The sequence below is a fragment of the Ruditapes philippinarum genome, unplaced genomic scaffold, assembly GCF_026571515.1.
Source record: "Ruditapes philippinarum isolate M1 unplaced genomic scaffold, ASM2657151v2 ctg2131_1_1_1_1, whole genome shotgun sequence".
In the NCBI taxonomy this organism is placed as follows: domain Eukaryota; kingdom Metazoa; phylum Mollusca; class Bivalvia; order Venerida; family Veneridae; genus Ruditapes; species Ruditapes philippinarum.
The window spans coordinates 47639-169897 of NW_026864907.1; the positions used below are offsets into that span (position 1 = coordinate 47639).

The following is a 122259-nucleotide window of genomic DNA, read 5'->3' on the forward strand; positions in this document are numbered from 1 at the left end:
TCGAATGTTTCACTACCGGGGTCAATTAGGAATCACAACTTTTCGGTCTTTCCGTCAGTCTTCGGATAAGGCTATTATATATAGATAATAGATGAGGATGTTCCGATTGGTCAATATTAGCTTCTTAGGGAGTGTACTTGATTAGTATGATTACGGAATGTGTTTACATTCATTTGTAGATACCTTTAAGCAAGGGAACGGTAATAAGGATCGACAGATAATAAGATTACATTACATTAATGAAGCTAATCTATAATATCTGATTATGTCTTCATTAAAACAACTACAGGTAGGTCGCCTATGTAAGAATGACTTAATTAGATCATATGCTTATCTTCAAATATTGAGGCACGTGTATATAACAAATAACATGACAGAAGATAACGAAATAAATTGTACACTAGTTCGAAAAATTATCCATTTATAATTTCAACTGAACTTAGATAATTAGAAAATGCGAATATGCAATCATTGCTTTTTGTTAACACTAGAGTGTATCAGATAAAAAGAAGGAAAACAGCTTCTTTTTTGTAACTTGTACACGTTCAAGACCAAATAAGAAATAATATAAAAGTAAGTTTATACTAGTTGATAGGTTCATATATGTTACTTTTTCCTTTGTTATAATAAATCAAATTAAATTCAAAATATCTCTTTTTATATCAGTTCACAAGGAGTGACAACATGATACAGGTACACAGATAGATCATAGGTTAGCAAGGATCAGATTTTGATGGAGAAAGAGAATCCTTTTATAGAAAAAAGATACAATGTACATTGGTTTAATGTTAATTCGTTTGTATACAAATACAGGCTACATTTCATTTCCGGCAAAGTGTGAGAAAATATATTTTTAAAAAATCAACATATTTGAGTAGAAAATAATGAAAAAAAATATATTCCTTGCAAAATGTTTCTTAAAGAAAATTTTTATCGAGTTTTACATGTTTTAATATGATGACATTTATATGATGAATTACGAATATTTTGTTCTAGAACATTTTATGATTAACATCCATATATGTTCGTTAAGGTGGCAGCCTAGCAGCCTGAAGTTGGCAGCCTATCAGCCTGGCAGCCAGAAGTTGGCAGCCTAGCAGCCTAGCAGCCTGGCAGCCTAAAGAAAACTAAGAATAGTACAAACATGAAAACCGTCGGAAATACATTAGTAGCACTTCTTTAGATAATTCCACGCCTTTTTCAATATCGTGATCTTTATTTTTTAAGATGTTGAACTGTATCGTAACTGTATCTGACGCTTCGAAATTTGTGAAGATAGCAGCCTAGCAGGATAGTAAAAACATGAAAACCGTCGTAAATGAATCGGTAGCAAATACTTATACCATTCCACGTCTTATTTCTGTATCGCGTACTTTATTTTTTTAAAATAATTTACTATTTTTTATTTTGACGCTTCGAAATTTGATAAGTTAGCAGCCTAGCAGCCTAGCAGCCTAAATAAAACTACGGATAATACAAACATGAAAACCGTTGGAAATAAGTCGGTAGCACATACTTAATCTATTCCACTTCTTTTTTCAGTATAGCAAACTTAATTTTTTTAAATATTGAACTTTGCTTTTTTTTGTCGAAATTTGAGCAGCCTAACAGCCTGGCAGCCTAAATAAAACTAAGAATAGTACAAACATGAAAACCGTCGGAAATACATTAGTAGCACTTCTTTAGATCATTCCACGCCTTTTTTCAATATCGTGATCTTCTTTTTTTAAGATGTTGAACTTTATCGTAACATAGTTTTTTCATTCTGACGCTTCGAAATTTGAAGTTAGCAGCCTAGCAGCCTAGCAGCCTGGCAGCCTAGCAGCCTGGTAGCCTAGCAGCCTAAATAAAACTAAGAATAGTACAAACATGAAAACCGTCGGACATACATTAGTAGCACTTCTTTAGATCATTCCACGCCTTTTTCAATATCGTAATCTTTATTTTTTAAGATGTTGAACTTTATCGTAACATAGTTTTTTCATTCTGACGCTTCGAAATTTGTGAAGTTAGCAGCCTAGCAGGTTAACAAAAACATGAAAACCGTCGGAAATGAATCGGTAGCAAATACTTAGACCATTCCACGTCTTATTTCTGTATCGCGTACTTTATTTTTTTTTTTTTAAATAATTTACTATTTTTTATTTTGACACTTCGAAATTTGTGAAGTTAGCAGCCTGGCAGCCTAGTCAGAGTACAGGAATTAAATATTCATATATGGAGCAATCACCTTTTAAACATCTTTAATAGATCCATGAAAACAACATGTATTTAATACATTTTTTTTGTTGTTTTTTTTTTTGTTGTTGTTTTTTTTTCTTTCACTTTTTTTACTGAAAACACGAGAGTAGTTTGCGTAACGCACTTACGTGAGTAACATTTATCGAGGAAAATGAAAATTATATACATATATAATAATTTATGATGTGAAATTATCAGCATAACAATTACAGAGGCATGCAACACCGCCCCACTATTTTGATGTGTCGTACGGGTATTGTTCTTAAGTTCAGATAATCTTTATGTTCATTTTTGTGTTTGTTTAAACATATGCATTGTATATCTCTTTACATTTCAACACATTTTTATCTTAACAGATCTTAAATAAATATGCTTTGAACATCGTCAACTTCATTATAAACATATCCGTACAAAATAGCATATCATAAATAACTCAGATGACGTCACTTATTGTCCATAGACAGCGACATTAGTAGCCGAGAAAATGTTCCAAGACTTAGACTACTTCCTACGTTATTCGAAATCATGTTAAATCTCGCAAATTACAAAGCATCAGACTGAAAAAAAAGTTCAATATTTAAAAGAATGAAGATCGCGATACTGAAATAAAACGTGAAATGGTCTCAGTATGTTCTACCGATTCATTTCCGACGTTTTTCATGTTTGTATTATCCTTAGTTTCCTTTAGGCTGTTAGGCTGCTAGGCTGCTAGGCTACCAGGCTGATAGGCTGCCAGGCTGCTAGGCTGCCAGGCTGCCAGGCTGCTAGGCTGTTAGGCTGATAGCTTCACAAATTTCGAAGAGTAAAAAAAAAGAAAAAAAAGCAAAGTTCAATATTTAAAAGAATTAAGTTCGCGATACTGAAAAAAGACGTGGAATAGTCTAAGTATGTGCTACCGACACATTTCCGTCGGTTTTCATGTTTGTATTATCCTTAGTTTTCTTTAGGCTGTAAGGCTGCCAGGCTGCTAGGCTGCTAAGCTGCCAGGCAGCTAGGCTGCTAACTTCAAATTTCGAAGCGTCAGAATAAGAAAAATATGTTACGATACAGTTCAACATCTTAAAAAATAAAGATCACGATATTGAAAAAGGCATGGAATGATCTAAAGAAGTGCTACTAATGTATTTCCGACAGTTTTCATGTTTGTACTATTCTTAGTTTTATTTAGGCTGCCAGGCTGCTAGGCTGCTAGGCTGCTCAAATTTCGAAGAGTAAATAAAAAAAAGCAAAGTTCAATATTTTAAATAATTAAGTTCGCGATACTGAAAAAAGTCGTGGAATAGTCTAAGTATGTGCTACCGACTCATTTCCGTCAGTTTTCATGTTTGTAGTATCCTTAGTTTTCTTTAGGCTGTTAGGAGCCAGGCTGCTAGGCTGCTAGGCTGCTAACTTCACAAATTTCGAAGCGTCAGAATGAAAAAAATATGTTACGATAAAGTTCAACATCTTAAAAAATAAAGATGACGATATTGGAAAAGGCGTGGAATGATCTAAAGAAGTGCTACTAATGTATTTCCGACGGTTTTCATGTTTGTACTATTCTTAGTTTTCTTTAGGCTGATAGGCTGCCAGGCTGATAGGCTGCCAGGCTGCTAGGCTGCCAACTTCAGGCTGCCAGGCTGCTAGGCTGCCAACTTCAGGCTGCTAGGCTGCTAGGCTGCCAACCTCACGAACATCATCCATATATATTTTTTCATTGTTTGTTATCACACATGATACATAACACTATCAACATGAACATTTGTGTTAATGCATACTTTACATCATAGACCATCATACACTTTAAATGTCCTTTTGTTTGCAATTAAAATATAAAAAAAAAAAACATTGCTATAAGTAAAGTATGCAACGACGCTGCATTAAAGATACATAATAATAGTCGCCTTTTAAGCGCTTTGCGTTCTTTTGAAAAATATAACTAGTGTCCATCTACTTGACCCTCATCGCTGTGGGTTAGAATCCGGCCAGGGACTTAAGATTATTTCATTTTAGGAAGATATGTAGCTAGCCTACTGAACGTCGATGGCTCTCAGCCCCAGAGGTCTTCCTCTACGAGTAAAGCTGAAACATCGCTACATTACCTTATTATGTTGGTTGTACGTTTGAATGTTTATAAACTAATAACCATTTTGCATGTGATAATAAGAAATATCAATTTTTTTTAGGAAAACTAAAATTCTTATTTGTTCTTATTTGTATAAACAACTAATTAGGAAGATATAAAGTTCAAATTATGTTTTCTATCTTATATTTAGTCTTTTGAAGCTCGCGCTAACTAAGAATTTTTAAATTCCTAATACTATTTTTATTTCTCCTAATAAGCCTTTAAAAGTTTAAATTAAAACTTACAAAGTTTATTTAATTATGAGTAAACATTCCTTTTTAGTTGTAACAAATAGAAATAAGTTTTATTTGATCCCGCCCACATTTCAGCACAAAAAACCTAAACCATTCAGCAGGTGCGCGATGCTGTAGTATCCTACCATTGGGTATAAAAGAGTCAAATTTAACGAGAAAGTTGACACAATTTCTGAATCTGAAATGGTTTGAATAATCAAACATTTTATATACCCATAATAATATCACATTGTGAAAGTTATTTCCAGTCATTGATTTGTGTTTGCGTTTCTTAGATCTGTGACATCCATTTGAACCTATGGCTAGGATAACTGGTCATATATTTATTAAAATGAGACGGTATTTCATTTTCGTTTCACCTAATGAGCCGATTCAAATATGATACCGTTCTGAATTTAATTACACATTAGATATTGGATATCATTAGAGCTTGACCATTAGCTTGTATAGCGGATTGATTTGCGGGCTTCAGTTATTTGATATCAATTTATTCTTAGATATCTAACTTCTCAAATCCAAATATGTCTGATAAATCATTTCAAAATAGGCACAGAGTTCTGGTCAAAGAGATTAATGATAAGATCTTGCGGTAAATCTCAGTTATTTGATTTAGCAGATAATAAATACAATACATTTCCTTTAAAGTTTTATTAGAAGTTAGATGATTGTTGGACTACTTTCTTTCTAGCCTTTGCCCTTGTTATATATTTACCTTGTCAATAAGTATATCAACATTCTGTCATTTAAGATTTAAAAAAATCATTTTTAAAATGTCGGATAAAACATAAGCTGTGTGTATTGATTCTCTTGTACCAATCAGACTCCTATCTAAAGGCACAGAGAGCGTTTAAACAATACCTTACCCTATAGGTTAGTTTGCAAATATTCATCCATGTCGAATAACTCGCGATCGTTTAAAAGACGGGTCCTTCACGATAAAATCTTTCTTTTTTTATTTTGCAGTTCTGGTATTCTGTTGCTCCAACTAAAAGGACAAATACGAGTATGTATTAACCAACGCTACACATTAACGTTGCTTCATTTACAAAATAATTTAACAGGGAGTTAACTATTGGAGCTCCGAGTATTTCTACACGTACTGATCGCCTTGCATTACGAGCTTGCATGGTCGAAACATACCCGCTACCACGTGATTTTGGCCAGGTACACAATACAAAACTACCAATATGTTAAGCTGATTTTTTTTGTTAGCAACACATGTTTTAATCATCTAGTGTCATGACTAGTATGACACTATTTTTCAGATTCGTTTGATTCACTGTATGTGGGACAAAATCACCGACTATCTGTTTTCTTATGATTGCGATTTCAAAACATTCAATTGTCATTACAATCATGTTGGAAATTGACATTGCTTTAAATGAATTTTTGTTGAATCTATAGCACTTTCTTCTATTGACGTGTGAGATCGCAAGATCATGTTTATTGTGTTAAGTTAATAATTTATCTTACACATGAATACCAATAATGATTCCAAGACTGATGGCAAATGGCTTCATTGCTAATCGTTTATTTACATTGAAGCCTATGGCAAACGGCTTCATTGCTAATCGTTTATTTACATTGAAGCCTATGGCAAATGGCTTCATTGCTAATCGTTTATTTACATTGAAGCCTATGGCAAATGACTTCATTGCTAATCGTTTATTTACATTGAAGCCTATGGCAAATGGCTTCATTGCTTATTGGTTATTTACAACGAAACCTGTCGCTAAAGATTGACATCGCCTATGAATGACAGCGGAACTAAATATTGACAGCATTTCATTGGTTTATGTAAACTACAACGCCTCTTGATAAAAAAGAAGTCATAGGAAAAACTTGCCACAGGCTAACTTAAACTCATAAGAGGCAAATCTTGCATTGTCATGAGATAGAATTTTGGATCGTTTGAATATATACATTACAAACTTTCAATTAACAGTAGGGGAATCTTTGTCTTACAGTAAATTTTTAAAGTTTCAAGAAGCGTCCGACTAGAATTTGCTGTTTTAATATGTTATAAACGTTTATTGTAGTCGCCGCTGGACAACTAGCCGACCAGAAAACTGTAAGTAATTTTATTTTCATTTTGTCCAGTGCAACTGATAAAGAAATTTCTTAATTCCAGGAGAAACGACGTGTGTTTTGATGTGCAAAATGTTTAGCTTGCCATAACAACGGGAAAAGCTGTTTGAGCCTCTGAGACTTACAATATACGTCTAGGATACTTATTGTTAATACATTGCTTATAAAATTTAAACATCGTTAAATCTGAAAAAAATGATAATTTAAATATTTATATATAAGCATATAATAATAATAATACAAGTACACAACTGATATTAACAATCACACGTATGCAAAAACGTCATAAAATACATGCTGTGAATACATAAAGTAATGATCTTAATATAAATTATAAAGTAACTGATATCATACCATTTGAGCCGCGTCATGACAAAACCAACGTAATGCGTTTGCGACCAGCATAGATCCAGACCAGCCTGCGCATCCGTGCAGTCTGATCAGGATCCATGCTGTTCGCTATCAGTTTCTCTATTTGTTATAGGGTTTTAAGCGAACAGCATGGATCCTGGTCAGACTGCGCGGATGCGCAGGCTGGTCTGGATTCATGCTGGTCGCACGTCCATTATGTTGGTTTTTGTCATGACGCGGCTCATTTAGATACTATACGTTATATGTTACAATATGTTGATGGTGAATAATTTTATATTCAATGTCCTTCATCAAATTGTATTGTATTGAGATGTTGTTGTTATATTTTGTGTCAGGTCAGGTGCTCATTAGCCTAAACCAGACTGTTGTTGTTCATTTGTGGATTTTGAAATAAGGAATCATCTTCTTTTTTTCTTCTGTTACTTCATCTGCTTCTTCTCCTTCGTCTTCTTCTCCTTCTCCTTCTTCTTTTTTCTTCTTCTTTTTCCTCCTTCTTCAATAGTTAATAACTGTCAAAGGCATTAAGACAAACCAATACGAGCATGTCAACCCTCTCTTTATATAATTAAGGCTCATGTAATAAGTATATTTTAACATTCCATATGGCAATGAATTCATCGAGCCGGTCCTGTGTCGTAACAGTTCCCCCGAATACAACTGCGCAGATTTAAACTTACATTCGTCAAGGTATCTTCTCAAGGTATGAAATGTCAACTGTGGAGTTCCATTGCAACCATTTTACTCGTGCATGAACGAGGGGGCCACGCGATGCCACGCATCCTCAAAATTCTGATAATGCGAACACTTTATCAACCGGTATTTTGAACAAAAACGGGTCATGTTAAACAAATCGAATAGAATTGAATTTAATTTCCTTTGTAAAGAAAATATCCTTACTTCTAGGTTTAATAAACCAAATGTTTTGACACAATTTTTCCCTTTTTCGTAAGAATTTCGCTTGAATGCGATTTTGATTCTGGATACTGCGGCGTCGAAATGTTACAGATGTTGTCAAATTAAGAAATTGGCGACAAAACAGGAAGTTTTAAACGACTGGAATACAGTTTGTTGTAGAATCTATTTCAGAAAAATAATTTCATTATTTGTTCATTTTTCCTTTGCACGAAAAATGCCTTAAAACGCACTATTTACAGAAAATAGACATTTTGATACTGCGTAAACTCTTTAAAAATCTTGATACTGCGTACACTTTCTGCGAATCAGTCTATTTTGTTTAAACATATTCTATTTTAATACATGTTTACAAACATATTATACAAATAATGAGTATATATCATAATGGAAATGGGTTGGGCAACAAGTTCTTACAACATTAGATTAAGCACTTCCCAGTATTAAGCCCTTCCCAGTATTAAGCCCTTCCTAGTATTAAGCCATTCCCAGAATTAATCAGTCTGTGAGTCATGACTGAATAAATCTGGTAGCATGAATGACTACAAATAAAAAAACTATTGTTGCGGAAATAGTTTTTTTTTTAAATGAAAAAAAGAGAAAAGATATTAAAAATCAAAAATTAATATTTTTCATAAAATTTGTGTTCAATTTATGTCATCAGGTGGCATTTATTATCACAAACAATGTTAATGAAGCGCCAGTCTTCTGAATGCAAGTGTGCATGAATGTTACAGTGGAAAATCATTCTTACACTAGAAATAAAGAAAGAGAAAGAAAGAAATTAAGGTATATCATTCAGCTTTAAAAGTGTCCTGTACAGACACAAATTAATGAAGGTAATCATAATTTTATATGGTTTAAGCAAATAAATTTAAAAACAAAACACATAACATCATAAAAACTCGTCATGAAAAATAAGTGAAAAAACATATTTAAACAAAACAAGCACTTCAAAACATGTAAAAAGTAATATCTTTAATAATTTTGAAACTGTAAACAAAGCACCTACGCGGGATCTATCTTACAACACATAGGGCACTAAATAGTTACAAATCAGTTTTTTACCCTTTTGCAGTGTAGCGGTCAGTAAATTCCATTATAGAAAATCATATCTTACGGAGTACATCCCACGGAACTTACCAAAATCTACCATAGATTAATATAGTGTGTGCATTGACCATTCAATCAGTATGCACTTGAAATGGTAATTAAATCAAACGATATATTTTTCATGTGTTGTTTTACAGTTTCGGCATAACTTAAAGTCTTTTTTTATTATTTTTTTTACACCAAATTCAGTTTAAACAAAATGGCCATATTTGCGGGTTGGTCTCAAATGCAAGGTGATCTCAAAAGTATATATAACATTATTGAAGCATATATAGTCCCTGACCTAAGTATGTTTTGGTCAATTAGAACATGTTCAAACAATGTGTATGATAACCTTCAAGCACTACTATAATCAAAGGGCTGCAAACACTGTGGTATTTTCTGATCTTTGCAATCTAAATAGAACTGTATATCTGTATGTACGAGTATTTTCCTGTTTAAGTTTATTTCTATATACTATAATTCATCTTGTAAGGGCACCGAGATGCAGCGACTGCGTTTAGATGTTTTACTATAACAGTTTGAGTTTAATACATACGGAATTTTGCATGACTAGAGTTGCTTAAAAAAAGCAATATATGTTCATTTTTATGACAGCCACACTTTATCTTTGCATATCGTGGCTACTTCCTTAAAAAAGACACAAAAAGAAATAGTTGCCTCGACTGGGATTTGAACCCCAAATCTCTTACATCCTAAATGAGCGCGTGGCCCCTGCACTACGGGGAAATTATACGAAGAAATCCTGAATAAAATTTAATAATTCTGAATTTAGAATTTCCATTTAGGGTTTGCAATCCTTTTTAATTTCGAGGTATTTTGTTAACGATAAGCCTGTTGTTTATCATTGATGTAAATAATTTAGAGAAAATCTCGCCAAAACAGTCCGACATGTATACATTCCACTACTCGACAGTCAGATTTATTTGTGTAATTATCGGTTATCGACATCGCTAAACATAGCATTCTCATTGATTAAAATCATATTCATCCGCGTAATTTGTGACTGTGTATTTATTGAAAATTCTATAAGCCAACGCTACTTTTAAACTTTGAATGCGTTGTAACTTGTTGGATACTTGTAATAAGATAAAAATATTTCTTTCATTTACATCGCTAGTTTTAAGCTGTTTTGAAAACTACTTGCTGTTAGGTTTGGCGGGATAAACTGTGTCAGAGATTGAATGTCAGCATTGTATTTCCTGATCTGCGATCAGAAAATACAAAAGTCGAAAATGATATTTTAATCGGATAATTAATTTATAATTCTGGGGAATGAACTTCTCATTTCATAATGCATGATGAACATAATGTCATTTAATTTCCATCGGAAAACGCGAGCAGAAAACAACATTCTAACACTATCGGAGATTTGCTGTAGACATGTATAAACAATGAAGGCCGAACGAGTGATGTTACTTCACATTTTCAATCGGAACGTCCTCGGCTATTATTCATAATAACCTCGGTGATATTACTGGTTGAAAGTAGTTTCAGATGTAAACAGAAACAGCGAGTGTCGTCTCCGATATATATATACTAATACTGTTACACGAAGGATGGAGTTCTTATGATAACTTGTCAGGAATTCTTGTGATATCTGTCACGGGTTTCGTCAGGAAAATTTTGTTAATACTACAAAACCACTCGTCAAATATGGTTATTTTCATCTTTAAAAAGTGAGTTTTAGGTGCTAAATTAAACTTAAATGATTGAGCTTGCCTTACATCTTGCAATACGTGTCAAAAACTAATTTATAAGCAATTTTTCACTGCCTCTCCCTTAAAGTCTGGTAGTTTTGAGTAAAATTTCCATCTTTATTTGCCTCGCACGTATTGACCTGTTTTCTGGTCTCCATCCTTGCCATACATAATTTCCTAATTGTAATGCAAAACTGCAAACATAAAGCCTCGGCCAACAAATTTATTCCCGATTTTTCAAATGTCAGAGTTCTTGTGATAACTCTGAAGATTTCCTATAGTTCTTGTGCTGCCAGTGTGTTTCTTGTGCTTATCATAGTACGTTTTAGCGTTATTCTTTATTCAAAAAGGTTGTTAATCATTATGAAATGCAATATGTTTATCTTTTAAACAGAAATGTGGATATATATTAATGGTTGTGAGTTTATTCTAGTTCAAGAAATATAATTTCTTTGTTATTTTTATTTTTTTTAGTTTTATATTACATGTATTTCTTCTTTTTTGTTGGTTCGTCAGTGTAAGCATTTTGATCCCATTATAAACTATAGAGTGCTTCGAAGAAAGTGTACTCAGTATCAAAAACACATAACTGTGTACGCACTATCTTGATTTGTTTTGTAATAAATAGAGTGTTTTAAGACATTTTCGGTACAAAGGAAACAGAACATAGTTTGGAAATATATTTTTTGAAATAGATTAAACTAACTTCCAGTCGTCTGAAACTTTCAATTAAATCGACAATTTCCCGATTGCTGTAACATTTCAACGCCGGGAGTACGCAAATCCAGAACTGAAATCGCATTCAACGCAAAATACTAATGAGAAAGGAAAGAGTTATATTAATGCATTTGGTATATTAAGACTAGAAGTAAGGGCATCTTCTTTGCAAAAAGTAAAATTGAGTCTCATCTGATTGTTTTACATGACTCGTTTTTGTTCAAAATACCGGTAGGTATTAGAATTTTGAGAATGCGCGCATCGTATGACCGCCCTTGATGACACTTCGCGTCATCTTGTTATAATTTGTTAATAGCTGAAGCTGAAGACATTTACTGTCAGAGGAGGTAGTCCTGTAAACATCTTTAGAGCTTTGACTCCGTCCAATTTCAAATGTGTTTAAACAAAATATGAAATATACTTGGCTGTTGTATGTGTAAAATTAAGTACATGTAATCATTTATTTCAGGTGAAAATATGACACAGGTATATGAAATACTGTTCATGCTACTTCTATGTATGTTAGGGATCGATTGTGAAAGTGATCTAAACCGAACTAAGATTGTTGAGAAGGCTCGATTGTTGTGTGACAGACAAGACATCTGCAGCACGAGCAACTCCCACATTTTAAAGATTGAGGATGTCAGTAATTGCTGCTATCGTACGTATTGCTGCAATAAGTTATAAATGAATGAGAAAACCTGTAATGTGATTAAACACTACTTAATTACTTTTTTTGGTATTATTGCTGATTTTTAACAATATTTAGACCCCAGAACTCCCCCACCCCCTACGGCCGATACACATAATAGGCTTTTCCTGGACGATTAGTCGATCTTTACATTTTTTTAATTCAGTGACCGATTTAATTTCACGCATGGTTTCTACATTTTTACATCAGCGATGTAAAAATATTTCTTTATTAATATGATATAGGCCACCAGCCCATACATCAAAATAAACACAAATTATATTACATAAATAACACACAATCATGAACACGGTGGAAATCTACAGTGATAAAAATATAAACATATAATTATATAAAAAAAAGTATGCAAGTTGTTTTATAGAAACAACATGATAAACAGTGACTATCTGATTTGCCTGTTCCCGTAGAAAAAAAAAAACAAAAAAGAAAAAAAAAACAAGAAACAATGGGAACTAGGTTACATTATTTTAGATATGCCCTTAAATAAGGGAGGTGTGCCTTCAGTTATTAAATTCAGATAATCTAAAATGTGTTGCTTTAATTAACTGACACATTCAATTCATCGGGATATCTTAACTCTGCGATAATGATGGCATAATAAATAAATTTAGCTAAACATTTTATTGTCTATTATTTTCTGGATGACATTTGGTCAAAGTTGGATAATTATGATATATTTCGTTGATATAATTTCCTCTTAGATGACTATTAGTTGTACCAACTAAAATAACAAAATAAAATGCATTTTCAATCTGGTCTTCACAAAGGAAACAAAATCTTTGATTCCAATCAATACCTATGCGTCTCACTTTTTCAATTATTAATGGGTTTCATAACCGAAGACTTACTAAAGTATTTCTAATGTTCTTAATCTCAACAATATGAAGATAATTTTTTATACTCAATCACTAATGTATAAGTAATATACGAAGTAAATTTGAATATGAATGACATTCAGCAGACCAATTTTGCAGATACTGATTATTTAAGCCTTAAATCTAGCTGTTGTAAAAAAAATTTGATATCTGAGACATGCTGATGTTCCCATATATAACCAAAATCAGTTCTGTATAAAAAACAACTTAACATCAGAAGCCCATTGGACTCAATGACCGAGATCAGTGCTTCGGCCTAGGATCGAACCAAATAGCTCTGGATTTGCTTAGCGGGTGTAAATTCAAGCAGTTCACCACTCACTTGTATACTATTTAAGTTGATAAATAAGCACATTAATTATATTTCGCCTTACGCGTCTCATAAATGAGCTTGATTGTCAACTGTCCTTATTTTGAATAATAAAGATCACCCATTATTTAAAAAGTGGTCTATTGTGCACATTATAAACATGTTGTTTACAGAATGCTCGTGTGAACCAAGTTGTAAAGGCCACGGAAACTGTTGTTTCCCAGAGCAAGATTATCCTATAGGGAACGACGATGATGAAGATAACATAGGAACAAGTGATTTACAAAATGAAACTTCACTGGTATATGAATGTTTATATCCTTCATCGCCTCAACCTATAGATACCAAAGGTAGATCTCAAAGTCAATCGTTTTTGATGGTGTCCGAAATAGTACACGCTGGCCAGCCATCAATTAATCAGACATGTGGACATCTCGAGGCTGCACCATGGGGGAGTTTTCTACCGGTATCATCGAAAAAGACTGGACTCATTTACAAGAACAAATATTGCGCTAAGGAACACAATGTAAAAGAAGATGATATTGTTGAATGGGAAGGAAATTACATTTGTAGTATTCCTCGAGGAATTGTATTTGATTTGAGTGAGGCAAAACTAGACAAGTGTCCGAAACAGTTTTCTCCCTCAAAGAGCGTTACTTTAAAGGCATCAAGTTTATGTTTTAATAGTTTAATTGACACATGTTCGAAAGAAGATTTTGCTGTTCCAAAACATCTTAACATGACCCGTTCTGAAATTGCCGACGCATGCACCAGTGGTTTTGTATCTCCATATAGAATAAACGGTATGTTTGCAAATATATTTTGTCACATCTGTAATGGATATCGCCCAGCAAGTCCTGTTACATGTTATAACCTTTTTGCGGATGATCATCGCTCTACAGGGTCGATATCAGGACTGCTTGATTATCACAGTTTTCGAAGCTTTTCTCGTAACAAAAATGTTAGAAGAGATCCACCCAAGGCATGCATAGGCCGGGCAATATCTTCAGAAACGGTATGTAAAGGGTATAGTATGTACTTTCATTTAAAATGAATTAGTTCTATCCTGCAGTGTAAAGCAATAGCTTAATGTCTGATAAAATGTTCTCTTCCCGCTTTTTTTACAATATTGTCCTCCCTTGATAAAATATGAAAACATCAAATTAAAAAGCTGATTTTGGTGAATTGTCAAAAGTCTTTTATACAGCCATATGGAAGAAAATTATTTTAAAGTAAGAATGTATGAATAATTATTTCTTACATGGTATTTTCTTTTCCAAATAAAGTCGTTGACAAAATTAGGCTTTAAAATTCAGTTACAAAAGTTTGAGTAAATAATAAAGGATTAGTTTTATGCATACAATGAATGAATTATTTTGTGCATAATCTTATGGACATGTGGTTAATTCGAGGGATGATCCAGAATCACATTAACCGGAATTTGTTTATAATAAACTAACCCCGAAATTATTTACGGTTTGCGATTTTCCCAGCCAATCCAGGGGTACAAACAAACTTTTACAGTTACAGCTTCGAAATTAAGTCTAACAGATTGATTAATATATGCGACCGATAGTGGACCGTGAAGCTAAAACGGTAAGAGTTAGATTGTACCATGGGATTAGCATGGAAATACCCACATTTGCCGAGTTCCAGATAACATATATTCTGATAAATTTCAAGCTGTCATCATTAGATTCATATCTGCGTAACATTTGATGTTTCATCAATTGAATTGTAAAATAAGACTGATTTGATTACATCCAATGCCGTTTCAGACCGGCTTTACTAACCATGGAAGCGTTCAAAAATATAGACGCTTAATAAGACTAATCTTAAAGGTAATTTATGTTGTAGTTGGGAAAGTGAATTGCGCATGTGGTGCTATTAAAATACGAATGTGCTGTCATGCGCAGGCTTGCCCAAATTCTAACTAGATTTTCTTTTTACAAACATCCATTGATAAATAAGATGTGTTTTAAATATTTATTTTATTTACCCAAAATTTGTTCTTATAATGATTGAAACTTAGAAATCCAAGTCCATGGATTCATTTGCTTCCTAATCTATGAATAATAAGCTTCGGTAAACAAAATCACCACAGACGACGATGTGACAACGTTCAGACTGTGCCGTATACGTATTGCTTCCGGTATGTTAACTTAGATATGCATCTGATGACCATAATGTGTTTAATTTAATTTACTATAATTTTTGTTTCCTTTGTAAAGAGGATATATTACGCATCAATATTATGTGAGTTAAATGAACGTTTGATAAATATTATTGAATATATGGCTTATTTCAGGGTGTTTCTGGATCATCCCTTGTATTATCCGTAATATTTTAAGCAGGGCGCATCTTTTAAAGCATACTTTTTATTTCAGGCTAATGCCAGTTGTAAAACCATTCTTTGCCCGTTCGGACAAGTACGTAACAGTGAGGGCAAGTGTATCTATAGTACTCTTGAATGGTATGATATCGTTTTCCATATATGTTTGCAACTAACAAGTTCTATACCTTTTAATGTTCGCCACTATTTCCCTTCAGGTTCTTTTGATATTTCAAACGTTGAGTCTCCGTTACTAAAGATTTTTAAGATCGAAAGTATAAACTACAAAAAAATAAATCCATTCACTGAAACCGATGAACTTGTGATTCGTATTACCAAACCTACCCTCACTACAAAAACTAAATTGTTCATGGACACTGTCAAGAAATATATAAACCAAAATTGGCTTCTAAAATCAAACAATGCAACGATTTCGTTGCAATCAAAATTATGGAGGGAAATAGTTTGGAACAAAGAATCATTCACAAGTAAAAACACAAGCTATCAATTAATCTACAGAAAGAACAATGCCCCTGCCTCTGTTAGGCCTGTAGTTATGACAAAGTTGTACTTTTGCGAACATATTCAGTTAGATAGCAGTGAATTTGATATATCTGGGAAAACCGTTTTTATCAAAAGTTCAAATTGCACCTTATACAATAACGAGTATAGTTATGATAAATCAGAACAAAACGGGGTTTGTCGTGTTTGTCTTAGCAGCTCCGGCTACAAAGCTATTCGGAAGAATAGTTCTCTTAGAAACTCTCCATCATTAGAGGTATTTTCCTCTGTTTTTTGCGTTCTTGTCATCATTTTGATTAAAGCCCATGACTCTTGGCTTTAAACTTAATATTATCGAACATTTCAAGTGTCGATCTTTGTATCATTTTCTCTTGATTATAGGGAAATCCTCCAGATCTCCTGACAAAACTTTACTTCTGTGAGAAAACTCAATTCAAACGCAATGAATTTGATATATTTTACGCCAGGATAACTATTTGTACAAAATTTTAAATAGTTTCTGGCATTATAACGAATATAGTCATGATAATCAGAAATAAATTGCTTTTGCCGAGTTTGTTTTGGCAGTTCCGGCTGCAATAAAATAAAAACAATCGATCAGTTAGAAAAAGTCTCTATCATAGGAAGTATTACATGCATTATGGTCATCATTTTGATGAAAGATGGTGATTATTGGCTTTGATGATCCCGAATATTTCCAATCTCTCTTCTTGTTTCGTATGGTCATGGTTAGGGAAGCTCATCTGTTTGACATTGTCCCAGATCTGTAACTATTTTGTGTCTGTAAAATGCATCTTACCTTATCATGAACCTTTATAGTATTTTCAATTGATATTCTTTCTTTTCTTTTAGATAGTTTTCATTGTTTTGTATAGATCTATGTTAAATGTGTTTGTAACATTTTATTACACAGGAATAGCATTTTGAATAAGGTCACGGCTTTGTAATGAACATACCAAGTTTGATGATTAAATCATTTGATTACTGAAAAGGCATAATGCCATACCCAAATTTCGTAGAATATATTTGATTTAGTCTGAAATATATCAGATTTTGATAGGAAAAAAAATAAGATTTAAACCGGAACATAGTCGTGTGGGTTCAAACCTCGTCAGGGGCAAGTAAGTCTTTCCTTGAGCAAGAAAATTTTATACAAATTGCTCAAAATTTGTTGATTCCTACACAATCGAACTCTAATGAAATATGCATAAACGCTGCTACCCCAAGCTTACCACAATTCAGTGTTTCATGTTATAAGTTTGGTTTGATGTATTTATTTGTAGTATTAAAGATTTTCTAGTCGTTGTTATTGTCCCAATGTAGTTTTACATTTAATCTTTACAATCTTTTGTAAAATGGGATACCTTATCTGAAACATATTATTGCTAATTTGATGAAAATCGGTAACTGTTAAAAGACATTATATTGGTAGAGAATTTATTTACAATTAAGTCTGTATTCAAAAAATTGGAGAGCTATTACATTTGGTGACAATCAAAGGAAACAATATATCATCAATAATTATCGTTCTTAATTGATATTGACGAGAACAATATAGTTAATTATTACAAATCAAATATTCTTTAGTACTAAGTATACACGTGTGCTTTCGGTAGCAATAGTTTTAGCAGTATTGTCGATGTATTGTCATATTTATCGTTGTTTGTTAAAGTTCTGTATTGTTCTAGAATTTGTGAACAATGAATGCACAGATATCTCTAAGCATTTCAACGTAAATCATTGTGAAAGACAGACATGATAAGATTTTTACATATATATGAAACTAGATGATGGCTCAACCTACGACAACAATAACTTTCTCGCTCTGTTCACCTTCGTACAGTACATAATGTTGGATACTTTCAAACTTTTAATTCATCGATGAATCATTTAAAATGTGACGTTTAGGCGCGGAACTTTAAATACTCTTTATTTGGCCAGATGAGATACCAATTTGGACGTGTTGTCACTGTGAATATTTAACTTGTATTGAGTGGTTAAAGTATTGTACTGTTATTGTATATAACATCTTGTTCAATAAAAATGTTGTTAGAACAAGTGTTTGTTATTGTTTAAAGTTAAAGACTGTGGCGTTATGTTAGACAATTAATCTTAAGAGTCTTATAATGTTTTCAAGTGTTTCTTTACGGTAAAATAAGCATATACTTTTCTGCTTTTTTCCCCAGTTTAACGAAATAAACGATATGCGAAGAGAATTTGCTATTTGCTATGGTCGTAGGCTATTTTCATCTTTTCATCCAGATACTTTCAAGATCCTGGTTTTATATCATAAATATGATGCTCAAGTTAGTTAAGATTGATCAATTTTGTAAGTTCCAAAAAGCATTATTTATTAAGATATTACCGAATTTAACATTTCATGTAAATAAAGGGAGGCAATAAAAGATTTATATGCTATAAAGTCAAATTTTTCAATAAGAAATAAATGCATATATTTAATGATTACATATAATATGTACAAATATTTGCAGTACATATTTCACATATTCTTGTTTGAAAATTGTTTTATATGCAAATCATATACATACATATAATTAAGTGTGGTATACAACCTCAATTACAACATATCGGATCTTTAACAAAATAAAGAAATGGGAAAAGAATTTTGAAATTTAAAGAAAAATCTGAAAAAAATATCAGTTTCCATTTTAAAATGAGTAAAATGTTATAAATGAAGTACTAAATTTACTCCCTGGAGTTTGTAAAAATAATATTACGTAATATCGGATGAGAATATCCTAGATTTATTACATAAAACGAATCTAATTATGTTAAGATAAAAAGAACTGTTGTTATGGACATTTTTATTAATTCCGTTAAAAAGAAGACACCAAGTATAACTTACATATTCCTACGTTTCGTAGTTTATAATTCACCGATTTGATTACTTAGTTGAACAAAATTTAATATTGAGTATAATGAAACCAAATGATGCTTAATAAAAGATATTTTGGGTTATCAATATTATTGTAATGAAATGTTTTCACAAAACAAAAGGGATACCAGTACCTTTGAACCTTTGGTTTAAAACCTAATACATGCATTATTTGAACATACTGAAAACATTAAGTCAAATGTATACTTGAGTACTAAATTCCTTTACAGTTTCATCTTATTTTGTTCGTTCGACAAAATATATTGTTCTGCCTTTTCTGAGGCTATTTTTGGCGTGTTGTAGAAGACTTTGATATTCGGAGATTATTACATTTTGGCTTGGCTTATAAGGAAACGTAACCTTTTAACGATTTAAATCAATGCTTAATAGAAAAATATGGAAAAGGGGTGATTCCTCGGAAGCAATTGAATCACAATATTATAACTGGCTGGATTAAAAATGTTCATGGTAGATCATGTTAAAAAGCAAAAGCTACAACTGGCTCAAGCTGAAATCAACCTTCAACGCAAACATGTTGGAATCTATAATTCCAAAGGGCCAGAAATATATAACAATGAAATTCGAGGCAAAGTTTTACAGCTGCCACACAACAACTTGATACCTGATGTACATAATGAAGTATGACAATCTGGTAGAGGGGATGACCCCTCGGACGAAATAAAACAACACTATTAAATGATATTTAAAGAAGATTTCCTTACTATATAAACTTTTATTTATCAAACATTGTGTATGATTTTCAGTCGCATTGACACTTTTAAGGTCATATTGCGACTTTCCAGCTTACTGGTGGAGGGAAACGCCAGATGATCTTGGTGTATAGCTTCATACTCGAGCGTGTACATGAGTAGAACCACAAACCTTCCGTTAGCGAGCCGGATAGCATACTCACATGGCAGTTATTCCAAGAAATTTTTATACCGCATATTCTGTGAACTTGTGTTAGCTGATTGGAAAATTTTTTACGGTGTGTCAACGAAATGATTTTTAAACCTGTACGATAAGTAATTATGAGTGAATTTCCAGCAAATTAAACAATACAAATTAAATTTAAAAAAGCAGCCATGTATATATTTGATAAAACATCACGATTGTCCAATACAATTTGAAGCTGTCAATATACACTTTTAAGGATGTATTGATATTTGTATTTATATCATTAATTTCATTGAGATTGTTAAATATACAGTAAAACCATTTATTGTAACGACCGCACTGATCTTAATTGCCGTTGATTTTATGAGTAGGTATATATCAGTTATATATATCGTCACTGTTGAAATAAGGTTAATAAAAATACTCCTCTTTGTTCTTCATAGTGATTTTGTCATACTTGCAGGTTGGACATTTGAATCTCGACAGAAACTTTGGGTTCTTTTATGTGATGTGGGGAAACTATTCATTCACCACATGCGATAGAAAGTGTCAAGGCAACTAACTTCATTATATATTTTGGTCTTGCAGTTTGCCTAAATAATCCAATTCCACACTATGCATTCAATACAATGACAAGTACATGAATATATCTATAATATAAAAATTAGTTATTATCATTATTTTTTTGTTAATTACACATTATCAAACGTGTAAATAAAGATGTAGGTGCATCATTAACATAATTATCTTCTGTATGCAGAACAGTCTAACTCATTAGCTTTTCTAAAGGAAACCACACCTATTATCAAGGACCCTCCAATGTGGCACTAACTCAGTCATATTCTTCATAAGAGAAGAATTCCATATTACACGTTCAGAAAAAGACACGCACAAGGCAACAACACAAACAGAAATATATAGTATGATCTTGTATAACACGAATCTTACATTACCGCCATGTTACGAGGAGTTTCCCTTCAAAATAATAATTTCTGAACAGTATTGGATTAGATATACATCAAAACTGTTAAAAATAAAGAATTGACTGCTTGGTTTTTAGACCGACGGCAAAATATTTCTCTACATATTTATAAAATGCAGCTTTAAACACTCTTCTTCCCTGAAATGAATACGCTAGAGGTAAGATATTTGGCATTAAACATTGTGCAGTTTACTTCTTCCGACTTACTCAAATTATAGCTCAGAGATCAAAATAATTTCTGCCCCGGGGTCATAGATTTTCATTTTGTACTAAGTCTTATAGTAAATCTTATAGGAAATTTATCCTCTAGAGCTTCAAAGGCTAGAGCCTGGAACATTGTGGACTTCTTCAAAGTTTGTAAAATATGGCCCTAGGGTCAAAATAAACCCCGCTCTTGGGTCATGAGTATGTTTTTTAACATAAATATATAAACTTTATATACAAAAAATACAAAATAAAATATGTTTGTCTGAAACGGAGAATGCTAGAGCTCAGATACTTCTCCGGTGGACCTTTATCAGGTTTGTCTAAATTAAAGCCTTGGAGTCAAAAATGGCCATGCCCCAGTGGACACAGTGACCTACCTTCTCCTTTTACGTACAGCTATGAAACTGGACCAAGCGCGCACTTTTAGGTGTAGCATCAGATTACCTGAACATTGACCTTCTTCCTATGAAATAAGGACGATGTATATAGTAAAAAATGAAAAATATATTTTGCATGAAGTATGGTTTAGTGACTAATATCGTTCAGATTCTTGTAATAAACGCCAGCTTTAACTGCTTTTACACAAATAATGTTCAGTATGTCCTAAGGTTTGCGCAATGGGGCCAATGGGACTAACTTACTGAATTTAAAGGCTGCAATGGTATGGTTGATAGATTCACAAACAAAATCGTCTTTTGCGGTTTCACTTTGCCATTTTCCATGGCACGTAAATTACATTTCGGGTATACCATTATTAGCGGCAGCAGAAAATCAAATTTTATATTTAAATCTTTCACTCCAGGCTTCAAAAACTAAGAATTACCTCTTACTTAATCCCTTAATGAGTCATGTGTCTGTTCAAGTACCTCAGAAAACATTTCCTTTATGCTACTAGATAAGACCTATTTTGTTCAAAAGTGAAGTAACAACGTGGCCCTGATGTGAAAATGTACATTTATCAATTTAAACGCATGTATCGGAAGTCAGTACCAAAGAGCTTACACACTGAAAAATTCGCACCCAAAATACCGGAGCTAAACGATATAACAAAATGGGTACTATGTTATCAAGGCAAATACATGTTCGTGTAATTTGCTTTGCTTAAACGTCGAAAAAACATTTTTTGACATTTTCTCTATGTTCAACACAGCAATTAACATCTTTCTAAGTGGCAAATTTTGTGTTTCGATTTCCTGAGAGGTAAATGAACGTCAAACATTGAAAAGTAACGCAGTCAAATCATATGCTTAATGCTAAAATCTAGTCAAATTCATTCGATATTCTGAGCGAAGCGTTGCGATTTATAAATATTGTCATGCCGGTCGAGTTACTCGTGCACTTCGTTCTATGAGCTACAGATTCATATTCGAAATGGCCAGGATGATTCAAGATAAAATGGTAAGGTGGTTAGTACGGCACAAGCTGGACACTCTTTGCGACAAGGTTGTAACCAACTTTATTAGTTGGCATGGCCGAGTGGCTACCGCGTCGGACTAGTAGTTTCAGCCGCATGGGTTCAATACCATTCAGGGGAAAGCTATTGTTTCCTTGAACAAGAAATTTTATACCCTTTGCTCAGTACTGGTTGGTTCAAGCGACAGATTCAAGAGTTTATCTGTAAGCTGCTATCTTTCTATTTTAACCGACTATAATAAATTAAGCATAAATGTAGACTTGGATAAAAACTACGAATATGTTAATAATGAATATTGTGAATTAACTGGAACAAGTTTCTGCAAAAAACGTTGCAGAGAGGCCGAATTATTTACAAGGATGAGCTTCTCTTCGAAGTTGATACATTTCGCTGAAGATTAATTGTTTAAAGTTTTTACTGGCATTTCTATGCAGTTCGAAATATCAGCGATGATTTTTAAACCAAAGTAAAGTGTATTATAGTTTCGCACATATGGGCTTACAGGGGCGTGTTATTTTCTTTAGCCAAAGTACACGAACGACCAAGCTGATGCTCCAATTGAATAACATCCGAGATCTCGTCCATGACCTTCAAAAATCCCGTTCTCAGCCCGATATAACTGTTCTCAGTAGTTATCAGTTCCTTGCAAAAGTTAAGGCAACTGGTACTGGTTAACTGCTCGAAAGCCTGCACAGGAACAATGGAGCCGAACTGTACTCTGGTTATTTCAATGTGGCTGACTACCGTGGTCCAGAGTAAAAACTACCACTACAACCACCGATAGATCATGTTTTGGATGAAAATGTTGCGGAAGTCAGAGACAGCATGTCTAACAAGCTCGAACATTCAAACATCCAGGAGTAGAATTGAATAACTTAACTGGCCATTCAACGTTTCGTATCGATGGCCTTTACTTTTGGTAAACGATGACATTACGCGACATTGAAGTTTTGATATATTTTGGATTTGGGGGTTAGCGTCTTTACATGCTCATAAATGTTGTTATTTTTTTAATCTATTTCTAAATTTCTAAAAGTTATTTATGACAACGAAAACTGAAATCAATATCTACAACTGAAAAATATCATTATCAATGTATGAACTCAGTACCAGTCTTTAGGCTTTTGCAGGATTAACACAGCAAATTGCAATATGTTTTGCTACATGTCATTTCTGATTAGAGTATGTAGTCTAAAAAGAGTAATTTTTTGTTTTCTTTCCAAAACTTGCCCTTAAAGAAAAAAAAAACTTTATAAATGCTTTCTTCAGGGAGAGTTTAATACAATGAGTGTTGTTATTGCATCACAGTTAATAATATAGCAGGTCAGTTATAGTCCGTTTCAGGAAAAAAACTTCGCAAAATAGTCGACGGAGTTTATAACGTAAATTTCATTTATAGAATGTTCACAGATATAGCAAGTAATTGTTGTTAATTACGCAAGAAGCTTATTCTTTTTACCGATTGATGCACTAAATAAGTAGCGCATGCATAGTCTAACTTATTGTACTGCGAGTCAAGTTATTGTGATGTTTTTCTCATGGGCAATACTGAGTATCTCCTACATTCTGACGCAGCAGAATTTAACTGAGCGCGTCAAAATATTTTGACAAGAACAGGATGGTAGAGTAAGGCAAGTATTTTTGCTGGCTTTATGTGTTGACCACATACATTAAAGTAGTAGACAAGAAATGAAATATTATTTCTATATTCATGGCTGAAGGGCGATTCCAAGCATTTTTGGAAATGATAGTACTTGTAATAGTATTCATTTGCTAAGTGTTCATTAACAATGCCAAGTCTTCTGTAGTTAAGACATAAACTAAAGATAAGCATTTTTGGAAATGATAGTACTTGTAATAGTATTCATTTGCTAAGTGTTCATTAACAATGCCATGTCTTCTTTAGTTAAGACATAAGCTATTAAGGAAAACATGATATTAATAAGGTAATATTACGGTATTCGTTTAATTGATCATTCATTATAACATGTGAAATGTATTTCACAGTCCGACCTTTTTACACTGTATGTTTAACCTTAACTTATTGGTACTGAATTTCATTTTCTAAACAAAAAAAATTGATTGCTAAGGTCACGTTCATTATGTCTAAATGATGGCAACATTTATCAATGATCGCAAAATATCTTGTGACAGGGTTCTTTCAACCAGACAATGTAAGATTTACAGTCTTGTTTAGAATTATTTATTGTAAAAGGAAATATGTTTATATGCCTGAAATTCTACTGACAAATGAACAAAATGATTGTACACAAATTGTTTGGAAACGTTCAGGAACTCTCCTGCTGAAGAATAAAAATATCTGTAATAAAACACCATAAAGGTTGGCATTTTAAAGTTCATAATTTCAGTTATTAACTTTGGATTCATAATATGAAAGCAAAGGTCGACAAGGACGAGCGGTATTCAATAAACCCATGCCCGAGCAAAACGAAAAAAAACCTAAGAACCACAGGCAAGGTGCCCAGTAGGGCAGCAATCAAAATTAGAAAAAATGCTAAAATACTTGATGTTAGTTTATATTTGATAAAGTAAACATTTATGACTGATTTTGTTAATCATAAGATACAACACAGAGGCGTGATTTATCACAAATAATCCAATTATTCTAAGGAAAAAAGTATATTTTCACGAACATTTAATTACTACATGTGCGAAACTTTAGCCTATAAAAAAACATGCTTGAATTTTGAGGCATATGAGTAAAACTTTCTTCATTAAGTTACTTGACCATCCTTTCTGTCAACCCTTTGATTTTGTTATAGATAATGAATCTAATTTTTGCCAAATTATAGATTCTGTTTGTGAATCAATATACAAATGGCTATACTAACGAAACACTAATACAATAATATTTCGAGGTTTGGCCATATTTCAATCAGTATCCTATTTTGTCAAATGAGAATGCCTTAATTTGAAGAAGGCTGTCAGTCTAGTCATCACAAATGTCTTCGATGGCGGTTATTCAACCATTCATTTAAAAGTTGCTTAGAAACATTACCCATGCCTGCATATAAGAAAAAAATATAACGTCTTTAACAAGTTTCAGTCGCCGTTGTAACTGTTTAAGACCTTTGTGTTCTTATTAGCGTCTGATTGATACATAATGCATACTATCTTTATCAATTACAGTCATTTTATATTTTCTTCGGCAACTTCCGTAGTGTTTTCCGATTTTCCCTTTACATGGTTATTGTGGTGTTTTTGTATCGTATAAACTACAACGCACACTGTAGAAGAAAACACATTACAAATTTAATACACTTTTATTTCGTCTTTCATTATTAAAAGTAATATAAGTGCGTTTACAAATATTTTGCACATTTATCGTTTCATCTAAATCAACTAAAGACTGAATAATTTGATATTGTTAAGTTTTTGAGTTTGCTTGTGCAAACACTATCACTGCTCGTATGTCCATAAAGTTCATCTATTATCTCCAATTCTTCTTGTTCAGCCAATAAATCAACACAGACTTCATTATAATACGCTACGTCTTTTTGATCTCCTCTCTCGGCCTCAATTGCGAATGGTCTAGCTTTATACTTTTTAATTTTATGTACCATATGAAGGTGGTCATGCAAATATCCTCTTCTAATAGACTTGGCCTTACATTTATTCATTACACATTTATTATGTTAAAGTTGACATTGTTTCCAAGCTTTGAGCCTTTAAAGATTTTGATTGTACTTATAACATTCATCACAATTGGTTACGTTGAATTATGCCCATCTTTATATGTCAACAAAAACATATGAAATTATTGATTTTAAACCACGCATCAAAGTGTTAAACGCATGAAAATTTCTTGAGTGGTTTATCACTTTACTTTGGTATAAAAAATAAGCGGTAAAATGTACACGAAGAAATGATGACTTTTAAATACTAAACTATGCTCCGTTAAAAGACTGCATAGAAAATATTCATTAGGAAATAAAACTGTATTTTTCTCCGGCTAACATTATTGTGCAACTTAAAGATCCTGTATGTTGTAATTGGGGTTGTATACAACACTTAAGTGAAATTATATATGTATGTATATAATTATGCTTATAAAACAATTTTCAAACATTGAAGAATATGTAAAATATGTACTGCAAATAGTTGTACATATTACATATAATCATTAAAATATATGCATTCATTTCTTATTGAAAAAATGTGACTTAGGCTTTTTTACCTCCCTTTATTTACATAAAATTTTTAATTCGGTAATATATTTATAAATAATTCCTTTTGGAACTTACAAAATTGATAAATCTTAATTTGAGCATCATATTTATGATATAAAACCATAAAAAATGTGTTACATAATCTTTAACGTTTGTACAGGAAATACCGTAAGTAGCTTTTAATGAAATTGTTCGCAACTATGAACGGGACATAACCCTGAAACTATAAGAGATATAAACATGAATATATCTCAAAAGGTAGATGTGCAGTGCAAATGAAACATAACTCTACGTTGCCTAATTTTGAAGTTAATGTCCTTTGTTCATTTTTACACTTTAAACATTGTCCAGGACATAGCTCTTAAAGTATAATAGATCTCATTGTGTTTGAGTGCAGTGCAAAGAACACTTACTCTGTCTTGCCTAATTTTGAAATTATTGCACTGTGTCCAAAACTTTTTCGGGGAGCATCACCCGGTTGACCTGGCGCTTGTTTAATCTTGAATATTATATTTGTTACAGTTTATATTTGTCATATAAACTGGGGGTGTATTTAAACAACTCTTATCTGTTGTTCAATATTCCGTGAGATATTAATGCTTAAACAGTACATAATTCCTGTTCATTGAAACAAATGACAGAAGGCAAGCATAATGATCAACAAATTGTCATAACTAAATACCTCCTGTTTACATATCACGTTAATGGAAAGCATAGAATATATATAATGCTATGACAATTTGTTGATTCATGTTTGTCTTTTATATCAGTTTATTGCAACATGAAGCACAATTATAGAAGAAAATAATGACAATCGCATATAATCTTAACTTTAGCAACTTTGATTTCCTCAATGGGACTTGTATTTCAATGCTGCCCACAAATCATCAAAATGTATCACTTGTTGTATTGAAACGTGGAATTCTTAAGTGAATTAAAAATTGGAGTATTTGATGATATATAATTTGATATCACATCAATTAACAGTGATGTAATGGCGAAATATACATGAGATAAAAGAAAGAAAAAAAAACTTATTACAAATCCGATGTTTTTAATACATGACCAATTCAATCGTTTTAAAACATCAATCTTTCAAACAGTACAATGTAAATGCCATTACTCGAATGTTCCAGAGACGGTGGGAACTGGTCCAAAACCTGTCAGATCTTTTTTTGCGATATTTTGCTTTTATTAAATGTAATTTAATCGCATTGAAAAATGTGAGAGAAAAAACATGCAAGTTGGTTTAAACATATTTATTTAAGCTTGAAAAAAGCTATTGCAACTTATATTAATCACTTTCGAGTCCGCTTCCTAGAACCAACCAGTAGTGGTGTCATATTATTATAAAGAAACATGGTCGTGATCCAAGTAGGTCTCGAGCCCATGATCCCTGAGTTGAGAGGCAGGCACCTTGACCACCAGACCTCAACTCCCCTTATATCACATTACAAACTCAAACAAAAAGTCTTCTTAAACAAACTATATTTTGGATTTTGTAAATATATATTTAGCGTTTAAAGAAAAGACATCAAGTTATGCTGTTAATGTTGACCTCTGTCAGTTATTAAAAAAAATGTAAAGAACGGTTCGTAAAATGATGAAAAATAATGATTTACTAGAATATATATCATATATATAAAGATAAATGTGACAATATTATTGATGTATGTTGGGTAAAAAATGATTCTATAGTTGATCATATGAATTATTTAAATATTTTGATATATTGTAATATAGGATACGAGACTAGCTTATCCAAATACGTATGTTGGCGCTGCCATAATTGGAAACCTCCTGTTGTTGTATTGTTTTAGGCTTAATTTACGACTATATTTGATTTATCATTGGATACAATACTAAGGTGTGATTTATTCATCGCAAATAAATCATGTTAATTATGCTTAGAAAAAACAATTTATTGTGAAGAAATTTTATTTTGAATAGTGATACAGGATAAACTTTATGGATAAACTCTGAATAAACTTTTGAACTGTCAGGCATACCCATTATATTTAATGTATAACCAAAATTAACCAATTTGTTCGGCCTAACATAATATTTTGTAGACAATGTAACTAATTAATTGCCAAATAAAAATTGTTCGTGACTTTAAAATGAAACACAATCTTCATCGGACGAAATGTTCACACCAGAAACATTGACCTTTTGTTCCATAAATCATTTCTATCGGTGGACGCTAAGGGTCAATATAATACATTCTAACTTAAGGTATATTACAGATTTTTCCTTTATTTTGTTCGACATTAAAGACTCTCGTGCCACTTATAATTCTTATAATTCTAATTTTATAGCATTGAAGTAAATTATAGTATTAACATTATTTTGTTCCATATCTTTAAAGGCAAGGTATCTAATTAATGTAGTTCTTGATGCACTACTTCTAAAACAATAAATTTTGTCTGTACATAATCAAATAGCATTACACAAAATAAACGAAACATTATATCACGGCTGAAGAAAGATTTTAGTATTTTAACAAATGTACATGCCACGGGTTGTTTGGATTTATGATATGTCACATCAATCATTGTTTAAAGATGATATCAAAGTATTGTTTATAGAGATTCTCGGCGTACTTTAAGTTATTACTCTTATTAAGCCAAGTCGTATACATTAATTTAAAAGTAAGAGAATCATAATAATATAAGTTTGTAAGTCAAAAGTCTTGACATAAGTCAAAAGTTTTTACTTCAGAAATAAGATAAATAATGAACTATGATGTTAATTGATATGCCACTGCTTGCTTTCTCGAATTCGGATAATTTCGTAATATTTGGTGATGGAAATAAGTAACGTTTATCTTCTAACATAAAATCTTCAAAATATGTAGAATGTGCTTAGAAATCTTATTCCAAATACGATTATGTTGATATGGAAATAATAATACTCATCATGCATTTTAATTTCCAACTTGCAAAATCACTCTGACGATTCGGGTAGCACGCACTCGATTTTTTCATTTAGGGAGATCATTTCTTTGTTAGTATTCGTAGAATGTTTTGTAAGTTTTTACTTTGAACTGTTCTTATTGTCGAAATCATTTGTGAAGAATTGCTATGTTCTTAAAAAACATGATCTAATCCCTTTGTCATTCTTAAATGTTTCGGCAGAACAACAGTTCGTTTATCTAATCATGCATTATTGCTGTAAATTGTATTCAGTCTGCTTTCAGATTCGACCAGTGTAGACCAACGATCAGTCGGCACGTCTATGACACCATATTTTGGTTTACACTGACACTAACTAGTCAGAAAGAATAATGGGTTGGTTTATGTTCATTTAAAATAATTAAGAAAGTTAAGGGTTAAACAAAAATATCTGGTAACTACATCTTTATCAGGGCATGTGGAGCAATGGTCAATATCTTCATAACTAACCGTACTATGTAACACTTTAGCATTTCAAGGTAAGCGTATAAAAAAGAAAAACTCTTATCTGAAGCCATCGTATTTTGAAGCCATCGTATTTGTTTCACATTTGCATAATAATCATGATCATTATTAAACGCCATTAAAATCAATACGGTATTGAATTGTAGTCAGGTAAACTACAAGACTAGTGTTAAATTTCTTAACCGAAATTTTATATCGAATAGCAAAATAATATTAGAGCAGCACGCTTGTTTCAATTAACAGGAATTAATACATTTAAAAGTTAGTTTATAATTCATTGTAATAAAAAATATGTAGAAGGACGTATTGGAAATAAGTTGTATATTTATAATGTACACTTAATATGTCACCTCAATTAAAAAGTTATTATCATTATCATCATCATTATTATCATTATTGTCATTAGTATTATTATTAAAATGCATTGCGTATGTTGTATTCCGATCTATATATATTAAAACAGTATATATGATGATGTACTGTGTACAACTCTTTGTTCTTTTTTGTACAAACAGTCTATGAATTATTCAATAACTACCGACGTCATATAATTAATCATTCTAGATTCATATTAATCCCAAAGCTAATAGTTTTGGTAACCATAGTTTTTCTTTCAACAATACTGTATGACTTAGATAATCGCATTAGGACATACGTATATTTAATGAAACAGTGACTATTAGCTCATTAAAATATCCTAAGTACAAGCTTATTTACGTAATATGTCTATAATAATGTCCATCCTTTATCTTACTATTGAACAAAAAAACAATGTTGAATCATGTGAAACCAATAAGACACATGTAACCATTATAACGGCACTGAAACAATGGTTTAGATTTTAAAGACGCTAATGTAATATACCTGGATAAACTTTCTCTTCTTATCTGTGCCTTATTATGAACAAGGATATACCATTTTCCGATTGCGATTGATTCTTGAAAGTAATGGTTTCATATGGTAAGATATTACAATTATTTGAATTTATTTATTATTCATACTTATTTATTTTATTAATCCTCATTTAAATAATGTATTTGCCAGTTATTTTATCAATTCATGGCCGTTTCATTCATTTTATGATATTTTATGATTATTATCAAGAATCGTTAAACAAATGACAGGAAACGCGTTCATGAAGGATTTTTTTGACAAATTTCATCGTTTAGTATGATCCAGTTCAAATTGAAGAAGGTAACTAAATCCCAGAACAAAAACATAAAAAAATATACTTTTTAGATAAAAGATAAAAATAGATAACCACAATTATAACAAGAGGTATCTTTTCAATAAAAGATACTCGGCTAAAGTAACTGGTTAAATTGCATGTTTTTTCTAAGTTTTCCGTACATTTTCTATAAAGCTTACATACAATGACTGAATAATGTTTTGTAGTTAAGGAAAAAAAAAAATAAAAAAAAAACATTTCGTATACAAAGGTAACACAATGATAAGTAGATTGATGTCTCATCATTCAGTCAATTTCTTTTTACAGTATTATTTAAGGTGTTATATCACTTGTTTTTTACAATACGGAACTCAATTCCTTACGGCAGCATCAAGGTAGGCGACAGTCGATTATATTTATAAATGCAAAACTATATGTCAATTATAGTTGTATCATAGTTTTGGGACATTTCTGTTGAAAATGTGTCATAGTTAAATCGTATACATATACATGCAGTGCGTTAACCGGCGTGCAGGTATTAGTTACCCGCACTTCGGAGCATGCCCATTGTTTGACTCATTTCTACTGGGGTTTACTGCAGAGAAAGGGATAGCGATAGAAATATCATATTCAGATGCTCGTTCATTGGTTCCTTTTTTCTGAGGTTTCATATTGCGATAACAGTAAACGTGTTTTTATGTTTGACTATGATATAAAAGAGAAAGAACAGCAAAACACTCGGCAATTTGATTAATACTCGGGGGTACGCCCTTCGTACAAATCAGATAGCCATGTCTTTCGATGCTCTTTCTATTATACATTATATAAATTAGTATTAAATACACTCAGTATGCTCTTGTGAAAAATAAAATAATCATTTGAAAATGTAATAAGATCTAAACACGATGTAAAATGTTCCATTTACATTCTATTTAAATGACCATTCAGATTCTCAGATTTCAGTTTGTAATTTAAAATTGACCAATGAAATTTTTCTTATATTCAGTTCTTCCTTGTAAATAGACGGCGGTTAGCCGGATAAAAATGCCAGAAACACCAATACTTTAAAACACGCATTCTCGACAGTGGTGTAAATAGTGTTCGTCATAGAGTCATATTCTTACATTGTAAATAATATTACAAATAAATTAAACCAAAAGTTGACATATACTTTTAAGAATAAACACGATGCATACAAATAATAACTATTATTATTGGTTCCACATAGCATTGCAAAATAGAGTGGGACCTATGTGGCTGAGTGGTTAAGGTCGCCGACTCAAATTGTTTGCCACTCACGGCTGTGGGTTCGAATCCCGTCAAGAATTGTACATAATTTCCTGTGGTGAAGCTGTCAAGACATATTACGGAACGTCGGTAGTTCTACCAAAGTGCGTGCTTGCTCGTGCCTGAAATTATGCACAAAGGGACAACAAAGGTTTCCTACACCAGTTATTTGCAAAGTCCATCGCATTACCTATACATTGTCCATATGACCTCAATCCAACAAAACACACAGATTAACAAACAGTTGATTCTACCATATGCCCTTTCGATGAAGTTTGTTTAAGAAAACGCATACGAAAATCCATAGATTTATCTTTTCAGATAATAAAGATGTAAGTAGCGGAACATACACCAACCTGTTTTTAACAGTTTGAAGAATAAACAGTCATTCAATTATTACAAAAATGTTTATAACAAATATACGTTTTATAACAAAGTTATGATTTCCAAATTTGTTAGTGTCGAATGTATCAATAACAACTGTTTTATGGGAGATTATTTCACGGATCTTAGACGTACGTTATTTCAAAACAGCAAAAAAAAACTGATGCAGGCTTCAATTTCACCATATATAGAAGAGGAAGTTTATATCAGTATACAAGATTAGAACAATACCATAAAACCGTCATATGCAAGCAACTCTGTGAAGAGGAAAAATAATAGAGAAAAAAAGGAAACCCTTAAAACGAGTAAAACGACCAAATTGAAAATTATGCAGGCTCGGTTTGGTTAAGCCTGTTCATGGTAATGAAAAATGAAAGTTACTGTCCACGCCCCCTAGCACCGGTTTAATATGATTTTAAGCCACGCCAATCTAAAGCGAAAATGGTTTCAAATGGAACAACATTTCCAAACGCTACTAGTGTGTCTTCAAATGATATCCCAAGCACTGTTTCACTCATTTCTGATGGTTGCAGATATTTTCTAATATGTTTTCTAATTTTTGTGTTCCTTTTAGGGGCCATAGGTAACACATTTGTTATATTTATTCAATCTAAAACTAAAAGGAAAACATCAACGGACTGGTTTGTGCTATTTTTATCTGTATTAGACGTTATGTCTGTAACAGTGAATGTACCGATCTATACTATCATCATCTCACAATGGTGGCCGACTATTGGGTCCATTTTTGGATGCAGATTACATCATTTTTTCATTAATATGACGGGGTTAGCGTCGGTCTTTATCATTACACTAATAGCAGTCGACAGATTTTACAAGGCGACGAAAATACGTCAAGTGTTTACACCAAAAAGAGCGTGTTGTAGTGGTATAATTGTGTGTATAGTTACCATGGTAACAGGTGCCTTCATGGCAACTGCTGCAGGGACAAATAATGCAGCGGAGTGTGTCTTTCGCCAATCTCACGAAAGGATGCGAACAATATCATATTCAAGTGCTGTTGCCATTTCTCTATTGTGCATAGCAGTCATATTTTATTCATATGTCCGTATCTTCAGGTCAATTAAGGCAAGCATTAGGCCACATCCTCTTGCTCATTTCACAGGCAGTGAACTACAAAATTATGCCATACTGTCAAATATTTCTGGACGTAAACAACGAATGATGAAAACAACAAAATCAATGCTTCTGGTCACATTATATTTCATGGTATCTCAATCCATTTCAATGATAGCATCGGTTATCAAAGCAACAGTGCAGACTGAATCCAATATATACCTTCTTAATGGTGTGTATCTGTGCACTAAAATGTATCTGACCAACAATTTTGCCAACCCATTTATCTATATTTGGCTCAATAAAGAGTTTAGACAAAATGTATTAAAGATTTTGAAATGTAATGGAACACGACGTTAAACAGACTCAACTGAGCTATTTTGACATGACAGGAATGAACTTTTTTGTGTACTAGTTGATGTAGGTTTTGACCAATAAAATGTGTGCAAACTTTCATATCATTTTCTCACACGTTTGTCTAGCATAATAATTTATTTTTATTGTGCAAAATGACCCAAAAATGAGGAACGCTTTTCGCTCAAATTAAGCTATAAAGACACAGAGTAAACTTTATTCAGTTTCAGTCGGAGTATATTTCTGTTTTATTAATCAATATTTATTTTCGTTATCATTTACACATATATTGTACACAATCCAAATAGAGAAAACACAAGGAAACAACACATATCAAATACATGTATTTGTGTTGATACAGAATAAACATAATTTATTATGAAGCTTGGAAGCTTATACTAAGCCTAAATTTAGGCCTATAATACCGTGCTGTACTAACGGTTAGACAAAAACTGAAAAATAAACTCTTAAAAGCAAAATAATGATTCAATTTGGCAGACTTGAACTTTAGGAAGAAGAAAACGGCAACAAAAGTAAGAAGAATACTTTATTAGTTAATATATGTTGCTGCAAATTTACCAGTTTAATTTAGAAGAAGTTTGTTTTTTATTAAGTACAAAATGATTTTAGGAGAGGGAAGAAGTTACAGATACGGGGGCCTAATTCTGGGAAGAAGCGATTGTAGGTTTCGAATTGTGACCTCTTTATGGTAATTTACATAGGTTGTAAGTGCCATTGATAATGTGTAAATTTTATTCTTTCGGTAACTTTACAATATTGAACTGTTAAATACATTTTTAAAATTTCATGAAAATTAGCATGAATCTGGAGGCATGCTGCTTTAAATCTCTTTCTAAGTGTTCTATATTCCTGCAAAGTGCCTCCTCACTCGCCCAAAAGCCTTAGAACAGGTCTTCACACTTGCCATCGTCTTATGCTTGACAAACCTATTTACAAGTTATTCATTACATGAATATCGTTACATTATAAAATATTGGATTGAGATTTTACGAATATATAGAAATAAGTGGGCAAGTTTCAACAATTGATACAAGAATAGAAATATATCATTTTGATATTCTAATAAAATATTACTTGAAAATAAAAATTTGATAAAGTTCCATGTGGTATTGCATGAACATTTTGATGATGCATAACATTATTTTGTTCTACAACAGTTTATTTTTTGCTGTTTAAGTAAATGTAATATCGGAAGAAAACCGTGTGTTTTCATTGAATTGATTATATAATAGAAAATTAAATATTCAAATTGGAATACAGTAATATTTTACTATTGTTGTTGCTCAAATAGCGAGTAAGTTTCTTTTGTCTGTCTGCTTGTTTTTTGTTGTTGTTTTTTATTCGTTGAAGTCTGGTTGTAATTTTAGAATTACACCCAGTGTTTGATACATTTATTTGTAAAACAATATGTTTTTTTCTTGTCTTTTTTAACAGTTATTTTAAACATGTTTCAACATTTTTGATGTCTTGAATAATCTATAAGTAAGATATGTACTATTTAGATTAATATGTCACTTGTATGCATTGCACTGTCTTGAGATATATGTGTAAACAGTTTGAAAAAGAAACACATCAGATTTGTCAGAACATGCGAGTTGATGCCTATAAATATTTTAAAGATATACTATGCTCATCCTCGATTAAAATATTTTAATCATAAACATTAATTTTATTTTATGTAAGAAATTATTACTGACCATGACTAATTTGAATAAAAGAATAGATAAAATATGTATGGGATGCTGTGTTCCATATAAGAGGTCAACTAAAGTTGGTCTATTCTTGATACTTTATTTTCATATTTTGACAGGCTTCAGTGTGTAAAATTTTATGTAATTCCTTCCGTATATGTCCAAGGTGAATAATAGAATGAATAAATAATGTATTGGAAGCTGCGTTACATATGGTACCTACCTACCTATCCTCTTCATGCCAAGTGGCACATAAGGCTGAAACCAGTTTCTCCATTTTGGTCTGTCCTTTGCAACCTTCTCTAATTCTTCCCAGGTTTTTCCCATCTTTTTAATTTCCGTGTCTATGTTTCTTCTCCAATGTTTCCTATCTGGGTCTTCCCTATTTCTTTCTTTCCCTTCTGCTGGGGTCCCTTAAGGGCTATCTTTGTGATGGAGTTATGCTCCTTCCTTATTACGTGGCCTAGCCATTGAATTGTTTTTGCTTGATGGTGGCGATTATAAATTTTTGGGCCTTCTTTCAAAAGAGATCACTGTTAGATATTCTCCTTGGCCAGTATATTTAACAAATTTTCTTTAGGCCAAGTGGAGTGAAACCCTTTCAATCTCTGACTGTCTTTCTGTGTAAGCCTCCAACATTCTGAGCCATATAACAGAATGACAAGATGTTGCTTTGGTACAGTCGTACTTTGGTTCTTTTTTCTGATGGTGTGGATTTTTATTTTTTTAGTTTTATAGAAGGCCCGTTTAGTTTTTTTTAGCCCCCGTTTTAAAATGTCCCCTTTTTTTACCCTTTGTTCCCTTTCTTAAAAATGTGAAAAGGGATGTAAAGGGCATTTTTCTTCCCTTCCTAAAACTCTTTCCCCAAATTTTATTAAAGGGTGACCGGGTGAAGTTGATTTTTGGTTTTCTTTTTTTTTTAAAGTTTAATTTGATCCCGTTTGATTTATGTTTAAAAGGGCATTTTTTTCTTTTTGGGAAGGGGTTTGATGTTGGGGGGCAGAAGAGTTTTTCAAACTGGAAAAACAAAAAACTTTAGCATTGATGTTAGTGCCCTCTTATTCCCCCTTTCGTTTATTCCTGTTGTTTTTCTCATGAACCCAGTTCTATTGCAACTAGGAAAAGATCGGTGACATGATGCATCCTTGGCGTAACTTCCACTTGAAATGTTAAACCAGTTTGATATATTGTTGTTATGTATTTACACTGCATGAGAAGTTGTTGTAAAAAACATTTTATTATGTGGACAAGTTTTTCTGGACATCCATAGGCTGCAAGTTATCTTCCATAGGCTTCACGATGGATGCTATCAAGGCCTTCTCAAAATCAATGTAATTTATATGCACTTTACTGTTCCACTCAATGCATTGCTCCATAATGTTTCTAAGGGTGAAAATGTGATCGATGCAACTCACTCCAGGTCCTGAAGCCTGCCCTGCTCTTTTTCTGATGTTTTCGTCCTATTGAACTACCTGAGTCTCATACATAAATCTTTACAGAAGATTTTACTTGGCACAGATAACAAGGTTATGCCCTTTGTTGCAATTTGTCTTATCTACTTTCTTTGGAAGCTTTATTACCAATCAGGCCTTTGCAGCCCAATTTGGGTAGCATTTTCAATTCCTAAAAATTTTTGTTGAAAAGCTCTTCAAAGTTTTTCCAGCTAAAAACTTAGGGTCCTGATTTTAAATTCTGAGTAATGTTGTCAAATCCCAGGTGATTGATTGTTTTTTTAAGCATTTTTTTTAATGGCTTTTTATTATTTCGTCCGTTCAATTTTTGGAGGAGGATCTATATCTATAATCCGATAAGTTCACCAAAATGTTCATTAAATTTCTGGGTTAGTGTTTCTGGAACCCTGGTCTGTTAAGAACTTTCTTTAAAGTGTTTTCCTGCCCATCTTTTCAAGTTGTTTTTCCCTTCTAAAAGCTATTTGTTCATTTTTATTCTTTTACAGTGGAGGTGGTCACCCTATTAAACTTTCCTGCTATTATTATGATATTCGGAAAAAATTTTCCCCCTGTTGTCCTTTTCTTGCTGCCTTTCTGTCATTTGCCTTTTTTGAAATATTTCCTAAATTTTTTTCTTTTTTAATTTTTTTTTCTTTGCTCTAGAGTAATCAAATTTTTTAATGATTTCCCGTTTCAGGGTTTCAATTTTTTCTTTCTGCCTTTAAATTTTTCTTTTTAAAAAAGTCCAAATATAAGTTGGGATCCAAATTTTTTGTTCCCGATCCCCGTTTTCCCTCCAAATATATTTTTTACTGGTTTTTTTTGATGTATCTCAAAATGTTTCCAATGACTTTTTTCCCCATCCTTTTATATTGAAATTTTGGAATCTTTTTTTCTCAAATGTGATAGGAAAAAATTTTTTTGGAAAAGGGGGTCCCTTTTTTTCTTTGTATAAAATATCTTATTTGTTTTTTTAAATCCCTTTTTTTTTCCCAAAATGGATTTTACTTTTTGCAAAAGTAAAAAATGATTTTTATGATAACATCTGCCCTTCTCGAACAACCACAATTTTCCTAGTGAAGTCTAATTTCGTTAATAATGAAATGTGATCTATTTGATTACTGTTCTGCCATTTGGGAATATCCATGTTTCTTTTTGGTGTATTCTCTTATTGTTGAAAAAAGTTGTTCCGAATGACAAGTTTGTTTAATTCCATTTATCTGCTAGTCCTTTCTCCATTTTCATTGATGGTAACACATCCATAATTTTCATAGATTTTTCCTCTTCCTCACTTTGAGAAAAATTTGGGCAAATCTCAATAATCAAAAGTATGTCATGTACTGGACCTTTTGCAATGGCTGTTTGGAGCTGTTGATAGAAATTATCTTTTGAATCTTCCTCTGCGTCGTTTGCTAGGAGCATAACAGACAATGATGGATGTTTTTACATGTCTGCCATTAAATCTTGCTGTTATTAGTCTTTCATTTATTGGTAGCCATTCAATAAGACTTTTCTTTGCATAGGGTGTCATGATGATTGCTACAACTTCTCTATGGTTGTTATCTTCTCTTCCTGAATATACTATAGTGTTTTGGGAATTGGTTGTTATCATCCCATTTCCAGTCCATCTACTCTCACTTACGCCTAGTATTTGGATGTTGTATTTATGCATTTCTCTCTCTATCTGCGCAGTTTTACCTGCTTCGTACATTGTACGCACATTCCATGCCCCAATGTAACAAGATTGCTTTGGACTTAATAATGATGGCCTAGTCGTGCTTTGAGCAGTCATTTGTCCAATTCTATTTGGGGGACCATCATCACTATCCTGATAGTGGGTTTGTGTATGGTTTTCAGTTTCCGTACCTAAAGTTGTTTTTACAGGGTGGAGCAGTTAACACCACGCCTAACCTCCACACTGTTGGGCCGGGTTTTCTTTCAGGGTTGTCCTTCCCTTAGATGGCTGTAGTTCCCACTACGATGAGGTCCATCTCCCCAGATTTTCTGTTTGGATTATCTTCCATAGCCTTTGACTTTCCCAAGTCACCCACAAGGCAGTGGGCTATTTGACCCATAGTTGGGGTAAGGATGATGAGTGCTAGGGCATATCCACACGCCGGTGGGCCTACACACTGCATCTCTGGGGCCCTTTCTGCTCCGAGATCTCCTTCAATTTAGCCTGAGACACTAGGCCTCAGTTACCGTGCATTTCCACTAGGAGGCATTGAAGGAGTCTTGGTAGTGTAGAGGCTATGTACTGGCAGGAAAAGATTTACGCACTCGACTCTCCCTTTCACCTACAAGTAGGTTAGCCAGCGACAACAAAGATCTAGAGACGTTAGATCCATGCCGTACTAGACGCATATCACTACCCTGTGGTGTTACCACCACCAATGCACGTTACATATGGTAGGTCAAGTAAATTGTTTTCTTTAAAAAAAATGTTACATCTCATATTCATAGTATAACAACCTATAGTGTGTAGAACATAACTTCTTTGTGTAAAGTCAAAACTTGTTAATGTTATATTTACAAAAAGACTGTGTAGCAATTATCAATATTTTCTTATATTGAATTTCAGCATAATATGTCTTTGACAAATGCGTTATACTGATTTGTTATTGTGCAAATAAAGCTAACAAAATCTTTAATAGTCTTTGACTGTGTATTGTGTAATTCAAAAAAAAACAATAGCCTTACATTGTTGTTTGATGAAAGAGGTATTTAGTTAGCATTGCAAAGCTCTACAGTCAATCTTATTTTCAACGCATATTATAAATAAACTGTGAACAAACACTTTTATTGCAATAACTTTCAGTCAGCATCATTTGTTTTCAACGCAAATTATCAAGCTCAAGTTATGAACAAACATTTTTATTTCAAAGCACTAAGTCAGTATTATTTTCAAAGCAAAGCATTAAGTTAAAGTTATGAACAAACATTTTTATTTCAATGCACTAAGTCAGTATTATTTTCAAAGCAAACCATTAAGTTCAGGTTATGAACAAACATTTTATTTCAAAGCACTAAGTCAGTTTTATTTTCAAAGCAAAGCATTAAGTTCAGGTTATGAACAAAAACTTTTATTGCAAAGCTCTTTAGTAAGTATTATTTTCAAAACAAATTATGAAGTTCAAGTTATGAACAAAGACTTTAATTGCAAAACAACTTCAGTCAGAATTATTTTCAAAGCAAATTAATAAGTTCAAATGATAAGCAGATATTTTTTATTTAAATGTAGAATCTTACCTTCTAATTCAAATAACTAAAATATTTATTCATTAAAAAGACATTTATTGTACAAGTGTGTTTACAGAAGAATAACATATTTGTTAGAAAGGTGTGTAAACAACAAAATGAAATAATACGAACAGTAAACAGCGTATATGTTCTATAAACAGCCTATTAATACCGAGTTCCTGAAATAAAATAAAATACATGAAGACATTACGGCAGTCGTTATTTTAGTAGAAAACTTTCATATGTTGCAAACTGAATACTGTTTAAACGGTGCTGGGTTCTTAAGGGATATTGACTTTCCATTATGTGTCCTCAACAGGCTCAATTAAACCGAGGATACAATTTCATTTCTTGTAACTTTTCATAGTTCTTGAGGTGGCTCTCCTTCTTGACATTATGGTATCTGGTATTCATCATTTTAGGACAAACAAAACAAGTATAAATGCTACAAATCAAATATAAAAACCTTAAATTGGCAATCCTAAGACAGATTATGTTGCAAAGTTCTTTTCGGAAGCCTAATGGTAAATGCATTCATTGATCAACTTGTGAAGGAAATCCGTCGGTAAATATCATCTAAGCCATGTGTTCACAAAGAAAAGATCAGGATCAAGATCCTTTGGTCATAGTTTGTTTTGTTTTGTAAACTTACATTGATCATATTATGTTACATTATTTAGCTAAGAACCAGATGAATTTTGTGATAAAGTTAAAGAATTACAATATAGATTTCATGTTGCAAAAATAACTGGATCAAAATAAGGATCGATTAAAAACAAAATTTGAATACTTTTTTTTTATAAATCCGTATATTTTGTAATGTAATTGCGGACGTTTACTAAAATTTTAAGTCATTATACCATTTTAAAAAGAAACAAATATAAAAAAGATTAACTTGGCCAGGCGACGGTCACAGAACATAGCCCCAACAGAACCGCCACTTTGGCAGGGCATATAAAAAGCACCCGACCAAAAAAAAAAAAAGAAAGAAAGTGAAGAAAGGAAAAGAAAAAAAAGCTATGAGGGCAAAAGTGCAGGATAAATGAGTGGAGAAACACGCCAATAACTGTAACAATACAATAACAGAAATAATAAAAAGGTCTAAAGGGGCTTAAACGGGACAGTGGTTGGGTGTAGGGAAAAGAAGGTTAAGGAAAAAAATTGGAAATGAGTGGAATGAAATTTAAGGCCTTATCCATATGACAATTATAAGCACATCACAAAAGAGACAAAACATGTTACAATACCCACTGTATTCTGTTCTTATTTAAGTTGATAGTTGATATTAAATCTATGAAAATCACCAAAAAAAGAGATATTTTAAAATATATATTTTGATACTGACATTTGTCACGATTCTTTTATCTTCGTGAACGGGGATCAATGTACTTAATTCCGAATCCGTATGGCAACCTAGACAATCTTGTTAAAAATATATATATGAAGACGATTGCCTACCACAACTTACACAACTGACCAGTTATGAACGGAAAATCAGGCCAGTACAATAAAAGGTATATACTTGAGAAACACAAGTTAAAAATTCCTGACGCTAGTTTTATGAAATTCTGAACCAAGAAACAAATTTACAAAAGAAAGCAAATCTGCATTAGCTACATTCGTATTAAACCGCATACGACGGCGTCATAAGTCGATCAATTTAAAGTTAGGTTTTTGGCTTTGTCACACTGCACTTTAAGTTCAAAACCTGCCGTCAAGAACCTTGGATTGTAACGAAAAGAAGCTTAGTAACAATCATACGCAGCTTTGGTGGTTCCAATCTGGTGCCCGCTCTGACAAGAAGATGCAGCGAGGGGCACCTTTAAACTTGGTAGTTAAACTATTTTAATTAGCATAATATAATCAATATAAGTTTCATAAACAAATCACGATCCTGATATATTTTTGTACACACAGGTCTTGAATGATTTTCAACGACGGATTTCCTTTACACATGGACCATTACAGTGTTGGTGCGACTTAAAAACCCAATTATTTAATCAAACAAATAGATAAGACTTACGTTTACATGGTGCTAAATGACAATCAAACATTTGTATCGAGCTACCAGGACAGTCTTCTTCATGGCCTGTGTTACATCTTCTTATTCCAGGACGTGTGCCACTTCCGCACGTGACTGAACATGCACCATAAAACCAACTTGACCACGTCGGCGACACTTACCAATATAGAGAAATATTCATTATATATCCTTTAGGAACGAGTATCTTTTTGACTATGGAATTAAATTTTCATAGTTGTTTCTTATACAATGTGTTCATCTCCAGACTTAAAAAGGGTCAAACCCCTGTATGGCACTTTGTCCTTAATAACAACCAAATCCGTTGAATCATACAAATTACTTGATTGAGAAGTCTTTCTAGTATAATGTATGTCAAAGCATTGTACAAAAAATAAGCATTGTCAAATAAAAGTTCATCGTTTTGAAAATTAAAAGACATTTTATATAATATGGTCATTAATTTAAAGAATAATATTATAAAATTTACAATCTAAGAATTCAAGTTTAATGAAAACATGTGTATGCTCATTGTCATTGAATCAATTTCGACAAAGCTATAATAGCTATTCAACTTTAGTATTAACTAACTGATTAATACCAGATTCGAGTTGACGCTTTATGTTACGTAACATTAGAGTGGCACAGCTTTGCCACATTAATATATTTTACACAAATATAACTTTCTTACGTTCACAGTTATCTCCGAAGTATTGTCCCGGACACTCACAGCGGAAGTACGGGCCTGAGCTTATTGGAATACATCTTCCACCATTCTGACATGGTTTTGTGTCACATATAGGTACTGAAATAGCTTTGCTTGTTAAAAATTATGTTCAGTGTTCATGAAAAAGAATAATCAAATATTAATATTTTCAATAAAAGTTAAATATTTATAAAGTCGATAAACTTTAAAGTTTAGTATAGTCAATAAATGTTAAGGTTTAATATAGTCAGTAGGCCTAATTATTAAATATTAATATTGTCAATAGAAGTTAAAAATTAATAAAGTCAATAAATGTTAAAGTTTAATATAGTCAATTCATGTTAAAGTTTATATAGTCAATAAATGTTAAAGTTTAACATAGTCTGTAGGCCTTAACATTAAATATTAATATTGTCAATAGGAGTTACATATTAATAAAGTCAATTAACGTTAAATATTGATATAGTCAACGGTAATTAAACATGCATGTATTTCTTAAAGTAGAGCATGGTAGCAAAGAGAATATATATGTTCAATAGAAGTCTAAACCATTTGCAAGCGGTTTATAGACACATATCTGAAAGTAGAACATGACAGCAAAGACAATATATCAACAATTGAAATCTAGACCATTAGCAAGCGGTAGATAAACATATTTCTTAAAAGAAAAACATAGCAGCAAAGACAATGTACATGTATTGGCTATTGGGGTCTAGACAATTTGCAAGCGGCCGATAAAAATATAGCTTAAACAAAACAAATAATGTCAGCAAAGACAATATATTGACTATTGAAGTTTAGACAATTTGACAAGTATGCTCGTCAAGTTCGGTTGCCCGCCCTTTGAGAAAGGGAATACGAGTTATATAGAAATTCTTGTAGGCTTAATCAAAGAACATGATAAAAATAACACAGACGTTTGTGAGTAACAGTTTAAATATGATCGCAAGAAAAATACTGTTACCAGAGGCGTTAGTCGTGTTACAGTATTTTTACGAGGGATGCTATTTGTGTTGTTACTCACAACCTATGTGTTATTTATTTTATTACACCCGTAAAAAAATTATTAGGAGACTGTTTCTATAGGTTTTTATTTTTCCGATTTTATTTTACGGTGAATTTTTCAATCACATGTTACACTTGAATGAACAGTATGAAAACACTCATTGGCCTATGGGAAATTAAATTACAAAATAGCGAGGGGTACTAATATATTAAGTTATTTGTTTGTTTGTTTTTGGTTTTACGTCATATCGACAAAGTATAGGTCATATCGCGACGTTCCAGCTTCACTGGTGGAGGAAGACCTCAGGTGCCCTTCCGTGCATTATTTCAGGCACGAACGGGCACCTGAGTAGAACCACCGACGTTCTGTAAGCTAGCTGGATAGCTTCCTTACATGAAAGAATCCAAAGTCCCTATAGGGGTTCGAACCCACAGCGGTGAGGGGCAAGTGGTTTGAAGTCAGCGACCTTAACCACTCGGCCACGGACGCCCCACAATATAATTATATTAAGTTATAACTGATACATAATGTATATAAAATGATGAAAATATCATTACATTCACAATGGCGTCCTAAAAAACCACCAGAGCAGTTACAATGATAGAATGGAAACATTTCCTGGTGAATACATGTTCCGTGTGCCCCACATTGCTTCACATGACATGCATCTATAAACACATTACAACCAAAATTAAAACATCATTAACTAACTATATACATGTAGTTTCAATCAAGTGATCAATCAAACGTGAATTGTGAAATGCTTTAACAAATGTGTAAAGGAATAAAAGTGTAAAGAATGGAATGTGCTTTACAAACGTGTAAAATACTGCAAAATGCTTATACAAACATGTGGCAATTAATTCTTAAACAGACGTGGAAAGAGTGGAACAATGTTCACAAAAAGGTGGAACAAGATCATCACAAAGGCGGGGCAATATAAGCCTGAATGTAAATTTGTTTTAGTAACCAAAATTGGTATTTCAATTAGGGAAGAGACCGAATCAAGAAACTAGAAAAATTATTTTAATCTTAATTATTTTTATGATACTATGTGACATTTAGGTAGAGGCATTTTTATCAAGGTGCATTTTCATAGATGCAAATGCAGAGCAAATGACTCCCGCGGCTGGGCCAAATCTGACTTGATGGTCATTATCAATAACACTTTGAAGAAATCTATAAATGTATTCTACATTTCAAATATCTAAGCTCTAAATTTTAGTTTCACAAATACGACTTCAACTGTTTTTCTATACAGAACTATATTATTTTTTTTTAAAATGCCACAAAACAACAATGCTACACCAAAGTTATATGTAAGGCCACGTGTTAACATGGAAAAACTAGATTTTGGGTAATTCCAAGATTCGTCATCATTTTTTATTAACTTAATGACCCCGCGGCAGGCCAATATTATACCCAGTGGCATTATTAATAGCAATTATTTAGTGGTCAACAAAATGATATCACATGCAACATATCTAAGTTCTTGGCATCGTAGTTTCTCACAATATATCTCAGATGTGTTTTTTCTATATAAGTGTATGTAAATCAAATGACACCTGGGGTTGGGTCAATATTAAACGAAGGGGCATGATTCATGTCTGCTTTGTTAAGGTCAATAAGGCACTGCTAAATATCTAAACTTTAAACCTAGTAGTTTCACAAAATGAAACTCAAATGTAGGTTCCTATATAAGTCTACATGAATCCAGTTATCCCCGGGGTGGGACAAACTCTGATCTGAGAAAGCCCAAATCAGAATTCTGCACATATTCTCATTATAAGTAGTTTTTTCTGCAAAAGTTTTTTTTTCTACGGGTTCAAAAGATAAAAAGCCGACTTGGAATTTTGAAATTCATACATTTCAAAATGATTTAGCACGACCTTAAAATTGACCTGAGGAATGTCAAAGCTATGGTTTGCACATTTGCTCATTATGGTTAACATTTCTGCCAAGAAGTTGTAATTTCTTTCCATCGGTTCAAAAGATACAGACCAGATACGAAACTGCTTACAGACGGTCGGACAGACGACCAAGTGTATAACAATATACGCCAATTCTGATTTTTGTCGGGCGTATACAAATGGAAACACGGTGATACAAATGTATAAAGAAAAGAAAAATTCTTAACAAACATGTGAAGATTTGAGGTTTGAAGATGCTCAAAAAACGTGTAAAGAATGGCCAGATGCTTAAATCAACCCATAACAAGAAGTAAAAGGTACTTTGAAATGCATTGTAAACATTCCAACAAACTTTACAAAGAATACAATCAACAATTAAACATGAAATGTCACTGTAATAAAATGAATTAGAAACATTAATTGAATATGATTTAAATAATATTTGTATCATGGCGGAATTATAAGTTTATTATGCAAGCAGATACATACCTAGTTCACAGTTGTCTCCTGTCCAACCTAATTTACAATTGCACGTGTAATTTCCAGGTGAGTTGACACAAGAGCCTCCATTCTGACATAATCCGTCATTGGAGCACTCGTCAATGTCTTAAAATAAATGAGCTGCGTCATGACAAAACCAACATAGTGGGTTTGCTACCAGCATGGATTACACAGGGAGTACAAATCAAACGAAGGTCATAAAATACGACTTAAAAAAAGGAAAGAAAAATGCAGGTTTGATTTGAATAAGCCATTTCCTAACTTTTATTTAAATATACTGCATAAAGAATGCCAGGAACATTTATTATACTGCAAACTTCCTTTGACAGAAAAATTGAGCTTCTTCATGAATTGACAGCAGCCGTGTATACACAATTATATAAACGTCACGATTATCCAATAAAAAGCCACGTTACAAACGCGCATGCCAGTAAAAGGCATGTATTCCTTCAAAATTCAATGTAATATATATGTTACCTATGTCGCAGTGCAGACCCATCCATCCACTAAAACACTTGCAGTGATAAGCGCCCATCGTATTGTTACAAGTACCTTTGTTAGAACAAGGATTTGACAGGCATTCGTTTACATCTGAATAAAAAAACAAAAAGCCAACTAAACATGGTCTTTGAAAACAATCTCATAAAAATGTGATTTAGTGATCTATGACGTAAATACGCGCGTAAGAGCAGTGTCTTTCAATGACGTTAAGTCATGCGCAGGGCGTAATAGTAATCATATCACTGTGTTGGTCTAGCTTAACCCTTCACTCCATATAGACGTGTTTTGACGGCTTTTCCACCCCCACTTTTTTGAGGCCTCAAACAGTGAAAAATTACCTTATTTAGGCCCGAAAAAACACTGTTTTTTATTAAGGAAATGTTGCTAAGATAGTGATCATTTTTTCGGCACCGCCCCTATCAAAAAGGTACATCAGGGGGTTGCCAGAAAGGGGATGTGCCAAGAACATTTTGGACTTGAAAGAGGCTTAAAATGACCCCAGGTCGATCATAAGGTTATGTGTAACCAACGCTGAAAAGCCATTGACTCTATCTCAATCCATTGAGAAGTTGCCGCACTTGGAAATCAAATTTGATTGAAAAAATCAAAGCGAAAAGAGTGATTTTTGGGCAATTTTAAGATGTTCCTTCGTTGCCATGGTAACAGGAAATTTACGATTGAGCATGTCGTTACAAAGGCAACAGTCTAGTCAACATGTGTGCCAAGTTTGATTAGTATTGAAGCATTTTTCATAGTTTCATAGCAGTTTGAACTTGTAACAGTAGGCTTTTCAATAAAACGGCCATTTTCTTAACAATATGCTCACGAGGGAAAGGGTTAAGCAACAGTTTAAAATCAACAGAATATATTTAAGATAATGTTAATTTTTTTACAAAAAAAATAACTTTGTTAAATGTGTGAACGAAAATGACAACATTGTGTTTATAAATAAAAATAAAGTTTTGCATATTTCTTTTGGATGTTTTTTTACCGAATTCACAATTATTCCCAGTCCATCCTACTTTACAGTTGCACGTGTAATTGCCCGGTGTATTGACACACGTGGCGCCATTTTGACACAAACTACCATTTGTACACTCATTGATGTCTGAAATTAAACAATAGCAGGGAAGTAACGAATGGTTCCAGAAAAAAAATATCCCAAAAAATCGCTAATTATTTTATGTTGAGAAGATAATTGCATAATCTTGGTTAGACCGAAATACCGTATTCGTTCTGTGTATTCATACTATTGAGTTCGAGGTCCTTTCCGAAGACTTACGGAAATGACCGAAAAGTTGCGATTGTATATTTGGAGTAAATAATTATTGAAACATTATCTAATAGGCATGCATTAGTATCAAGGTTAAACAAATAATAATCATATGAACCGCGCTGCGTTTGCAACCAGCATAAATCCAGACCAGCCTGCGCATCCTCGCAGTCTGATAAGGATTCATAATGTTCGCTTACAAACCCTATTACAAGTAGAACATCATGGATCCTGATATCAGTCTGCGCGTATGCTGGATCCATGCGGATAGCAAAAGCACCATGTTAGTTTTGATTTTGTCATGGCGCGGTTCATATAGCAATGCATAGGAACTTTAAAAATCAAGACTTTAAAAATGCTCAAAAAATATAATGCATTATACATAGTTTCGGGATATTATTTCTAAATCAATAAATTATACCTAATTATAACTTGACGTTGATGAGTTTTCATATTAAAAATACAAGCTTTTATCATTTAATCAAATGACGTTTGTGCTGATAGGGTGTGCTATTGAATTCAGTCAGACATTGATTTTCTTCTTAACGAAAAGGTGGTTAGTGTCATTTGACCCCTGTTGCATTGTCTGAAATAAGACTTGCTTTATAATGGTAAGCCAGGCCTCGAAGTTATAAAGAAATATTTGAGTTATGTCTCGAATCTCAGGATTTTCATCGGTCAAAATATATTCTGTGTTGATTTCCGACCAATCAAATACCTGAGATCTGAGATTGTGCTCATTAGATAAATTTATAACCTCAGATCGAGATGTTTAATGCAACAGTAATATATCAGGCCCAAACGTGTAAGACTTATGAAAAACTATTCCTATGTCAATAAAGGAGCTTGAAATATGTAAAAGTATGAAACGTTACCAGTGGAGCAAAGTTTTCCGGTCCATCCGATAGCGCAGTCACATGTGAAGCCACCAGGGGTGTTTATACAAGCTGCTCCGTTTTGACAAAGCTTAGCAGATGGAAGGGTTTTACACTCATCAATGTCTTCAAATAAACAACAATAACAATAAACAATAACAATAAATAACAACAATTAATAACAACAATAACAAAAATAAACAAAATGAAATAAAAAAAAAACAGAAATAGACAACAACAATAACAAGAATGAACAACAATAAGTAACAACATTAAAAAGAATAAGCAACAATAAATAACGACAATTACAAGAATAAACAACAATATATAACATAAATAACAATACAAAACAACAATGAATACTTCATTAAACAAATTGTCAATATTAAAAGCTAAGATTGGAAATGACACTGTTTAGAATGTAACAGACTTTCCCTTTATTGTAGTAGTATTGGTTAATAATATATGGCGGCTGATAAACGCCATGTCGTATTTTCGCTTCTTCGCCTCAAAATGCGAAAATGAGAAAACACGAAGGAGCGACAAAGTTGGACTTCGTCGTTTCTGCGTGTTTTCGCTTTATCGCATTTCGAGACAACAAAGCGAAAATACGACAGAAGGAGGGCGAAAATACGGCACATACATTCTGTCGTATATTCGCATTCCATCTGTCGTATTTTCGCTTATTCGCGTTCAAAATACAAAAATGCGAAAACACAAAGAGACGACATAGTATCACTTTGTCGTCTCTTCGCATTTTCGCCTTTTCGCATAGTTACATTTTCGCATTGTTACATTTTTGGTTTTTCGCATTGTTACATTTTCGCATTGTTGCATTTTCGCTTTTTCGCATTGTTACATTTTCGCTTTTTCGCATTGTTACATTTTCGCATTGTTGCATTTTCGCTTTTTCGCATTGTTACATTTTTGCATTGTTATATTTTTGCATTTTCGCGTTCCGGTTGTGCATGCGCATGGAGACATCAATTCATTATTTAATAGTCCTATATAAGATATGTTGCATTCACGTATATGTATAATTTAAAAGTATCACCCCTCTCCTTACACATGTAAAATAATTAAATAATATAATGGTAAGGCTTTCAAATTGTTTTGAATCAATTAATGCAACATTTATTATAATAAATACAGTAATTTGTTCCTACCATCTTTAGATTATCAGTTTATTTTGCCGACGGGTGTGACATGAGATTTACGATAAAGGCACTGCCCGCACACATCCTCAGCTCTTTAAAACAAAGATCTCTAGAGGGTCATTCTGTCTTCCCCATATTGCACGAATATCAATAAAAGGAGAACAATAAAAATTCATAGAAAAATTCAATAAACCCTAAAATTTTATTTAGATTTATATTTTTAATTTTTTTTTGTGCTTTTTTAATTTTACGGAACCTTTTAAAGCAAAAGGAAAAATTAAAAATGGGAAAAAATCCATTTTTTGCTTTTTCGTTTTATTTTAATTTAAATTCCCTTTTTTATTGCAACCGGAAAGAAAAAAATTGAATAAAATTTGGGAACCCAAAGGAAAAAGGGGGGAAAAAAATGCGAAAAAGTAACCCAAAAAAATTTTGAAGAAAATAAATAAAAATTAAATAAAAGAAAAAAAGCGAAAATGTAAAAAATGCGAAAAAGCGAAAATACACAAATTTTAAAATGCGGGAATTATACGAAAAAATTTTATGTTCGAAATTTTTGCCCTCCCTTTTGTGTTTTTTTTGTTTTTAAACCCTTTGAAAAAGCGGAAAAAATGAAAATTTTTTGTCTCTTTGGTTTTTTTCGCTTTTTTTGCATTTTCGAGGCAACAAAGCGAAAATACGACACGGCGTTAATCAGCCACCATAATATAAAAGCTGATTTAAGCTAAACTTTGAAAATAATTCAATTTCATTCATGTACAGATGTTAAGATATATCTGCTGATGGCAGTCAAATTGCAATGTGCTCTCTTTCCAAATAAAATAAATCCATACAAATATTAAAACTAAAAAAAAAGAAAAAAAAGAGGTTTTGTATATGTAATTGGCTGATAATGAGTATTTCGTGATATGTTTTATCAACGGGACATCACTAAAATATACAGGCCATAATATGCATCACTTTTTAGATAGGTTAACTCAGACTTTCTTAATGCCACAGTGTCTATGTTTTAAAAAAGCAATCACCCTTTAAGAAATACCACCTTTTTTCCTAGGGAACTCCATTTTTTCAAAAATCATACGTAGATTTACATATAGGCAAACACACATAAAATACAATAAATATGGATAACAAGAAATGCAATCTTAATCCAAATTTTAAAGTCCCTTTTATATCTCTTTCATGATAAGAATGTAACTTTTTGCAAATTGAATAAAAGCAATTGCCAAAACCAGTATTTAATTATAAAAGTAAATAACAAATGCATCTACCTGTTTCACAGTTTCTTCCGGTCCAACCTTCCGGACATACGCAGTTGTATCCTCCGGGAATATTGGTGCACGTGCCTTTATTCTTACATGGATTGTTTAGACATTCATTTACATCTAAAGTATGATTACAAAATATTTAGCTTTGATTGTTTTGTTTGTTTGTTTCATTTTACGCCTTTTCACAACAATATTTCAGTCATATAGGCGGTTAGTTTCCTAACCATCGTTCCTGGAGAGTAACACCAGAACTAGACTACCTTCCTCAGTGCTAAACTACCAAAGCATATCCCGGGGATTGAACCCACGCCAAAGAGGTAACTTGATTAGAAGTCATCGACTCTAACCCCTAGACCACGGAGGCGGTAAATTTTTTAGCAATATTCATGTAAAACACACCAGAGTAATTCCTGCTTACATGCAGATGATGTTTAGCACTTGATAAACTTTTATACATCTACACATGAAATATCTAGTTATTTGTATATGATTAACTATAGGGGCGTCCATGGCAGAATATTTAAATTCATCGACTCCAAATCCCTCACCGCTGTAGGTTCGAATCTCGTCAGGGACTTTAGACTTTTGACCATTTTTGTAAAACCTCTCCAGGTAAATAACGTAACATCCTTGGTTCTATTCAGGTACCTCTTCGTATATGAAATACGAATGAATGGTTGGGCATCTGAGGTCTTCCAACACGAAACTGGAACGTCGTCATATGACTTCATACAGCATTGGTTGAATAAAATCCAAGCTGTTGCTCAATGAACAAGATTTTTTACACTCATTGCTTAGTACTAGTGTGTTCCAGGATCGGACATTATGGTGTTTCAATAAGTTAACAGTTCCAACATAATGAAACTAAAATCAATTCATCTAATCAAAAGGTTTGATAAAGCCTACCTCTGAAACATATTGGACCTGTCCATTCGTCAGTACAAGTGCAATAGAATCCGCCGTCGAAGTTTGTACACGTACCGTTATTAAAGCATGGTGATTGCATACACTCGTCGACGTCTGTAGTGTAAGCAAACTGACATCATTATTTGTGTGCTGTTTATTCCTTATGAATGTATATTTGTAATATCTTATGTTTTATAAATAAAGTAATATTGTTGTTGTTATTGTTTTGTGTTTTTATTTTGTTTTTGATTGTTGTTTTTTGTTGTTTTTTAATAACATGACATGTATCAGGCGTTTTGAAAAAAAAGTTGAATTTACTATGTGTATCACGATACTTTGTTTTCTCGTTACTAACGTGTTTGAACTTAAAAAAAACATTTTATCTTGTTCATAGATTAAAAGAGAAAAGAAAATCAGTGACGAAAAGCTGTGCTAAATCATATTGCTAATGGTCTAAAGAAATGACCTTTATCAATTCCAGGAAAATAATAAATGTATAAATAAATAGGTAATCGATTACTCAATCAATCAATCAATCATCAATAAATCAATCAATTCATAAACTGATAGGGAGACCTGCGCTGCTTTAATAATTATCTTATCAAGCAAGATATAGTTGTAAAACATGTATGCCCCTCCCCCCTTGACATCATGCCAGATGTTGTATGCAAAGATGTTTACAGACCGTGGAAAAGTGACCTTGACCTTTGAGTCATCTGACCAAAATTCCAAGACCAATGCAACTGTGAATTTGAGAGCAAAGGACACATTGTCAAGTTATTAGTTAAAAAACCGTTTTGACAGTCAAGATCAGTGTGACCTTAACTTTTGACCCTGAGGCCAGTGAAGTTTTAGGGCCAAATGACCATGGGTCGTCGCGTTATTGGTGGGAAACTATTTTGACATTCAAGATTAATGTGATCTTGACCTATGACCCATAACCCTTAACTCAATCGGGGTCATCTATTGACAAAGACCAATGTACCTGTGAGAGTTGAAGACCAGGGGCCAATCGGTTGTCAAGTTAGTGATCGGACAAGTTTAAGTTTCCTAGGTCCAGGCATTCTAAAGTTATTGATCGGAAACTGTTTGTTTTACGGACCGACCGACGGATCGACATGTGCAAGGCAATTTACTCTTTCTTCTTCCAATGATGCAGGATTATCATAATATATGTATAATATATAATAATAATTGCAATCATTGTATTAGATGAAACGGCATCATTCGATTCATTCTACGGAAGTCCAAGTACCTGTAAAATAGTGACCATTTTATCCCAGTGCTTATTTCAAATCCAACGAGGGTCAGCAATAGCATTGTAACTAAAGAGTCTTTTTATCAAATCATGGGCCATAGACTGAAGACCTATCATGCCTATCGGAGTCACAACCATATGGCCTCATTTGTCCCACCGTGCTGGTTAGTTCCAAAAAGATGTTTTCGAAAGCGGTTTAAATAAAATTTACATTAAAAAATGATCACTTAAAACCCGGAAAAGGGGTATCCCTTCCAAAGCAGCAAAAACAACGAAATTACTCATAACTTAGTCATAGTAATACCTGTGTCACATTTCGCTCCTGTCCATGACGGTATGCACTTACAGTTAAAACCATTTACTGTGTTCTTGCATGTACCATGATTTAAACAAGGATTCGGCAAGCACGCATCAACAGCTGAAAGAAAAGACACAAAGAGCCGCTGTAATGGAAAACACTTCTACTTATTTTTAGAAAAGGTAAAATGTGTGTTGTTATTACGCTGTATTATTATACCTCACGTAAACCTTTCACAATATACAATATTATTTGTAGCAATGTAGTCATGTAACGACACATGACGTTATTTCGACCCATCATTCCGGAAATGAATATCACAGAACAATTGTTGTTTTTTTTTGTTGTTGTTGTTTTTTGTTTTGTTTTTTTTTTGTTTTTTTTTTTTGTTTTTTTTTGTTTTTTTGTTGGTTTCATTTATATATTCCCCAGGGGCGAGTAATCTTTATATACTTAAGAAAACGTAATGTTCTAGTTCTCTCCCCTGATAGAACTGTATTGCATAGCGGTGAAAAATAACAATAAAATGTTGGTTTAGTAAAAAAAAAACAAAAAAAAACAAAAAAACATGTCTCTCAGGGTAATAGTGCAAATTAGCAACCTTTGAACTGAGCAAACTTCAGTTCTTGGGTTGCTGATACATGTATTCATTTTTAGTTCATTGCCCTGAAAGACAAGTGTTATTTTTGTAATAATGAATTTAGAGCATGTTTAGTGCTTATCACCGAGACGAGTGCAGCACTGAATGTTAAATAATTTGACATAATGGAAATGTACACAAATGTAACCAATTATTACATTTTACTTTAACAGCACGCTAAAACAAAAATCTAAAAATAAAACCTTCAGAAAATAAAAAATGTCGGTTCTACATGGGCCTTCAACATTTAATACATGTATAAAATTGATGATGTAAAAATAGCTCGATTTACCTGCACATCCATTCGGTCTGACAAAACGGAGCTAATTTTTGCATTTTGACATTGAAACCCCCTTAACTTTTGGATGGACTGTTCCAAATTTAAAACTTGGCAAATTCATTATAAATTAGGTCAAGATACCTGTATCACAGTGTCTTCCTGTCCATCCTGACTGACATGCGCAGTTATAACTTCCGTCCATATTTATACAATTACCATTATTCTTGCACGGATTGTTTAAACACTCATCTACATCTAAATCAAATATAGAATTAGTAGATTTAGAAATATTTAGATATTACGTCGGTACAAGGAATTTAATAAATCTTCGGTCAAATATTTCTTATTTGTGAATTACGATTGTTATTGCAAAACAATTAAGACAATTCTAATGTTTCTGGACAGTAAATATGTTCAGGATACTGTTAACTCATTACTTTTCTCGTGGAACTAATTGTCGTGTTTTTCGTGGAAAGGTCACTCCAACGAAATTTCATTTCGTCTGCTTACTTTGCATCACATTATTTACATTATACCTTCTGAATTTCTGAGAGCGAAATGAACCCATACCTACACGTCTATGTGTTTTATGCAAATTGAATCATACAAAAGTACACTGACCAATGAAGACAGAACCCAGGAAAGGGTTTATAACCTCGCGGTCAGATTGAAAGCAGAGCAAATATATCAGACAACGTCAGCCGGTGTATGGTTACCTGCAATCTGACTAAAGTTAAGATCTACTTATTTCTTTTATTTAGATCTGAGGACGACCATATATGTTTCGCATTCTTAATAATTAGGATTTCCCGAGAAAGCTATTTTTAGTCGTGCAATTCACCTAGTATTTACATAGACATTATCAAAACAAAATATTAAAAAAATGTCCGTGGAAGTTAACAAATTGTTGATTTATTTGAAAAAAAAAATGTTTAAAGTAATATCTAACAAATTAACTTGAAAAAAATAGAGATGATTTTTTAATGCGCAGGATTAATTTTCCAGTTTACTTGTCGGCTATACGGACAACGCTATGTTGGTTCAAGAAATCGTGAAAATCACCTACTCAGTATTGGTTTTCCCAGGGTTAAAATTAGAAACCACATCGCTTTCAAAATTATGAAATTAAGCTCGTCGACGATTGGCTGTGTATTACGGTCAGATCTAACAGCGGAGCGTTATTTAGAGGCGATTGTAATCAGATTAGGGTTACCTGTATCACAGTCTTGTTGTCCGGTCCACCCTGCTTGACATGCACAGGTATATCCTCCGTCCTTATTTGAACATGTGCCATTATTCTTACATGGATTGTGCAAACATTCGTCCACATCTGTATCATATCGAGTCACATAAATAGAGAATCTATTCGATTCATAGTTTATAAGTGTAATATATTTAAACTATTATGAGGTAAAGAAAATACCATGCTAATGTCTGGCATGACAGTATATATCTGGCAAGGCTGAGAAAAAAGCAAGGCGAAACTACACCCGTGCTCTTCCTCCCCCAGTTAAGATGAATGGAACCTTGTGATATGATCTTTAAAGTGTTGGTGGGTAGAACTTAACCCTACCCTGTAGGGTGGGACTTAACCCACCCCTGGTGGGTGGGACGTAACCCAACAACTGCCATCTCCCCCATTGTTACCCTCTCCCACCCTCCAAAATACTAATACCAATAAAAGAACCACTACGATCAGTAGAAAAACAGCAACTTCTGTAGCAGTACGTTTACACCATCAATTATAAACAGAATTATTGCAAGCAACACAAACAGACCCCCCCCCCCACAAAGAGAGAAACAACAACAATCAATAGAAACAGCAGCGAATTATGTAGCAGTACATTCACACCATCAAATATAAATGAAATTAATGCAAGCAAGCCAAACGAATCATAAAATTGTTGGTACACCCCTACTAAACAGTCTTTATTAAAACACGTGCCATAATTCCTACACGGATGGCTTAAACATTCATTTACATCTGAATAAAATATTAAAAATTTCAGTCAAACATACTGCATTCAAGTGGTATCCTTGCTAAAATCCAAGCGGTATTTGTAATTCGGTAATGAATGCTTTTTGATTAATAATTGCTTTTTTTCCATTTGGCAATACCAAATGACTGCTTTCTCTATTTCGCAAATCAAAAATTCGGTAACGCATAATTTTGGATTAGTGATCGATTTTTCTATTTGGCAATTTCAAAATTCGCTAACGGATGCTCTTTGATTAATGATTGCTTTTTTCAAAATTCGGTAACGGATGCTCTTTGATTAATGATTGTTTTTTTTCTATTTGTCAATACCAAAATTCGGTTATGGGTGCCCTTTGATTAATGATTGTTTTTTTTTCTATTTTGCAATACCAAAATTCGGTATTAACGGGTGCTCTTTTATAAATGATTGTTTTTTTTCTATTTTACAATACCGCAGATGAGCAAATAGCACATCGCTTAAAAGCCGTAACAATGTTTTTTAAATTATATACTGAGATTTATTTATGCCAGATTTCAAAGAGAAAATGAATAGAGTTATATCTTCTAAGTTATGGCGCTTTATTTTGTCATGCATGCCCTTATTTATGTTTTAATATAAATTCCTATCTTTAAAACAAATTGTCACTGTCAAATCTTCCATGCATGTGGAATACAGATATCAGGAAATATTTGTACAAAACAGTATTATAACAAATCTCACCCAAACCTCAAACATAATAGAAAAATATTGAACAGATGATTTTTCGGAAGAATGTATTATAGTACTAATTATTATGCTATGTGTAAGCTATGGAAAATACTGGTGTTCAAAAAGCTTATCAATATATTTGGACATACCTTTATCGCAGTCTTTTCCAGACCACCCCAAATGACACATGCAGTGGTATCCACCATCTGTGTTAGAACACGTACCAACGTTTTTACACGGGTTATGTATGCATTCGTTTATATCTAAAGAATATATAATAAAGTTTCAAACCTATATTGTTCAACAACCTAAGAACTAAGAATTCATATTAATTCGCAGACGGAAATTGCAAAAATCGTTTATTTTGTTTTCTTTGGTTTAACGTCGACCAAACGCAATTTAGGTCATATGGCGCCGAAACAGGAAAGATGATTTTGACTAACCTCGGGTGTTTCAAACTTAAAGAAACACCAGGGGTTAAATCCATCTCACCTGCAGGAGCTAAGATATACACAGACTCCATTAATTCGAACACATGTGGTCTCGTCTTACGATCAAGCACAGACAAACGGTGGTTGTCATTCTGATGCTTCAATCCTTTAAGGTAATCTGTTCGCAACAACGGGGGGTGGGGGAAATAATCGCGTATTTTCGTACTTACAATGTAATAATAATATAAAACGACATTAATGAAAATCATTAAATTATCCAACAGTACTCGAAGTTTAAGTCAAAAGCAAATTACTGAAAGGGGGTAGTGACAAGAGGTGTGGGAACATTTCCCTAATCCAATGGCTTTGGATATGCTATTTTTAATTACGCTAAAGTTTTGAATCACAATTCAATGTTTCTGACTTAAAAATATACGAATATGATATAAGAGTAAATGACTGTATCATAGTACCTATATCACAGTGTTTTCCGGACCACCCTGCTTGACACCTGCAGGTGTATCCTCCATTCATGTTAAAACACGAGCCATTGTTCTTACACGGGTCATGTAAACATTCGTTTACGTCTGAATAATATAATAATATAATAAAGTTGTACAAAGATGTACTTCAGGTAGTCCATGAGGAAAATTGATCTTGATTTAACCATATTGTCAAAAGTTCACCTTTTATTTATGTAACCGTACAAACTTTGAAGTTTGTACTATTACATAAATATTGGTACTTACTTTGAAAATCGACTTAAAATGAAATCTGAGTTGCTTTAACTCATTTTGAAGCAAAAGAGGAAAAAAATTATCAAACATAAATATACATTTTTGATATTTAAGAAAAGAAATAAAAATTGGTCAGCACAATACATAAGTGCATATGCAATTACTCTTATCATCATTTAAATTGGTAAAATATTACACACAGAGCACAAATAATAATAAAAGAAAAACTGCAATCCATTGGGCAACAGCAACTTCTGTAGCACTACCTTTACATCATCAAATGCAAACATAATTAATGCAAGCAGCACCATCAGACCCCCCCCCCCCCCGAAAAAATAAAAAAAGCACGACCCCTCCCCAGACAAGTTCTGTGGCCAATCAAATAAAAATGAAATTAATGCAGGCAAGCCCAATGATTGATAACATGGTAGATACACCTCTACTACGTGGCTCTTTCATATTTTGGTGATCATGTTAAATGAGAGCCCTAGGCAATGCCGTTGTACAGCCATCTACAAAAACACAACTGAATCAGGTAAACACAGTTTCTAAAAATATCGGTTTTTAAATAATATGTTTGTTTTGTCAAAAATCGAATAATGCTATACCCGTTTCACAGTTTCTTCCGGTCCACCCTACTTTACATGTGCAGTTATATCCTCCGTCTTTATTAAAACACGTGCCATTATTTCTACACGGATGGCTTAAACATTCATCTACATCTGAATATGACATTTAAATTTTAGTCAAACATACTGCATTCAAGCGGTATCCTAGCTAAAAACCTAAGCGTTATAGGTAAATCGATAACGGATGCTCTTTAATTAACGATTGCTTTTTCTATTTGGCAATACTTAAAGTAGGTAACGGTACTCTTTGATTAATGACCGCTTTTTTTCTATTCGGCAATACCAAAATTCGGTTAGAGATACTCTCTGACTAATAATTGCTTCTTCTGTTTGGCAATACCAAAATTTGGTAACATATGTTCTTTGATTAATGATCACATTTTTTCTATTTGGCAATACAAAAATCCGGTAACGAATGCTCTTTGACTAATGATTGCATTTTCTTTTTAGCAATTTTTAAAGGCGGTAACGGGTGTTCTTTGATTATTGATCGCTTTTCTTTTTGGCAATATCCGGTAACATATTCTCTTTGATAAATGACTGCTTTTTCTTTTTTGCAATACTTAAAGTCGGTAACAGGTGCTCTTTAATTACTGGTATCCTTTTTTATTTGTCAAAGACACAATTCCGTAACGGATGCTCTTTTATTAATCATTGTTTTTTATTTTTGGCAATACTTTAAGTTTGTATCGTGTGCTCTTTGATTAATGATTTCTTTTTCCTATTTTGCAATACCAAAATTTGTTCACGGATGCACTTTAATTAATAATTGCTTTTTCTATTTGACAATACATAAATTTGGTAACGGATTTTTTTATTAATTATTGCTTTTTTCTATTTGGCAATACCAAAATTCGGTTACATGTACACTTTGATTAATGATTTCTTTCTCTACTTTCTCTATTCGGCAATACCAAATTTCGATAACGGATGCTCTTTGATTAATGATTGCTATTTTCTTTTTGGCAATACCAAAATTCGGTCATGGGTGCTCTTTTAATAATGGTTGCCTTTTTCTAGTTGGCAATACCAAAAGAGAGAAATAGTACACTCAAAGACACTTGGGGTTTGGAGCTCAAAACGCCTTTAAAATCCAAATAAAATGCATATTTGTCAATCCCAGCACATTTACTGATCATATATATCAAAAAATCTTAATATAAGCCGTTTTGAAAAAAATTCATATTTCAACATCTATAATAATACACAAGATAAAAATGTTTGCCGGAAAAAATCCGCACCCTACCGTCATAATCACCATGTATTTTATTCCATTTCCAATATGTTCACATAATCCTTTGGTCCATCGACACAGAAGATATAATTCTTCACGATGATGGTCAATTTTTAACTTCAACGGTAATATAAACAACGCAACAGCCGAAATAAACATCAATATTATCGCCGTTTTCCTTCAATGACATTATCTTTCGATAAATTCAAACGTGCCAGTCGGCTATGTCTGAAGCCATCCGATTTTGGTGGCCAGCTTTGCCATGTGCAAAATGCGCAGCGCGTTTAAGTGTGGAACCACATAATCGGATGCTTCGGTCATAGCCGACTGGCACGTTTGAATGACCGAAGCCATCCGATTATGTGGTTCCCACACTTAAACGCGCTGCGCATTTTGCACATTTTTATATATATATATGATCAGTACATGTGCTGGGATTGACAAATATGCATTTTATTTGGATTTAAAAGGCGTTTTGAGCTCCAAACCCCAAGTGTCTGTGAGTACACTTACCTGAAGGCTGTGACAATGTTTATATTATATACTGAGATTTATGTATGCCAGATTTTAAAGAGAAAATGAAGAGTTTCATTTTCTGAGTTATGGTGCATTATTTTGTCACGCATGCCCCTTTATTTATGTTAAAATATAATTTTTACCTTTAAACATATAGTCCCTGTCCCATTTTTAATATATGTGTAAAACAGATATTACGAAGTATTGTACAAAACAATATCATATCAAAATCTCACCCAAGCCTCTAACATAATAGAAAAAGATTGATGATTTTTTTGAAGAATATATTAGAGTACTAATCATTATGCCATTTAAAGCTAATAGCAAAATACTGGTGTTCTATGAGCTTATTTAAATATCTGGACATACCTTTATCGCAGTTTGTTCCAGTCCATCCTGACTGACATGCGCAGTGATATCCCCCGTCTGTGTTAGAACATGTGCCGAGGTTCTTACACGGGTTATGTATACATTCGTTGATATCTAAAGAATAAATAATAAAGCTGCAATTCAACAACATGGGAACTTGGAATTGATATTAATTTGGAGACGAAAATCGCAAAAGCTCGTTTATTTTTAATCTTTTTTGGTTTTACGGCAACAAACGCAATTTAGTTCATATTTGATGATTTTGGCTAACCTCGGGTGTTACAAACTTAAAGAAACACCAGGGTTTAAACCACCTCACTTGCTGAAATTAAGAGATGCATAGACTCAAGTTGTTAGAAAACATTTAAAGAAAAGCCTAAAAGGCAACAAGGGGACAAGCGGAGGGGGGGGGGGTACTCGCATATTACTTGTATGTAATAATAATAATAATAAAAAACTGGCATTGATGAAAATAATTTAAATTCTCAAACAGAAGCTGGAGCATTAGGTAAAGCAAAAGACCGATAAGGCATATTGATTTGGAGTGTGTTAACACGTGCTCTAACCAATGGCTTTGATCCCCTTTTATGAAATTGAAAAGGCTTTTTTTTTAATTGCGCTAAGGTTTGAATCAATATTCAATGTGTCTGTCCTAATAATATAAAAACAGAATGACAGAGTAAATGACTGCATCATAATACCTATATCACAGTGTTTTCTGGACCACCCTGCATGGCACCGGCAGGTGTATCCTCCATTCATGTTAAAACACGTGCCATTATTCTTGCACGGATTATGCAAACATTCGTTAATATCTGAATAATAAAATACAGTTGTGCAAAGACGTAGTACAGGAAGCCCATGCAGAAAATTGATCTTAATTTAACTGATGATAGCAGCTCTACTTTTTTCTATGTAGAAATGCAAAACTTACACTGAAAGTCAACTTTAAAAATGAAACTTCACTTACTTAAATTCATTATAAAGCAAAATGGGACAAGTTTATCAAACAAAAAAATGACATTAATACTCAAGAACTAACTGCAGTATAAATTGGTCAACGCCATTCGTAAGCGGATATGCAATTACTTCTTAACATTATGGAGAATGTCATACTTTAATGCCTTAGTAATGAATTCATATGATATTTAAATGCCCATTATGCCACAGAAATGCTATAATCTTATTTCTTAAAAACTTATTTGCCATATAAATAAATTATGTTTTTGTTTCTTTTATGACTATAATTAATAAGTGATTTGTATGGAAGTCAAAATACTACTTTGTTTACTATTTTGCTACCTTTATGATACATAACTGCACGTTCAGCGTTACTTAACATCAAACGTGCTCTGATTCCGTTATTTAAACATTATTAATCACATATTTTATATTTCGTAAGAATTAACAAATATGGATTCTGTGCCTAGTTTCTAACAGCCTTCATCACAATGTCTTGATGGACTTAAAGATGAATGTTGCTATGGCAAAAGATGTTTTATACCTGTATCACAATTTTTGCCGCCCCATCCTGCTAGGCAGATGCAGTTATAGCCATCGTACATGTTAATACATGTGCCACTATTCATGCACGGATTGTTTAAACATTCATCTACATCTTGAATTAACAGAAAAATGAAATTGTAGACACGCATTCTGAATAAGTATTCAGGGTCAAGATTTATCTAAATTTGTAAAAGACAGGCTTCGGCCAAAGATCATATATTTGTTATTTGATAAAACCAACTGGTGTTAATTGATAAAATATATGAAAATTGATGTTTCATATTTATTGACATGTATATTGAAAGTAGTTTATTGCTATTTAGAAAAATGATGACACGTTTAAAATATGATTATAAACTCATAGTGTCGCTCGATTTTTACAATTAAGAAATTTAGGAAATTTTGGTACATTTTTTTTGTGTCTGTACCTACCACATTTAATGTTGATGATTATACATATAATCATTAATCAATAACAAAATGATACTAGAACGTAAGCCGTGGCAATAAAAGAAAATAACAGATTTGTTCATGGTATGGCAGAAAGTGCCTACAACACCGACGTTATTTTGTACATTTTTTCAGCATTTTATTTAGATATACTCGAAATATTGTGGCGTATTTATTACGCTCTAAATGTCCTGAAGATCTCTATCATGAAAATTTAGACATTAATTCATTGATATTACTTCATAATATCCTTTCAGTCATTCCATATACTTGTCTTATGTCCGGAGTACTGAACATAAGTTTAAACACACGTCGTACGTCGTTACGTTAAATAGACATAACATTTTGCTTATCGTCATTATAAACAAGAAACTTCCAGGGCCCACGATAATGTTATAAAAAACGTTTGGCCCAACCATTTTTGTATATTGTGTAATTTTGTTGATGTAAATGATTTGATGCAATAAAATATTATCAGTTCCGATTTCAAAATGTGTATTAATATTTATTTACAAAGATCCCAAATATATACATTTAAGAAGTATTCAGGGTCAAAATTTATCTAGATTTGTTATGGACAAATTTCGACCAAAGGTCACAGAAAAACCAACTGACAAAGACAAAGTGAAATTGATAATCAATCTGAAAATGCAATCTCGTGGTCAATTCCTACGATTCAAAACTCCAAACCGTTGTTAAAAATCCGGCGGATTGAATACTTTCTTAATTGAATACATGTAAGTAATAGAAAGAGCATCGAAAGAAGAGGCTAACTGATTTGTACGAGGGGGCGTAGCCTTCGAGTATTAATCAGATTGCCGAGTGTTTTGATGCTCTTTCTCTGTTGTATCATTGTCAAGCATAAAAACACGTTCCCTGTTGTCACAATATGAAACCCCGGAGAAAAGTAACCAATGAACGAGCATCTTAATATGACATTTCTGTCGCTTTCCCCTGTCGCTTTCCCTTTCTCTGCTGTCACAATAAGTAAACCCCAGCAAAATTGAGCCACTCAATGGGCTGCTCTTGAGTGCGGGTAACTTATACCTGCACTCCAGTTAACGCACTGTATATGTATACGATTTAACTCTGACACATTTTCAACAGAAAGGTCCTCAAACTATGATACAAGAAAAAGAAAGAGCAACGAAACACGATGCTACCTGGTTTGTACGAGGGGGCATAGCCCACGAGTATTAATCATATTGCAGAGTGTTTTGATGTTCTTTCTCTTTCGTATCATTGTCAAGCATAAAAACACATTCCCTGTTGTCATAATATAAAACCCCAGAAAAAAGTAACCAATGAGCAATAAGTAAACCCTAGCAAACAATGAGCCAATCATTGGGCATGCTCTGGAGTGCGGGTAACTAATACGCACTGTGCATGTATAATTATGTATGTATACGATTTAACTCTTGACACATTTTCAACAGAAAGGTCTCCTGACCATGATAAAAACTTATTAAATGATTAAAGGGAAGACCCGTTACTAATGTTGAGAGAACTTGTGGGTCAGTATGTCATTGTATTGTAACTGTCTTTACATGTATGTATATGTTTCCTTTTTTGGCAATAAAATATATTTAAATCAAATGAGGATAAATACCTGTATCACAAACTTGCCCGGTATATCCTGTTGGGCATGCGCAGTTATATCCACCAGGAATGTTTGATCATGTGCCTTTATTTTTACAAGGGTTGTTTAAACATTCGTCTATTTCTATTTAAAATTAAATATACATCTTTACTTACATGTTTTTCTTCATTCCTCAGCGTATTTTGACATTTTCAATTTCAATAATGATTTTAAAGCAAACATACCAATGTCACAATTTTTCCCGGTCCACTCCACTGGGCATGCGCAATCATAATCTCCAATCAAGTTAGAACACCTGCCATTATTCTTACAAGGATTGTTTAAACATTCGTCTACATCTGAATAAAATTAAGCCGCGCCATGACAAAACCAACACAGTGGGTTTGCGACCAGCATGGATCCAGACCAGCCTGCGCATCCGCACAGTCTGATCAGGATCCATGCTGTTCGCTTACAAACAATATTAACAGTAAAGAAACTGATAGCGAACAGCATGGATCCTGATCAGACTGCGCGGATGCGCAGGCTGGTCTGGATCCATGCTGGTCGCAAACCCATTATGTTGGTTTTTTCGTGACACGGCTCAAATGATAAATTAAATAGAGTATACTGGAAGAGTGTAGTAGGTTCGATACACAAATTTATTGAACGAGTTGATTAAAATTATGATATGCGAGCGTCTGGTTTAATAAATTTAGAAATGAACCTATACGAATAAAATGGTCTCTTATAACATACCTAAAAAGAACTATTTTTCAGTTAAAACAATCTCTTTTTTTTTCATTGACACGGCTTTACTGTTAGCTAACATTTAGCGCGCTTTCACACTGTGACTGTATAGCGGTTGGGACGACACTTCAAAATATATACAAAAAGTGCTATATCATTTTTACGGAGAAGCAAAATGTGCACTGGTACTGATAAACAAAAAAAATGTAAATGCATCTTTAAACTAAATTTAGTATATTTTTTGTCAAAAAATCTTGCTACAAATCAATATATATCTAACCAAATCAATTCTCATTTCAAAAAGTGTATCAATATTTCACATATCTTTTTATATACATTTAAATGTTTGCAAATTAAGGAAATTGATATTCAATCAATATGGAACCTAAATGAGCCGCGTCACGACAAAACCAACATAATGGGTTTGCGACCAGCATGGATCCAGACCAGCCTGCGCATCCGCGCAGTCTGATCAGGATCCATGCTGTTCGCTTACAAACCCTATAACAAGTATATAGAAACTTATAGCGAACAGCACGGATCCTGATCAGACTGCGCGGATGCGCAGGCTGGTCTGGATCCATGCTGGTCGCAAACGCACTATGTTGGTTTTGTCATGACACGGCTCATATTCAATCAATATGGGACCTAAATCATTTATTTTTATATTATGCGAGTGTTTTTAAATACTATATCATATGCAAGTGGTTTTTGAATTAAAATTAAACAATATTGTTAAATTCATCTTCAAACCTTTAATGCAGATAGGTCCTGTCCATGTGTCAGTGCATGTGCAATGAAATGCCCCAACAGTATTTGTACATGTAGCATTATTCAAGCAAGGCGACATAGAACACTCATCTATATCTGAAATGTAACATTGTGTACCGTAATATAATGTCTTTTTGAATGTCTTTTTGTTCTGCTAGAAAATATGTAATTAAAACTTGTATTTTGGATATAAGGGATTAAATTCTGCAAATGTTTTATTTAAAATGAACACATGTATGTTATTATTTATAAAGATTTTTGATAGGTTATATGACCGAACAAAAACGGTCCCGAGCCGACAGGCGATGGTTATATTGTAAAACAAGAGCCGGTTGAACCGGGTTGATGCTTTTCGAAAAGGATTTGGACACAGAAAAGTAAACCTTTTGTAGTTTCAGAGTTACGTCCCGAAACAAAGTTCAAAGTGCAACAATTCCAAACTTAGGCAAGACAGAGTTACTGTTTTTGCACTGCCCATCTACCCAATAAGATCTATCTACCTACAAAGTTTCTTTGTTCATATCTCTTTAAGAGTCAGAGTTATGTCCCGGACAATGTTCAATGAACAATGGGCAATAACTCCAAAATTAGGCAAGGCAGAGTTATGGTTCTTGTGCACAGCACATTAACCCAATGAGATCTTTTTACCTACAAAGTTTCATATTGATATCTATCATAGTTTTAGAGTTATGTCCTGGACAGAGTTCAGAGTGTTAAAATAAACAAAGGGCAATAACTCCAACATTACCCAATGCAGAGTTGCGGTTCTTTTGCACTATATATATATCTACCTACAAAGATTCATGTTGATAATTCTTATACTGTCAGAGCTATGTCCCGGACAATGTTTCAAGATGTTAAAATGAACAAAAGGCAATAACTCCAAAATTAGGCAAGGCAGAGTAATGGTCCTTTTGCACTGCACCTGTACATTATGAGATCTATCTGCCTACAAAGATAAGTCTAATGACTTAATACACATCTACACCGATGAGGAGAAATTGTTTCGAAATTTACATTTCAATTTAGTTTTTGATTTATTATTATAATAGTAGATATGATATTTATTGAGCGTCAGCATGCAGTGAGTCTCCATAAGATAAGAATTTTTTCACTTGTATGTCAAAATCTTTGATGGCTATTTCTATATTTACCTATTTCACAATTTATTCCAGTCCATCCAGGTCTACATTTGCAATCATAACCACCCGCTCTGTCCATACAAGTGCCTTGATTTAAGCACGGGCTCGACAAACAGCCACCTCCCATTGAAAGTGAAATTAAATTATTCAAACAACATAAATGTCTGCACTTTCTAAAGAATGAAACATTTATTATTTTGTTATGAATAATGGGACTCTAAAACTTTTTTCAAGCAAAAGAGTTATTGAACTTCAAAACATGTTGCTCGGGAAATATGAAAATAACGTGTTTTCTATTTCAACTTCTGTACTTTTGTATATGTAAAATACATTTTTTTCAAATTGTGTTACTTTTATACATATTGCTATTGCATATTAGTACCTCTCACTTTTTTCGTAATGTTAATTTCCTATAGGCCTCTGGGAGTAAATCTTACTGTTAATGCAAGTGTACCACGTGATTAAGAATTTTGTGCTGTTACATAGGTAACAGTATTTTTAACAGTATAAAATCTGGTCACGTGGTCTACTTTCTAAATAAAATAAAATAAAATGGCCGCCATTTTCTCTCGATTCATTCTTATTTTCGATGATAGGGCCTAGGGCATCACCAAAGTAACTATGACTCTATTAAAATTTAGTTCTTTGCACACTAGAGTTCTTTTCGCGTATAAAATATCTTCTTCTTGAATAGTCAAAAAGTAAACATCCGTTTTCAACGGAAGTTATTGTAATGTGAATAATTTTGTGTACAGACGATTAAAGCATACAACAAAGTATTATTTAACAATTTTAATCAGTGAAACGTTACAGATAGAGTTGGTGGACAGACATCTGTATGATATCATCGTTAATTTGTAAATGCACTTTGTCAAAAACCATGCGAAGAATATTCTGGATACAGAAGGATCATAACCTTATAAATGTGTTAGTGTTTTGTTTTCTAAATAAAACGCAGCTTATTGTATGTTTATGACTGGTGGATATCATCACTTGCTTTAAAAATAAAAGAAAAACAGCTTCTCAAGTACAGTAGGCTTATAGCTTGCAAGGTAAGGACAGTTAAGTTATTGCTTCTCTTGGATTATTTTTGTTACAGTTAGAGTTAGTTAACAAATTCAGATCATCAAAGTATTTGTTCGGGGTAATAAAATAAATAACACATGGTTTGTGAGTACGCCTTGGGTAACAGTATTTTCCTCGGGATGATATTTTTACTGTTACCCATAAAAAAACATGTGTTTTATATACTGTTAAATAATGAAACGTTCAGTTTTTTTAAGTTGTTTTTGTTTGTTTGAGTTTTATTGTTGTTGTCGTTTTTTTTTGTTGTTGTTGTCTTTTTTTTGCAAAATAGATTTTTTTGTCAAGTACCTGTATCACAGTTCTTTCCTGTCCATCCGGTTGGACATGCGCACTTATATCCTCCATTCAAATTTGTACAAGTGCCACCATTCTTACACGGATTGTGTAAACATTCATTCACATCTGAATGAAAAAATGTAGCTGCATTGCAAGAGGTTATGACGCAAGGACAAGACTTAAGTTACATTTCGGTCAATGTTCAAGTATTCACTATTTATCAATAGTTGATTGCATTTAATTGCCAATCATAAAACAAGTAAATGTTTTACATGATCAACATGACCCTGAATTAATGCGTAAATGCAAAACTTTTCAAGTGTATTACTTAAATACACCATTGCATCGGTTACGTATCAAAGAAAAATATTCTAAACATATGGTTTATCACTTACATTATATTAATTCGTAAACAAAGTTGTTTAATACTGATTAAACCTATTCTTTTGTTATTCTTTTTTTGCCCTACGCAGAATGTTCATGCGCGAAATACTACTTCCGTTTCTATGAAAATATCGTATGTCAAAAAAGAAAAATCTAAATCTGAAAAAGCATTTGGAGAAAAAACAAATGGGTTAAATAACCTTTTTTTTTTTCATTATTTTTAAATTTTTCTCACCTAATTGCGCGGGGGGCAAAAAAAATAGGCCTGTCCAACAAATGGTTAAATTGGTAACGTGCTAATAAAATCCTCCAGCAGTATTTGTACATGCAGCATTATTAAAACAAGGTGTCATCAAGCACTCATCTATGTCTGTAATGTAACATGATATAGCATTCAAGAATTTTCGCTTTGTAATAAGAATTTATTTTAGTTCGATTGTGTTTGAAGCTATAAGTTTATTAAAACACTCTCGAATCTGTAAGGAGCCAATCACTTCTAAACAATGTGTGTATTTTTTTTTCGCTGACGAAAAAAACAACAGTTTGCCCCTGATTGGGTTTTAACCCTTCTTTAGATTTCTTGTCTATGTCATTAACAATTCAGGAAGACTACCACTTAAAACCGCTATCAACCATTCTGTTTTATTAAGACCATTTCATTATTTTGAATGGGGATATAGTGTAAAACCATCTCATTTAGTGAAAGGATATTATTTACAATAAGTGAAACCCGGTGTTTTACTTTTCGTGAAAAAAAAACTCACTTGCTAACCAAAAGTATACATTTAGGTAGAAGATATAAGGTACTGAAGATCATATAGTTTACCTTCTAAATGTTATAAGTTGTGATGGTAAATTTTAACAGCAAAATGTCTTAAAAGGGCATTTAACACATGAGAGTTATCGTCATTCAATAGAGAGAGGGGGAAAACTGTAATATCCTAGGCCAACTCGTATTTAATATCAAACTTGAATGATGAAATGAAAAATGATCATTACTTAACACAGCTCAGCGTCATATTCAGGAAGTTGTCAAGAAAATGGTGTTTTCTAATAAATGAGTTTTTAAAAAGGTCTTGTTTATCATAGTGTCACCCCAACTCCTACCACTATGCCAGGCGCCAGGCGGATAGAAATCGGTAACCATTCATTTTAACTACCTCGCAGACTCACGAAGCGGCCATTTCGGAACGAGTCCAAAGAGAAACATTCATCATCCAATAAACGCTCCCCGTAGGGCTCGACCTCCCAATCCGAAGGCGGACGCCTTAACCACTAGACCAACGACACCAGTTGCTATATTTGTATTTTCATTCCATAAAAGACACTTACCTGTGTCACATTTCGCACCAGTCCATCCTGGCGAACATTTACAGCTGAAACCATCCGTGGTAGCCGTACATACGCCATTATTCATACAAGGGTTTGACTGACATTCGTCATATCCTGTACAATTATATAAAAATACATTTTCTTGCATGTACTTAGTAATAATAACAAACACACAAAAAAATACGTATTTTTTTATGATAATAATCTTTTTCCCATTATGATTGTTACAAGTTTACTTATAACGTTGCTGTTATTTATATAGTACAAATAAATGCACATATAAAATTGAGTGAAATGTATCAAACTAATAAAAAGCCCGGACTTAGTTACTTTTTCTTAGCGTAATCAGTAGCAATGAATCTTTTGTTTTATTTTATTTGGAATGCATATTGCATGTATCTTAGCTAGATTACGACATTACGAGAGTATTGATATCTCATCAGATGCTATGTGAGCCGCGTCACGACAAAACCAACATAGTGCGTTTGCGACCAGCATGGATCCAGACCAGCCTTCGCATCCGCGCAGTCTGATCAGGATCCTTGCTGTTCGCTTACAAACCCTATAACAAGTAGAGAAACTGATAGCGAACAACGTGGATCCTGATCAGACTGCGCGGATGCGCAGGCTGGTCTGGATCCATGCTGGTCGCAAACGCACAGAGTTGGTTTTGTCGTGACGCGGCTCATATATGTATTCAAAATATTAACACCTTACAACATAATGACCAAATGACCAGCGTTTGTACCATTTATCCTAATTGGAAATTATTTTATCAATTCAGCCTCTTTTTATTTCCAGAGTCGAAAAGAAAATCTATATCCAATGCATATCAGACTCCAAATTGCCTCGTGCACGGCTGCAAAACCTATGTTAGACTTGGCTAGCGATTCGTCCAATATAATTGACAGCAGTGTGCTCGTCCAATAAAATTCAGTATTGAACTAAACAACGTATAATTATCTTATATCATTGCTCTGTTTTTATGTTTGTTTTTCATTTATTTAGGAAACAAATTGGCATTACAAACTCTCAAACACAGCTGTCGTTCGGAAACGCACGTTGACATGCTTTACAACGAATGACGAATGGTAAAGGAATCAAATACCATCTTGTGAAACGCCATTACAAATTAATGTCATATCGGACTGTCTTTACTACCACCTTACTTGCAGCAACATCACTAAAAGCAACTGTAACTATGATATTATTCGTAGGAGCAACAGCAGTATTTGTGTCAATTTCTAAATTAATCTAGCAGCTGGTTTCGCTCTTTCACGTTTGGAATGTAAAATATCTTGTATGAGGTTATACATTTTATGATATTTCATTCACTACAAGAATTTAACATCAAATAGAACAAAAGTAATATAATTGCAAACTCGTCTTGAAATAGAAATGTAATTTTGTTTATTATCAGCATAAAGACGTTCATTTATTTCACTTACTTGTTGTACAGAATTTGCCTGTCCAACCACTTGCACAATTGCACTGAAAATCACCGGGTAAATTTATACATGTGGCACTATTTCTGCATAAAAATCCTTTTGAGTTAAATGTTGCACATTCATCTAAATCTGTGAAATAAAAAAACATGGCAAAGTCATTCATACAATTCGTTGTTACCAGCTTTTAAAAAGGGTATAGAAAAATTAAAGCATAAAGGCACAGCCATGCAAACTAACGTCACAATGAATCATTCTTTTTCGTTTTCGACACACCGTTTAAATATCCCCGCTTCGTAACTTTTCATAGCACGAATTTCTGTAACAATTGGGACATGTTAGAACTATTACTTAATCAACCTTGAAGGCTTGTTTTCTTCTTTTTGTCTGTTTTCTTTTTTACCACGTTTATACGTTCATATGGAATATAATATGTAGAGTTTCTATAAAGTTTTTCAGTTACATTCACGGTATTGTAATAACGTAACAAAATATCAATACTTTGATCACCTATTTCACAGTTAGTGCCTGTCCATCCTACAGGACACATGCAATTGTATGATCCGTTTGTATTGATACACGTCCCATTATGCAAACAGGGGCCATATGAACAATCGTCGACAACTAAAACGGAAGTAAACCAAAGTTAACCGAAAAAGAGCGCATCGGCCAAATCAGATTTTATCTAATTATTGATATCATAATAGTGAACACATGATAAAGTGAGACACTATTGACAACCAGAACAAATATGTATAAGCCCTATGACGTCATTAAAACCAGTCAGGCAGGAACAAATATTTACTCGTTTGTGGCAATACTAATTAAATCAGTTGTACTCCAACATGTATATCGGGTTGTCGATTGGAACCGTACACAGAGGTTTTTCTAAGTGCACGTGGCAAATGCACTTCAACAAATACTCCAATATTTAAAATATGAATGATAAATCGAAAAGTGAAATATTATTTAATAAAATAAACTCCTTACCTTCAGTGCAAAGAGCGCCGTGCCAACCTTGTTTACACTGACATGAAAAGTGACCTTTGGTATTGATACAAGTTGCGCCATTACGACATAAGTTATATAACTGACATTCATCTTCATCTGCATAACATGATGCACATTTTTTAAACAGTACTTCTAATAGACTTACGAAAAATATACTAGTTCCTTCTTTATTGGTCATATTATCAGTTAACTCTTAATTTGAACTGAGTGAGTTTCTAATTTCATCTTCACGAACTCCTAAAGAATTCGTGAAGTTATAATAGTGAATTCATAAAGTTGAGTTGATTGCTCGACTTTGTGAGGTTGAAGTAATGAATTATTGATCATGAAATCGTTTCGAAATCGCAGACTCATGCAGTTGAAATGTCATAAATACTCGATATTAAGCAACAAGCCCATAAATGTGTGATATATTTTATGAAAACTGACATTCTTAATCAATCATTTAACTAAGCATAAGGTATTAATATCATATCATTATTTTAATCATGACTTTTTTGTATTTATTCGCCAATATATTTCTTTTCAATCATTTATTCTGCTACAAGAGAATTTCTAGGACAAAACATTACCTTCGTCGCAAAGAACACCGTTCCAACCATTTGTACATTTGCATTGAAAGTGACCGTTAGTACTTATACAGGTTGCTCCATTACGACAGGGATTTGACTTTTCGCACTGGACAGCTTCTGTGTGTGTGTGTGTGTGTGATAAGATAAATGGAATTTTGCTAAACAACGATTTCCCAATATACTATACTAAACTACGACACTACAACACGTTTTTTTTTTGGTTATTATAAATATATCAATAAAACACTGTTTTGTTGATTTTCGTAATGTAGTACTGTTTCTCGTAACAAAACAATGTCTTTTGAAAACATATGTACATTTTGCCTTTAAAGATGAGCCAGCAAAGATTATAAAAACATGAGAATGTAACTTCTTGTCAGTAACCAACTAGCAAAGATTTCGCAATAAAAATTTCCAATTCCCACCCCGCACTCACCTGTGATATTACAATTTTTGCCGGTAAATCCAGGCTGACAGTTACAGCTGTAGAAGTCACCATGATTTGTATTGAGACAATATCCTCCATTCTCACACGGGTTGATAAGATTGCATCTTTTTAATTCTGTAACATAGATTCTTTACTGATTAACAGAAAAGTTAATATCACAAATCGTATTTATTGCACAAAACTATTTGTTGTTGTTGTTATCGAAAAATACTTTAAAATGATCATAAACATACATTCAATGTATTTTTCTTTCTAGGAAGAGAAAAAAACATATATCTTATTTGATAATTTTTCAATAATTAAAATAATAATAATATTGATGATGACGATAATGATGATGATGATAGTGGTGAATATGATGATGATGATGATGATAATGATGATGACGATGATGATGATGATTATGATGATGAGACGAAAATAATAATGTAATTAAAGGGACACCACTGATGTCCACTGAGGTGTAAAAATAACTCCACAAAGCAATTAGACTATTTGTTAATATGATTGTTATTATAATTACCTGAACAATCGATGGAACTCCAAACTGTCTGATACTCGATTGAGTCTGTGTTTAGATAGAAAATAAGTTACACGTGTATTACAATGCTTTAGATAATTGTTAAGCTTGAAATACTAGCCCAATTATTTAAAATGAAAGCATTAATGGGTCCACCAAGATGTTCTGTAATTCTGTGAATATGAGTCAATTTCGCATTATTCCATGTAAAGCAGCATGCTTCCAGATTCATGCTAATTTTCATGAAAATTATAAACATGTATTTAAAAGTAAAATACTGTGAAGTGAACAAAGAAAGTAATTTATACATTGCAAACGGCACTTACATTCCACGTTAATTACCAAAAAAGAGGCCAAGATATACATAAATACCTCTTACTGCGTTAGTAACGCAGTAGAATTAAATTGATTGATACTGCAAAATCATTCATTATTCGCACATAACACGTAAATAATTAATTTAATATTAAATCTTTTTACTTTTTCAAGATCTTAATACATTTTTATAAAGACTAAATTTCTTGAAATATTTCGGCTCATCTGGAGGCGTGCAGCTTTAACGGATACAATTATTAAATAAAACTTAATTTAATTTAAATATTGATGAAGTAAAATGCGTATTTTCATTTTCCGTATTATCAGTGTAGAAATGTGTTGTTTTACTGTAGTGAAACATATTTTCCGTATTTACACAGATATCTTGCCGGACTTTCAACCAATAGAAAACAATTAAATAAAGGTGTTCGGTGCGTGGCCATGACTTACACTGTAGCCCCGTTCCCCCTCTACAACCAAAAACCCTTAAACATCATCCAAACATCGTAAGTATTGACAAAAATCAATCATATGAAAAAAACACAACATTATGATATCTTAAAGAACATAAATATAAACAGAGTCATTCCGTAATACATATATGTAATATCAATATACATGTATGTTATTGTACAAATAATTAAGATGTACCGATGTGTGTAAAGGATTCCATGTGACATTCGTTGAAACATTTACAAAGCGAAACCTCCGTCTGTACACCTAGAATGTTTTTATTAGAAACCGTCACAATGAACCTTTTGTCTTTGTCTGAAAAATAGAATTGCATACGAGTATATCAGTTTGGTTTGATTGGTTCCACTGCGCACCAACACAATACAGGTTATATGTCACTGGAGCAGAAAAGATGATCTTGGCTAACCTCGGGTGCTACAAACTTGAAAATTTGACCTAAGGATATTAAAAAAAATAAAAAGGGGCATAACTTCATTAGAATGAATTTCAGAATTATCTGCCCTTCTGCAATGTTGTAATATTTTGATAGTAAACATAGAATTCAAGTTTGCGGTGAATAACTTGGATGATTTCTGAGAAAATGGATCTAAACGTACAGAAAGGTTAACAAGGGCTGAAAAGGGGCATAAATCTGCATAAAATGAATTTAGGATTATCTGCCCTGATAAATGGCGTCATTTTAGTGCATACACATGCATACCAAGCTTGAAATCTAAAGCTTTTATAGCTTCTAAGAAAATGGACCATAGCGAAAAAATGAACCAAAGCCGATGACAACAAGAAGGTCATGACAATCGTTTCATTTTTTTCTCCGAAAAATGCAGCGAAAAACACACAACATTGACTGTAAATGCATTTAATGAATGTAGAATAATATGAATTTGCAACATGTTCATTCTTTTCTTATGTTTCATTCCACTACTTTAAGATTAATATTCAATGTAATTGACCTATGAAATCGATATACATAGTATATTTTATAAGTTTAAAAGTTACTTTATAAATTGGTATTGTTTTAATTTCGATTTTTGAAAGTAACGCTTGGAATGTTTAACATTAATTTTGATACACTAGAAAACTATAGGTTATTGACCTTTATATACATATTTAACATTCTGATCTGCGGTCGGAGGAACCCTGCCTTGCAAGAAGGCTATCAGTTGGTAACCGTATCTATATGTTCCTTTATAATACTACACGTTTGTAACGTCGCTTTTCGTTGGATAATCAATTAATATTAGTTATAAAGATTTTTGAGAGGTTATATGGCCCTATATTAACGGTAGTTAAGAAATATAATACCCAAACATCATTACCCAAACTGCTAAGCGAGGGTAACATTGCAAATAACCGTTTATATACAATCATATAACTTGTCGGGAATATTTATAACAAATTTATAATACAGCGAAACTTCTCTACTATTAAGAAAAAAGTGAGATTTCTTCAATAAGTGACAGCAACCGTGTATATAAAACTATATAACGTCACGATTATCCAATGAAAAGTGACTTTACAAACGTGCAGTATTATTAAGATCAAGTTATGACCGTATATAAATTAAGGGTTGTTTGCAATATTACCGTTTATATAGCGTCATATTACCTGTCAATTTTTTTATAACTAATAATTTACACAGCTGCTGACAATTCATGAAGAAATCACACTATTCTTTCCAGCGGATCGGCTTATATATATACAAACAACCGTTTATATATAGGACCATATAACCTGTCAAAAATATTTATAACTTATAATATATACGCATGCACGCACACGCATGTGCAATGCTGTTTGAAATGTACAATACACTCATTATAAAAAACACTGAAAACGCACCTACCTGAAATGTTTTCCGCAAGGGCAAAGCTGCAGCACAGCAACAGCACTAACGCCAACTGGTACATACTACAGTGAATATGGTGTCACCACGTGGTACGGGAATCAGATCCTATGGCCAGTTGTGTCTGAAGAAAAGTTCTTGACAATTCATACTTTAAATTATTCCCAACGTAAGTGGTAATATACATTTGAATGAATTACAAGTATTAAGTTTTTAGTATCATATCGAATTATTTTTCCTAAGAACCTAAGAAATAAATTTAATCGCTTTGCCATTTTAATAAAATGTTTATAAAAACATGTTGCTATATCATGTTTATGTTTCTATGGTTCTTTTCAAAAGTAAACATGGTGAATAGGTTGACTTTGAATCACTAGCTAGTCCGCCGCTAATTTGAGTTCAAATACCACCATGGGTTTTGATTTCGTTTGTTTGTTTGATTGATTGGGGTTTATGTCACACCGACAGGTCATATGGCGACGTTCCAGCTTTACTGGTTGAGGAAGACCTCGAACTTTTACAGGCATGAACGGACACCTAAGCAGAACCACCGACCTTCTGTAAGATATATGGATAGCTTCCTCACATGAAAGAAAATCCAAAATACTTGCGGGATTCGAACCCACAGCGGCGAGAAGCAAGTGGTTTGTAGCCAATGACCATGGAATGTTGATGATACTACATGTACAAAGAGCAAATTTAAACTATTTAATGGAGAGCCATCTGGTGTCTTCCTTCACAGGTTAACCAGCAGGAAGGTCTTGAATGATTTTGTCACGTTTCCGGTGTAAAATCTATTCTATTTCGGTAGGGAAAAAAATCTACTCGGAGTAAATAATAATTAAATTTCATACTTACAAAAGAGACTATAACAGTTCCTAATTTAATAAAAATGCCTGCAGGTTATTCATTTTGTTTTACAACTTCTTCATAAGATAAGATAATCACGATTTGCCTTTTCTTTAAATTATGCCAAGCTTATCATCAGATATGATAAAGGAGTTCATTAAGTGCTTCACAACTTAGATAGGTCCGCTTGTACTTACAGCATAATATACGGCTAATGTACCTTTTTGTGCATTACCACCTGTTAAAAAAAACAAACAAAACAAAAGAACAAGTGCACAGGATTTCAGAAGGCTTCTGAAGATGGTAATACACGGAAAACAGTGCTTTTATGTGACATTTTTTTCATTTTCTGCTATAAAAATGACTATAATAATGGTGAACGATCAATAACTGAAAATGAAAATGTTAAATGATACAATATATACTGTGCTCCTCTTAGGTCTTTGAAGTAAAAAAGAAAACAATACATAAAATTTATGGTATAAAAATTGTCATTAGCTGTCACATATAGGTATTTTCTGCAGCAGTCCTACGCATAAACCCAAGATTTCCAGTTTTCCCCCAAAATTTGCTATCTCTGGCCAGTGATGAGCATTTAATTATAATTACATGGCTTGTCACGGTATCACTGATAGTAGTACCTTTGAATGTTTTATGATGCTATCATGTTTCAAGAATGTATAGTTGGAGGATATAGAGAACAATTTTAGCATTATAATGGAAAGCTAAGATTTTTTCATTTAGCTGAGATACTACATGATGTATTTTTATAAAAACAATAAGAGATTTGCATACATTTTAAAAAAAAGTTTTTTTTAATTACTAAAACCATTGCAATGAAAGTACTTATTTACATTACTTATTAGCAGAAGACCTAATGTGCCATTTAATGTTGACCTTATAAATAGTTTTATCATGGATATGTTCATCCTTGTTGTAAAATATTTCAACCACAAATTATCTAAATCTATGAAATATTGACGTGATTATTGTTAAATTAAATAAAAAGAATTAATTAAAACCATGGGATGTTGGGATGCTGAATACCCTTATTACAGGTCAAGTAAAGTTGATATTTTCTTTAAAAAAATGGTTGTTAATGACATCATATAGTCATATTGTGACCACTTATAGTGTGTATAATTTAAAACATAATGTAACTACTTTTTTGAAGTCAAAACATATTTATTTTATATTTACAAAGTGACTGTTTAGCAATTATCAATATTTTCTAAAATAAACTTGAAAGGTTATCTCAAAATATCCTTGTCATACCTTTATATTTAAATTAAAAAATCCATTCAGCTACTACTTTAACTAACTACTACAACAAAACAAGTATTTATTATTAATGGAAATGTACAGTCTGATAATTGTTTACTTATTATTAAGTGGTTATTTGCAGAAGATTGCATTGGCAATTTTCATGAATAATGATCATTTAAATGTTTTCTTTTAAGTGTAACACATTAACTTATAAATACAGGAAGAAAGCATTCCAGTGTCACTTTTTTCTCACAGAAGTATTTCTTAATACTAAAACTGGTATTTGTTCTGTAAGAACTGTGGATGGATACCGCAACATGGATAAAAATTTAATGTACAAAATCATGTATTCCATGATAAATAAAAATAATTCCAAAACTGAATTTAATAGTTCCTTAGCACTATCATGTTGTTTCTATTTCCTGTCAACTGGTAACTGTTTTCTTGTTGCAGTTTTTCTGAAATAAAAAAGGCTTTAATAGACAATTTGCAAAACATAACATATGTATTAAAATTATACACACTTGTTGAAAATAATGGGTTTAAGTTGGGGTTTACACCTCACTTAACACTGTGAAGGTATTATAGTGACTTTCCAGCTTTTCTGGTAAAGGAACACCTCTTGTGGGATAACTTGAATTATTTCAGATACAAAAAGGCACGTGCATTTAAGGAATTAATGGTGTTACAAAAAGCTAGCCTCAGAAAGCCTTCCTACGCCATTGTGTATTAATAACTATGTTTAAATGCTTAATAAAATGGAACAAAGTAGTGCAAATAATAGCATATGATTAGGAAAGATTGTATAGATTTATAATGTAGAATTTTTCAATAAACTAAATAATCTTACTTTTGGTGTTACGTAAGCATTTGGTTTAAATTTTTTTCTCCTTGCTCCTTTTTTGTTGGCTCGTGTCATCCTGTTTTCTCTTTTTTGAGTGCATTGACATTTTATGAGAATTTCTGCTTTGATCTATAACAATGGCTTCCTGAACATCTTTCATATACGAGTCAGCACCGAAATCATACTCTATAGTTCCATCTATCAATTTTTTCATTACAACCCTTTTCTAGAAATTTTGGCAAAAAAGTGCCTCATCATGGCCGGCTGTATGGTAGTAATCTACCAAACACTGGACATTTTTACCCAGATTTTCAATAGCAGAGTCTGGAGGCATCAAATTATGTGGGTTTCTGTATTCATTAATAGTTTTTGCCTTTGGTGGTAAGATAGAAAGCTGTCTGATCTCTTCATATGTGAATTGTTTAAGATCGACAGATTTCGGCGCATAAATTGTTTTCACAAGTTCTTTGAACAAATTGACATCAAACGTTATTTTCAATAATTTTGTGTGACAATGAATTTCCATTTTAAAAAGTCCTGACGTAAACAAATCTTCCATCTAAGTTTGCAGCATTTTCTTGTGTGAAATTCCGTGGAACTTTGGCAAAAAATCATTGCCTCCAAGACTCAATGCTAGAGATACTTTTTGTCCAATATGATGATCTTTCCAATACTCCTCCAGATAAGACACAATTGCAGTGATGTTGTATGTGGTCATAGACCATTCCTGGCTTTTGTTTAAAACAACATTAAGCATTATTTTTGAATTTGTACTGGTTATGAGGAGATCTTGGCCAATGCTGTAGCAATTGCAATTCATATGAAGTGGGACTGCATCAATATCACCTGGAAGAAACAAAACTAACAGCAGAATCTGTGTCAGAAAGCAAAGATTCATAAGCGCGCAAACAGCCAGTCTATTTGTGCAAAGTTCTGCTTCTCCTTTGATCTGCTTAATGTTATTTAAGACACTAAGTTTTGGACGTTCATTTGATGAAAACTCAGCTCTGATTGGGTTTGTGAACATTCCCTTTGGGTGAAAACATTTTGTTTCATCGCAGTCACATGAAACCATATGCAGCTCACTGTCTACATCAAGGACTGCATTTTCAACATATTTAAGGTCATGCTTGCCAGTGGTAGATTGTGTTTTGAATTTTACACCTGCAAACTCAATAGTTGCTACGATAGCTGTCTGCGATATTTTTTCGGGAAGAGACTTCTTTGACAAATAGATGAGACCACTTTCCTCTAAGTACTTTTCACAGTTTAATTTTGTGGCCTTTTTGTCTGTGTTGCAACCTTTCAACCAAACAAATCCATTTAGCTGCTTGTTCTAACACCAACTTGACTTCAGTACCTTCGGTTTAGAGACAGTCGGGTTTGACAATGGCTTTGACAAGCATTCATTTCTGAAACTCAAAACAGTCCATTTTTTTAAATTCCTTCTTAATAAGTTTAACTCTAGTTTCTTCTTTCTTTCTTTCACGTATGGTTTTGGTTCGACTGTAATGTTTTATATAAAGTACGTTTTGATTTTGTGACCCCTCGTGAGCTTTTTTAACTTTTTGCAAAAGTTCCTTTGGTCCTTCAACCTGGCATATAGTCGGGTTCATCTAATTTTCGAACATCCAAAAAGGTTTGAGATCCGCAATGTATTTCTTAATAAGGTACTTTCCAACATTATCGGTATTCATGTCAAAGTATCGCATTTTGACAGAGTAGGCCTTTTTGGAATCATATACATTGTTAGAATATTTTTGTCTTCTTGTCATAGAAAGTCCATTCTGTCTAAGAACAAGATGTATTACCTTACAAAATATATTTAGCATCTGGTGCTGGAAAACCCTGTGACTCCAAGTAGCTTAGATGGAGTTTTTTCTTTAACTGGAACAGATTTATTGCCCACTGCAGCTATATGTGCTTTCATTTAGGTAATCTAGAAAGGACATTCGTGGTATGACTTTGATGCCATTGTCGATCCAGATCTAAATGCTTTCATAGCATCCTTGTTGATCAATTTCCCGTTGTGTGTCAAGAGCCAAAGTTGATATCACTTCCTTGAATTGGATTGCTTAAAACAATGCATGTTTCATGTTCTTATAATATTGGACCACATTTGCAATACTCATTTGAAGCAACTTTGTTGTAAAGGCTGCATAAGATGAAAGCCCCATTCATAAAAGAAAATGGTAATCTGGACCTGACAGATGCAAAAGTAGCGGCTATAGGCCTAATTTTTTCTCCAAGTCGTTGCCAAAGCTATGTTACTTACTTCCATCGCAAATGTATCAAGAGGTCGTAATGCAGTGAAAATGTACCATTTCGTTGCCTTCCTTCTTCAAGGAAACTTTTTGAAACCTATCAATCACCGTCAGGATGTTCAGAGGTCAGTACCTTGCGTTCCATTTCTGCCTGTTTGTTTGCGTCGAAACGTTTGTTATGTATCTGATGTAAAATGACATATGTAAAGCCACAGAAAGCCTTTTCGAATATATCTTGTTGCCATCTCAATATGTTCTGCTGAAATAAGTTTCCGCCACTTCTTGAAATTTCCTCATCCCTCATATATTTCAATATGTGTAATATGCCAGCATCCTTGTATGCAACTGCAAAGAAGTAGTTATCTTTGATTTTCGCAAATGCAAATGATGGAAACTCTGGAAGCAAGGTCTCATACTTCTTTGAACTTTTCTCTCAGTTTGAACAAATTTGAAGCTATCTTTATGATCAGGTGCAAACAGGATTTTATGGCTAATTGGTGTGTATACTGTCAGTCTTAACTAGAACATTCATCCAATATTTCCTTAAAGCTTTTTGATGTCATCATCTCTTCCAATTTGCTGGTGGTGGGGTGCTTGTGAGAAAAGATGGAGGGACTTGTACTGTACAAATCCAAGCTGAAGTAATGTTCTGTCCAAAAATTGGATATCCCTCATTGTTCCAAGTCATTACAAAGACGTCTCATCTGAACCGTTTACGGTTGATTATCTTCTTGAATCACTTAACACTTGTAGGATGAAAAGAATCTTCAAGCGTCTCATTGTCTACAGGTGTATTTTCAACACCTATACTCTCCATATCTATATCTGGAATTGCGAATCAGAGCAATCAACCTCTTGAATGTCTGCTGTTGAAGTTGATTGCCATTTCATTTACATTTTCAACTGTAGGAATCTCTTCCTCAATCTAGTGAAATAAAAAAAAAAAAAAAATAGATGATTGAGTTTTTTTTGATAAAAGAATAAGGTATAATTAATAGTATTGTAGTCATGATTTAATTTTCTCTCAAGTAAAAGACACAAACAAAAAAGACAGTTATATGTTAAAAGTACATACCTCACATTCCTCCAAATGTAATGAAGCCAATGACATATCGAGAGCACTTGACTTCCTCATATGCTAGCTTGTTTTGTGTTATAATGTCAACGGCACTAACGAACCTCGTCTGCTTCAATGTGTTTGTGTTTGAAATCTTCAATGGTACTAATTACCTCGTTTCTCATTCTCGTGTTTTGTAATATTTTCTGTAAAAAAATGAAATGCCATCTTTATATTTTTTCTGAAAGTCGAATCTGAATAACTGTTTTCTGTAGTGACAATTGTAAATGTCTTAAAATTAAGGCAAAACGTTTTTCAAAAACATTTCAGAATGCAATTTGTCTTACATTAAAAATGTACGTTAAATATACACCACAAATCGTCTTACCTGAAAATATTTGTCTCCATAAGACTCTGAATCCAAAGCTGAAAAGCTTTTGGCAATTTATCAAGCAACAAATTCTGTTTGATCTGAGAGTGTGAGCAACAATGAGTCAAACCTCATCTCTTTTTGAAATTATGCATCTTTCTTACATTCGCAAAGGTCATCGATTTGGTCACATTCATTGATATGCCAGCTGTCTACCTTCAGATGAATCTCTTGGAATACCTTTTTATAGTTATTGGTAGGGTACACAACTGCATTGATCTAGATTTCTCCAGGATCCGGGTCTGCTCGTTTCTTTAATCTAACTAGATTGTCCATCATTAATATTAGAACACAATCGCGTAAACTAATTACAATCCATCTTTTCACCAACTGCAGGACAAGTAGGTCATGGGGTATTTTCTTAAATATGTATTATAGTATGTTTTCTCACTGTGGGTCAGTTCTTTCACTTTATCCTCAGCTGTTCTAATACCAAACGTTATTCCGCTTGATTTGATGTCAGATTGAATACAGCAGATATAGAATTGATAATTCAAAAAATAAGTTCCTGTGTGTTCATATCCTGTATGATCCCAAAGTAACATCTGTTAAGAGAATTCAATAGTGTTGTCATACTGGCAATATAATTCTTTTAAATTTCTTAGCCAAGAATGATTGCTTGTCATCAGTACGCCTCATTGAACTCCTGTTTATATAACCTTCAAAGAGAAGTTGAATCACAAGAGGTGTTTCAATGTACCCTCTTGAATAACATTCAAATGAGTTAATTGATAAATGGTTTCATAAACTTATCTAAGCAACATATATCACAGTTTCCTAACCCATCTTTCAAAAATAGACATCCACCCTTCCGATATTCTTCCATACGTTGCAACACTTGATCCTGTAACTTTCCAGTTAAAAAGTCGTCCCGGATTCCAAACCTGGCTGAGCCCAATTTCAAAATTATTATTACTGATTTAGTGAACCACAGCGAAAAAAAAAAAGAAATTTCGCAAAAAACGTCTTTGTGTCGTTTTCTAGAAAATGTGAAATGGATTGCTGGTTATGTCAGAAAAACTGTCTGCACAGTCATCTGGACAGCTCTATGTAAGCATGGATACCGGGACCAGTGCTACGACGATTGTGTACAGTCTACACACACAATGGTTGTTATAAGCGATGAATACTGGTAAAGACTCAGTGATGTCAAGTTCAAGCATTAATGGACTATGCCTGAACTTACCTAAACATATACTCTTTGGTTAGTTTCGGCAATTTCTTTTACGCTTAAGTCTATTTAAAATTTCTCTTTGTGGAATTTTGAATCATAAGATCTGAAAATATCGGTTGGGTTTTTTTCAAATTTTTCTAAAAAAAGAGATTTCCTTGACAGAAGACTGTCATAAGTTTCTGATGCTAAGTCAATGGAATGTGATCTCTGAAAGTGATGTTCAAAAAAAACAAATGTCGTTGCCATTCAGTGGAAGTAAAACTCATCTTTATAATGTGTATTGAGTGTTTTCTAGACTACTCTCGTCGATTTAAAACTTTATCTGTAAATTCCTTACCCAAGTGTAACTCTCCTTAGATACTTTCTGATATATATTTAAGACCGTATTTACATTTGTTTGCATGCCCAGTGTCACATGATGTTATACAAAGCTTGTATTTCGTTTGTAATTTGCCTACACACTTCAAATTGATTTGAATGTGCCAAAACTGAAAGTGTAGTATATTATTAACCCGGAAGGCTGGTTGACAATTTATTGTTGCACTGCATGGTCCTTTCCTTTAAGCCAAGAGAAAAACATTGCTAAATTTCTTATTTGTGATTCACTTTGACTGACGGTTTGTTTTCAAAAATGTTGCAAAATCCGAAAAAAAATATACGTAGTTGATTCAATTATTCATGCTTGTTAATAGTCAAGTCCTTCAATCTACTGATTTTGAAGGCCATCTTGAAATCTAAAGTTAACAAATAAAATGTTGACAATATATTAATGCATTGTTGATGACTAGTTTATTAAATCATGAACATTTGTACTATTAACGGTTTTAAGAATTTTCTTCAACAATAAAAACATTTCTGCATATCGTATTGAATACTTTTATTAAAAAAATATATAATTTTTATACAAATTTCCTTCACATAAGAAGTAACTACTCTGGGTTAAGCTTTTATATTTTTTTAAAACTATAAATTTAAGATAAAACAAATTTAAGATAAAACATTTTTTTTGTGCAAATGTCTGAAAAGGGACATAAGAATGCTATCATAATAATATATTTTTTCTTTCAAAACTAATTTTTTTCATGAAATGATTTACTTACGCTTTAAGAGAATGAAACTTTTATGCTGTTTCCTATTCTTTTGTGAGTTAGGTAAACACAACAACTAAATTGAAAATCAGTCCATTCTGAAACGGCAATTAAACAAAATTGTTTACTGTCAAAACTGTTAATTTACACTAGCGCAGCTTTAACAAAATATACTCTAATTTTCTATGTTAGCATAAAACATTATAATTGACTTCTACCAGAGATAGTTATAATCCAGTGTTTAATTTGTATCTATGCCAAGTTATTTCAATCACTTTTTTTGTTCCCTTACTTGAATAATGTGAAACAATCTCTTTACAAATTAAATTATTTAAAAACAATTAATACGTAAGTAAATTACAATTTCTATTATTACAAGCATTAAAGACTCAACAATATGGAAATAAACAAAGTTGCCTTTCATTCTTAGACTAGATTTTAAGTCAAAATCAAAGAAATTTAAGAATACAGTATACTACATTACATTTTATTATTAAAAAATAGTTCAGTATTTAAAAAAAAGCCTCAATATGTCATGCTACCGAGGCAAAACCAAGACGCATGAAGTTTAAACCTTTATTCCGTAAATCGTTGAATATGGTAAAAAGCTGAAATGATACAAAATAACGCTGTATAACTAACAAATCATCTGGGAAAAATACATGTTAACCAGCAAACTCCGGAGGAGTGTTTGACTACCTCGTAATTCAACAATCGGGTCTTAAACATGAACAATATACAGACTTTTATGTAAAATTGATTAAGTACAATGTTGAAAGACACATGTTGGTAAAAAGTTTTGACTAGTAATAGAGAAATTCTCCTTACAAAACATTAAAGTAAATATCTTGTGAATAATTCTTAATAAAACCACACTAAAAAACACCATAACTATGTTTTGGTACGAAAATGCATGGAACGAAAAATTATGGGTACGAAACATAACGCGAAAACATATTACATTATCTCACCTACATTAATTACATTTTAAATTAACTAATTTCCGATTTAAATCAATTCCAAAATTTGTAAAGAAAGAAAATAAAGTAAAAACCTACACAATGTGGGGCTATGAGGACTAGAATATTGATTTTGTATAAAATGTACTCGTTGGAAACAACGGGAAACTAGCGTGGTTGCAAATATACGAAAAGTACCCGAAAATACCGAAAAGAACAAAATTCAACAAAAATCACTGGAACACCTGTTCCAGTACACTCTCCGTTTAGTATGAATTACCAAACTTCTATGCTCTTCTTAACATTTAAATTTTGAAACAATACAATTTTGATAAATGAATAACATTGTTAAAACTTAAACAGACTCAAAAATTAAAAACAAAAGTATTTACCAATTTCAAAATATCACCAAAGAAAACAAATTGAAAAATGGATTACGATTTAACAAGTGTAACTTATCATACTTATCATTGTACATGAATAAATCATAAGCATAGTGTTCTTGTATTTCTAAGGATATTAGTTTATCCTCCATTACAATTAAATCAGTTATCAATAGCACAATTTGCTTATCACACCGAAAGTACTGTTATTAACGTTGTTCAACATTGTTCAATCAAGAAAAGAACCAATTCCGTGATAGGACGCACTAGCTGTTTCTGGTTCCAAGGCCTTCGTTAATTGTTATTTCCACTGTACGGTTTTTTCCCCATCTACGTACTAGCAAAAACCTCTGGCTGAAACCACCAAATTTTGGCCCAAAATTTGAGTTCCGATGGAGTTCGATGTCCTTTCAACAAAGAACTCAAAATTTCACCTTCTTTTGATGGATTGTTCTCATTGTAACCATTTTTTTGTAAATTTTGAATGTTTGGGAAGATATCCATTTTTCCAAATTGCTGTCTCCAAAAGGGTTTTGGGTTTAAGAACTGCAGCAATACTTCCACTGTGCCTTTATAATAATTGTCTTTCAAAGAATAAGATGAGTTCACCTTCCAAGGTTCAAGCTTTCTGAGTATAGAGCAATCTGCAAGGAGTCATACTTCTGGGTCTTCAGGGCTCTCAATGGAAATGGGAGCATATAGGTCGCGAGTTTTGATTGCATTCTCACTCATACATAAAGGTACAGAGAATTTCGTGAGGAGTTTTTGAGAATGAGTCCTTTAATAACATTAGCATCAAGTATCCTTCTGGTAAGACGCAATGAGCTCCGTTCCCAATACGCCTCTCATGTGTAGGTCCAATTTTAATAGCCCCTTTTTCGTTTTGCCTTTTTCTTGCCAAATTTCCTTCCTTTTAAAAAAGTTCGCAAAAGCAAAAAAACCCGTTTTCCCCAACGGCGCCCCAAAAAAGAAAAAAATCCACCAACCAACTCCCTGTTAAAACGGGAAAAAACCCCCCTTTTTTTGGAGGCCCCCTTTCCCCCCTTCCCCTTGCTTTGGGCCTTTTTTAAATCTGACTTTACGCTGGGGTGGGGGCTTCCCCCGAAAGTTTGCGACTTTATCACGCATAAATTGAAGGTTTCTGTTGATTTGAGGGTTTTGCCCCCAACTCCCCCAAAAACCCTTTTGTCCCGAAGAGAAATTTTTCTGTCATAAGTCTCCCTTTGGTGATGAATTTTTTCAATGTTTAATGTCAAATTTAAGCATGTGGCAAAATTGTGATTTTTTGGGTTTTATTAATAATGGGCTGCTTCACATTATTAGGCAGAGGGCCTTTTCCCCTAATATTTTTCCCCCAAAAATCTTAAAACAATGATTGCAACAAATTTTTCTCATTTTTAAACAATACGGGGCTGCTTTTTGGAATACTTTTTCCCTTTCAGAAAGTAACCTACCTTTTTTGCAAAAAAGTTTTGTTGAAACAGCTTAAAAAGTTTTAAACGTTTCTTTTTCTGTGTCAGTTCAATGCCCGGCTTATTTTTCTTAGACTTCTTAAAAGAGGAAAAACGTTTCTTTAAGAGCAAAAAGGCTCTTATGAGTGAACCCATTTTGAAATTTTTTCAAATTTTTCATTTTAATGTTTCTTTATCGAAAGGGTTTTAAAGGGTTTTGACAATTTCCGAATTTTCACGGTCTTCATCAGGTTTTGATGAGTTTAAAAAATTCGGGATGGTTGATTTGAATTAACAACATCTTCTTGGAGACTGCTTTCGTCTAAACTCGTTTGAATTTCTGTTTTCTCATGAATTCCTTTATTGCGATCTATGACAGGTCCTTTGATCCAAACGCTATCTAGTGACACAGATGAACATCTTGTTGCAGATTTGCAGGATTTTTATTTGTTGAAACATATCTCCATTGTTCAGTTCTTGTAACATTGAGTATTCTTTCAACACGATTACTGACATATGTGTAGAATCGACGAGTCTTATTGTATATGTACCCTAAAACCACTTTGCTATCTGTATAAAAGATCATTCCACACAGCGGAATATCTAACTGTACTGATACAATCTCTGCTATTTCTGTAGAATGAACTGCGGCACACAATTCGAGTCTGGAATACTGTGTCCTTTCATTGGTGCTAATTTAGCTTTGCCAAAAAGAAAGCCAGAGAATGTACACAACCTTTAGAAATCGGTCAAGTTGAGGTACGATACAGAAGCTATTGCCTTTTTCTGAAGCATCAGAGTAGATTGAGACAGAGACACCGGTAGCGAGACTGTATGAAAATTGAGTGGAACATGCGTGGAATACTTATAGTCTGCAATTTTTTCAACAGATTCCCTCCATTCCTGCCATTTAGTCACATGGTCTGTAGACAATGGAACATCCCAATCAAGACCGGACGAAATAGCTTCACGAAGAAGAATTTTCCCTGTAATGGTTATTGGAGCAATAAACCCGAGCAGATCATATATACTGTTTATCATGGAGAGAACACCCTTCTTGTAACAGGCTTTTCACCTAACTGAACACTGAACACGAAGTGGTCTTTCTTAAGATCCCAAACCAACCGAGACTGCGTTGTGTTGGTAGAACATCCGTCCCAAAATCTAATGATTTCAATTCGCCTGCTAAGTCTTCAGGAGGAAAAGCGCCCAAAACCTGTAAGTCGTTCGAAGCAACCTTGTGTAATCTTATATTTCCTCCTTTCTTCAAGGCAGTTTTGTGTTTCTTCAACAGTTCTATAGCTTCGCGAGATGTTGGTCTTGATGTTAAACGCATCGTCAACATAGAAATTCTCTTTGCACAAATTGTTTCACATCTTCATCTGCAGTTTTGGACTGCCTTCCTTAAGCCATATGTTGCAACTGCAGGAGAGGCACTATTGCCAAAAACGTGTACACACATTCTGTATTCAGTGAGGTCTTTATCTGGGTTATTTTCACTATACCAGAAGAATCTCAGAAAATCTCGATGCTTTGTAGAAACCCTGAATCTATAAAACATTTGTTCCACATCAGCAGAGATGGCCACTTCATCTTTACGGAATCTAAGCAGGACGCCGAGTAGACTGTTAGTCATGTCTGGACCAGACATTAAGACACTATTTAAAGAAAATCCATGAAATGTCGCAGAAGAGTCGAATACTCCCCGTAACTGCTCAGGCTTTTTCGGGTGATACACTCCGAAGAGGGGTAAATACCAGCACTCACTACCTCTTTCTAAAGGTAATGCACTTTCACATGCTTCATTGTTGATTATCTTACTCATGAAATTAACAAAATGTTCTCTCTTGACTGGGTTTCTTTTGAGATTGGCATCTAGGATTTGAGCCCGCCGCAAAACCTGATGTTTATTGTTAGGCAACTTTGATCTATTTGACTTAAAAGGTAAAGGTGCAGTCCAAAAACCGTCTTGATCTACTTTCATTTCTTCATCCATGAGTCGAAGAAATTGCTTATCTTCAATCGAAAGGCCAAGTTGATTGTCCTTGTTCGTTCGTACAAAAAGTTGATCTTCGCCACCACAGTAATCATGATTCAATGACTTGGAACTTTCTTTCAAACTCAGTGTGTAAGGACAAGGTTCCATATATGTAGACTGTCCAGTGGATAGTACATGAGTCTTTTTTACGGAAACTGTATCTGGTAAGTGTAAACGTCCTGAACAAACTTCTCCTATAATAACCCATCCAAGTGGCAATCTTTGAGCAAATGGGGTGCCTTTCTGACCGGTTATTTGTTCAAGCACATGATGTACCTCTGGAAGATCCCTTCCTATCAACAACTGAATGTTCACATTTTCTATTTTAGGTATTTCTTTTACAATACATTTAAGATGATCATAGGCTTCAGCTACTTCTCGTGTAGGTATCTCTGAACGTTCATTTGGAATATCGTCGCATTCTGTGACTATAGGTAATTGTACAAGCATAGAACCATCCACTGCCCTTACACACAGATTATTTGTCCTACGGCCATACCTAGTTACACGGCCAGAGCATGATGACAATGTATATGGAGTTGCTTCAGTATGTACATTTAATTTGTCGAACAGTTCCATGGTTCCCAATGTTCCATTACTCTGATCATCGATGATAGCATACACCCGTACAGCGTTTTCTAAATGACCCTGCGGATATACATCTACTAGCACAGTTTTACTGCAAGATCTGCCTACGAATTTGTCTCCACACAGAGAGGTACACTTAGAGTTCAAACCTTGCATTCCCTTGGACTCCCCGCCGTCGTCTGTCTCTGGTCTTTCTATATGCATCGAAGACGCATGACCTTTGCCGCATTTTACGCACCTCACTTCTGTTTTGCAGTCTCTTGCAACATGTCTTACTGAATCTAAGCACCTGTAACAAATTCTTTTTTCTTTCAGAAAATTTCTTTTCTCCATTAGTGACATTTTATTGAATGCTTTGCATATGTTTAGGGAATGGTTTGCTTTGTGTATAGGGCACCTTTGATCACTAGTATTATCAGATTGTTTTTGCTCTATTTCATGTTTCTTTACAAACATCTTGTGTTCTTTCACTTTCATTGATTCAAAGTCATACCTAAAAGCTGGATCGTTTTTGGTGCTACTGATTTCTTTGATGAAGTTTATGAAGAATTCAAATGGTGGATATATGACATTGTAATCACGTTTATACCTGGAAGCACTGTATGTCCATTTTTCTTGGATACCAAGTGGTAGTTTCCTAACAATTCTATTTACACCTGAAGACGAATCAAAGTAGGCCAGTAAAGAAGAGTATGTTGGGTTACTTTTCAAATATTCAATTTCACAAAGAATGTCTATAAGGTCGTACAGTTTTGACATGTCTTTATAGTCAATTCTTGGGAATTCTTCTAACCTTCTGTCATGTGGTCGATATTCGTGTTTTTGAATATCGTTTTTATGTATCATTTTGTCCTTGTATTTGTATATATATCTCTTGTATTTGTATGTTTCTTTACAGTCCGATATACAATCCATTATCCCATATCATTCCTATATCATTCCATTTCATCATCTCTTAATAACAACTAATTTCTCATATTTCATTTGACATAATTTGCATGCCGGGCCTCAGTTTTTACAAACTTCCCGGAAAATCCACCCCCCACACTGGCCACCAATGTCGTATGGTCCTTTTCAAATGTATGAATGGTCGTTTATGCCTGTAAGGACATAAAACATACGCCTTGATAAATAAATAAACAAGATAAACAATTTCTGGCGCAAACCAAGAGAAATATTTATACCAAAGTGCATTAATACAGATCCGAAATACATAAACGATCAATGGAAATATGCATGATAATGAAACATAATGAATAACAACAATTACCTGTAAGGACATAAAACATACGCCTTGATAATAAATAAACAAGATAAACAATTTCTGGCGCAAACCAAGAGAAATATTTATACCAAAGTGCGCATGCGTGAGGTGGATTTTCCGGGAAGTTTGTAAAAACTGAGGCCCGGCATGCAAATTATGTCAAATGAAATATGAGAAATTAGTTGTTATAATGAGATGATGAAATGGAATGATATAGGAATGATATGGGATAATGGATTGTATATCGGACTGTAAAGAAACATACAAATACAAGAGATATATATACAAATACAAGGACAAAATGATACATAAAAACGATATTCAAAAACACGAATATCGACCACATGACACTTCTTTTCAGAGTTGCTTCGACAAGTTCTGGTCTTCCATACCGTTCATCCAATCGATGCCATATTTCTTCCTTAGCTTTTCCCAAATTATTTGTATTTGCAGCCTTAATTGCCCTTGCTGATCTTGTAGATTGTGGGCCTAAATACTTTATGAGCAAGTCAACCTCTTCTGCATTGTCTAGGCATAAGTTTCCACATACACTTTTGAAGCTCGACTTCCAGGAAGCAAAGGTTTCAGGTTTGTCGTCAAACTGTGTGAACCTTGAAAGCTGTAAATCCTTTTTCATTAAGAATTGTGATAAACTGGTGGTGATATCACTGTCAGCTGGCTGTATTAATGATCGTGGTTCAAAGGCTGGCACACTAGGATTAAGATGTGAGAGCTTTTCAATATAATCTCTGGTAAAACTTTCCTTATTTATTATACTTTCATTGTCAATCATTTGTGAGTCTGAATCTTTCATTGCTTCATTTTCAACTTTCAAAATGTTCAGAGCACTATTTAACTCTGCTTCTTTCCTTTCGCATTTTGCCTTTGCAATTTGTAATTCTTCTTGAGCGATTGCTTTTTCTTTCATTATATCTGCTTCCTTCTTTTTGTACTCGAGATTGGCTTTCTGTAAAATAGTATTATGTGACTTTATAGACAGCTTGTCAGCTCTACTTGCAGCTTTGCTCTCCAGCATGTTTAATCGTATGTCACGTAAACATTTTGTTTCTGTAAGCACCAACTGTTTTCTTCTTGAATGGTATTTTTCTGTGGCATTCAGTTCTTCAAGTGATTCATTACTGTGAATCTGGCGTAAAAATGTCTCATATAAGTCATTTTGAGCTTCATACTTCTGGAAGTAATTTGCCAATTCAGTTTCTAAATCTCTGCATTTTTCTATGTTGGGATTTTCATGATCACATATGTTGTGGATGTCGACAATTAAACTTTCTACGCTATCCCATGCCTTATCCAAGTCAAATGTGAGTTTACTTCTTCTATTCTCATATATTTCTTTCCCAGCTTCTGTGAGGGTTCTTTCGCGCCTTTCTCTATCCATCGCTTCTTCTGGAGGAACTCCATCTTTTTCTTCAAATGTTGACATAGTCGTATTGTCTTTTTACTGTCATGCTACCGAGGCAAAACCAAGACGCATGAAGTTTAAACCTTTATTCCGTTGAATATGGTAAAAAGACAATGTGGGGCTATGAGGACTAGAATATTGATTTTGTATAAAATGTACTCGTTGGAAACAACGGGAAACTAACGTGGTTGCAAATGTACGAAAAGTACCCGAAAATACCGAAAAGAACAAAATTCAACAAAAATCACTGGAACACCTGTTCCAGTACATGCACTCTTTGTACTGACAATGTTGTTAAGGATGGAACTCACTTTGTATTCAAATGCTCTAGGCACAACGATTTACGTCTTAATTTAATTCCCAAATCTAAAGAGAGTAGCAGTGACTGAAATGATTTTATTGTCTGTTATTATACAATTATTCTCCCCATGAAAATAAATGCATTCAGAAGTCAAGTATTCCGATGACTCTCATTTTCGTTTGTCAATTGTACAATTTTTATTAGTCTGTACCAACTGTTTTTGTTCAGTTTTGGGAGCAATATCATAGTCGAAGGATCACTGCTGCATGAATATATCTGCGGAGTTTTCAAAACTAAACCATTATCTTTATCCAAATGTTAAAGTCTCTTTACCAAAAACGAGGAGGATAGCATTCATGAAAATAACCGGCTATGCCAGACTTAAGATTTGAATTTTGACATGTATACGTATTGAGCCCGTGCTATGGCACATTCTCAGGCTCACGTGCAATAAGCAAGTCTATGGCGTTCAAGTATTTGTCTTTGTATTCCCTGTTCTTGGGGATCTGTCCTTTCCAGATTCTACTTATGTTGACAATCTTTTCAAGTTAAAACAGAACACTGAGTTTATGTGGTAAAATATTTTAACCAGAACAGAGAACTCTGTCGTACAGGACAAGGCCACAAAGAAACAACAATTGAACAAAGAAATCAACAACAAAAGTAATTTGTTTGTTTTCATATTTTTTGTTTATTATCAACCAAATCTCAAAAAAAAATCATTGATAAGATCTATTCATCTTTTAAATACCTTAACAATACAATACTTCTTATTAAATGCTGTTGATCTTGTCTATGTCTTTTGTTGTCAATCATTATGACCAAGAAAACATTTATGTGTATTAATACAAGGTGTATTAAAGTGGAAGTTTTATTTGTAAAATCATGTTTCTGTTTGATGTTGTGATTGTTGATTTTTTATGAAAAACATTAATATTATAACTAGAAACGTTTTTTTTTTTATTGAAGACATTTAACTGTAATGTGGTTGTTAAATTACACAATTAACAGCAAGCGGTCTGAAATCTCATTAAAAATTCATTCTCTATGTGCTTTCAATAAAAACAATATTTATTGTTTCTTTTCACGATTTCTATTTTATTATTTTTTTAAATCCAGAAGATTTTTTTTCCTTAACAATACCAATCAATATTGGAAACCACTGTTTTTCCAAAATTATTCAGGAAAATTTTGTGTAACATGAGTATATTCCTAAAAGACAATTTAAGGTAATAATATTGTTCAAGTCATAAAAATACTGGTATGGTTTATTTAAAGGCATAAAAATGTGGTAAATATAAAGAATATGAAAATGAGGTAAATACAAAATGCATTAAATGTGATGATTTTTCAGGGCAAAACTAATATGGCTTGAATAGAGGTGAAATAAAAACAATTTATAAGGCATGTAATTATGGTAAAATAAAGTATTTGAGCCCCCCCCCCCCCCACACACACTTTTATCTATGACCTCAGTTTGTATAAATGAAAACATGGCTGCTATGTTTTGGTTTTTGACGTAGCGTCAAAGTGTAACCTATCCCAAGTGTCACGCAATTTTGGACATTTTAAAATCAATCAATTCTTAAAATGACAGTTCAAATGTCTATTCAAATCAGTATTCAATGGCTATTTCATAAAATTGGGGCGTCCGTTGCCGAGTGGTTAAGGTCGTTGACTTCAAATCACTTGCCCCTCATCGCTGTGAGTTCGAATCCCGACAGGGACTTTGGATTCTTTCATGTGAGGAAGCTATCCAGCTAGCTTACGGAACGTCGGTGGTTATACTCAGGTGCCCGTTCGTGCCTGAAATAATGCACGGAAGGGCAGCTGAGGTCTTCCTCCTCCAGTAAAGCTGGAAAGTCTCCATATGATCTATACTGTGTCGGTGTGACGTAAAATCCAATTAAACAAACAAAATTTTATGAAAAAAACAAGTTAACAATATTACAGTAATGATAAAACCAAAACTACAAGTTACATAACTTTTGTTTTATTAAAGAATATTGGAAATTGACTGCAGTGTTTCAATGTGAAGACCTTTTTGCTGGTTTTTATCATGTAATTTTCTTTCTATTTCAAGCAAGCCGGGCACATTCAGTTTCAACAAATGCTATACTGCATCTCGAGGCACAATTTATAAGATTTAGAATGGTTCTTTAGATATTAAATGTATGATGAAATTGAATTCATCTGTGCATTAAATTCATTTTCAAATTTACCATTGTTTGGAGTAATTGGTACAAAAACTCTTGATATTCTAATTATTTCTATTTCATCAATAATTGTTTTCACAGAACACACAATTGGCGCAAAATTATTTCAATAACTATATAACCACTTTTTTCTACATTAAGTGAATCTGTTTTGTAACTTACGAACTGAAACATAACACAACATATGAACAAGTGCTGGCTAAGTATAGGTTAGTGTTTAATAATATGTATTAACAAAAATAATTGGTCAAGCCTGCCGCAGGCAGGCGACCAATTATTTTTGTTAATACATATTATTAAACATTAACCAATTTAATGATCAACATTATTTTTTTCAACCAAAAACAAGGCATTTCTCTAAATCACCGATAGCTCCACCCTTTCGCTCTACAAGTTGTCTACACCTTGTCAAGTTTCTAACATTTCACATTTAGATAAGCTAAATAAATGGCCCTTTCATATAATCTGGCACATTTTTACTGAAATGTCACAGAATTTATACCTTTATCTACAGTAATCACATGTAGGTAAAACAATGGATTAATGAAATGTGTACATCCTTTTAAAATAAATGGAAAATGTGAGGAAAATACATTAGAGATTATTAATTGATACAAATTCGTTATAAGCTTCAAGTTATTCACTAACATTTAAAATTCATATTGATTTGCTCATTTGAAAAACAGTTCTTTTTTTTCTGTGTGTCAATTTTGGTTTACAGGTGGAGGGGTTAGTTTACAATAAGTTTTCCAGCCAAAAAAGTAATCATTGTATTCTTAATATCAAGGATTGTTAATGCAGTTAATTCCTATCAAGTGAAAGAAAATATTTTTTGGTTACTTTTCTAGAAAATATAAAGTTAAAGCAGTCAGCAATTTATAACAGACATTTTTCTTAGAGTTAAAAGGATATAAAAAAGTTACTATGTAATCATTTGTCTCTGCCTGCCCCACATGTATTATCTATGTAATAAATCAATTGATTGTATCCTCACATTTAGAAAGCCTAATTATCTTTACATTGGCATTGTTTTGCTAACCTTTATATTTTACAATTCAGAGTGCAAACCACACCTCTAACTCCTCCCAAAAATAATGCATTACTGAAATTTGTTAGACTGGTTAGACGACAGATTAAGTAAGTTTTATTTAGTTAGTAAACATTAACCAAATTGACACACAGAAAAAAAAGAACTGTTTTTCAAATGAGCAAATCAATAGGAATTTTAAATGTTAGTGAATAACTTGAAGCTTATAACGAATTTGTATCAATTAATAATCTCTAATGTATTTTCCTCACATTTTCCATTTATTTTAAAAGGATGTACACATTTCATTAATCCATTGTTTTACCTACAATTAACATTAGACTTAGCAGAAATTTGAAAAATGCGACAATGTGATTGGACAAAAAAATAATGTTGATCATTAAGTATGCAACGTGCCGAAAACATGAACTCATCTTCTTCAAATCCGTTGATACAAATACTGGAATGCATTTGTACTAAAATGAATTGCTGCCTGTTATTTGACTTAAGCAGATATAGAATACACAAGTTTCAAAGAATTGTCATAATACCAGGTTTAAAAATACATAGTGTCATAATTCTGCAAAAAAAAAAACATCACAGAATCGTAACAAAATGCCTTCGGCAGGGCACATAATGACAATAACTCAGTAGACTTGTGAGTGAAAACCCCCTTGAAAAATGTTAAGAGTTGCACATTGGACGAATATATTTCATCCAGCTACTGACATGGTCTTCTTCCAGCTTTAATGGTAGAGGAATACCTCTGGTGCCCCTCTGCACATTATTTTTGGTACAAAAGGGCACCTAGGCTCAAACTCAATGAGTTCTTTATTGACCAAAAGAACACATCACCAATAGGGTAAAAGTTGTTTTACATTTATATATTAAAAAGTAGGTTATAAGTACAAACCATGTTCAGATAAGAAAATCTTCATACCTTTTTTGAAAGAGTGGGGTCTTTAAAATATACATTGCTTTACTCAAATCGTTTGCACAGATTTTTAAGTAACTCAGAATTAGAGGTGAAGTTGAAGGTCAGTATGGTAACTTGGTGTTTATCAATATTATTGCTACTTCAGAAATTTTCTTTCTTGTGTGACACTGTTTAAAGCAATATTATTTCTTAAATATGAACCTTGTTGCGGCAAAATGGACTCGGTCAATAGCATTTTGTTTTCAAAAAATAAAAAAAATTATAATACATGGAACAATATATATATTAGATCTAAAACGATTCTTAACAATATAAGCGAGTGCGAATTCTATATAGCATAACCAGGCTTCAAACGCACTTAATTAGTATTTGTCAAGGTGATAAATATATATGGGTCATTTTGTTTTAACTTTCAAAGAGCTTTTGACGACATGTCATCTTAGTTCTTGGTCATGTTGTCTTGAATTCTTATCAAAAATATTACATTCCAATCTTCTCTTCAAACATCCAACAATTATATATAAAACTCTTCATTAATGATCCTAAGGTTGTATTTTACAAATATTTTTAAAATGTAAGCTTTCAGTATTTGACGTTAATAAGATTCTGAGTTGAGTTTCAAAGAGAATAAACAAGACATACTTTTTAATTCTCTTTAATGAATATTACAATTTTCATTAACATGAACATTTAATTTTGTCAATTCTTTTTAAGTTTAAATTTAAGCTTTGCAAAAACAAATAGGTTTATAACACAGAAAGAATAAAATTATATTAAACATTCGGGAAATTAAAATTATACTCAAAATGTTTGCGCAATTGCAGATCGAACTAGAAATATTCATCTTATGTGAATGGTCTAACAACTGCGCAACTCAGATTAACGCTCAATTAGTTTTTTTATTGCAAATAAAAATGTAACAGTTCATCATTAAATTATTTGCACAATTCATCACACCGAAATGGTATGACCGAATAATATAAACGTTGACATGTTCTACCCATACATACCTGCCAATCGTAAACTACATTTTCATTTAGGTCATTGATATCGTAAAATGACATTTGGTATCAAAAAATCTAAAAATCAATACAGTTAATGGCACAAACCCAAAATATTTAAAGTTTGAAAAGACTAGCGTGATTTTAATTTATACAAATAATGTTTGTGTAATAACAAAGGTTTATTATACTAATGGTTGATAACATAAAGTAATTAATTGGTGGACATAGTTTAATATCTGAAAAGAGAATAAAATTTTCAGTGTATGTAAACTGTGATTTTGACACAAAAGCAAATGAACTTTTGATAAAAGTTTAATATTTTTGAAAAACAAAGATGGCCGAACAAGTCAGTGGAAGAAGACAATCAAAAGACAAAAGTGTAAAATCTTTACCGCCTGAGAAAGGAATAAATATCTCAGGTGCATCGGTATGTGTAAGCTCTGAGGAAGACACACAGGGAATCAAGAGATCAGGAGTTGCTTCAGTTTACAAGAGTTCAGAGGAATTCTACGAATATACCTGCGATCCTTGTAAACATTTTGGAGATTGTTTTGAGGCAGAAGGATTTTGTACACATTGCAAGGAATATCTTTGTCACACCTGCTTTCGGAGTCATTCCAGGAACAAGGCATCGAAACACCACACGTTACTTGAAAAAGATAACATGCCGAGAAAAAAATCAAAACTCTGCAATCCATGTAAATTAGCTGGAGACGAAAAATTAGTTGTTGGATATTGTGAAAACTGTTGTGATTTTCTGTGCAACGATTGTTACAAGAGCCATCCTAGAAATAAAATGTCAAGGGATCACGTGCTAGTAAAGGATGAGCGACTTGAGGAAACCGAACAAGTTGTCACTTCTTCCTTTGCTCAAATGAATATCACTAAAGGAAAGACCAGTGACGTAAATATTGGAGCAAAATTTACTTACGTCCGAGATATCAATGTTAAGTCAGATACTGACAAGAAGGGCTGTTACATTGCGAGAATAACGTTAGTTTCTGACACTGTCCTTGTCCTTTGTGATGCAGAAAATCAATGCTTGAAACTGGTTGATATCAATAGGAACATAATCAAAGCTGTTCTAACATTACCATCTGGTTTATGTGGTGTAACAGCGATATGTAATGATGAGATTGCTGTTGTTGGAGGAATTGATAATGAGATACAAATTATTTCAGTACATGACAGTATGACAATAGACCGTACAATCAAAACAACCGGTGCATGTGTAGATGTGAAGATGTTGAACAATCATTTATATTTGTTATTGTGGCATCCTACAAAGTTTCAGATACTCCGACCAACTGGGACAATAATTAAAACGATCAATCCTGATGGTGATGTGTTCAAAGATGTTACTCCTAGTTATATAGCTGTGAGTCCTGATGAGACTGTGATCTACATGTCTGACTGGAAAACTAACAAAATATTATCCCTTGATATGAATGGTAGAATTTTAGCATTGTATAATGGTGAGTTAGAATATCCGCACGATATTTTTATCTCTCCATCTGGATCAGTATACGTTTGTAGCCAGAAGCAGCACGTCGTATACAAGATGAATTCAGACCTGAGTGAAGCTTTGGTAATACTGGGACCAGGAGATGGAATGAGGTACCCGACGGCAATGTGTTTGAATACTAAAAATCAGCATTTTTACATCAGCAGTGGAAGTGCTGAGGCTGCAAATTATAATAACATAAAAGTCTTTAAGTATTGAGGAATATTCATTTGCAGATTAACTCGTTATCTCAATTGTCAAAGCGAATGCAAATAAACAGATAACTATTGAACTTGACACTTGGTCAAAAGAGAAACAATTTTAGGGATCAAAGTATTTAGTGTTTTGAACGAATTAAGGGAGTGCAAATGATTTAGGAGCTCAATTTTTATGCAGTGTTGCAGTATAAACATAGATAATACAAAACATTAAAAGCTTAGAGAGTTAATTATTTTATACCTTATCTTTATAAAAGTTCAAAAATGTAAAACTTAATAATGAAGCTTGGACATTTGTTTAAAATGTGTCAGACCGAGAGTTATGAAATTCCGTATCAATTTAACTGAATAACATTTTAACTCAAGATTTTTTATTTCAAATACAAAATTTACGTTAACAACTTCATGAGCACACGATTCCATCTTCATGAATTCACAATCAGGAATCTCGTGATAACATGAATTTGATGAATACTCTCCATGGACAAGGCAAAAACAAACAAACAAAACGACAGTTATTTGTTTGTATTTTTTATTATCAACCAAATCTCAAATTCACTGATAAGATAAGATAATAAAATAATTCATCTTCTCAATACTTTAGCAATTATATACTTCAATTTAATGCTGTTTTTTTCTTCCGTAAATTATTACCAGTTATAAATATTCATTAAACATATTATAGCGACATTTCAAGTCATGTAAACTCATAAAAAGTCATGTTACATTTCACCTGTTTATATTTTCTGATATTGGAAAAAAGTTACCAAATTGTTCTTACGTAATGTTATAGCATTTTTTTTCTGTTACATTATTATCATCAATCACATTACAAACAGGTTATTTTCAACTTTTCTAAAGGGAAACCAGCTTCGTTAAAGGAACTCCACTCAGGTCCAAAAGCCTAAAGAAATTCCTTACATAGATCAGCTGGGGCACTTAAAACAATAAGAAACGCAAAAGATAATAGAAATGAATTTAAAATCGTATATTCGTACTATTTTTTCTGTCAAATTTGAATGCAAAGCGATGGAGATTATTATTCTGGCCCACGATCTGAAATTTTACACACAAGTTACTGGTCAAGAGCTACAAAAATTGAAACATCCATCTTAAGTCAACTTAAACAAAAACCGCAGTGGAGTCCCACTTACAATAGAATAATTTATGTGGTTTATGAAATATAACATGCCTTATTTATCAAGTACAATGTACATTTTTCCATCAAACTCCTCATATTCTTTATAAAAGAAGACATAAAACCTAACAAAGAACCAAAAACAAAGGTTTGTTCAACACACCAAAACCAGATAGCAAACAATGATACATATTTGACACACAATTCAATAGTCACTTCATATACTATTTTGTGATTAAAACGGAGTGGGTAGGAATGATCCATATTATAAAAACATGAATTCAGATGCATAAGTTAATATTTATATAAAATAATACCTGCATTAAATGTAAGAAATCTCTTTTTAAAAATGCAAACTTAAAATTTCCAAAACCTGATTACTAGATAAAAAAATATAATATGATACTTCAAAGTCTTAAGTTTTTATGAAATAAGTAATTATAAACCAAACATAATTAAAGAAGATTGTGCCTCTACTGTACAATAGGTAATTATAAGCCAACATAATAAGTGGATGATGTACTTCTTCCATTACAATAAGTTAATTGTAAGCTAAATAAAGTGAAGGAAGACCAGGCATGTACAGTTGCAAGCTATACAGTTAATAACTATATAAGTCAAACAAAGATAATAAATGATAGATATGTTTAGCTGAATGTTGTACAGTAATTAATTATAAGCCAAATATAGTGAATGAAAGCTGTTCCTCCTCTGTGCAGTAAATATATACCAAACATAGTAAATAAAGGCTGTATCTTTCCTGTACAGTAATGAATTATAAGCAAAACATAGTGAATGAAAACTGTGCCTCTGCTGTGCAGTAAATATAAACCAAACATTGTAAATAAAGGATGTACCTTTCCTGTACAGTAGTTAATAAATAAATACTGTGCAGTAAGTGTTTATAAGCCAAACATAGTGAATGAAAACTGTATCTCTGCTGTGCAGTAATTATTGTAAATGTAGGCTGTACCTTTCCTGTACAGTTAGTAATAATTATATGCAAAACATAGTGTTTTATGGCTGGTCATGTACAGCTGTAAGCTGTGCAGTGCACAATTATAAACAAATAATTAAGGTTGGACACGTACAGTTTACAGTAGCAAGAAATAATAAGCCAAACACAGCGAAAGAAGATGTGGCATGTACAGTTGTACGCTGTGCAGTAAGTATTTTTAAGTCAAACAAAAACAATAAAACCCATACATATTTGTACAGCTGTATGCTGTAGAGTAAGTAATTATAAGCAAAATATAATGAACAGCAAGCAATGACAAAGAAAAGGAACAAAATCGAACATAAAAACTCAAATATAAAATATCAATGCAACAACTTGTTGAAATGTAAGCTACTCTATATCATTTTTGTTATCAATATTACTATGAATCTAAGAGTTTTAAATTTAGGCAGCACCAAGAATTAAAATAATTACATTCATTAAATAAACAATATTAATACTGACCAGTTATTTATTCCAAATTAACATCAAACAAAATTGAGGTACTGAAATAATTAACCCCATTATCTATACTAGAGGTAACTTTGACTTCGTATATGGGAACAAAATATCAACTCATGAAACTCACTTTAAATATTATCAAGAGTCCAAAAATATCTTTTCAAGAGATTTTAAGTATAAACAGTGATATATTTATATACCACATCATTAGGTACGTAATATGATGATTCGATTTTTTTGGTGGAACCTATAACTTTCGAATCCGTTCGTGTAAACAACCAGTACTTAGCAATGAATGTACAGTTTCTAGCTCAAGGAAACACCGGCTTGCCCATGATGGGGGTTGACAACGCAGTCAGCAATTCTTAGATAACTAATCTGTTGCGTTAGCTACTCGGCCACGCCGCCATTTATGATATAACCATATACTACATGTATACCGATAGGTATATATCAAGACAATGCAGTAATATACCAACACCAATATTATATCATTATATAGCTATATACCAATAGGTATATACCAATAGGTATATTTTATGTCAAGAGTTATGTACATATATACCAATAGAGTATATTTTATGTGAATAATACAACTGAACATGTCAATTTCCAAAGAATTAAGCCATGCCAATATTGTGATGTACATTCATTTACAACAATAAGTATTTGTTATACTGTCTCTTCATAACGTTACATTTCGAGGATGTATATCAAAACATCTTAATGTTGTAAATAAATGATACAATAAGAATTGCTAGTTTTGTAAGAATAAAGTAATAATATATATTGGGTTTTTTTATCATTAAATTGCATTTTTACATATTACATTTTCCACTGTAAAAAAACAGTATTTTACCCTTTGGCTAAAAATTATTTACACTAAAAGATATCTAATATATTGGTTGTTTTCACTTTTTTTCAACACGAGACCATCAATTATGATTTATTTTTTATAAAAAAAAAACAGTTCTTTTTACATCTTGTAATATTTCATTATTATATAATGGGTGATTTACAATAAAATGAGGCTATAATTATATACATTTATTTTCCATAACATTTTTTTTATTTTTAATCTATTCATTTATTTTCAATATACTTGTTTCTTTTTCATTTGGTGTGTGTATGGGGGTGGATGAGTTGAGGGCCAAGACAGAGAGAGAGGTTGGCTATAAAGAATTGGAATTATGCCTTCATTGCCTGGCACCTTTAAGATTGTCCTCATGCTAAGATCCAATCCTCAACAAATGCCATTAAAAATAAGTTATATGAGTATTTGTCCTTAATTATTATTCCTGTCTGTTTGCAGGTTAGACACAACATTTTCCATTATTTCAATAACAAAAACATAACAACATTTAATCAATATCAAAAATAGTGAAAATCAAATAGCCATGTACGAACAATTTCAAATTGTACATGCATGTTACAATAAAGTTGCAGAATTAACTGATAAAATCTTATTTCTATATCTGACAACCTAATCTACTGATAAATCATTACTATTTGTGGGGCACTAATTTTTGTGCTTTTCGTTGATAGGTATATTCACAAATTTTAGATGCAATGAAATTTTATTTTATTCCGTAGGAATTTTTTGCATTGTATTACTTTCTTTTACTTTTTCTGCTTAAATAGTACATGAATTAAAAAAAATGAAAAAGGTTCTTTTGAACAAAAACCACGAAATTCCATGTGTGACCACAAAATTAAGTAAGTATTGGTATTCACTTCCATAATAATGATAGACAGGTGCTACTGATGCACTGTGACAATGTAGTAGTTTCACTTGGTAATAATTTCATTTACTGACATTTTATCTGAATATATCTATACCTAACAAATGACCAGTTCATTATGGTATGACACAAACAAAGACATTCTAAAAACATAATATAACATGATTTTTATAAAAAAAATCAACAATCAAAACATCCAAACAAAAGCATGATTGTACAAATAAGACTTCCATTTTTAATACACTTTGTATTAATACATATAAAGTTATCTTCGTCAATATACAATAGCTGCATTTTTATCATCGTAATATATGATATTACACTGATGAAATACTTAATATTATGTACTGAAACAATAACTGGCATTACCTGATTTATTTTTTTTATTTTGATAAACTGCCAATTTATTTCTATATATTAATTGTCAGAACAAATTAACAATATCATTAAACACATTGTTACAATGGTAATTGACATTATTTGCCAATTTTAGTTTAGTTTTGGTTAAACACATTAATAAAATAAAATGATTTTCATAATCTAACTGATACATCAGTATTATAAAATAGTGAAATTTATCTAAAGGAAATACAAAATCATTGTATGTCACTTTTTTTTTAGTAGAGTTTTCTTTTTCTGGCACCTTTTTTTATATTTATATTTTTTATACAAAACTATGTATATACATTTAAGTCTATGTGCAACACAAAGTATCAATTCTCTATTGTTCAATATACTCCCACCACAGATCTACTTCCCTGTAAAACTGTTTTATAAATTGTATTCTACAGTCACAGCTTTTGTCTGCAGATATTCGTTCAATGCTTCTTCCCCTGCAATAAAAGAAAACATTGTGTTGTTTTTTCTCACATAGGAACGAACATGTATCCATGGTAACTCTCAGTGAAATTGAAGACAGTTAAACTGAAATGAGGTTGTTAAATTACGCAATTAACAACAAGTGGTCTGAAATCTCATTAATATTTGTTCTCTATGTGCATTCAACAAAAACAACATTATTGTTTCCTTTCAGGATTTCTATTTATTTTTTTTATTTTAAATCCAGAAAATTAATTTTTTGCCTTAACAAAACCAATTAATATTGGATATTCAACCACTATTTTCAACACATCAGAAAAATTGTTTGTAACATGAGTACATTCCTAAAAGAAATGTTAAAAGAATAATATTGTAAAATGTTCAAGACATAAAAATACTGGTATGGTTTATTTTAAAGGCATACAAATGTGGTAAATAAAATGGGTAAATACAAAATGCATTAAATGTGGTTCAATTTTAGGGCATGAAATTGTGGAAAATTTAAAAGGTAAGAATAGAGGTAATAAAAACATTTTAAAAGGCATGTTTTTATGGTAAAGTAAAGTACATTGTATTTGAAAGGCATCATTCATATTTCTCAGGAACTTTAAATTTTGGTATGTTGTAAAAGTTTCCAAAAATTACTCCTTTGCCATGCAGATGAATTTTTGCTTCTTTAGCTCTCCTAGGCTGGCAATTGGTATAATTATAGGGAAGTATTTTGTATGGAAGTCATGGACCACTTTGTTTACATATTGCAACCTTTATGACACATAACTGCATGTTTAACCATAGGGCTGTCATTGATGGAAACTTTTGTATCAATATATCGAGAGAAATATCGACGATACATCGATATATAGACTTTTACAGTAGATACAATGAAAAACATTTATATATGTGTTATAATTTGGGATCATGGTGTTATGCATGCTTGTATTACACATTACAAATACTACATACTAACAGAAAGTTTGTTTTTTCTGTTATTCTTGTTACTGACATTTGAAAAAAGAGTTTAAAGTTCAAGTTAGCCAAGAAAACTAAAAATAAGTGACTTCTTTTATAAGCCAAATAGAGAGGTATATTAACTAACAGAAATAAATTTTTTTTAAGCTTGTATCGATATGTGAAAGTGTGTATTGATATTGTATCGAATGATGAATATCGATGATATATCGATATCGCAATATTCAATGACAGCCCTAGTTTAACAGTACTTTCTTCAGTTGTTTTACATTATACATGCAATAAATCCTTTTTTAAATCCTTCTTAAACACATATTTGACATTTCTAACGAACTAAAAAATAAATGGATTTCTAAGGTATGTGCTTTTTACTCAGACCTGATACACTTTAAAAGGTGTATAGAAATTGACATTGTGGAAAAGGACTAATCAGGTCCAAAATTTTAATGTGCATCAGTCCAATATTAATCTACTTCATATCTGGGGCTTTTGAACCCGTAACCCAAACTTTATCTATGACCTCTATTCGCTTTTATAAAAACATGTCTGCTATGTTTCGGTTTCAGACATGCCCAGTCAGCTTGTAGCGTAAAAGTGCAACCTATCGCTAAAGTCACGCAATATGAACATCTTTAAATCAATCACATTCACCAAATGACAGTTCCAAGGTCAAATCAATATTCAAAAGCTATTTCAAAAAAATTAAGTTCCCAATATCACAATAATAAACAAAACTACAATTACCACAACTTTTGTTTCATTAAATCTAATGGAAATTGACTGCAGTGTTTCAATGTCAAGATCTGTTAACCTTTTTCTAGTTTTTATCATGTAATTTCCTTTCTATTTGAAGCAAGCTGAGCATATTCAGTTTTCAATATGCATTTTACTTCATCTTGAGGCACGATTTATTAGATTTTGAATGATTCTTTTGATATTAAATGTATTATGAAATTGAATTCACCAATGCATTAAATTCATTTCTAAATTTACCCTTGTTTGGAGGAATTGATAACAAAAACTGTTGATATTCTACTTCGTTCCATTTGATTAACAACTGTTTTCACATAATTTGCGTAAAATTCTAACAATAAATTTGTTCTAAATTTGGCAAGCTAACATTTCAACACATTCATCACCACCCACTTTATTTTAGATCAAAATAGCAGAGAATTGATGTCTTTAGCACTTATCCGAAAACCTTAATATGTTGCGATTAATTTTTTTTATAAAATTGCAGTGTTATTTAAACCAGCCATGATATTTTCATTCCCCTCCCACTCCGTAATGTTACTAGCAGTATTTGTACAATAAATGAATCTGTATCAGGGCTTAAAGGGACTCCACTAAGGTTTTTTAACCTGACAGGAATGGAAATATGTTTCAAAGATTTGTGAACCATTTGACAAAGGTCTGGAATAATAACTTGTCTGCAAATTTTAAGCTCATTCCCTCTTTGCTCTTTTCCCATACATTCATTTTTGTTGCGCAATATGACTCAGAAATGAAAAGGACTACAACGAATTTCACTCAAATCATGCTAAGAATTGTACAAAAAATCGGTTTTCAATTTAATTATCATTATTTTATATATTTCTTTATTATCCTTTTCAAATTTTTTAATTTTAAGTGCTTCACATAATCTGTGTAAATTTTTAAAAGATGATGTTTTCAGGCTTTCTGACTCTAGAAATGTGTCTATGAAAATTAACTGAGTGAGTTCCCCCCCCCCCCCCCCCCCCCAAAAAATCAACATATAAAATGAACAAAGTTATGGATAAATATACAAATGGATGCAATGCCGAGTACTTGAACTTGGACTCAAATTCTGCACATCCATTGATAATACATTGAGTAGCTCTACTGGAATGCATTTGGAATTTCACATGGTGTAAAAAGACTATTCTGAGTAATTGATAGTAAGCAAGAGCATGGATAATGTAGAATATTTTAGTTAAAAAGGGCCATGGTTCTGTCAAATCCATGGTAGAGTGTATAATGTGCCTTGGATAGTGACCTCCTATTACACTCTCAAACAAGAGCTGTCGATAGGACAGCAACGCTCGACTATTCTTAGTGCTTGATTGTAAAAAAAAATGCTTGATACAGTTACCTCCTCCTGTTTACAGGTTGGGGTAATGATGGTGAACAAGTGTGCAAAGTTTCAAAGCCATATGTCAATGGACTTTGAAAATATTTGAGGTATTACAAAAACTTTAACATAAATTCTAAGTCGAAAAAGGGGCATAATTCTGTCAAAATGCTTGATACAGTTACCTCCTCCTGTTTACAGGTTGGGGTAATGATGGTGAACAAGTGTGCAAAGTTTCAAAGCCATATGTCAATGGACTTTGAAAATATTTGAAGTATTACAAAAACTTTAACATAAATTCTAAGTCGAAAAAAAGGGGCATAATTCTGTCAAAATGATTGATACAGTTACCTCCTCCTGTTTACAGGTTGGGGTAATGATGGTGAACAAGTGTGCAAAGTTTAAAAGCCATAGGTCAATGGACTTTGAAAATATTTGAACTATTACAAAAACTTTAACATAATTTCTAAGTCGAAAAAGGGGCATAATTCTGTCAAAATGCCTGATACAGTTACCTCCTCCTGTTTACAGGTTGGGGTAATGATGGTGAACAAGTGTGCAAAGTTTCAAAGCCATATGTCAATGGACTTTGAAAATATTTGAACTATTACAAAAACTTTAACATAAATTCTAAGTCGCAAAAAAGGGGCATAATTCTGTCAAAATGCTTGATACAGTTACCTCCTCCTGTTTACAGGTTGGGGTAATGATGGTGAACAAGTGTGCAATGTTTCAAAGCCATATGTCAATGGACTTTGAAAATATTTAAACTATTACAAAAACTTTAACATAAGTGGTTACGCCGACGCGGACGCCGACGCTCGGGTGACTACAACAGCTCTACTTATTCTTATCGAATAGTCGAGCTAAAAAGTGTCTGAAGTCTCAACCAATTCTCTTAACTAGTTTAAGAGACAATAAATTGCACACAAAATCATAACCAAAGTGTGACACAGATCACAACCTGAGTACAATAGCTCTCTCTCTATCTCTCTCTCTCTATCTCTCTCTCTCTCTATCCTTCAAATATATGAGCTAAAATGAATGGCTGACTTTAAACAAATAATGCACAGATAAGTGTCATAATAATTGTCACAATACCATGTTTGAACAAGAGGGCCATGATGGCCCTGAGGTCGCTCACCTGTATATAGCCCCCCCACCCCCCGCCCCAATTTTTACCCAAGGGCTTTTATTTGTTTATTTGAACAGACTTGGTAGACACCCATAAGAAGATGTGTCATGCAAAACATCTAAGTTCTAGCTCATTGGGTTTTTTAAAAGAAGATTTTTTAAGTTTTTACTAGACACATATAGTTAAAAACAATGACACACCTCGGGCAGGGCCAGTTTTGACCCCTGGGCTTTTATTTGAACAAACTTTGTAGATATTTACTTAAAGATGTTTCATGCTTAATATCTAAACTCTAGTTATTTGGGTTTTTTCAAAGAAGATTTTTAAGTTTTTGCTATGTATATAAGGAAAATCAATGACCCCGGGGCGGGGCCAGTTTTGACCCCAGGGCTTTTATTTGAACATACTTGGTAGACACCCATTAGAACATGTCTCATGCTAAATATCTTAGCTCTAGCTCTTTAGGTTCTTTAAAAGAAGATTTTATAAGTTTTTACTATATGCATATAAGGAAAATCAATGACCCCCTGGGGCGGGGCCAATTTGGACCCCAGGGCTTTTATTTGAACAAACTTGGTAGACATTCACTAGAAGATGTTTCATGCCAAATATCTAAGCTCTAGCTCTTACAGTTCTTTAAAAGAAGATTTTTTAAGTTTTTACTATATGCATATAGGGAAAATCAATGACCCCCTGGGGCGGGGCCAATTTTGACCCCAGGGCTTTTATTTGAACAAACTTGGTAGACATTTACTTAAAGATGTTTTATGCCAAATATTTAAGCTCTAGCTCTTACGGTTCTTTAAAAGAAGATTTTTTAAGTTTTTACTATATGCATATAGGGAAAATCAATTACCCCCCAGGGCGGGGCCAATTTTGACCCCAGGGCTTTTATTTGAACAAACTTGGTAGACATTCACTAGAAGATGTTTCATGCCAAATATCTAAGCTCTAGCTCTTTGGGTTCTTTAAAAGAAGATTTTTTAAGTTTTTACTTTATGCATATAGGGAAAATCAATGACCCCCTGGGGCGGGGCCAATTTTGACCCCAGGGCTTTTATTTCAACAAACTTGGTAGACATTCACTAGAAGATGTTTCATGCCAAATATCTAAGCTCTAGCTCTTACAGTTCTTTAAAAGAAGATTTTGATAAGTGTTTACTATATGCATATAGGGAAAATCAATGACCCCCCGGGGCGGGGCCAATTTTGACCCCAGGGCTTTTATTTGAACAAACTTGGTAGACACTCACTATGAGATGTTCCATGCCAAATATCTTAGCTCTAGCTCTTACAGTTCTTTAAAAGAAGATTTTTTAAGTTTTTACTATACGCCCATTCTCAATAAAATAAAGCATTTGAGGTTGAAACAAGAAACTATGATATAACAGATGGCATTTATTTCGGTAATGACACTGTATTTCTTCGGTAACGTAGATTTCAGATCTAATAATGTAACATATTGGCTGCATATTAATACCAAATGTCTGTAAAATATATCAAAATCTGTAAATTCTCTATCTAGAGGGACTTTCTAACCCAGGAAAATTCAAAGAAGTTGGGTACCTTGCTAATTTCAGTCAATTTTTTCAAAGTTACATATTCGAAGAAAGCAAAAATAGTCAATTTTGAAAATGATTATTTTATGTCTTCATTCAAAGGATATATATCATATATAATATATGAGAGGTCGAATGCATTCACAAATTTTGTATTAGCAACTTTTTTTTCTCAAAATATTCAACTTTCCACTTTCTTAATATTTGGAAAATTTAGTACTAAACAGTTAGATATTTATCCCCATATAGGATGTCACGTATGTTTCATTTTATTCAAATGCAAGTAAAGGTTGAGAAAACAATTTTATTTTTTTGTAAAATAATTTATATATAAGGATATTATTTTAACATTATTATATATAGAATGAAATACGGCCAGTAAGCTCTTTGCAGAAACGAATTAGTTGTTGCTGAGAACATCAATATCTTGTAATATATTTTCAACATTTCTGCTGGTACATCAACATATTATTAACATATCTTTCCTTTGTAAAAACAATTTTGTGTCTTCTTACATCTAATACAAGGTAACGGTTACTAACAGGCATGCTAATCCCAACTTTATCTTTAATTTTCAAAAATTGTTGAATTGTAAGTTGGAGTAACGTATGTTTCACACTCGCTTATTTATGAACTTAATCACGGAATTTAAACTTACATGTAAAATCGACTTTTTTATTTAGGAATCAAATGCACATCATTCTATTGTCATAAAAATGCGATTTTATGTTTTTATATATACATGTGTAAACAATATAAAGTCTGTTTGATAAAAGTAACGTTTGTTTCACTGTGGTTACTTAAACAAGTGAAAAAACAACAAAAGTAAACAAAATTTACTTACTAATGTCAAATAGAACTTAATGTTGATGTTATACGTGCTTTCTGACTTCAATTTCCCTTTTGATAAACTTACTTTAAAAAGTTGATAACGTATGTTTCTGTAACGTATGTTTCATTTTTACATTGAAAGTGGGTTAAAAATGACGCAAGACCGTTTAAGCTGCCATAATTTGTGGTTAATATATCAGAGTTACACACATGTTAATTTTCTTTCTTGTTTGGATTCTTCTTTGAATGGATTGGCTCTTAAATAATGGTAACGTATGTTTCTTTTTAAAGTGCTGTTGAAAAGATTTGAATAAAAAATGAAAATTTCCGAAAATAGAATGATATTTGAGAGGCTGCAAGCTTATTTTTACTTATAATTATATATATGCTGTATTATTAAGCATGCATCGATTCAATTATTTAATTTGGGATTCACTTCTTATTGTTTTAGGTTTGTCACTATTTATTTATATGCATTTGGCGACATTTGATCATCCATTATACCAATGAGATTTTAACAGTCAAATATAATTTTTACCAATAATCAAAGTGCATATACACACAGCAATGACTAATTGCACATGTTTCGTTTATTCTGGAACTTATTTTTCTGAAACACAATTTCAAAATAGAAAATTCTAGGTGGCGACAGTAACGTATGTTACATTTTAGGGCATTAATGGTACTTGTAAAAGAAAAATAACAGATAGGAATGTAAAACTGAGTGTGTCCCTATTAGACAAAGTAGCAGCCACCTTTCTAACGACATTTTGACCTCAAGAAAAACCTTCGTATAAGAGCTACCCCGTGGAACATCAAATGCTGTGTTTTATTGAGAATGAGCGTATATGCATATAGGGAAAATCAATGACCCCCCGGGGCGGGGCCAATTTTGACCCCAGGGCTTTTATTTGAACAAACTTGGTAGACACTCATTAGAAGATGTTTCATGACAAATATCTAAGCTCTAGCTCTTAGGGTTGTTTAAAAGAAGATATTTAAAGATTTTTCTTTCAGTTGCCATGGCAACCAGAGTTCTGCATGGAATTAAATTCTTTGAACAATTTTTAAAGGTGGCCACCAAAGGAACATTCCTGTGAAGTTTGGATGAAATTGGCTCAGTGGTTTATGAGGAGATGTCATTTAAAGCAAAAGTTTACGGACGGACGACGGACGGACGACGGACGGACGGACGCCGGACGAAAAGCGATCACAAAAGCTCACCCTGTCACTTTGTGACAGGTGAGCTAAAAAGCAAAGGGACTTAAATCTGCCCAAAAAGACCAAATCAAAGCATCATAACAAAATGCCACAGAACACTTGATGACAATCATTCTTTGAAATTTTGGTTGAAAGGTCCCAAGAAAAATGTAGCAGTTGCACATTGGAAAAATATGCTTTCATCAAGCTGCTGACATTCAACCTACTTTTTCATGGTTCAGTTTTATGTCATACCAACACTCATATGGTCATATGGCGAATTTCAAGCTTTACTGATGGAAAAAGGGCTCAGCCACCCCTTTTTGCAATATTTCATGCCTTAACGAGCACCCGAGTAGAACCACCGTCATTTTTGTAAGCTAGCATTCACCAATTTAACAACCAGAGTTTCTTGTTAGAAAACCTGGTTATAATCTACATGATAAATGAGCAATTGACATACCAAGATCTTTTCCAAATCCTGATTGTTTAAATCCTCCAAATGGTGAGGCAACGTCTGTCTTATTGTAAGTGTTCACAAAGACTGTCCCTGCTTTAATACTGTCAGCCACTGTCATGGCCTTGTTTATGTCCTTGGTAAACACGCCCGAGGCCAGGCCGTATTCTGTGTTGTTTGCCCGAGCTATAACTCCCTCGATGTCCCTATAGAGTAAAATGACAAAAAAGTATAAATGTTTATCTTAACATACATGTTATGTTATAATCTAAATAGAAATTACCATGCTGAATTTCTTAAATGGACTTGTCTAGCTTCCAGCTTTAGATCCTAGGGGCATAATTTGAACAATCTTAGTAGAGGGCCACTAGATCATGTTACATACCAAATATCAAGGCACTAGGCCTTGTGGATTTTGACAAGAAGGTTTTTTTAAGATTTTCCTATATAACTTTATGCATGTATAAAACTTATGAGCCCCCTGGCAGGGTCTGCTTGACCCTAGGGTTATAATTTGAACAATCTTTTTAAAGGACCATTAGATCATGTTGCATACTAAATTTTAAGGATCTACACCTTCTGGATTTTGATAAGACATTTTTTAAGATTTTGTTTTAAAAAAAAACTCTTTTGGTTGCGATGGCAACCAGAGTTCTTCATGAAATTTCATTCTTTTAACAACATTGGTAGAGCTTTATGCAAGGAACATGCCTGCCAAGTTTCACTGAATTTGTGACAGGTGAGCTAATTAAATTTGTGTCTATTTCAAACATGAAATTAAATTGACTTAGATATTTTCAACATATGAAATATTTCCAATTAATCATTTGTTTATTTTAAAAATGTTTAAATCATTCAGTGACTTAGTGCCAAGATGGACAGAAGTTGTAAATGTATTTATGTACAAAACACAATGTCACTATCAAAAATTTTACTTATCTTTATTCATATATTTTCATATTCATTTTAAACTTATAACCTGTTACAACTGCTATGATTCAACAATTGGTCGAAAAAACTCTATATGGGCAGAATTTTTGAAAACTTGACAGTAATTACTGAATTACATATGGATTTAATCACTACAGTTTTGGTGCAGTACCTACAAACCCTTTCAGAAATAGTGATAGTAAAGTAGCGAAAGATCTTTTTTTTCACTGCTACTTACAATTTTCATTCATTATTGTATATAAATCATGTGAACAGATGAATTAAATGTCTTTGATTGCATTTCGACGGGTGAAATTTAACATTTAATCATTCCAACACCTTGTCCGATGTATATACCGGAATACAACATTCAGTGTGGCTCCAACACTTATTCTAGTCTCACTCATAACTTATGGTATTGGTATGGTAACTTCTGATTGGAATGGTATGGTACACCATTTATGGTAGTAAATAAATCCCTTACCCATCCATGAATTTTGAGATGATCATAACAGGTCCGAAAGATTCCTCTATTGACATCATTGTTCCATCTTCAACATCGGTGAAAATTGTAGGCTCCATAAACAATCCTAGACAAAAATATCAATATCAAAATAACCTTGTTTCATTTTTCAATATTTTTTTCATATTGTCTACAAAAATGATGTTGTCTTTATTTTATTATATATCACATAAAAGTTACTAAAGTTTAAACATACCTATTTTAGTTCAATTAAGAAACAAGGGAAAATCTAAATACCCCCACCTCCTTCCCCCTAAAATGGGGGCATCAAAGATTTGCTCTAAGCATATTCAAGCAATTTTTTAAGTCTGCTTCATTAAAACTAACTGAATAAATCCTCCAATCTCAAGTATTTGATTGTTCACAGAATTTTTACTTAACAATGAAAAATTGATATGAGATGGAAATCAATTTTGTACAACCTCAAGGCTAAAACTGGTGTCATATGAGGGCATGTTGTCTTCCTTGGGGCCCAAACCCCATGAGTCCTAGATTTACCAAAACTTTACATTGCCATTAAAGCAACAGTCAAATACATGTATATAGCAAACAGTTTATTAGTACCAATCACTTTCATATAAGATGACTTTCAAACAAGTTCTTTTTTCTTTAAAATGTTGTGCATAGAAAAAACTGCTGCAAACCCACACTCACTTACCTTATAATCAAAAATTTTAAGTGGTGGCATGGCCGAGTGGTTAACGCAAAAAAAGTTGTGCATAGAAGAAACTGTTTACTGCAAACCCACACTCACTTATCTTATAAACAAGAACTATAAGTGGCGGCATGGGCGAGTGGTTAACGTGTCAGACTAGTAATCTATGGATTACTGGCCGCATAGGTTCAAACCCTGTCAGGGTCAAGACGTTGTTTCCGCCAGCAAGAAACTTTACCCACATTGATAAGTGTTGGTTGGTTCAAAAATGTTTCAATAAGCTTAAAACTTCCAACACAATCAAACTAAAAGAAATCGTATAAAATAATTAACAAGAATTTTCCACTGGAAAACCTGGATTTGAGGGTTAAAACTCTAAAATCCATAAAACATTCACACACACAGGAATAAACTAACCTGGTCTGTCTACTTGTTTTCCACCATATACCAGGGTAGCACCTTCCTTCTTACCAATATCACAGTATTCTACAAGTTTCTCTAAATGTGCACGGTGATTTTGTGGACCATGGTCAGTACTTCTGTCTAATGGGTCACCTATCTTCATCTTCTTTACTTCCTTAACCTGATAATGTAAAGGCTCTCTTTATCATCTTTGTAAAGGAGTCACTCAGGGGTCATGTTTAAGATCATTGTTAATACAACCTGTCTTGTACTACTAGTCAATGGTGACCTTATATGCCCCCCTATAAACCTATTTGATGAAAGAGGGGCATTTAAAGTCATCCCTTAACAACATAGTTCATATTGTAGCTTTCCTTATTGACTTAAAGTAATAACCTATATGCCCCGCTAATGTCAAAATAACATTGTTAAGGTCAAATCGGGCTTTCATAATACACTGAATGAGGGTGATCTCATATGTGATGCCACTTTTAAGTTAAGGTTAAATGGTGGATCTCTTTATTTACTGAATGAAGGTAACCCAAGATTCCCCTGGTCCATAAGCTTGGTGTTTTAGATACACCAACAATTACAATAATTATAATAGCAATTTTTTTAAAAAGATCATCAACCCCATATACTTTCTTTGTGCCATATAACATAAACATTTACCTTTATTGAAACCTTCAACCTTCTGCAAGTAGTCCAGACAAGTTTTGTGATGGACGGCAGGACAGATTGATGGACAGACGATGAAGAAGTGATCCCTATATAAATTTGTGTCATGGCTTTTATTGCTATTCGTATATACATATAAAATAATATGTGTAGAGCACTTACCACACGTTCAAGAAACTCATCATGTATAGAATCTTCAACAAACAGCCGACCTGCAGCTATACAGTTCTCTCCCTTGTTGAAAAACACTGCTCCACAAGCCTTAAATATAGCAGAATTAATTTTACTGTTAATGAAATATCAACTTTATCTAACAATATAGTCAGGGACATCATACTATCAAAGCTTAACAACCAAAAAAAAATCAGGTACCCGTAATGTAACTTTTTCCTATCCAACTTGGCCTTCATATTTTGTGTACCCATGCTTAGCAAAAATGTTAGATGGCACATTTTTCAATGAAGTGTGTAAAAGTACCAGAATGGTTTGCAGCTATTGGTATACAAGTGTCATAAGAAATATGTAACAGGTGACAGGAAAAAAAAGGTAAAATGGTATACCTGTAATCAAGTGATCAAGTACAGTGGGGACAATTGAAAATATAGTTAATGAAGACAACACAAATTAACACTGTAAACTACTGTGTTTGCCGAGAAGCTTAAAAGGCCATTTGTGTAATACGTCTTGTATAAGAAGGTGGCTTTAACATTTAAAGTACATCCCTTACAGAGGTGATATTTTGAAGAGGAGATACATTTGCATAACGTCACATAACGTTATTATGACGTTGAGGCATGGGCCGCATTGTGTTATTAGGTAGTCTTATAATTTGACCTGTGAAATCAAATAAAATGATATCTTGCCGATTTTTTGCATGTACACTCAGCAATGGCATATCAAATATCAGTTAAAATCTTTAAGAATTTCAATGAGTATTTTGTATTTAAATGCTGTTGTCCATGACTTATTGAGACAGTGTATTTTGATATTTGGAAACCTTGAAACTACTCATGAAAAACTTTAACAATGTAAAGTAAGGCACTGAAATATTTCCCTGGCAACCATATTACTTTTAAATCTCGGGCTGTCATGTTGAACAAGCTTTAAACCTTCAATGAACACATTCACAATGGGAAAAAAAAATTATCATCACAATCAGAAAATCTAATTATAGAGCATTATCCTATCCCCACTCTGTGATACATCATTAATTAAAGATTTTATCTGGTAAAATTATGTGAAAATGCAGATAATAAAACATATACCGTTACCTTAGTGCAGTAACGGGTTAACTCCTATTAGATCATATAAAGAGTTAACCCATTACTGCACTAAGGTGACAATTTCTAAACTCCATGGGAGAATATTCCATGATCAAACGACATTTCAAAATCTTCCCCTATAATTAAATTTTCACGTGCCAAACTTTTTTTGCTTTTCCCTTGGGAGAAAAAAAATCATGTTCAGGAATGAACATTTCTGTGTACAAATAATTACTCAAAATGCTAATGAATGTTAAAAGGAACAATACATCGCAGGTAATCAATCACTGAGATGCCAATTTTGTTCTGAGGGTGCATTTTTTTGTTTCAATTTGTTCTATAGTAAACAGTGTTCCCATTCTAATTGATGTTTTATTATAAAGCTGCATGCCTTCAGATGAGCCAAAATGTTGCATTTTAAGAAAAACTTTGTTAAAATGTACAAAGATTTTAAAAAAAGTAAACATTTTAAGAAAAGTAAAAAAAAAGTTTAAAGATTCATGTAATAATTTACATTTTATGTGTGATTTATGAATGATTTAGCAGTATTTATCACCATATTTTTAATGTGTATGACTAACACAGTAAGGGTCATTGTTTCATATTTTGATATTTTGACCTCTTTTTGGTTATTTACATGGATTGTGAGTGTTGTTTGCAACATATAAATTACTTTATTGTTCACATCAAAATATTTTTTTTTTAATTAGCATGAATCTGGAGGCTTAGTGCTTGAGAAATTGGTATCAATTTTTAATCTATTGTTGGAAAATAATGCATGGATCGAGTTCAAATGCGCAGGAATACAATCACAAAGGCCAATAGTCTGCGCCTTGAATTCTTGATAAAAGATCTATCTTCTGTCATTTTATAAGTCCATCTTCTGTGGCTTAGCCCTTGTACATCATGAAAGTTGACAGTACTTTTTCTTGGTCTGGGGAAGCAACACTGTTTAAATCATACAGCTACTTTCTATACTACAGTATAACTCTCAAAAGAAGACATCAGGGCCCTCTCCTTTACAAGGTGGATATTTTTCTCCCAGAAATTCCGCATCACTGGAGCTTAAAGCAAGTGATTCAATCCAAAACCATAGACGACCAATTATACAACAAAATAACAATCAGGAGAGGAAGTTTTTAATCATGAGAGGTTAACATGTCAATCTAGTAATCAAAGAATTGCTGGCCACATGGGTTCAAACTCGGTCAGGGGCAAGCCGTTGATTCTGTGAGCAAGAAACTTCACACTTATTGCTTATTACTGGTTAGTTCCAGGAACAAATTCGGGAGTCTTTCAATAAGCTTGTAGCTGCCAACACGATCAAACTAAAATAAATTAGTATAAACGAAAAACAACAACAAAAGTAACAGGACAATCGGTGAAACTAGAATTAAACAGTACGTACCATTCTCACTGCCTTATCGAGATCACAATCGTGGAAGATTATTAGAGGAGATTTCCCGCCTAACTCTAGTCCTACTTTCTTCACATTCACCTTAGCACAACTATAAATATAAACAAAACATATCTCCAATGTTAATCTGGTCCTGATTGAAAAAATATTTTTTTAACAAGGAGCAGTAAAGTTTTTGGTTAGCATAAGAAATTTTTTCACTAGAAATTTTTGAAAAGCAATGTCACAGATTCAACCAAAAGATGCATGGGTTTGGCAGCAGAAACTTTATTTTATTAGTTATAAAGATTTTTGACAGTTTATATGGCCCTTTATAAGCAGCTGTTTTAACTAAAGGACGTTTTCGGGAGTTTTCATATAGACATATAGGCAAAACTAAAATTGTTCAATAGAATTTCTTTAAACTTGGCATGTTGTTAGAAAATGATAACAGAAACATTTTAAGCCCAAAAAAATTGGGGTCACCATTCTCGTTTTTGAGTTATCTGCCCCTAAATCACACTTTTCTACTTATTTGAGGTCATTTCAAGGGCAGATAACTTATACATACTTAAATGAATTCTTGTTTTTACTTCTGGATTATGTTTTTTTTTTACTGTTGAGTTACAATACATAAAAAATTGCAATTCCTTATTCGTTTCTTGTTAATATTTTTCAATTGAAAATAAAGGAT

The 122259-nt window shown here is 32.8% G+C and overlaps 3 protein-coding genes across 3 annotated transcripts; all 3 read right to left on the reverse strand.

The window, feature by feature from the left end:
* Positions 1–40974: 40974 nt before the first annotated feature.
* LOC132727229 (neurogenic locus notch homolog protein 2-like) lies at positions 40975–79021 on the reverse strand. The gene is made up of 34 exons (XM_060712647.1): positions 78892–79021; positions 78034–78157; positions 76368–76484; positions 75405–75449; positions 74870–74995; positions 74434–74550; positions 73841–73957; positions 73361–73474; positions 72854–72982; positions 71406–71519; positions 70371–70443; positions 69962–70016; positions 69702–69783; positions 67168–67281; positions 65910–66023; positions 63634–63747; positions 62831–62944; positions 62130–62243; positions 59990–60103; positions 59118–59231; positions 58363–58476; positions 56740–56856; positions 55668–55781; positions 54613–54726; positions 53051–53164; positions 52148–52261; positions 49720–49845; positions 48563–48679; positions 47548–47661; positions 47059–47175; positions 45217–45327; positions 43639–43752; positions 42951–43106; positions 40975–41106 (listed from the first exon to the last, which is right to left on the reverse strand). Exons 2-34 carry the CDS (start codon positions 78095–78097, stop codon positions 41093–41095), a joined length of 3507 nt encoding a protein of 1168 aa, XP_060568630.1. The 5' UTR covers positions 78098–78157; positions 78892–79021; the 3' UTR covers positions 40975–41092.
* A 12155-nt stretch (positions 79022–91176) lies between these two features.
* On the reverse strand, positions 91177–95369 carry LOC132727230 (uncharacterized). The gene is made up of 2 exons (XM_060712648.1): positions 94033–95369; positions 91177–93220 (listed from the first exon to the last, which is right to left on the reverse strand). Exons 1-2 carry the CDS (start codon positions 95130–95132, stop codon positions 91177–91179), a joined length of 3144 nt encoding a protein of 1047 aa, XP_060568631.1. The 5' UTR covers positions 95133–95369.
* An 11693-nt stretch (positions 95370–107062) lies between these two features.
* LOC132727231 (cytosolic 10-formyltetrahydrofolate dehydrogenase-like) lies at positions 107063–121677 on the reverse strand (the record flags this gene model as incomplete). Its single annotated transcript, XM_060712650.1, has 6 exons — positions 107063–107490; positions 115726–115925; positions 117134–117239; positions 118245–118410; positions 119070–119168; positions 121578–121677. Coding segments are annotated over 6 exons (733 nt in total), but the record flags the coding sequence as incomplete, so codon positions are not given.
* Between the last annotated feature and the right edge of the window lie 582 nt (positions 121678–122259).

What these genes read in the sequence shown, in the direction of transcription:
- LOC132727229 (XM_060712647.1), bottom strand. Translation starts at nt 78,097, where the DNA reads ATGTACCAGTTGGCGTTAGTGCTGTTGCTGTGCTGCAGCTTTGCCCTT. An exon ending in CGGGAAAAATTGTGACATTG is followed by an intron (nt 63,748 to 65,909) that starts GTATGTTTGCTT and finishes TGTTAATTCAAG; the next exon opens with ATGTAGATGAATGTTTAAAC. An exon ending in AGGTCCAATATGTTTCAGAG is followed by an intron (nt 52,262 to 53,050) that starts GTAGGCTTTATC and finishes ATCATACTTTAG; the next exon opens with ATGTAAATGAATGTCTAAAC.
- LOC132727230 (XM_060712648.1), bottom strand. Translation starts at nt 95,132, where the DNA reads ATGTCAACATTTGAAGAAAAAGATGGAGTTCCTCCAGAAGAAGCGATG. An exon ending in ACTCTGAAAAGAAGTGTCAT is followed by an intron (nt 93,221 to 94,032) that starts GTGGTCGATATT and finishes ACCACATGACAG; the next exon opens with AAGGTTAGAAGAATTCCCAA.